Source organism: Doryrhamphus excisus, chromosome 1 (assembly GCF_030265055.1).
Source record: "Doryrhamphus excisus isolate RoL2022-K1 chromosome 1, RoL_Dexc_1.0, whole genome shotgun sequence".
In the NCBI taxonomy this organism is placed as follows: Eukaryota; Metazoa; Chordata; class Actinopteri; order Syngnathiformes; family Syngnathidae; genus Doryrhamphus; species Doryrhamphus excisus.
In genome coordinates, this window is record NC_080466.1 from 21,182,501 (window position 1) to 21,300,758 (window position 118,258).

The following is a 118,258-nucleotide window of genomic DNA, read 5'->3' on the forward strand; positions in this document are numbered from 1 at the left end:
TTCGCAGTAGTCAGGAAGTAGTTTGGGAGTGTACTCAATCAGACACTATCGGCGTGTCTGGATGTGGGATGTGCGTGGAATAAATGAAAACAGATCGTTTTGTCGAGAAGCACAAATCGAAGGAAATGCAGTGGTAATAGGTGCAGATTCTGGAAGATCTAGAACGGTTCCTGTGCGGGTTATTGTGTGTAGCTGCTCCATAGAAGTCCACAACTCAATACAAAGAGTAAAAAAAATAGGATAATATGTGAGTACTATTCATATGACTTGTCTTTCTGTATTTTTTCACTTGGCCGTAGCCAAACACAAAACGGCGACTATTTATTAATAAATCAATTTGGTCTCACTTTCCAATAAGGTACACAATAATACAGTAGTTAGTGAGCAACTAATGAGTAGTGGTTAGAGTTCGTCATTAACTACTGTCATTTTGTGTACTTAATTGTAACGTGTTACCATACCATTACCATTTTGAAAAAACGTGACACAGGAAGAAGCAATGTTTGAATCGCGATGCAACAAGGAATGACAAGGTATTCCATGCATAGTCCCAAGATGTTGAAAAATGTACAAAAATGTAGATATGTCAACATTCTAGCATACATCTAACACAGGAAATATAGCTTTCGATGTTGTTTTGCTGCTGCATGGTGATCGAGTGGTTAGCGCGCAGACCTCACAGCCAGGAGTCCTGAGTTCAATCCCACCCTCGGCCATCTCTATTTGCATGTGTGGGTTTACACACATATATATGTACATATATACACACATATATATATATATATACATATACATATTTTAAAGTGTGGGCTGAACGGCGGTGGAGTGGTTAGCATGCAGACCTCACAGCACAGACCGGAGTTCAATTCCACCCTCGACCATCTCTGTGTGGAGTTTGCATGTTCTCCCCGTGCATGCGTGGGTTTTCTCCGGGTACTCCGGTTTCCTCCCACATTTAAAAAAACATGCTAGGTTAATTAGCGATAAGTGAAATTATCCATAGGTATGAATGTGAGTGTGAATGGTTGTTTGTCTGTGTGTGCCCTGTGGTTGGATGGCGGCCCCGCCTCTCGCCCAAAGACGTCTGGGATGGGCTCCAGCACCCCCGCGGCCCTCGTGGGGAAAAGCGGTAGAAAATGAATGAATGAATAATATTTTAGCATGCTTGATGCCGCTCTTGTGCTACTGTGCAAGTGTACCTAATGCAGGTTATCATTGCCATTGTCACTCCAAAGGCCGGGGTAGCCAAAAATGGTGCTTGGAGCAAACCAGGTTTTAGGGTCATGCTAGGTTAATTGGCGACTCCAAATTGTCCATAGGTATGAATGTGAGTGTGAATGGTTGTTTGTCTATATGTGCCCTGTGATTGGCTGGCGACCAGTCCAGGGTGTACTCTGCCTCTCGCACGAAGACAGTTGGGATAGGCTCCAGCACCCCTTGTGACCCTCGTGAGGATAAGCGGTAGAAAATGAATGAATGAATGTTGTTTTGCACGGCAAACATACCATGGTTAACATATGCTTTGGTGTCATTGAAACACCAAAATGGTGCAAAGCACTGGTAACATTCAGAAACACAAAAGCCAGAATAGACATCTAAAAAAAAATTAGAATCAGATTATTTGGACAGATCAAACCATGGTCAGCTTGTATCACAATGACGTGGAAATGTGGCAAAGGAAAACAACAGTTCAGGGTCCATGTGCCAGAAATGGCGGAGGCAGTTATGGCCAACTGTGCAATTGTCCTGGACCTAACTGTAATATGATTACATTGTAAAAGGTAAAACAATCGATGTAATGGTGCATTATACTTTTTTTATACTTAATCACTTTGTCCTTTTTCATTTCCTGTCTTCAGCTGTGGACAGCCCCCCTCACTGCAGCGCCATCCTCCTTGTCATCTTTGGCATCATCTTCCTTTTGGGCATCCTGGGCAACTGTATTGTCATCTACACTATTATGAAGAAAACCAAATGTCGCGCCAAGCAAACGGTTCCTGATGTCTTCATCTTGAATTTGTCCATTGTTGATGTCCTGTTCCTCCTTGGGATGCCGTTCCTAATCCACCAGTTGCTAGGCAACGGGACATGGCGCTTTGGAGCCGCAATGTGCACAGTCATTACCGCGCTGGACTCCAACAGTCAGATTGTGAGCACATACATTCTGACCGCCATGACCCTGGATCGTTACATCGCCACGGTCCATCCCATACGTTTCAACTACATCCGGACGCCTTTCGTGGCCTCGCTGGTCATCATCTTTGTCTGGGCTCTGTCCTTGATCACCATCATCCCCGTGTGGTTGTACGCCGACCTGATGCCTCTACCTGACGGCCTGGTGGCCTGCGCTTTGCTTCTGCCCGACCCGGTCACCGACACATACTGGTTCACGCTGTACCAGTTCTTCCTGGCCTTTGCTATCCCTCTGGCTATCATCTGCAGAGTGTTCTTCAAGATCCTGCAGCACATGTCCACCAGCGTGGCCCCACTTCCTCCGAGGAGTCTGAGGGTACGCACCAGAAAGGTGACCCGAATGGCGGTCGCCATCTGCTTGGCCTTTTTCATCTGCTGGGCGCCCTACTATATCCTCCAGCTGGTCCACTTGGGTGTGCAGAACCCGAGCCTGGCCTTCTCCTATGCCTACAACATCGCCATCAGCATGGGATACGCTAACAGCTGCATCAACCCCTTTCTCTACATTGTCCTGAGTGAAACCTTCAAGAGGCAGGTCCTCAGAGCCGTACGTCCGGCCAGCATGAATTTTAATGTCAACTCGAGCACTGCAGAGGGGGGCAGCGTGAGTATGAGGATGGTGCCAGAGGGGGGTCACGTGGAGCCAGCCTGCAGGGAGATGTTACCGTCCAATGTCCCCTCACAGTGAAGAATGGCCCGAAGAGCAAAAGAGAGGGTAGGAATTGTGGATGAACGTTACGATATCGTTACATCACCATATTTGTTTGCAAAATTTACAACTAAACAATTGAAGACCTCAACACAACAAAAACAGACTCTTAGCTTTTTGTGCTCCTTTTAGGGTGGGGGCATCCAAACTTTTTCACCAAGGACCACATACAGAAGCAAATGATACGTATGGAACGGGAGGCACTTCTGTGCATTTAAGATGCTAAAGCCAATCCAATTAGGGACATAAATATTTGCTAAACTACTATATCTCAACAAAATGCTGCATAGTTGCTTTACTAAAGTAAATTATGTAATTAGTAATTAATTTTTCTGGTCATTAAAAATGAGGTTCATACCTTTTTAGGGCATGTTACATTTATTGCATAAGTTGACTCACATACCTTTTTTGAGATGAACTACGTGAATTTCAACAAAGTTTAAAAACCAAAGTAATTGGCAATCTATTGAAAGTTTCTTTTTCAATTGCAGGGCAAATTTGTAGAAAAACATTAACATAGACATACACGGATGGATAGATCCATAGTTAAGGTTTATAGATTCGATTTATAGGTGTGAACCAACTCCACCACAGTCAAACACTGTCAACTGTTTTTCTGTCAACTCCAGAAGGTACTCAAAATATTTCACAAGCACCCTTAAAGGGGAAGTGCACTTTTTGATTTGAATTTTGCCTATCATTCATAATCTTTATGTGAAAAATCAACACATATTTATTTCCCTTTTCTGTGCATTAGAGCCCAAAAAACGAGTTAATATGAGCTAGCTAACAATGCACATATTGGGATGCACCTATTCCAATGTTGAAGACCTACAAAAAACCCTCTAAAAACGTTGCATTGTTTGATATACATGACTTACACCGATGATAACATGTAATAGTTGCCGTATTTAATTTTTTAATTCACTTGCAAAACTTCTTTTCAAGGCGCATTGATACACATACTTATGCTAGTTTTGTCAACAACAGTGATAACACTTACAATGTCTGCTCTCCTCGGGATGGCTGTGTCTTCCAGCACAATCCTCAAAAAATGCATCTTGTTGAGTCTTCATAGCGAAATTGAAAGCTAGGTATCCACTCTTTCATCTGTGAATGACGGTGAGATGAGCGCTTAGCGTGTTAGTCCGCGAGCTAAAAATAGCTTTTCATGCTAGCTGCTACAATAACAATATCGCTGTAGCTTGGTTCATATACATTACAAGTCAGGTAAAAAGGGAAAGAAATATGTGTTCATGTTTCACATAAGGATTGTGAATGACGGGCACCCCCCCCCCCCACATAATGTGGTGTACCTACGTAAAGTGATGCTATAGCTATATCTTTCACTAATTTCTCCTCTTCTTTCTAAATTGTGCTGCTAATGGTTTTGACTTTCTCCTTTCCACGATCTCCCACCCAAATCGCAGTCAAGGCTAAACCAACTCATTGACTTTTTTTTTTTTATTTCATATTTTTGAAGTGAAATAGTGTTTCATAATGTTTGAGACTCTTGGTCTTCCATATTATTAATATGATTAAGAAGTAATGTGTTTTGAGTAATTACTTTTGGTATTTACCTTCTAATTAACCTGAGAGCAGAGATCCAGAGGCACCCCACCCCTTCTCAACTCTGTTTGGTTTGATCCACAGTCAATAGGATTATTTTTCTTTCCCCTGTGCTGCCCCCCCAAGTGACTGCCGCCCTGGGCAATCGCCGATGTGGCCCAAACTTTGACACCCCTACTCTGTATACATATTGGCTGTCTTATTATTGAATCATTTTTCAATCATTTGTGATATGGAGTTTGTGCATTTGGCACCGACTACTACTTTCTTGCATTACGGTTCATATTTGACTTTTGGAAAATGTGTCTTTATCCTTTGATCACAAAAATGTAATATTTTTGACTTTATAGATATTGTTATGTGATTTAATGTTGCACCAATGCAAAGCTGCAAAACTCTTGATGTCTTTGTTGCCAAACTGCAGAAGTAAAGTGCTATGTTGTCTTATTATATGTATTTGTTCATGACTGTTGTTTTGCAGAGTGCCAGCTAAAGATAATAGCTTGAATTACACATTGACTGCTATGTCTACGAATGAAAAGTGTCAACGTGAAAATCAATGTAATTAACAACAACAAAAAAAAGCCCAAAAAATTGCTTTCAGTGGAATACATATTGGGTCACATTTTGCTGTTACAATCCTTTTCATTTTAAAAAAAAAAGGTACAATTTTGTCCTGACTGTGACTAAGCTGTACATTTAATGGGTGGTAATGGCTGTTGATAAGCGTGTGGACCGGGACAATATTTTGGCCCTGGACTTTTTGGTCAAGACCGGTCCATTCTAATCTAAATATACTGTGCCATTAATGTACGTACAAACACACAAGCCCAAAATAAGACCACTGTACACAACACTATCCCTCTACGTTCTGAAGCCTTGAATAATGGGATGCTGAATCCACATTTCGACTTTTAAAAGATGTAGTCTTTAATGTTTGATCGGCTAATGAACAGCCTCCACTTTAATGCTTGTTTGCAATAAATTACTTAATCAAAACATTCCATTCCTTCCATTTCTTATTTTTGTACTTTGAAGCTCCACTTAGAACAGGATCCAGCAGTGCGACATAGGAATTCTTATACACGTTTCTATTTCTATTGAGGGATGGATGGATTATGTGAAACTGTTAAAAGCACAATTAGCCATAAACATAAATACTGACTGAAAAAAATATATAAAACCAATAAATGTGAATTTGGCAGAGCTACATGGATCTACTAACCACGCCACATTACAACATGTGAGTTTTAAGCTTGTAGATCTAAAATGTGTGGCATCTTTTGGTGAAAATCTATGATTAATCCATAGTTAATCCAAGCAAGTATCAATTAATCAGGATAGTAGACTATTTTCATTCATTCATTTTCTACCGCTTATCCTCACAAGGGTTACGAGGGTGCTGGAGCCTATCCCAGCTGTCTTCAGGCGAGAGGTGGGGTACACCCTGGACTGGTCGCCAGCCAATCACAGGGCACATATAGACAAACAACCATTCACACTCACATTCATACCTATGGACAATTTGGAGTCGCCAATTAACCTAGCATGTTTTTGGAATGTGGGAGGAAACCGGAGTACCCGGAGAAAACCCACGCATGCACGGGGAGAACATGCAAACTCCACACAGAGGTGGCCGAGGGTGGAATTGAATTCGGGTATCCTCGCTCTGAGGCCTGCATGCTAACCACTCGGTCGCCATGCAGCCAAGTATACTATATTGGATAGTTTATCCACAACATGTTTGCGAGCAGGGCAGCACGGCGGTCGAGTGGTTAGCGCCAGACCTCACAGCTAGGAGACCAGGGTTCAATTCCACCCTCGGCCATCTCTGTGTGGAGTTTGCATGTTCTCCTCGGTTTTCTCCGGGTACGCCGGTTTCCTCCCACATTCCAAAAACATGCTAGGTTAATTGGCGACTCCAAATTGTCCATAGGTATGAATGTGAGTGTCTATATGTGCCCTGTGATTGGCTGGCGACCAGTCCAAAAGACAGCTGGGATAGGCTCCAGCACCCCCGCGACCCTCGTGAGGAAAATCAGTAGAAAATGAATGAATGAATTAATGTTTGCAAGCACACACACCACCAATCTCCTTCTCCTCCAGCCAATCACACGTTAAAAATTGAAATAAAAATACCAGTGGAGCTAATGGTGGGTGGTCTTAAGGAAAGACTTCAACTTGATCGTTCGTTTGCGTCTCTGTCCTTGGTCCTAGTGACTGGCCTCAATTTCCGATTTGCACAGTTTAACATTGTAAAGCGCGGCAATAAATAAATGAATGGTTGTCCATCTGTCCAATTTTGGTCAGCATAGCGGGATGCAGATCAATAGAGCACATTGTCATTCCTGTGATGTACAAGATGCTGGCTGGGATGGACTGTTTTTTTTGTCTTTGGTCATAAAAACTGCAGGAAAACAAGGATACTGTTTTGGACTACACTTTAGACCTTTGGATTGTTGCCCAATTCTACAGTCTATGGACCCATTTTCAGACAAATAGGGCAGCTGGTGAAAGATAGATGTGAAAGGTGGACTGGCTGGTTCTGGATTTTTTATTTTTATTTTTGGCAGATGTGATGTTTATTTCAAAGAAGAGTTTGGCTCAGTGTGCAAGAAATGTAGGGTGCTGTACTGGCTGAAATTACTGGACTGGCTTTCACCGTTTGTTTGTTTCTTTCATTTTGCTTGCTTTCTGAGGTGTACTGCTGAACCTGCTTATGTCAATGTCCTTTTGAATGATGTCCACGTAGGCGGTTGTTGACATAGCCAGCATAGACAGTGACAAGACATAAGGGGAATGGACGACAAAAGGATGTTTGATCCCGGTTTGGACTGTGGGGACAGTGATATTAGTCTAAACTAACTAGTTTAAAGCCATCGCAAGAGTGAGGATGAGTTACCTTACAGCAGGGGTCTCAAACACGCGGCCCGCGGGCCAAATGTGGCCCGCAGGACACTAGTTTGAGGCCCCCTCCTTGATATGAAAGTTTAATGTTAGTGCGGCCCGCACAAGTTTGATATGGATGCTGTATGGTATCATGTACCCAGAAAAAATTATTACGTTTGATTAATGTTCATGTTCAAGGTTAAATAACTGTTAATAGTTATCCTCCCTATCCGTGTGGAAGTGGTAAGTTTTTGGCTATTTAAGTTTAAAGGAAATAACTTGAAGGCTACCGTTTAGGTCGCTAGCTCTCTAGTTTGCGAGTTAGCATGTGTCTCAAGACCCTGCAGTTGCGCAATATGTTGTAAATAAAAAGAGTAAAAATGTGACTATAGTCGTGTTTTGTTATGTCTACAGGGCTCTAATAATGCTTTGTTCATTTTAATCTGAAAAAAATAATTTGTCTACCCACCAACTATATGTGGTTTCTTAAGTGTTTATTATTTGCTGTTTTATTATTATTATTATATTTATTTATTACTGATTGATTGATTTTCTTTATTCTTGATTTGTTTATTTATTTTTCATCTTATTTTGTGCAGAAAAATAAAAATTAAGATATTTGAGAACAGTGGAATGTTTTATCAGAGCTTTTATTGTAGAAAATCGGAACCAAAGCACTGAAAAAGTTTGTATATTTTTCTGTTTTTAAGAAATGCGTTTTTTTTTTTTGGAAAACCCGATGTGGCCCAGTCTCACCCAGACCCTAGCTCCAGTGGCCCCCAAGGTAATTGAGTTTGAGACCCCTGCCTTACAGTATCTAATAGAGCTGCTATGGGCATTTTTATTGCCTTTCACCTTTGCTCCTCGTGTTGTTTTTATAAGGCCTTAATCTGACTGGAGGCTGCTGGCGATTGGTCGGTCCTGCTGTTGACCGACTGAGGCCTTGTCCACACTTAGCAGGGTATTTCTATGACCCTCTCTGTTTATGTTCTGAGGGCATCCATATTGTTTCTGATGTAAACACAGCTAGGTCAGCTAGGCCAAACACACAATTTTTTTCCAAATTCACACTTTAGGTTTTGAAAACTTTTGTTTTTAGTACCAAATATCTGTGGTGTGGATGATAACACAAATCGTGGAAAAAAAAGCTTTGTTTGATGAGAGTGTGGCTCTCTCTTGATTCCTTCCCTACCACTCCAACCCTTTAATTACCTCTTTTTATAGTAAAAAACTCAAAAAATGATAATATAAGTAAACTAAATAAGTTCGAGTGGTTAGCCCGCTGACCTCACAGCGAAGAGACCCCAAGAGATCTCTGTGTGGAGTTTGCATGTTCTCTCTCATGAACAAAAACATGCTAGGTTAATTAGCGACTCCAAATTGTCCATAGGTATGAATGTGAGTGTGAATGGTTGTTTGTCTATATGTGCCCTGTGATTGGCTGGTGACCAGGGTATACCCCGTAAAGACAGCTAGGATAGGCTCCAGCACCCCTGTGACCCTCGTGAGGAAAAAAGCGGTAGAAAATGAATGAATGAATAATCTAAATAAGTTCGAGTGGTTAGCGCGCTGACCTCACAGCTAAGGGACCCGAGTTCGATTCCACTCTCGACCATCTCTGTGTGGAGTTTGCATGTTCTCTCTCATGTTTTCTCCGGGTACTCCGGTTTCCTCCCACATTCCAAAAACATGCTAGGTTAATTAGCCACTCCAAATTGTCCATAGATATGAATGTGAGTGTGAATGGTTGTTTGTCTATATGTGCCCTGTGATTGGCTGGCGACCAGGGTATACCCCGTAAAGACAGCTAGGATAGGCTCCAGCACCCCCGTGACCCTCGTGAGGACAAGCGGTAGAAAATGAATGAATGAACATTCAGAGTGACTTACAGTTGGTTTGTTTTCGGTTTGTGTTCTGTTGTGGAAAAAAAATTCTATCATCCTAAGTAGGATAAAGAATGCCTGAAATAAATACATAGCTCTGGCAGTTTTTATTACCTTTGCAAAACAAAGGGGTCAAACAACACACAGTATGCATGGCGGTCTGTAGGTGTCTGGCAAAGAGTGGCCTCTTGGCGGGAACTTTTATACTCCATAGCATGCAAATGAATTACATTAGTAATAGAAAAGAGACATTCTTGTCACTCCCCCGATGCCATCCTCATGTATGGGGGTTAGCCTTCACACCCATTCTTCTGGCACGGTTTGTCACACCCATGCGAGAGAACCTCCTAGGGTCAACCATTTGGTGGGACCTCTTGATGTCCCCTGTCCCATGAAGGTAGAGCTTTGATCAAAGAATGACCTCCTCCGACACTGCCCCTAACCCCAGGTTACAGATAGCCTCCTGCTGTGCCACCATCCTTGAAGGGACAGCAGGATGTGCTTGGATGCAAATGTTGAAGCTCTACAAAAGGCCTTAAAGTAATTCACACAATGTGTAACCTATGTTATACCTGTGAAATATACATTTTTCCATCACAGTTCACACAGACAAATAAATCCAGGTCCGTTTGTGGGTGAATTCTTGCGAGTCCTGTCAGACTCTCCTCCACACTCGGGTCGCTATCTCAGCTGTAGAGTCTCCTCTTCACTCTCAATTCTCTTTGACAGTTCCAAGAAATGCGCGGCTTTGACCTTAACAACGAGCTCCCCATCAAAAAGGTGGCAAATCCACTTAAAGGCATGGCACACTTCCAAAGAAAATGAGAGATAATCTTATGAAAAGTCTGGCAACGAAAGCACAAAGCTAATAGATAAGAGCTGCGTTGATGTCAGTGCCGTTGCAATACACCTCCAAGTGGAACGTATACTTTTATTTCAGTCATTACGGTTTACAAAGTCAGCCAGTCCACGGTGTACACCGGGGGGTAGGCTCCAGCATACCCCTGCCATTCTACTAAGTCATAATACTTTGTCAGTTTTCTGTAAAAAACAAACCGTTGCAAACATAGGAATCAAGCTGTCCATCTCCCGAGTCTGTGGTGAAGTCTATTTAAATTCTTGTTGCCAGTTTCTTGGGTGAAAGGTAGTCATTATCACCCATTGCCGTCTCGCCTCAGCCCTGGCAGCACAAAGCTGTTTAAACAACTGTGCACTATCACGGTGACGACAATTCAGCTTAATGACATAATTGAACACAGGGCGTATCACACAAAAAACCTTGGAGAACATTGTAGGATTACAATAGACAAGGAACTGCAATCATAGCAATTGCACAGAGGAGGACAATTATTAGGGAATCTTCCTCCATAATGAAGTACTACAAATGGACACAGACAAGTCAATACACAAGCAATCTTGAGTGCTACATTCATGGTTAGATTACTGAAATGGTAGAAGTTGTTGGCCTGAAAATTGACTTCTTAACTGAACGTGAAAATAATATAAGAATGAATATAAAACTGTCAGTGTATTCGCTCAAAAAGTAAAAGACATCTCGACCAATCTATACAATGTATATTGTATAGAATGTATTCATTTTAAAATGTAGTCCAATAAACACTAGTTCAATAATTCAACCCATGTTATAACTACATTGATCTCTGTAGAACAAATAAATATATGTTCTAGTCAAGCAGGTAAATACTCACCAACCAGCAAGAAACACAAGCAAGAAGCAAAAAGCATAAGGAACAATCTGGCAACGAGTAGCTGCCATCAAACATTCATTCATTCATTTTCTACCGCTTATCCTCACAAGGCTCACGGGAGGGGGGGCTGGAGCCTATCCCAGCTGAGAGGTGGGGGACACCCTGGACTGGTCGCCAGCCAATCACAGGGCACATATAGACAAACAACCATTCACACTCACATTCATACCTATGGACAATTTGGAGTCGCTAATTAACCTAGCATGTTTTTGGAATGTGGGAGGAAACCGGAGTACCCGGAGAAAACCCACGCATGCACGGGGAGAACATGCAAACTCCACACAGAGGGTGGAATTGAACCCGGGTCTCCTAGCTGTGAGGTCTGCGCTCTAACCACTCGACCACCGTGCAGCCGTGTCATCAAACAGCGTAAGAAAAAAAAAGGGACTAATTGGCTGCAGGTGTGAAAAAAGGCAGACAGACGGCAGCAGAGCAACAACACAGAATATGACAGATTGGACATCATATGGATTTGTAGATATTAATACATAAACTTCTTTTAGCTTCTTGCTGTGCAAAACAGAAGGCTTCCCATCGGATGCAATTACAGTTCATATCAGTTCATATCAGAGCCACTCAAGAAAACCAGACATTTCATATCCAAGATGAAATCAACAATCAAGAAGATTTGTTTTCAGCCACGAAGGAAGGTGATTGGTGGAGACACAAGGAACATCAAAAAAGAGACACATTAAGTCTGGAGATGTCATTCATTGTATCTGAAATCCATGGTCCATTGTACACATTCAAGGACTTATCCAACAAAAGACACTGTGTTTACAGTGCGACAACCTTCACAGAGGCTGTATGACATGCATTTAATGAACAACTAAAGAAAGAGGACAAAAGTGGGTAATATACAAGAGAAACATTATTATCTTCTTCACCACCCTGCGAGCCAAATCATTTAGGGCAAATTTAATCAGCCAAGCAATCAAACCTGGGTCAATGTACAAACTGTGCTAAGATGTGAGGTTGAAGATATGTATTTTTCTCAAAAGCACTTCAGTACTACAAGCAGTTTTCCAATGGACAGCCAAAACACCCGAAGCAAACAGACAAAAAACTGCAACACCGTCATTGACTGATGCACGACCGTGCCTGCGGTGTGTACGTTATGAAACAAGTTTAAGATTGCAAGGTGCATACTGCAACATATTAAGAAGGGTGTAATATTTCAGCGGGGCGGCACGGCGGTCGAGCGGTCAGCGCGCAGACCTCACAGCTAGGAGACCAGGGTTCAATTCCACCCTCTGCCATCTCTGTGTGGAGTTTGCATGTTCTCCCCGTGCATGTGTGGGTTTTCTCCGGGTACTCCGGTTTCCTCCCACATTCCAAAAACATGCTAGGTTAATTGGCCACTCCAAATTATCCATAGGTATGAATGTGAGTGTGAATGGTTGTTTGTCTGTGTGTGCCCTGTGGTTGGATGGCGGCCCCACCTCTCGCCCAAAGACGTCTGGGATGGGCTCCAGCACCCCCTCGTGGGGAAAAGCGGTAGAAAATGAATGAATGAATAATATTTTAGCATGCTTGATGCCGCTCTTGTGCTACTGTGCAAGTGTACCTAATGCAGGTTATCATTGCCATTGTCACTCCAAAGGTCGGGGTAGCCAAAAATGGTGCTTGGAGCAAACCAGACCCTGGTTTTAGATGTAGTTTTAGTTGTAGTCCAGTGTTAGCCTCTGCTAGGCTGGGGATACTTGCAAAAGGCGCCTGTAGTGAAGTGCAGCTCATCCGAAACAGGTGTCCGACACCTTGTGGCTTGTGGGAATTGTAGCCCAACACAATAATGCCTAACACAGGCTAATGTTGCGTCCGTAACCCATGCGAACCCAATTCAACTCAAGTAGAAAGATGGAAGTGGTCACGAGAGTCATAAATATACATGTATTTTATTTATGGTATTTAAAAATAAAGCTATGTATCATCATGCAGTCAAGGAAAATGTAAAAGACACAACATCCATCCAAGAGAGTCCACCATTCTTACAGAAAGAAGCAACACAAACTGTAAAAGTGTCATACAGACGCACACATACAGTATACTACACGTAAAAATTGAAGTACTCGAGGATTTGTGCCATTTAAGTCAACAAAAAAAATCTGAATTAACAGCTCTTCTTGATGTTTTAATCATTTTATTCAACCCCAAAGTGCAGAAAGCAACCCCACGGTAATATAGATGATCTTTGACTAGATGTCTTAGCTTCTTTGTTAAACACACCACATATGTACTTATGCAGGATCATCACTGATGTATTATTTTTTCCCACCATATAGATTTTTTATGAGTTTATTTTATGATATAATATAATTCATAAATCATAATAAGTACAACAAAAAATATTAAAAATAATTACATTTATTAATTATAGCATTTTTATTTGTGTCTATGCTAGCTTCTGAATGCCTACTGCTTTATTCAGTTTAAAAACATTCTACTTTTGGTAGTCTTATTATAAGTCTTATCAGTGAACCAAGACCATTCAAAACATTTTTATAATCCAAACAAAGTCTGTATGAATGCTGATGGATATATCGGCAAAAAAATCTGTCCACTAAAAGCAAGGATTTTTGCCTTGGAAAATGAAAAAAAACTTCATGAAACACTCCAAGTGGAATCCGGTGAAGTCTACATTTACCGCCAAAGGAAAGGGTGAAAAAACAACCTAAATGATACCGAGTCTGTTCTGTAAAGACAGTTATAATGGACCAAGTTGACGGCAAGTCAAAATGTTGGATTTGAACAAGGGGTGAAAAAGCTGATTGTGAATGCGGGTGGAGTGGATGTGAGAACGCAATCGTCTGAACCGTCTTAAAGAACTTTGAAAGTCTTAAAAGTAGAAACCAGTCCAGGGTGTGAACCCCGCCTCTTGCCCGAAAAGACAGTTTGGTTCCAGCATACCAGCAACCCTGGTGAGGACCATGGTTGGCAATCAGTGAACTTCTCCCAAATATGAGCCGCCTTCTGGAGTTGAACACATGACTATCTGTAGTCTGGCCCGCATTGGAACAGAGGTGGACTGGGATGACCGACGGGTTACCAGAATAGGCCTGGACCAGATCCTGAGCAAAGGATTCATCCAAAGCTCGGCCCTCTTTTGTTTAACATTTACATGTTGCCGCTTGGCGACATCATTCGCAAACATAAGATTAGCTTTCACTCTTATGCTGATGACACTCAGCTATATGTCCCACTAAAGTTAACTGACCCGCAGGACTGCTCTAATTTGGAGGCTTGTCTCATTGATATTAAACATTGGATGTCCTGTAACTTTTTACTCTTGAACCCTGATAAAACTGAGATGTTGATCACCGGCCCTGCTAAACAGAGCCGCCTGTTTAAGGACACCACTCTGAGTTTTGATAATAGCATAATTTCCCAAAGTGACTCTGAAAAATCTGGGTGTGATATTGGACCCGACTCTATCCTTTCATAAGCACATTAAGAATGTTACTAAAACAGCATTTTTTCATCTTCGCAATATTGCGAAGATACGACCTATTCTATTCACCTCTGATGCAGAGACCCTAGTCCATGCATTTGTCACGTCTCGCCTTGACTACTGTAATGTACTGCTTTCTGGTCTTCCAATGGCGAGTCTCAAAAGCTTGCAGTTAGTACAAAATGCTGCAGCGCGACTTCTTACAAGGACACGCAAGTGTGACCATATTTCTCCAATACTAGCCAACCTGCACTGGCTCCCAGTTCATTTAAGATGTGACTTTAAGGTACTGCTTCTGGTTTACAAAATATTACACGGGTTGGCACCTTTTTATCTGGTTGACCTAATTGTACCCTATGCTCCGTCTAGAAACCTACGCTCACAACACGCCGGTCTTTTGACTATCCCGAGAGCCAGAAAGAAGTATGCGGGCTCTAGAGCCTTTTCCATTCGGGCCCCAACGTTGTGGAATGCTCTACCTGTTAATATTAGAGCTGCTACCTCAGTAGAAATGTTCAAGTCCCGACTTAAGACTCATTTCTATACTTTAGCGTTTAGTTAAAACTATTCCCTGCCTGTTTTGACTGCCGCTCTTTCTCTCTCCCTTTCTCTTTTGAGTTTTTCCTTGCCCTGATGGGGGTTCAGATCAGGGGATGTCATTTGTCGTTTGTTGTCTATTGTCTATCATCTACTGTTGCCTGCTTGTTAAGCCCTTTGAGGCTCTTTTGTGATTAAGGGCTATATAAATAAACTTGACTTGACAAAGCAACCAGACAAGCACCTCCAGAACCCCAAATTCAGAAATCCCTCACCTTCACCTTGAAAAGCTTGATGAAATCAAGGACTAAAATAGTTCCCCTCACTCCCGAGGACTGCATCATCCAAAAGAAACAACTCCATCTCCCTCCACCAACCAAAGCGCCCCCAGCTCTGCCCCCACCATCGGTCCCCATAGCTGTTATTCCCGACGGCGTCAGTGCTGTTGCTTTGGACACTAATGGCCTCTGTGTTGCTAAACCTCATATCACCCAGAGGCCCAGAGAGAGAATGTTCTCGCCTAAAATAGCAACTAGTGTCAAACCAATCAAATCCACATCCCTTGGCAGACCACAGCGCCCAGTTCAACTGGGGTTAATCTCAATGTTTATTTCCTTTTACAAACACAATTTTATGTTTTTATGACTACGCAAAAACACAGCTAATGCAGTACTGATTCAGTCCAGTCCACCTCATTTCATGACAAAGAGATAATACCCATAATACCCTTAATAAAGGACATATTTTTGTCATGCAAAGGCGTGATTGTCCTGCCCATAAACATAGTTTGTTGATGCAACAGTAATGCCCTATACTCAGTGAGCCTGTTTACACCTCACTTTTATTTGAAAAGTCATCTTTTTTGTTCAAGGGGACTGATTATGCTCATTTTTCGGGCATTTGTATTGACTTGTGTACTACTATAGAGCAGCTACACACAATAACCCGCACATAAAGCTTTCAAGTTCTTCTAGAATCTGCGACTATTCAACTGGATTATTTTGGATTTCGTGGTTCTAGCAAAAACGGTCTGTTTTAATGTGTTATACCCACAGTCCGCCTCCAGACACGCCTACTCCGCTCTGGTTGGTCACAATCGCCAGTGCTTTAAAAGGACTTCCGGTTTGTGTCGCTAGCTTTAAATGCGCACATTTGAAATTAAGTGTTTATATGAACAGTTTCTACTGTCAAAATCTTGTGTTTTTAGTTACATAATAATAATAAAAAGTACAAATCTCCACCAGTCTCCACTAGTCATGATCCTTGTCTTTATTTTGTATATTTTTGTTGTTTCCCGTTTTTGTTCATCTTTTACTATCTCTTTTGATATCCATCATGTAGACGTGCTTTTTGTTACATTTACCTCACTTATGTTGCTGTCTGCACCGCCCTTGTGAAAATTTAATTTTTCTCATATTACTATTCTCTCTTAAAATTGCTTTTTTTGTCTTTACAGCTTAATTCACGAATGTATTTTTTTTTCTTATAACATGTTACAAAATTTAAAACAACTTTTCTCATATTTCACAGCAATAATGTGATTTTTCAGAATTTCAGATTGTTGTTGTTGGTAGACTATGGTCTATTAGGCATAATATTAGTCATGTTAGTAAAAAAATGATGAGACATTACCTTACATGACATTACCTTAACACCGCATGAAGTCATGGAGTCAGCCTTGGCATGCCTGACATCAGAGAGTGAATAAAGTTCTCCTCTCATTCCATGTGGATGTGGTAATTTTGTTAAGTCTCCATCCATCCATTTTCTACGGCACTTGTCCTCATTAGGGTGACGGGAGGATGCTGGAACCTATCCCAGCTGACTTTGGGTGAGAGACAGCACACATATAGACAAACAACTGTTCACACTCACATTCATACCTACGGACAATTTGGAGTCGCCGATTATGGAGTCCCCGGAGAAAACCCACACACGCACGGGAAGAACATGCAAACACCACACAGAGATTCAAACCCAGGTCTTCCTGATCTCCTGACTGTGTGGCAAACATGCTAACCACTCGGCCACCTTGTGTCCCCTTTTTAATTTTAACAAATACTGTAAATTTGAGGCTAACTGATTAGCTTGCTTGCTTGTTAACTTGCGAGCGGCCGTCTGAAGTCCTTGCAGTATAAGATGTGAAGTTGTTAATTCATGTCAACAGGGATCTGCTGTTTACAACAGTACTCAGAAAATCATAAACAGGGTTTCTATGCTCTAATTATGATGAAAAGAATGGTAATGACTGATAGCATTCAATATGTGAAAACGGGAAACACTGAAAAAAAAAGTAATTCACTGGCGAACAAAACATGCAACTTTTTCCAATTATTAGTTTCTTGGTCGAAGGAAATGAAAGCAAGCAAATGTTTCATAGCATCCAAAACAGATAATATTTTGACACATTTTTGCGGCAATGAGTGAGAAATAAAGAAGCTCTGAAGGCAGTTGCTGTGTTACATTGTGTGCTTACAACAGCAATGTCGAGAACAACTTTTGAAAGTGAAAGCAGCACAGAATATGGATCTGGTATATTATTTTCATGTATTATTATCACAGGGTAAACCTTATTTGATACTTGTGTACGAGTGGTAAATGTTCAAAAGTTACTTCAAATTGGCTGTACGGTGAATAAAGTTTCATGATGGCGACCATTGGACAGTTAGAACCTTGGTTTCTGTACACCGCGTTTCCCACAAAAATGACTTCCATAAATGTGTCTTGGTTTTCATGCTTGGTTGTCTTGGTTGCCATGCGCCTGACAAACTAGTCGAGTACCCAAACAAAGCATCCACACGTTGGTGCCTCAGTATCTGTGTTTCATTTGGAGATGGGACACTATAGACAGATTCCAGCCAGGGAGTCCATCTTGATTATGTGAGTGTGTGGTACTTTGGTTCATAGAACGCACTCTGAGCAATGAACACAAAGTTTCAGAGCTTTGATCAAGAAAGAAGTAATAGCAAAGAACGAAGCTAGTGTACATTATAAGATTATTTCTCATGAGAAAAATGTATTTGGTTTTCATTGCAAAGGGTTAAGGCTGAAAACCAAGGTTCTACTGTACTTCTATGTATCTAATTAATTCCTGTAGGAGAAATGGATTTGAAATCAGTGTTTGTTTTTGCGGTTGTACAAAGAGAAGAGTGTACTCATCCTAAGCACGACTGAATGAAAGGAAAAGTGTTCTGTTTTGTTCAAGGGGACTGATTATGCTCATTTTCAGGCATTTGTACTGACTTGTGGACTACTATAGAGCAGCTACACACAAAAACCAGCACATAAAGCTTTCTCGTTCTTCTAGAATCTGCGCCTATTCAAGTGGATTTCTTTGGATTTCGTGGTTCTAGCATAAACAGTCTGTTTTAATGTATTATACCCACAGTCTGCCTCCAGACACGCCTACTCCGCTCTGGTTGGTCACAATCGCCAGTGCTTTAAATGACTTCCGGTTTGTGTCGCTAGCTTTAAATGCGCACATCCGAAATTAAGTGTTTTTATGAACAGTGATTTTTTTTTTATGAAATCAGTGTTTGTTTTTGCGGTGGTACAAAGAGAAGAGTGTGCTCATCCTAAGCACGACTGAATGAAAGGAAAAGTTTTCTGTTTTGTTAAAGCGGACTGATTATGCTCATTCTTCAGGCATTTGTACTGACTTGTGGACTACTATAGAGCAGCTACACACAAAAACCAGCACATAAAGCTTTCTCGTTCTTCTAGAATCTGCGCCTATTCAAGTGGATTTCTTTGGATTTCGTGGTTCTAGCATAAACAGTCTGTTTTAATGTATTATACCCACAGTCCGCCTCCAGACACGCCTACTCCGCTCTGGTTGGTCACAATTGCCAGTGCTTTAAATGACTTCCGGTTTGTGTCGCTAGCTTTAAATGCGCACATCCGAAAGTGTTTTTATGAACAGTGATTTTTTTTTTCGAAGTTGTTTCTTTTGCGGTTGTACAAAGAGAAAGAAAGGAAATGATAAGTACTCAACAACAAATGCATGGCTGCCCAAGGGCAGAAAAATGGCTAATTTAAATAACTCATAACTCACGTCCGGAAGTGATTTGTAATGTTGTGTGCATCACATAAATGGATAACTAATGGAAGGGTCCACAATGGGGTCGAAGGTCACACCAGGATAAATGGATATATGATTCACCGAGTGGATCCGGAGGACATGTTACATTCTTGTCATGAAACAATCAATGTGTCGTGATTGTAAGCAATAACAAAACGTCACTATAAGACACAAATGTGGATTATTATTGTTAGGTAGTTGTGTTTGTCGTCCAACACATGAGTCCAAACTGCATAGAAGTTGCTGAGGCACTTGTTTCAAGTCACATTCATCGATCAAGAGAGCGAGATCACAGTATATCGTTCTGATCTTCATTATGGAAAGCTGGCAATGATTGTGCTCTATTGCTTTCGACAGACATGGCGTCCCTGTCAGAAGCTCGACTCTGGCACAGACTTTTTGCGTCCCAACGAGGTTGTGCTGTAGCGAGTCCTCTGTAAAGTACCGTAAGGTGTTTTGTCCGCATTCTGCCCGCGTGCCGAGGGTGTGGATGTGCCGTTCCGATGCAAAGACGCCGTCCTACGCATACTCAGCTCGGTCTTGGCCGGGAGGCTGGACGAGCTCTGGGAGCGTTTGATGTCCGATGAGCTGCGTCCAGCCTTCCCGTTGGACAGTTCTTCACCCTGATGACTTGAGCCGTGAGATCTTCTTCGCTCGCCTCCTGCTGCTCCGTTAGACAGCGTTTGCCTGGGCACAGTCCTTCTGCCGCCGTCGTCGTCGTCGTCGTCGTCTCCTCCCTTCCCTGAATTCCTGGAGTCCTTGTCCCTCCTCAGAAAGTTACCTTTAAAAAAAGACAGAAGCCCCTCTTGGCTCTTGGACTTCGAACCTCCTTCATTTGCAGTATGCCGTTCCTGATCAGTCCGGTTCTCTTTCTCTCTCCTTCTCAGGGTGCCATAAAGAATGCTGGAGGTGCTATGGCTGGTCTGAACACCTTGCTTGATATCAGTATACTGCTGCGTGTTGGAGGAGCTTTGCCTCCTGGCTTCTTTTCTTCTGATAAGACTGTTGCTGTTACTACTCGAGCTACCGCTGATTGCACCCTCGTCTTTTGGCTGCTTGTCTTTACTCCGTCTCAAGCTGGAGTTTTTATCAGATGGCCTCCTCTGGCCCTCCGGCACTTGTTTACACTCCGGCTGCGACTCATCTCCCGTTTTCCCCACACAACTAAGCCGCTTCGCACTTGAGGATTGGCTTCCATTCGTTTCCTTTGTGCTTCGGGGTTCATTCATTAATGACACGATGGGATCTTTTGTACAGCGAGGCCGCCGGCCGGACTCTAAGTACTGGACCAGTTCAACAGGGGTGGGCTTTTCAGCAGACGGAGGAGCGGGATCGGGCTTTCGTCGGTCTCTGGATCCAAAGGACCAACGCATGGGGAGCACTTTGGTTAGGGTGTCCCTGGTCTTGCTGGGTGCCCTCATGCTCACGCTGCGGCCTTGGAGTCCCCTGATAAAAGGTCTGCTCTCAAATCCACCTTAGAATAGAGAGGAGAACATTTTAGTGTCAACAACAATAAAGTACCTCTGCTTAATTCATTGTCATTCATTCATTCATTCATTTTCTACCGCTTTTCCTCACGAGGGTCGCAGGGGGTGCTGGAGCCTATCCCAGCTGTCTTCGGGCGAGAGGTGGGGTACACCCTGGACTGGTGGCCAGCCAATCACAGGGCACATATAGACAAACAACCATTCACACTCACATTCATACCTATGGACAATTTGGAGTCGCTAATTAACCTAGCATGTTTTTTTTGGAATGTGGGAGGAAACCGGAGTACCCGGAGAAAACCCACGCATGCACGGGGAGAACATGCAAACTCCACACAGAGATGGCCGAGGCTGGAATTGAACCCTGGTCTCCTAGCTGTGAGGTCTGCGCGCTAACCACTCGACCGCCGTGCCGCCTTAATTCATTGTCAAGTGCAAATAAATCCTACTTTTTCCTGCCAGGAATGGCATGTCAATAACAATGCCATCAATCTGGAGCATCCCAAATATGCTCAATAGGTGACATGACCCAGTGAGTACCTCCCTATACATTAAATATGATACAGTAGCTCCCTTCTCACCTTTCTCTTGTTTAGCATTATTCTCAAGGAAGACAGGAGACTCGGGAGAGTCGGGAACGGAAGACGGACAGGTGGTAGAGGACCGTGACACCATACTGCCTCTCTTGCTGTCTCCCGTCAGTCGGATCAACCAGTGGTCTGACATTGAAGAACTGGTAGAGCCTAACGGGACACAAGGAAGCAATGGAGGTTATTTTATTGTTATGGACGGGTACTTTAAAGATGGAACATCCCGCACATTATTCTGAACTTTGGGTAGGTGGGGGCGTCAGTTTTGGACGTTAGAAATAAGAAAACTATTTCTGAAGCTGGCACCACATCAATTATTGATCTGGATCCAATAAATCAAGAGTGTGTCTTTTGCAAGCATTTTGTATAAACATGAACAAAAAAAAATGCTGGTGGATTATTGTGAGAGTGCGTCTTTGAGAGGTTTAAAATTGATTTCCTTCCAGACATGAAGGGCACCAGTATCATAGCAACTCACGGTACACAAATGAAGTAGCCAACCTGCGATGACTGCAGATTGGAATAGGAAGTGACTTCTTCATGGTCACTGTGTGCTATCAGCAGGTACAATAGTAAATGGCCTAAGAGATGGCTTGTCATTGTGGGAATGCTGAGAGGCAAGTCACCTAATGATGACTGTACAGCAACGGTCTCAAACACGCGGCCCGCGGGCCAAATGTGGCCCACAGGACACCAGTTTGAGGCCCCCGCCTTGATATGAAAGTTTAATGTTGATGTCAAGTTTGATATGGATGCTGTATGGTATCATGTACCCAGAAAAAATTATTACGTTTGATTAATGTTCATGTTAAAGGTTAAATAACTGTTAATAGTTATCCTCCCTATCCGTGTGGAAGTGGTAAGTTTTTGGCTTTTTTAAGTTTAAAGGAAATAACTTGGAGGCTACCGTTTAGGTCGCTAGCTCTCTAGTTTGCGAGTTAGCATGTGTCTCAAGACCCTGCAGTTGCGCAATATGTTGTAAATAAAAAGAGTATAAATGTGACTATAGTCGTGTTTTGTCATGTCTACAGGGCTCTAATAATGCTTTGTTCATTTTAATCTGAAAAAAATCATTTGTCTACCCACCATATGTGGTTTCTTAAGTTTTTATTATATGCTGTTTTATTATTATTATTATATTTATTTATTACTGATTGATTGATTTTCTTTATTCTTGACTTCTTTATTTTTCATCTTATTTTGTGCAGAAAAATAAAAAAAAAGATATTTGAGAACAGTGGAATGTTTTATCAGCGCTTTTATTGTAGAAAATCGGAACCAAAGCACTGAAAAAGTTTGTATATTTTTCTGTTTTTAATAAATGCGTTTTTTTTTGTTTTTTTTTTTTGGAAAACCTGATGTGGCCCAGTCTCACCCAGACCCTAGCTCCAGTGGCCCCCAAGTAAATTGACTTTGAGACCCCTGCTGTACAGTATACCACATGTCTTCTCAACCTGCTGACAGAAACCTGACATGGGAGTCTAAATATTAATTTGAGAAGCGATCAACATTTGCTTATTTTTTGCAGTGTTTAATTGTTACTCAGTGATGTAGCATACTTACACGTTCTGTCAGCGCACACAATTTTGATCATATTTGTATTTCATTTCAGGTTTGTTTTGTTGCCACTGCTTTTAAACAGCAATTTGCATACCGGGTTCACTTTGATAATTATTCATATACTCATTATATGTTGCATTTTGCTTTGCAGTCGTCACCTATGACTAATAACTGCACGATATATATTGTGTAATATAAAGTAAAGATCTCTGCAGGTTTGGTGAGTGTTTCATTATATGGAGATGTCAAGGACAACACCATGCACTGCAAATCTCATTAACAAGTCTACTGCACAGTATGGTGCATTCATGGATTCATTTCCTAACACAAAGGCCTCACATAAAGGAAACAGAGCTCAGCATCACTGCTCTGTGCCGCAGCCCACAGGTTAAATAGACGGTAAAAAATAGTGAACTACAACAGTATGTCATCATAAATAAAACATTTTATTGTAATTATTATATTTTATTCATTATATCGCAGACTCTTTGTCATGGGAATGGATTTACAAATAACAGCGGAGGAGAATGAAGCCAGGAAGCCAGGCAACCAACAACCACTAATAAGAGATTGCATGGATGACCCTACTGTGATGATCACGACTCATGTGGAGGTGAGGTGGGTGCTAACTGTCCTGGACCACATTGCATCATGAGCCAGAATCAAATTTAATCCAAATGATGGTATGCCGCCTTAAAATAGTTTTAAGGCAGATATACTGTCAATGCACATTCATTCATTTTCTACCGCTTATCCTCACGAGGGTCGCGGGGGGTGCTGGAGCCTATCCCAGCTGTCTTCGGGCGAAAGACGGGGTACACCCTGGACTGGTCGCCAGCCAATCACAGGGCACATATAGACAAACAACCATTCACACTCACATTCATACCTATGGACAATTTGGAGTCAATTAACCTAGCATGTTTTTGGAATGTGGGAGGAAATCGGAGTACTTGGAGAAAACCCAGGTTTAGTACACTGGCTCAAACTGTCGTTTTAGAGTATAATGCACCATTACATCGATTGTTTTGCCTTTTACAATGTAATCATATTACAGTTAGGTCCAGGACAATTACACAGTTGGCCATACACTGCCTCCGCTATTTCTGGCACATGGACCCTGAACTGTTCCTTTCCTTCTCCACATTTCCACGTCATTGTGATACAAGCTGACCATGGTTTGATCTGTCCAAACAATCTGATTCTAATCTTTTTTTTAGATGTCTTTTATGGCTTTTGTGTTTCCGAATGTTACCAGTGGTTTGCACCATGTTTCAATGACACCAAAGCATATGTTAACCATGGTATGTTTGCCGTGCAAAACAACATTCATTCATTTCCTGCCGCTTAGCCTCACTAGGGTCACGGGGGGTGCTGGAGCCTATCCCAGCTGTCTTTGTGCGAGAGGCAGGCTACACCCTGGACTGGTCGCCAGCCAATCACAGGGCACATATAAACAAACAACCATTCACATTCACATTCATACCTATGGACAATTTGGAGACGCTAATTAACCGAGCATGTTTTTTTTGGAATGTGGGAGGAAACCGGAGTATCCGGAGAAAACCCGGAGAACATGCTAACTCCACACAGAGATGGCCGAGGGTGGAATCGAACTCGGGTCTCCGAGCTGTGAGGCCTTCGCGCTAACCGCTCGTCTGCCGTAAATGCACATACAGTATATTAAACGCACTATTAACTTAATGATATTGTTACATTTGTCTATGATTTCTTTAGTACAAAATCATTCCTATAGCAGGATACAGGATTCCTTATGCATTCAATCCTCAAGAAAGTCTGAAAGAATAGGAAGCATACCTCTGAGGGAACTACTGGCCGACCATGGAGGGATGATGTTGCGTCTTTGGTAGAAGAGAATATAGGCCCCTCTGGTACATATTTCCTCCTCTGGGACCAAGTCCACACTGCTGTCATCATAGCTGTACCACAGCCCGTCTACAGAGTTCCGGCAATAAGCTGGTGACGAATAACAACAGAGTTCAGAAGAATCAGAATCGCCTTTATTGTCATTGTATTGCATACAACGAAATTTGAGTGCAAATCCTCGGCGCATTTTGTAGAAAATGAAAATAAAAATCAGGAAAAATAATAAAAATAAAACAAGGAATAAGAATATAAAAATAAAAGTGGCAGGTGCTGTTCAGAATAAATGTAAGTATATGTACATCAAAACAATAACCTAAACAGTAACAAAATGTCGAATTGCAGTAAACAAAATGTAGTATTGCACATATTGTACCTGAGTTTCACTTGAATGAATGAATCTTATTGCACATAAGTCCTATATTGCATATTTTGAAGCTCACTTTACATAATAGTGAGGTGTGTGTTTTAGAACTGCACTATTGTTCATTTTTGCTTTTTCATTGCAGTGATGGCTTTGGGAAAGAAGCTGTCCCTGAGTCTGTTCCGGGTAATCGACAGATACCACAATAATCACAAGCGGGACTTCAAGTACACAAGGGCAGATTAAGTGCAAAAACAGGGGAATTTACCTTGACAAGGCCACTTACTAAGTGGAGTATTAGCAATACCGGAATACCTTGATGACTTTGTGATGCATAAAAAAATTAAATCATTTACATCATTTTTCTGTGTGCATTTAGCCCATTCAAAATTACAGGAAGGTAATTGCAACCATTTAGTCCATGAAAAGGTGCTCTCATTTCATCGCTCTATAAAACCTTTGAATAATCAGACTTCAGGTATTTCTGTCTTTGTGGGTCGGTTGCTAAGTTTCAGCCTAGCTTACCATGACCATGTCAAGTGATGATAATTGCCTAATAATTGTATTAGAAAAAAAAAAAAAAACCTATGTCGTACATACCAGTGTAGTGTCCTCCATGCATTCCTCCATGGTGATTGCACACGGCGTAGAGGTCGTACAGATAGTCGTGAGGGAGGGTCATGTCAGCGGACGGGTGATGTTTCCCTGAGACTTTAGGCCAGGACGTGATCCAGGACCCGCTGTTCAGGTTGCGCATACTCTGGCTCCTCTTCACCACATGGGGGGCCATGTCCAAGCCAGTCAGGGGGAAATGGACCAGGGTTGAGAGTTTGTTTCTGCGCTCGCCTACCTGTTTTTCAAAATAAATCAAATAGTATGTAAAAGGGCGGCACGGCGGTCTAGTGGTTAGCGTGCAGACCTCACACCTAGGAGACCAGGGTTCAATTCCACCCTCGGCCATCTCTGTGTGGAGTTTGCATGTTCTCCCCGTGCATGTGTGGGTTTTCTCCGGGTACTCCGGTTTCCTCCCACATTCCAAAAACATGCTAGGTTAATTGGCCACTCCAAATTGTCCATAGGTATGAATGTGAGTGTGAATGGTTGTTTGTCTATATGTGCCCTGTGATTGGCTGGCCACCAGTCCTATCCCAGCTCGCCCAAAGACAGCTGGGATAGGCTCCAGCACCCCCGCGACCCTCGTGAGGAAAAGCGGTAGAAAATGAATGAATGAGTATGTAAAAGATGTAAAACATGTTAGAGTTGAACAATATGGACTTTAGCATGTATCACAATATTTTTTAGAATGTATCGTGATGTGATAAAATTTAAATTCAGCAGTCTTGTTAATGAAATTACAGTAAACCTCGGATATATCGGATTCAATTGTTCCCACTGGTTTTGTCCGATATAAGCGAAATCCGTTATATGCGTATACCGGAAAATGTCCGTTTTACGCATATATCGGATTTATGCGGTATATGCGTAAATCGGATTTTATCCGTTATAAAAAGGCACTTCCTTGACTATGTTTCCAATGTACCTGGACGCGCAGGCAACGCTGCAAACGCTGCAAATGACGTCGTATAGCGGCCTGTCACGATTCGGCTAATCGGAGCGCCACGATGCGGCCATCCGATGTATGCGAAGGAAATTTAATGGAAATGCATTGGAACGGGACTGGAGATTTTGTCCGAAATAGGCGAAATCCGTTATAAAAAATCCGATATATGCAATGAATTTTTATTGGAAATGCATTACAGAAAAATCGGTTCTTTTTTATCTGTCCGTTGTGAGCGAATTTCCGATATATCCGAGTCCGATATATCCGAGGTTTACTGTACTTTCTGAAGTACAACGCTGTTCACAAGTGATACCCAAGAGGGTATAGTACCACAGTATGTACTGTTTTCATGCAGAAAATGTAGTAAATACTCCACTACACAGAACATCAGTAGGAATTAGTCGCACCATCACTTCATCAACGGTTTTAAATGGACTTATTTTGTGGTCCTTGACCATTGTATAATTTAGAATTACACATTATTTTTCAGGTTTTTTAAACCCCTGGCAAACTATTGTGTGTTGCTTACCTGTCGGAAGCGCTTCAGGTGAAGGATGAGTATGTCGGGTAGTGTCCACAGGCTCATCTTTACCATGCCCTGCTGGAGCTGCTTGCAGTGGGGACACTTCCAGGCGTCATCTGGGGCAAGCTGGAAGTATGTTAATAATGTCAGACTTTTTTTTCCTCATTGTGCGTTTATGGAACACCACAATAACAGAACCTTCATTTGAAATACATAATGACCTCTAAATTCTGACCTTTTGACGCAAAATGCAGCATTTTGTCAGTGTTTTCTGTTGCTATTATTACTAATATAAAAGACCACCCAACCTTGAAAGCCACATACACTTTGATATTTGTAATTAAAAGAACATTCTACATATTTTAAGCTTCATGTTAGAGCTGTTTAAAAAAAAAAAAAAATCAAACCGAGGACAGCTGGCACTGCAATAACAAATGATGTGTCATAATTTTATTGCAAATGTTGATGCAAAATTGGATGAGAACATGTTTTTGCGGAGGTGACGAGCCAATCCACTGAGTCAGAGCTGGTAAGACCGCCGCCAAGCCCTGCACAGACTGAACTACAGCAGACTGTTGATCAACCATAACCTCATTTGTCCGCATTAATTACACACATTTATATATCAATTTATTCTGCACATTACGTGTTTCAAAAGATACTTTTGACAAAATTCTAGCATGTTAAATAGAATGGCCTTAACTATCAAGTGGTGAAAACAGAAATAGGTTTCGATAGCTTATTAACCACTTGACTGGCACCTACACCTGCTTGAGTGTTTAAGAATATACAGTAAACCTCGGATATATCGGATTCAATTGTTCCCACTGGTTTTGTCCGATATAAGCGAAATCCGTTATATGCGTATACCGGAAAATGTCCGTTTTACGCATATATCAGATTTATATCCGGTATATGCGTAAATCGGATTTTATCCGTTATAAAAAGGCACTTCCTTGACTATGTTTCCAATGTACCTGGACGCGCAGGCAACGCTGCAAACGCTGCAAATGACGTCGTACAGCGGCCTGTCACGATTCGGCGAATCGGAGCGCCACGATGCGGCCATCCGATATATGCGAGGGAAATTTAATGGAAATGCATTGGAACGGGACTGGAGATTTTGTCCGAAATAGGCGAAATCCGTTATAAAAAATCCGATATATGCAATGAATTTTTATTGGAAATGCATTACAGAAAAATCGGTTCTTTTTTATCTGTCCGTTGTGAGCGAATTTCCGATATAAGATTAAGATATGCCTTTATTCGTCCCTCAGTGGGGAAATTTGTATCCGAGTCTGATATATCCGAGGTTTACTGTATTTGACACATGCTTGTTCTATACAGTCTGTGTGGAAGTTGAAGCACAAAAATTAAGTAAATCCCAAACGTTTGGGCTGTGACTGTACTGGTAATGAATGTATCAAAGCGCGTTTTGAAAGCAGGATGGACTGATGAAATTAGATGAAAGCCAAAGAGTAACCAGACCAAAACAAAAGCATGAGGGATAGGCAACACTTCAAAAAACCACTACAGCTGGGGAGCAACCCTGCAATTAAGTATGAATTTCAGCATGTCGCTTGTGTTTGATCTTGGCTCTGACCTGCTCTTCTTTGGTATACAGCTGGAAACATTGATCCAGGGTACAGCTATGCTGCTGTAGATGCTGCTGCTGCTGGTTCCTCACGCTCTCTGCGTCTTGTACTACTTCCTCCTGGATACTACCAAACAGACTGAAGCGTGCACACACACACAAACACACACATACTGTCGCTGTAGTGTACCACCTGCAAAAATGTGCTTGGACAGTCTGACAGCCACAATAATGTAGGTGCATTGCCCCCCCCCCCCTGCACTGAATTCTTACCAGTCCTTAAGCTTTTGCTCCCACTCAATGACAACCTTCACATGTGGAGGTCCCCCAGGGCCACAACATTTCAATGCCCTGAAAGGGAATAACAAAATAAACAAAGCAAATTATTCAGTGGTACCTCATTTGGCTATCTTGAAAGTCACATTGAAGAAAAAAAAAAAAAAAAAGGAAGGTCAAGCCATCACCATGCGTGACTCGTGTGAGATGTGAGGGTCCTTCACCGAAGCTCAGAAAGATAATAGATGCAATTTTTTTTAGTATACATGTAACAATACGAATGAAATCTTTTTTAAAAAAAAATGCCCTATTCCAGGAGCCATTTGTGTGAAATCAGACTGCAATCATGAGTTTGGTATTCTCCCAAGTGCCTTTTGAGTTCTAATATGGTTTCATGCCAGGCTGTGGTAAACATATTCAAATGTTCTTTATTCTGTTGGCAGATTGTTATGCTTATTTTAGGTCATACATCTCAGATTTTTAGTATTTTTATGCTGCGGTACCCATCTAGAACAGTGTGGAAAGTCCATTCCATTCCTTAGAGCAGTGATTTTCAACCACTGTGCCGCGGCACACTAGTGTACCTTGAGAAACCAGGTCAGGTCAGGTGTGCCGTGAGGAATTATCCAATATCACTTTTTATAGTTAACATTGATTAATCATCATTTGCAAATATTATGTCAATAGCCATGAATATATGGACCCAAATATTCCAATTGCATTTGGTTTAATTGCTCAAACGGAAAGAATTGAACAGGGATGGAATATTCCTTTAACCAATCCAATTCAGGTATCTTGTACCCGCTCAAAGGGAAAGTTGTCAGGGTGCGTTCTTCTTCGTGGTGTTTTTCTTCTTCTGTTGTTTATTGGCGGTTGGCAAGCAGCTTTGGTGTGCATTAGCGCCATCTGTGAAACAGAATCTAAACCCTTCTATACGCCATTCACAAGTGCAGTTTTATTAAAAAAGAATATATATATATATCTATATAAAACATGTCCCGAGTTTAATTATAAAATATTAGAAAGATTGAATTTGATCTTTTCCTGTTTAAATTGATCCTGGGTGCGTTCTTTCATCGCATGCTCAGATATGACGTAACACGCAGATCCAGACGTTCTTCACTTTTAAAAATGGAGGCCAGCAATCGGCATTGGACTAAGCAAAGTTTGTTTTTGATTCAAACTAAATTTCAAGACTGGACAGACGAAAAACTGGCAATACGGAGTTATTCCAACAAGTGAAAGAAAAACTTGGGGAAGCCGGTATCACGTGATGTTGATGTTTACGTTTTACTGGGCATGCCCTATTGACTATTCTGGTTGATTTTCACGGTGCATGTAGACAAGAGATTGGAATATTCCTTTCCATGGATACCATTGTTTCCCGAAAGGTCATTTGGAAAGAGAAAACTCGTCATGTAAAAATGTGGCTACTGTTGAGTGTCTGTGGTGTAAAGACTGGCAGAGCAAATAAACAAATAAACAAATAAGCAAATAAAATACAGTAAACCTCGGATATATCGGACTCGGATATATCGGAAATTCGCTCACAACGGACAGATAAAAAAGAACCAATTTTTCTGTAATGCATTTCCAATAAAAATTCATTGCATATATCGGATTTTTTATAACGGATTTCGCCTATTTCGGACAAAATCTCCAGTCCCGTTCCAATGCATTTCCATTAAATTTCCCTCGCATATATCGGATGGCCGCATCGTGGCGCTCCGATTCGCCGAATCGTGACAGGCCGCTATACGACGTCATTTGCAGCGTTTGCAGCGTTGCCTGCGCGTCCAGGTACATTGGAAACATAGTCAAGGAAGTGCCTTTTTATAACGGATAAAATCCGATTCACGCATATACCGGATATAAATCCGATATATGCGTAAAACGGACATTTTCCGGTATACGCATATAACGGATTTCGCTTATATCGGACAAAACCAGTGGGAACAATTGAATCCGATATATCTGAGGTTTACTGTATTGGTCCATGTGGCAACACCTACCTTGTTCCTCCCATAGACTTATTGATGCACGTGTGAGGTTGTGGTGACATTTTGGAACATTTTTGGTTAGTGGTGTGCCACAAGATTTTTCCAATGTAAAAAACGTGCCGTGGCTCAAAAAAGGTTGAAAAACACTGCCTTAGAGTACCCGACCGTGATTATGCTGTACTGTTTCACCCCTACTGGACAGTACCGCATGTAAATAAAGTATATGTCTCATAATGAACTGTACACACCAGATTCTCAGCCTTTCCCGGACTTTTTAAGTGGCAAAAAATTAGACAGCTTAAAAGGGCCCCAGAGACAAACTAATCTTTTAAGCCTCGTCAGAATCAAAGCTGAGGACTAACATTGTTCCTGTTTGAAAACCCCCAAAATGATATACTTTGGAACAACACAAAGAGCAACCTTGTCATTATTTTCTACAGTGATTTGAAAGCAGCAATCTTTCAGGACGTGTACCATAGAGAATCTTTCGTGCCTCGAGGGATAGTGTCACGCTGTCAAACTGATGACACAACCGCAAATGGGTGTACTTTCAAAACCATTACATTTATAGAAAAAAATATTTAAGGGGAAATTCGTTTCGTTTTTCTAAGTAATGTCGCTCTCTTAGAAAGGCTGCAGCTCTTGCATGGAGACACGGTTAATGCTTATTTACAGAAGTTAGTCAAGTCATGTCAGCATGTGATCGCGTTTGCTCGAGTAGGCGATTACTCTTTTTTTGATGTGGGAATTTCTTCATGCTGCAGTGGAAAAAGTCCCCTTATGATTCATTAGATTTGGCAAAACATGCATGCTGTGCTATTACTTTTCTGAGCAATCCACTGTAAGATGGCAGGGGCAGGGGCAAAGTCAAAACAAGTCAAGAAACATGCCCGCTTACTATTCATTTAAAAAATATGCATATTTTGGTAAATTTAGCAGACTTATAGCTGGAAAAACAGGCTTTTATTGCAGGTTTGATAATTCATTCCACCTTGGTGGACCCCCCTCTTTAAGAAGGATAACCGGAGGGTGTGTTCCAACTATAGAGGGGATCACACTCCTCAGCTTCCCTGGGAAAGTCTATTCCAGGGTGCTGGAGAGAAGGGTACGACCGTTGGTTGAACCTCTGCTACAAGAGGTGGCTTATTTACTGTTATTATGTCTACGGTATTGGGTAATACACGTGTAAAGGTGGCTTATTTCATGGTTAGAGGGCTCTAAATGTGTTATAAACCATATTAAGGCGTTTGTTAACAGGATTTTCATGCTCTAACTATGAAAATATCCACTGAGGAAAAGACAGGAAAGAGAAGTGAAGGTAGCAGAGATGAGGATGCTGAGGTTCTCATTGGGAGTGACCAGGATGGATAGGATCAGGAACGAGTACATCAGAGGGACATTACATGTCAGAGGCCTTGGAGATAAAGTCAGAGAGGCCAGACTGAGATGGTTGGGACATGTCCAGAGGAGAGATGAATATATTGGTAGAAGGATGCTGCGTTTAGAGCTGACAGGTAGGAGGTGTAGAGGAAGACCAAAGAGGAAGTTTATGGATGTAGTGAAGGAGGACATGAGGGTAGTTGGTGTGAGAGAGACAGATGCAGAAGACAGGGTTGGATGGAGGAGATTGATTTGCTGTGGCGACCCCTGAAGGGGAAAAGCCATAAGAGAGAGGGGGAGGGGGTGGATGGAAGGATGATAGATAGATAGATAGATAGATAGATAGATAGATAGATAGATAGATAGATAGATAGATAGATAGATAGATAGATAGATAGATAGATAGATAGATAGATAGATAGATAGATAGATAGATAGATAGATAGATAGATAGATAGATAGATACGTAGATAGATAGATAGATAGATAGATAGATAGATAGATAGATAGATAGATAGATAGATAGATAGATAGATAGATAGATAGATAGATAGATAGATAGATAGATAGATAGATAGATAGATAAGGATAGATAGATAGATAGATAGATAGATAGATAGATAGATAGATAGATAGATAGATAGATAGATAGATAGATAGATAGATAGATAGATAGATAGATAGATAGATAGATAGAGATAGATAGAGATAGATAGATAGATAGATAGATAGATAGATAGATAGATAGATAGATAGAGATAGATAGAGATAGATGGATAGATGGATAGATGGATAGATGGATAGATGGATAGATAGATAGATAGATAGATAGATAGATAGATAGATAGATAGATAGATAGATAGATAGATAAGGATAGATAGATAGAGATAGATAGATAGATAGATAGATAGATAGATAGATAGATAGATAGATAGATAGATAGATAGATAGATAGATAGATAGATAGATAGATAGATAGATAGATAGATAGATAGATAGATAGATAGATAGATAGATAGATAGATAGATAGATAGATAACTAACTCACTAAGAGGTGATCAGACTTTGACAACAAAGTATTCTAACTTTCCCTGATGCATGTACTTCATTCATTCATTTTCTGGAGCCTATCCCAGCTGTCTTCGGGCGAAAGGCGGGGTACACCCTGGACTGGTGGCCAGCCAATCACAGGGCACATATAGACAAACAACCATTCACACTCACATTCATACCTATGGACAATTTGGAGTGGCCAATTAACCTAGCATTCCAGGACGGGTGATCAAGGAATGTGCAGACCAGCTGGCCCACGTGCTCACAGACATCTTCAACACTTCAACACCTCACTGGCCCAAGCTGTAGTCCCCCCGTGTTTCAAGTCCGCCACAATAATTCCAGTGCCCAAGAAACCATCCATTACATGTCTGAACGACTTTCGGCCCGTTGCACTCACATCAACCATTATGAAATGTTTCGAGAGGGTGGTTAAAGACCATATCACCTCCATACTCCCCCCATCACTCGACCCTTTCCAATTCGCGTACCAGCCAAACCGCTCCACTGAAGACGCCATCTCCACTGCTCTCCACCTGAGCCTGGAGCACCTGGAGAAGAAAAACACCCATGTACGGATGCTGTTCCTGGACTTCAGCTCAGCATTCAACACGATCATCCCCCAGGACCTGGTACGCAAGTTGGAGCCACTGGGCCTCAAGACCTCCCTGTGCAACTGGCTGCTTGACTTCCTCACAGATAGAACCCAGTATGTCAGAGTGGGCGACAACACATCCAGTGTCATCTCCCTGAACACCGGCTCACCCCAGGGATGTGTTCTGAGCCCCCTGTTGTTTACCCTAATGACCCATGACTGTCGCCCCAAGTACAGCAGCAACCATATCCTGAAGTACGCGGACGACACAACAGTTGTGGGCCTCATTCAGGACAACAACGAACTGGCTTACAGGGAGGAAGTGCGACACCTTGTGGATTGGTGCAAGGCGAACAACCTGATCCTGAATGTTGACAAAACAAAGGAGATCATCGTCGACTTCAGGAGATCCAGACCCAGCCACACTCCACTCAGCATCAACGACACAGCCGTAGAAGTTGTGAACACAACCAAGTACTTGGGGGTGCATATCACAGACAACCTCGGCTGGTCACTCCACACCTCCGCTCTGGCGAGGAAGGCACAGCAGCGACTGCACTTCCTGCGGCGGATGAAAAGAGCCTCCCTCTCCCCTCCTATCCTTACCACCTTCTACAGAGGGACCATCGAGAGCCTGCTGACCAACTGCATCTCCGTCTGGTCTGGGAGCTGCAAGGCCTCGGACTGGACGTTACTGCAGAGAGTGGTGAGGACAGCGGAGAAGATCATCGGGACCCAACTCCCCCCCATTAAGGACATAGCAAACAGCCGGTGTGTATCTAGAGCCCATCGGATCTGCTCTGACCCCACACACCCCCAGCATGGACTGTTCTCTCGCCTGGCATCGGGGAGAAGGTTCTGCAGCATCCGCTGTAGGACGACCAGGTTCAGAGACAGCTACTTCCCCCTGGCCATCAGACTGCTGAATGCCAAATAAGCCCCTCTACCTTACTTACATTATTATTATTTATTTAATTATTTAAATTATTTGGGCAATTTACTGTTCACGCTGCACTTTACATTATGTTGTTCATATTTGGTGTCTATTATATCTATTTATTCTCCACATTATTATTATTATTATTATTATTTATTATTACTTATCTTCTTTTGTGTCTGTTATTATATGGGAGCCAGGCAACGACATTTCGTTGGCAATTTCACTACTGTGTTTTTGTGCAATGACAATAAAGGGAGTCTATCTATCTATCTATCTATCTAGCATGTTTTTGGAATGTGGGAGGAAACCGGAGTACCCAGAGAAAAAACCCACGCATGCACGGGGAGAACATGCAAACTCCACACAGAGATGGCCGAGGGTGGAATTGAACTAGGGTGTCCTGGCTGCGAGGCCTGTGTGGTAACCACTCGTCCGCTATGTAGTTCTTATATAGGTTAAAATGGTAAGAACACATCCATCCATTTTTTATACCGCTTATCCTCATTAGGGTCGTGAGGGTATGCTGGAGCCTATCCCAGATGACTTTAGCCGAACCACAAAGTGGTGAGGGATGACTGTACTGCAGATATGGATCTTAAACCTATAAAAGTGCATTATATATCATATTTTTGTGATGGTTGTGTATGGCTCAGAGGCGGCGTGTGCATCGTAGTACGCGTAGTCGTACAGTATAGGTGTGTGAAGCGGGTCCTACCTGTCAATGGCAGTGTGATGCAGAGGCCTGCTATCTTGAGGTAACAGGTAGCTATAGGCAGCCGATCCACCCACCACTCGAATCTTAAACAGCACCCTTGTGTTCTGTAGATCGATGGAAAGTCATTAGTCTTGTTGTGCTGCAGCAGTATAAAAAACACAATAATGTTACCTATGCACATAAGTAACACACACACACACACACACGTGATAGTGCTTCTGGGATTGTTTAGTTAATCTTAATTCTACCGTAGAGCAAGGTTAGTGCTAACATTAAATAATTAAATACTCTATATATACAGGGTATTTTTGCCTCATTCTCTCAACTACAGCATAAATTTGGATTGGAAAATAATTCTTTCTTTCAATATCTGCAAATTAGGGATTATATACGTAAACATATGGAGGACTTTCGGAATGAGTCAAAAACATTAATAAATGAGTGCCTGAAATTGACAATAGACGAACCAAAACTGATAACACGCATCTACAAAGCCCTCCTGTCAATGACTCCCTCTCCAGCTCATATACATAAGCATAAATGGGAGAAAGAACTTGGCGAATCGATTACAGATGATCTCTGGGATAGTGCACTTGAAAAGATGAATACATGCTCGCACAGTGCCAGACATTGCCTTATTCAATTTAAAATTATATACATGCTCCATTTCTCAAAGGAAAAACTACATAATATATACCCAGATGTCTCGCCTATCTGTGACAAGTGCAAATCTTCGAAGGCAACTCATCTTCATAGTTATGCACTTTGCCCCAAAATATACTCTTTTTGGTCTGGTGTTTTTGATATAATGTCCAAGGTTTTGGGGATTGTGTTAAAGCCAGAGCCTTTGCTCATCATCGTTGGGGTTTCTGAATCCTTTCAAATGTTAAATAAGGCACAACAATGTTTCATTTCATATGGTCTCATTGTAGCGAAAAAAATGATTCTAATGCTATGGAAAAGTAAGTGTACCATCAACTAAGATGTGGCTAGAGGAGTTGACGAACACACTCCATCTGGAAAGAATAAGATATATCTTGAAAGACAGACTTCAACATTTTGAAACATCGTGGCAACCTTTTGTTCAATATCTTGTAAATACAAATCAAGCTCAATGATGAATGTAACATGCACTGCAAGATTCAAGTGAGGTTTTATATGGGTCCTCAACGGGGTAGGGGGTGGGCGGGCTGGCAACCTGCTTTGTTGTATTGATGTTATGTTTTGTATATTATGTTTTGTGTTCTGAGTTTATATTTTGTATATCTGTGTTATAAAAAAAAAAAAAAACAATAAACATACATGGGAAAAAAAAAATTAAATACAATTAATATTAGCACTTTTGGGCAACTGCAGTGTACAGTTTCAATAAGTCAATATCGCAAGCTCCCCCTGCATGGGTAGTTAATTCAGAGCGGGCCTCGGTAGCTGAAAATAAATAACATTAACTGAAGGTTTGAAGGTTTATTTCAAACATGTTCAAATATTTAATAGCTCAAAACAAAAAATCCCTAAATTCAAGCCAAACATATCACAACACATAAATTCACACGTATAATTGGAAGAAGTGGAGCTTGCTTATGATGCTACGCCTTCACTATGTTCCATCAATCACTGATATGTTTGTTTCTGATTTTTGGCTTGAGCCCTTTATATTACGGATGCTCTCCCTGACGAATTCCGATGACGCTTACTACTGGAGATTCGAACCCGAGGCGTCCAGAATGCAAACCATATGTACAGATGAAAAACAAAATGTGTGAAAACGAAGGCGATTTTTCCCACAGGGAATAACGTAAATCCAATTCATGTGCTCCAGACACCCAAAAATATTAACAAAACACATTTTATGGAGAAAAAGACTTTAAATGACAATTTATGTTTACTGTAATTTATGTTTATTTACCCCTGAGCAGATTGCAGTTGTGTCATCTGCAAATGTTTCTAACTTTCCTATGTAATAAGTCTGAGATAAAAAAAAAAAACAAAACACCAAAAGCAGCAATGTGTGAAGTTGTATTGTCTTAAGTTAAACTCTGGGTGGCGCCACAACACATCATAAAAGAGGAAAGGACAAAATACTACAATGGTTAAACACAACTTTTGAAACATTAAAAATGTAATCAACCAAACGGAATCAAAATGAGCGAAAAGAAGCACCTCAATCACACCCCCGTTTGTCTGTCAACAATCTGTTACCACCTGAAAACTGTTGCGGTTGCTTTGATTAATAAATACTGATAAATGAGTTTATTAGCCATGTGCTAAGCTTTTTAGGCCGAGATAGGACCGCCTCAGGAGTTGCCATGACAACTTGAGGCCCTACAGGACATTCATGTAGGGCAGGGGTGCTCATTAAGTCGATCGCGATGAGGTGGTACTGGTCGATCGCTGGTCGATCGCGGCGTGACATTAAAAAAATATCATCCTCGCGTCAATGCCGTCACTTGATTGATATACAGGGCAGCCATTCAGATGACAACTGAATGTTGCCCTTCGGGCGACCAATCAAATCAAACAACGTCTCTAAGTGCAGCAGAACTTACGATGTCAGCCTATCATCCATCCCCGTTACTTGATTGACATACAGGACAACCAGTCAGATGACAACTGAATTTTGACCTTTAGGTCACCGCTCATGCGTAAACAACGATGCAAAGTGCTAAGCTAGTCGGCGAATTGCGTTAGATTTTAAGCCCTCGCTAAAGTTTATGGTCACTAAAATGAGTGAAGGAGCTGGACCAAGTAAAAAGGCAAAAACATATCACTTCCATACGGAATGGGAGGTGGACTTTTTTTTCCACAATGTCTTTTTCGAAGTGCGTTTGCCTCATATGCCATTCTACCATCGCAGTACCAAAGAAGGGAAATGTGGAGTAATGTGGAGGTAATTACAAAAAATGTTAATAGTTAATTATGTGTGTTTTGCAATATTGGCTCATTTGGTTATGTAAGGTACATCAACATACATTGTACGTACAAATAATCCTCAATACATTTGAAAATAAATAGATGTTCTGCATTTTTGTAGTGGGTAGATCATTTTGACTCGGTCATTTTAAAAGTAGCTCGCATGCTGAAAAAGTGTGAGCACCCCTGATGTAGGGTTTACTTCATCACACATGTAAAGTCTTCAAAATGCAAAAAGAAGTTGGAGTGAGGCAAAAACATTTTTCGGTAAGTAATGCAATTTTCTTTCAAAGAAATACCCAGTACTTGCAGTGGCTGAGTGGTGACACACAGAATCCCAATGATTCTTCTATGACCGAGGTGATTATGTGCTTGCAATGTGCTATTTTTCTATAAATGTCAGCACGTAATGCAGGATATGCACTTTGAATGGAAGGAAGAAAATAGGTACATGAAAGATGACACTTGTCACTATGACCGACCAGATGTCAGCAATTTGAGGCGTTCACAAGTAAACAGTGCAATGATTCACTCTTCACGCGGTAAATCATACAGCATTCAACCTTGACTGCAAATGTATGTTTTATGCCTTGGCGAAGTGTATAACACACATCAACGCAACTGATTTAAACAGCTCAACGCATCGAACACAACAGTTTGTAGTTATTTGAATTCGGCATAAAAATGTAAGTCGTCGCTTCATTCATAAAAATATACATAACAGTATACAAACTAGGGGTGTGAATTGGCAAGAATCTGGCGATACGATACGTATCACAATACGATATATCACAATACTGTTAACAAGGCAATATATTTTTTTGTTTTTCTTGTAGTTAAAGATTATTTCCTGGAAAAACTGAATTACACCAGCAATATGCACTGACTAAACACATTGTTATTCGATTAGAACAGTATGTTCACAAACTTTCCTCTGTAAAAACTTAAAAGTGTAGCCTTTGGATAAATAAAGCTTTAACATGCAGCTTTAAATTTACAAAAAAAACATAAAAAACAAATATATTAAATTAGATGCTGCTCAAATGTTCACATTCTATTAGCTGTGAAAAAATGCAGAGTGATATCAATTATATCAATTTGAAAAAAAAAATACCTGCAATATCACAGTACTACTTTTGTAGTATACAAAAGGACCTTCGCATTGCTTGCTAGCAACAGGTCCTCATGGTGTCTCACTAAGTGGTGACTCGCAGATTTGTCGTGTTTCCCCGAATACTTTATTCGGGCACGACACATTTTACAAACGGCATGGGTTTTCTCAATTTCTGCACACCCTACTTTGTGTAGAAATCCAAAATGTGTCCACACTTCAGCCTTGTACGCCGCAGGGGCCGATGTTATGTGCTCGCATTCGGCCATGTTGAACTGTGTTCATGTGTGAGGACGTTTCACTCGTGAATCTCGTTCAACGTCCTTGCCTAATTGACTACGTAAGTCCTGCCACCTAACGATCGGAGGTTTAAATTAAAATCAGAAATGAACCTTTGCCATGTCTGCACTTGAATAAATACCACATACAGTCTATGATAAATGCCTAAAAATATCGATATCATACTTTTTAATATCGATACAGTATCGCGATATATCACCGAAACGATATTTTCTTACACCCTACACCCTAACACAGGGGTGCTCACACTTTTTCAGCATGCGAGCTACTTTTAAAATGACCGAGTCAAAATGATCTACCTACTACAAAAATGCAAAACATCTATTTATTTTCAAATGTATTGGGGATTATTTGTACGTACAATGTATGTTGATCTACCTTACATAACCAAATGAGCCAATATTGCAAAACACACATAATTAACTATTAACATTTTTTGTAATTACCTGAGTTTACTTTGATGACTTGCACTGAATTGAACCAGCCAGGGATGCATAGTCCGGACAGTAGCTGCTGATAGCCAGCCTCAAGCACACTTCCAAATGTTTATCAGTCATGGATAATATCCGTATCATAATATCCGTATAATATTCCATATCCGTATGGAAGTGATATGTTTTTGCCTTTTTACTTGGTCCAGTTTTTGCCTTTTTACTTGGTCCAGCTCCTTCACTCATTTTAGTGACCATAAACTTTAGCGAGGGCTTAAAATCTGACGCAATTCGCCGACTAGCTTAGCACTTTGCATCGTTGTTTACGCATGAGCGGTGACCTAAAGGTCAAAATTCAGTTGTCATCTGACTGGTTGTCCTGTATGTCAATCAAGTAACGGGGATGGATGATAGGCTGACATCGTAAGTTCTGCTGCACTTAGAGACGTTGTTTGATTTGATTGGTCACCCGAAGGGCAACATTCAGTTGTCATCTGAATGGCTGCCCTGTATATCAATCAAGTGACGGCATTGATGCTGGGATGATATTTTTTTAATGTCACGCCGCGATCGACCAGCGATCGACCAGTACCACCTCCGCGATCGACCGGTAGATCGCGATCGACTTAATGAGCACCCCTGCCCTAATACAAACCCAATCAGCATTACCCCAAAAGGATACTTATCCCAACATGTCTGTTCGGGCCCCCTGAAACAAGAACAGTAAACCCTGCAGCTGATGGTATTACCTGAGCCTGAGCTCTGTTGAGCATCAGATAATAGAGCTTGCTGAGGATGCTCTGCTGCAGCTGCTCCCAAGAGATGCTCCTGTCTTCGAGCATGATAAATGGAGGTCCAAACCTGTATAGATAGTTGAAGAAAAAAAAACAAAAAAAAAAACGAGATCTGATATCAAATCACCAGGAAGAACATGGGCCTGGAGGTGCCATCAAATCCATCATTGACAGGTGACTCAAGTTGAAAGGTCACAGTGGTTGAAAATACTGTCTGCCTATTTATTCACTGGCCCTCAGCTCACCTGACAGCTTGTGGGCCGGATCCGGATGTGTTGCAGATGAGGAGCAGAACCTTGGAGGAAGAGCCGCCCTGGCTCAGGTATTCAGTGGACAGTGTGCCGGATGATGGTAACCTTTGACCTCCAGGCCCAGCCGTGGAGCTGTAGGGGGAACTGGGGAGGCTGTGGTGATACCCTGCAGAGAGACGAGCAGACAGGAAGAAAATCTTGTCAAAATTGGGGAAACACACATGTACATGCACACAGCAATGGGCTAATGGATAAAGGCAATGCCAGACGCGAAACAAAACTGTGATGAGAAACAGGTCTGTTGGTTGATGTCCAAAGGCGAGTGAAAGCATTACTGACTTAAAGCACGCAAATATTTTTTAATTAATTAATTAATTTTTAGTGGCGCGCTGCATATTCTGCAAACACAAATAAAAAAAATCTGTAAAAAAAGTAGGAATTGTATAAGAATAATGTCAAAATATTAGGAGAATAAAGTTATGACAAGATATAAAAGTGGTCATCTAAAAGTCATACATTTACAAAAAAACAAAAAAGGAATACAATTATTTCAGAAGCATAATGTTGAAAACAAAATTCAAAAGTTAGAATATCATTGTAAAATACCAAACAAAATACAAATAAAAAAGGGAAAAAATTGCAATATCATTGTAAAATACCAAACAAAATACAATTAAAAAAGAAAAAAAAGTTGTAATATCATTGGAAAATATCAAACAAAATACAAACAAAAAAGAAAAAAAATCTGTAAAAAGAGTAGTAATTGTATAAGAACAATGTAAAAATATTAGGAGAATAAAGTTATGAAAAGATATAAAAGTGGTCATCTAAAGGTCATACATTTACAAGAATACAAATAGGAATACAATTATTTCAGAAGCATAATGTTGAAAACAAAATTCAAAAGTTGTAATATCATTGGGAAATACCAAACAAAATACAAATTAAAAAAAAAAATCTGTAAAAAAAGTAGCAATTGTATAAGAATAATGTAAAAATATTAGGAGAATAAAGTTACGAAAAGACATAAAAGTGGTCATCTAAAGGTCACACATTTACAAGAATACAAAATAGGAATACAATTATTTCAGAAGCATAACGTTGAAAACAAAAGTTGTAATATCATTGGAAAATACCAAACAAAATACAAATAAAAAAGAAAAAAAAAGTTGTAATATCATTGGAAAATATCAAACAAAATACAAATAAAAAAGAAAAAAAAATCTGTAAAAAGAGTAGCAATTGTATAAGAATAATGTAAAAATATTAGGAGAGTAAAGTTATGAAAAGATATAAAAGTGGTCATCTAAAGGTCATACAAATAGGAATACAATTATTTCAGAAGCATAATGTTGAAAAACTAAATTCAAAAGTTGTAATATCATTGGGAAATACCAAACAAATAATGTGCAATTAGGTTGGGAAAAATGTTGTAATATTACTAGGATAAAGTCAAAATATTTAAATATTGGATGTAAAAAATGTAAACAGCAAAAAAATTGTATTGTTCATAATCATACACTTTATCACGTATAACACAAAGCTTCAGGTGGAGGCTGCTTTTTCTTTAAATGTATTCAACCTGGGTTGCTTTCTGGGTTGCCATTCTTGGATCTTGGTGGATAAAGTTTGGACACCCCTGCTTTAGAACATACCAATACAGAAGCTATATATACTGTATATTTCAGTATTGTACACCTTCCCACCAAGTGGTTAACAGGTCAGAATAATAAATTGTTCAACGTGGTGTTGCTAAAGCCTCCTGCCAGACTCTTACTATCGTCTTCAGTCCCCACATTCCATCCCTGCTGCTCTTTGTTGAAGGTGAAGAGGATGAAGTCAATACCAGTGGAAGACAATAACATGGATGAAAAGGTCTGTTTTCACAAAGATAACAATGCTCTGTTGTGACTGACACCGTCAAACACATTTCCACAATCCCAGAAACAGAAACAGAAACAGACATGCTGTGAAATACAAAAACCTGATGGTAGAAACTTCTGACATGATGTGCAAGTGAGTGACCTCTATCATGAAAACTGGGCACGACAGTGACTAAAATACCCAAGAGGCTGTATAGGCTTGGCTCTCGCGTGAGTCAAAGGTTGTCGCTGTAAACAAGCATTGGTGCACACACACCACCTGCGCCCTTTGTTGAAAGACGAGGGACAAGAAAGGAGCGAGGCAACAGATTGCTACCTTCTTCCAGTCCCTGCTTTACTGTCTCTCAGCTACGATGACAGGTCCATACCATCCAATTTTCCCCTGTATTTTGCCCTTATTTAATATCTCACCCCTGTTTAAACAGTCACTTTCCTGGATTTTAATTGCATGTTATACTTGTCTCATATCTATCTCATACATACACACCACTTTCACTCAATATTGAGCAGTCGGAATGTTTTTGCTGCCACTTTGTGGCGTCAGAAGCACATCGCAAAAAAGGCCACAATTATCAATTTTCTTGGTTAAACTCCAGACTGTGAACATTTTTTGTTTTGATAATGCATTGTGAATTTTTGCATCAGGATTTTGAAGTAATAGTTTGCTCCCTATTCAAACCACAAAATGCAACATTGGTTTGGTTTTTAGCATTTAATGAAGGGCCCTGTGATTGGCTGGCGACCAGTCCAGGGTGTACCCTGCCTCTCGCCCGAAGACAGCTGGGATAGGCTCCAGCACCCCACCGCGACCCTCGTGAGGATAAGTGGTAGAAAATGAATGAATGAATGAATTTAATGAAGGAAAGGCTCTCACATAAAATTGAGATTTATGGAAAGTTTGACCAACAACCTCAAAATTAGCAGTATCATGAATGCTGAATCACAGATGTACAGTATTTGTGCCCATTGTATAGATTTACTGCCCAGTAACTCAAGACATGGCTGTCATTTTGACACATTTCGGAATATACGTATATTGCCTTCATCAATATACTGAAATATACCGGTAGACCAGGGGTCTCAAACTCAATTTACCTGGGGGCCACTGGGTTGAAGGTCTGGGTGAGGCTGGGCCGCATCAGGTTTAAAAAATATATATATTTTTTAATTTTTTTTATTTTTTATCTATATAATAAATTTATTATTTATTTTTTTATTAAAAAATAAAAATAAACTATCTTCAATAAAATAAGATAAAATAAATAAATCAAAATAAAGAAAATAAATCAATCAGTAATAAATAAATAAATTAAATAATAATAATAATAATAATAAAACAGCAAATAAGAAAAACTTAAGAAACCACATATAGTTGATGGGTAGTGAAATTATTTTTTTCCCAGATTCAAATTAACAGTATTAAGAGTTAGTTAACCTTTTAATATGAACATAAATGAAACTTAACCATTTCACCCAATTAGCAAATTAGCATTGTTACATCTGGCCGCAGCGTCGTAACTTTCAAAATCGCGTCAATTGTGTCCGGTGTGCACACAGCTTTAAGCTGTCATTTCTGGGTACATAATACCATGCGGCATCCATATCAAACTCACGCGGTTAAACTTTCATATCAAGGTGGGGGCCTCAAACTAGCATCCCGTGGGCCGCCAGTTTGAGACCCCTAAACCCGGAGGCGGGTCATGGGTGGAATAAAATAAGCAGACCGTTCAAGGAAATCCAAGGAAACGCAGCTGGAATAGGTGAGATTCTGGAAGATCTGGAAAGCTTTCTGTGGCAGTTGATGTGTGTAGATGCTTTATAGAAGTTCAAAACCCAATACAAAGGACCGAAAATGAGCATAATAGGTCCCCTTTAAGGTCATGCCACAGCATATCAATAAGATTCAGGTCAGGACTTTGACTAGACTACTCCAAAGTCTTCACTTTGTTTTTCTTCAGCCACTCAGAGGTGGACTTGCTGGTATGATTTGGATCATTGTCCTTCTGCAGAAAGTCAGAAACTGATGGCTGGACATTCTCCTTCAGGATTTCTTTTTTTGGTAGACAGCAGAATTCATGGTTCCATTTATCACAGCAAGTCCTCCAGGTCCTGAAGCCCCAAAACAGCCCTAGACCATCACACTGCCACAACACTTACTGTTCTTTTTGTTCAGTGTCTTTCTTAAGGTGGAGCCATGAACACTGACATTAACTCTGCCTTAACTAAGCCTGCAGTTCTTTGAATGTTGTTGTGGGGTCTTTTGTGACCTCTTGGATGAGTTGCACTGTGCTCTTGAGGTAATTTTGGTTGGACGGTTCACCAATGTTCCATGCTTTTGCCATTTGTGGATGAGTTTCAGTTTAAAAACTGCATTGTTCAGTTGTGCAGTTATTTACTAATATTTAAATGAAATATTAAATTTTATATTATTACATATTAAATTATTATGTATAAAAAATATTAATTATATTATAAATGTTACTGTTACTACCTCAATCATATTTCTGTTACTACCTCAATCATATTTATTTATTTAACAACCCAATACAATACACTCATGTGACTTTACTCATCTGTATTCACCAGTCATTATTTGCACTATGACCCATTTATCATTGCACTACAATTAATATATCTGCAATATGTCTGCTCCTGCATATGCTCCTGTGCAATACTATGTGTATATTTTGGATATCTTGTATATATCTTCTTAAATTGTCTTTTTTACTTTTCTATACTTTTTTTTTTTTTAAACTTGACTACTGCACTGAAAGGAGAAGCTCTCCAATCTCGTTGTACATCTTGTATAAGGACAATAAAGGCCATTCCATTCCATTCCATTCCAGTCCATATATTAATAATATATTAAATATTATTAAATCAATTATTAAATAAAGTGTGGCAAAGACTCACTGTTAAAAGCTGATGCTAAGTTGGTATGTGTATTAGGTACAACTGATCCTCAATAGCACTAAAAGCGTGGAAAGCTATCCAAAACAAATATTGTATGTCTCTTGCAGTCGCCCCACTGAGACGTACACATTAGGCAGGTGAGTGTTTATATTTAACATCGTCTATGAAGTGCATTCTCTGTACAATATTGTGAACTTTTACTGTAAATCCTTAAAAGCATATTTAATTGTATGGCTCTCTGGTGTCCACTCCATAGGGAAGCTGCTTGAATTGCCGATTCAATGTGCTGATTCATAAAGATTAAAATTCCCCACATTTCTCACTGAATGAGGGTATATACGTATTTACTTAAATACTTACTTAAATACTGCAAAGAGTATCTGGTAAGAGGAAGGCATTGTATTTTTAAAATAATATTGTATATATTGTGTTTGATTTTCATTCATTTATTCATTTTTTATCACTTATCCTCACAAGAGTCACAGGGGGTGCTGGAGCCTATCCCAGCTGTATTCGGGCGAGAGGCGGGGTACACCCTGGAATGGTCGCCAGCCAATCACAGGGCACATATAGACAAACAACCATTCACACTCACATTCATACCTATGGACAATTTGGAGTCACCAATTAACCTAGCATGTTTTTGGAATGTGGGAGGAAACCGGAGTACCCGGAGAAAACCCACGCATGCACGGGGAGAACATGCAAACTCCACACAGAGATGGCCAAGAGTGGAATTGAACCCTGGTCTCCTAGCTGTGAGGTCTGCGTGGTAACCACTAGCCCGCCGTGCCGCCTGAAAATATTCATTCATTCATTCATTCATTTTCTACCGCTTTTTCCTCACGAGGGTCGCGGGGGTTGCTGGAGCCTATCCCAGCTGTCTTGGGGCGAGAGGCGGGGTACACCCTGGACTGGTGGCCAGCCAATCACAGGGCACATATAGACAAACAACCATTCACACTAACATTCATACCTATGGACAATTTGGAGTCGCCAATTAACCTAGCATGTTTTTGGAATGTGGGAGGAAGTCGGAGTCTGTTTGATTATCTAAACTTTTAAAACATTTACTCATGATTTTTTGTTAATTATTATCACTTTTATACACATGTATTTATGAATTAAAATAACATATCTTGAGCGCTGACTCACGATTAAAAGCTCACTCAAAGACAGCTCAAGTAAGAATAAACGTTCTGAATGACGCATTTACGTCATGAAAAGACTTCAGGTGCTGTCATGCATAAAGAAGCACAATGCAAGAATATGCAAATCAGCCTGCAGAGACAGACCACCTCCCCAACAAAGTGGAAACGCTAGAGCGGGTGTCTTATGAATCTGAATGCGCCCGAGTCAATCAGACTGGGAAAGAGAGGAGACTGGATGAACGGTAGAACATTTGACACGAGGAATGAACAAAATCGGGGCAGGAGTGATGATGAGATGCATATCCTGTTACCATGGATACCTGAGTGTGGTGAAGAGCCTCCACGACCGTAGTGAGGCGCAGCTTGAAAGGCGTAGATAACGTCGCTATCAGCAATTGCTGTCAAGTCATCATCGTCCGAGAAGGAACGCTGAAACCCTGTGGAATACAATTCGGCCAGGATAACCTGCACAGAAAGAAAGAGGGACATTACATCCATACTCACGCTGCCTGCAACAATTTGTAGTGCTTGAGCTGGCTTTGTGCAAAAAATAATGAGAAAAGTCCCAAAAAGCCGCAACAAACACACAGAGATTGGTAAATGACGAGGCATTGGTCTGTGCACAAAGGAGTCATATTAAAGGCCACGTCTTTGCAATGAATGAGTGAATGGCTTCTGAATTGAATTTTTAAAAGAAGTTATTCAATGAAGTTGAATCATTTGTGCATTTAATTATTTTCAGTTGACGAGGTTGAAACGCAGTTACAAAAACACGCTAATTCAACAGTTGAACAGAGTCAAAATTCACACGTCATAAATTTTTTCAACCTTTTCATTAAAGTTCAGAAAATTAACTTATTAAAAATCATGAGGACATTTTTGATTGGCATGCCACCTGGTGTGAAATTCTATCCCCAAAACTTGCGGCTTTTGTATTTAACTTTAAAAATGCTAACGTTAGCATGCTAGCAACATAGCACACCTATGCAATGTGCCAAGGCATTTTGATATATATCATGTCACGTAAAAATTAGCATTTTGACATGACTAAAATAGACAAAATGCTATCAAGCTAACAGTTAGCATGCTAAGTACCGAAAGTCACACAATCACACATCATGGTGTGTATATATTTGCTTTTGACATCATTAAAATAGCTCAAAGCTAAGTTACTAGCATGTTAGCACCTAGTAAGATAGCACTATGACTGGATACGCTGCACTGCAGGCATGCCCATAATAACAAAAACGACCATAGTTACAGCTCCTAATTCTGTAACTGAGGCATAGTTGGCCAAGTCCCTGACTGACTTTTTTAAGATTGGTAGCGAAGCCTCCTTTTTGACTTAAAATGGTGGGAGAAAACTTCTAGCCAGGAGGTACCATCATTAATCCATTCCAAACGGTCTGAGGATAACCAAAACATTAGAAAGTCCAATCAATTTTACTGTATATACTGTATACTGTAAATCCAATTAATCTGCTCCAGACACCCTAAATTTTTTTACATGCTTATAATAAATATAGTTTTACATGCAGAAAAAAAAGTGGAAAACATATAAAAAATGAATGAAATGCATAAATGAACATTTAACATGACTTTTAACTGTATTGAAGACTCGCCAACACAAAGATGATGAGGGGGATGAATGGAAGAAACGTAACTTTAAAGAGTAGACGCTTAGAGCGTTACACACACTGGCCCGACTCACTATCTGCATTAACCCGTTCCCCCTGCAACCCGTGTTCACCGGGAACCTTTTCTTCTACCTTTGTACTTCTTTCTTGGATTTAATAATGTTTCCCGCCTTCTTAACAAGGTTCTGGCACTTGGACTATATTTAATTTTCAAAAAGCACAGATTTCTATAACACTGAGAAAAACGCAGTGCTCTAAGTAGTGTCAGGCATATTCTGCTAGTTAAAAGGAAGAAAGGAGACACACAAGCTGTTCATCGTTCAGTGTGATTAAATAAATCATACAGTATTATTACATGGTATGATGAATGTGCATGTTATTACATGGTTACAAGATGTATATAAAACCTTGTTGGAGGTTTTTGGACATCTTTTAATAGCAAGTAGACGAAATAATAAGTGTGTCCCATTACATGCATCAATTAGTTGGCTCTTTTTAGCTGTTTTTATATCTTTAGAACACACCAAAAAGACACAGGAAGACATGTGTTCATGTCTAACATAAGGATTGTGGGCAAAAGAAAAAAGAAAAGTGCAGTTTTTCTTTAAAGGACTGCCATTCCGGAATCTGTCCATCGTGTCCCAATTGTAAAAAAACAAATACCAACATGTGGATGTTTTGTTTGGGGAACTCGATTCCTTAGGCACACTGTTTAGCCATACAATAACTGTGACACTATACGGGAACCTTGACTTCTTATTTGTATCATTTTTTTTAAAAATCCAAGCCTTTAAAAAAACGGAACATGCATACAAAAACAAAGATGTTATTAAAAAGCCAATTTTGCATAATAGGGAATGTTTACAGCAACGGTCGGGTATACGTACGTTTTGTTCTCAGTCCCCCTACTACAGATGTAAATTTATTTTGCAAGCCAGCATGGTTATTACAAATAACTGGTGTATTTGTTGACCGAGATGTATGACCATTATAGATAAGTGAAGGTGATCTTGTGTAACCATGGCCGTTACCAAGCCAGTGTACCATCAACATGGGTTTCAAGCTTCAATTTTAGGGTCAAGTAGCTACATAATACTACTTTAAACGGCCTTTAAAGTGCTTTGGTTTCACAGTATGTGATGGTGAGTTGGTGGCCTCATATCATTTCCAGGTCAAATAATGTAGTGTGTACCTGGTCTGGAGAGATGTCCCCCTCCTCAGCCACCATGGCTCTTAAGGTAGACAAGGAACCAAAAAGAGGCACAGCGAGGCCAACCCGCAGGTACCTTTGACCCTTGGTGCTGAATACCAACGTTACACACATGGGCCTGCAAACAGACAGGGACATTCTCTTCAAATCAGCCTGCCGAAATACAGTTGACTTAACTTAGCTGAAAAACAGCAAAACAAAACATTCTAAAAAAAATAAGCAAGGCATGCAGTGTCGCACATTGTATAATCTAACATATATTCAGGGGGGGGGGGGTAGTTGATTCGCTGGTGCTGTTGTATATAATCCAATTTCACAAGTATGGATAATCTCATTTGGCTGAGCGCGACTTCATAGCTAAGTCATATTTCTCAGACCCCTCTGACTGTGTGTACTCGGATGCATAATGCCAAATGTCCTACTGGGACAGTTGCAGAAATGTAAACATGAAAAAAAAATAATAATTTACCCAGAGAGACGGAGTTGTATCACACAGGGAATGCAATAGCTAAAAATTTAATATTTCAAGTTAATATTGTGCATTCAACTGTATAATGTGCTGGCAGTTTTCATCCTTGAAGGTGATTCAAGATAAGACAGCGATATGGGAAATAACAAGGATGAGAGTGACGGGAAACAGAGATGTCATCACAAAACAAATCCTGCCTTGTACTCGTTTGTGGCTTTAAGCTTAAAGTAGTCATGACACCCAAACATGTGTTAATCTTGCTATGTTTGTCAGATCATGTGATTTCAATGGTCACAATATGTCATGTCAAATTACGGCTTAATAATTATTATCATATATTTCTATATTCCTCGGCCATCTCTGTGTGGAGTTTGCATTGTTCTCCCCGTGCATGCGTGGGTTTTCTCCGGGTACTCCGGTTTTCCTCCCACATTCCAAAAACATGCTAGGTTAATTGGCGACTCCAAATTGTCCATAGGTATGAATGTGAGTGTGAATGGTTGTTTGTCTATATGTGCCCTGTGATTGGCTGGCCACTTCTCCAGGGCGTACCCCGCCTCTCGCCCGAAGACAGCTGGGATAGGCTCCAGCACCCTCGTAACCCTTGTGAGGATAAGCGGTAGAAAATGAATGAATGAAAATAGTCTACTATCCTGATTAATTGATACTTGCTTGGATTAACTATGGATTAATCATAGATTTTCACCAAAAGATGCCACACATTTTAGAGTTCCCGAGTTCAATCCCACCCTCGGCCATCTCTATTTGCATGTGTGGGTTTACACACATATAGTATATGTACATATATACACACATATATATATATATATATATATATATATATATATACATATACATATTTTAAAGTGTGGGCTGCACGGCGGTCGAGTGGTTAGCGTGCAGACCTCACAGCACAGACCGGAGTTCAATTCCACCCTCGGCTATCTCTGTGTGGAGTTTGCATGTTCTCCTCGTGCATGTGTGGGTTTTTTCCGGGTATTCCGGTTTCCTCCCACATTTCAAAAAACATGCTAGGTTAATTAGCGACTCCAAATTATCCATAGGTATGAATGTGAGTGTGAATGGTTGTTTGTCTATATGTGCCCTGTGATTGGCTGGCCACCAGTCCAGGGTGTACCCCGCCTCTCGCCCGCAGACAGCTGGGATAGGCTCCAGCACACCCCGCGACCCTCGTGAGGATAAGCGGTAGAAAATGAATGAATGAATGAATGAATATTTCTATATAGGCTTTGTTTCCAGCGGGTCCTTGAACGCACCAACCATAGCTGTGACTTTGTTCATCGCTGTCACAAATAGACCTTTTTCCCGTTCATCATTCATTTCTGTTGTGTAGGAATGCAAAAAGGAGAGCTTCGACATTATTATGCCGGTGTGGAGCGCTCATGGTCGTATTTTGTTTGGTGTCAAGTTATTATAATAAATATGCCTCAATCGTTTCCAGACAACTTCTACAACTACAATTGTTAACTTCTTTTAAGAAAGGTAAAATAGTAAATATTTCATCATGGCACAAAGTTTAACCCTGGAACAGATGAATTCAATCCAATGTCGACCAGTCTCTCATCATCACCTCTTGAGGTGAACAGTGTGTTACGACAAGAAAAAATGGGTCAGCCCTAGCCCTGTTTTTATTAGTATAAATTGCCCCTTTAAACACAGTGTTTATGTTATTAAGGGAAGCTGCTGCTGTTGGTATTATCTGAAGCACACAGGCATCGGCGTCCTGCTGCCAGCCCGCTCATACTTGATCTTTCGGGACATGAGACCCTGCATGCCTTCTGCTAAGATAATGCTGCAGCAGTACTGCTCAATATTAGTATGTGTGTTTTTGTGCAAGCCAGCTGTATTTTATGTAATGAAAAGTCTGCATAGATGAAACTAAGACGTGCCTACCAAGCACAAAAGTGGAGGGATTGTGATATATACACTAAATAAAGGAACTTTAAATGGTGGAATTTATCCTAACTTATGCATGTCATTTCTGAATGTTGTCATTGGTTGTTGAAAATGAAATTAAACACATTAACTATGGCCCACATCAAAACATTATAAATATTTTATATCCCAGACGCAAGCCCGCCCTTGACCACCACCCGAATTGCATCACGCATCACCCAAAACACTCGTATTTCTTCTTTCTGCATTTTGAAGCTCTACCTAAGACTGCAAAATGTAAATTATTGCAATTTTTCCAACTGGTCTTAATATTTTATCAGGGGTGTGTATATACAAGAAGTAATAAAAAAATTGAACTCTTGAATGTTATCAGACAAGAAACAATCACACTGTACAATACTATATAAATAACACTAACTGGAGCTTTTTTATTTCTTATTTAACTCGAATAGAAGAATGTCTTCAACTACTTTGGATTTATTTTCATGTGTACCATGAAGAAAGAGAAAAAATATGGACATCTTTATCATAACGATGGAGAAGAGCAATGGTCTTAATACTGAGCCGAGTGGCACACCACTCACATACAACCTCTGATAGAAATCCATAGTTTACTGTTGTGGACACAGTATGAACTGAAACATGACAACATTAAAAAGACTGATAGCATATCATTTATTAGTTGCGACTATATACAATAAATTTGACTAAATATATAAAATTTATATCTATGTGTATTATTTTGCTAATTATTCCAGATATTTTATTGTTCTTTTCTTTATAATTAAATACAATTATATATATAAATATATAATTATATTAAAATATAAAAAATAAAAATACAATTAAAATATTAATTTCATATAATATTTTTTTTAAGAGCACAAACAAACATAAAATCAGTCAATTTCAATGAATCTTGCTTTTTCACAACATATATCTGTAAAGATTTGCATGTATTACCTGGTTTGCCGTAGAGGGATGGGCAGGGAGATACATAAAAACGGGTCAAAGGTGTTGCTCTGCTTAAGGCAATGAGGGCACGTGAGAGACGACCTGAGGAGAAAAGAAAACATGACACCGTTTTGTCATTACTGTGTTAAACCAGTGCTGGCCTGATGAACCAAGGCATATACAGGATTATATATCATCAACACACAGAAAGCATGGTGTCAGTGCAGCTACGCATTTAGTGTCTGGTCATTTGCATGCAGCAGACTGTGGATGATTGCCGATGAATGTTAAACACTGAATTAGGCCATCTGGGTGGAAAAATGGAGTGCTGTTCAGATCTTAAGTAAAAAAAAAAAAACAGTTGTATCTCAGAACTGGAGGATGAGGGCAACAGAGACAGAGAGATCAATATTGAAACTAAAGCGAGTTAGCAAAGTGACAAAAAAGGACAACAAAGTCGAGGGGGCTCAGAGGGAGGAAACATTAAATATGAATACCATGCAGGACAGCAGAGTTGATACAACCTGGCGAGCAAAGAGGACATCGGAAAGGACACCGGCAGAACCCATCAGTGTCTTTTTTTTTTTTTTTTTTAAACAAGAAAGGCAAACACATCAGAGTCTATATGCAAGTCCAGTTGCCTCCATCCAACCTTTGTGGAATACGGTGCCCTGGATGACCAAGAATCAAACACTATTGCAACTTTTATTCAAAAGATGAATGTACGTAAGAAAATGAATAAATCGCTGCAAGTTGCTAAGGATCGAGGAAACTAACCCTAACCAGACACAACGTTAATTTGCATAATGTTTACAACAATGTGTAGGGCAGGGGTGCTCACACTTTTTCAGCATGCGAGCTACTTTTAAAATGACCGAGTCAAAATGATCTACCCACTACAAAAATGCAAAACATCTATTTATTTTCAAATGTATTGAGGATTATTTGTACGTACAATGTATGTTGATGTACCTTACATAACCAAATGAGCCAATATTGCAAAACACACATAATTAACTATTAACATTTTTTGTAATTACCTCCACATTACTCCCCATTTCCCTTCTTTGGTACTGCGATGGTAGAATGGCATATGAGGCAAACACACTTCGAAAAAGACATTGTGAAAAAAAAGTCCACCTCCCATTCCGTATGGAAGTGATATGTTTTTGCCTTTTTACTTGGTCCAGCTACTTCACTCATTTTAGTGACCATAAACTTTAGCGAGGGCTTAAAATCTGACGCAATTCGCCGACTAGCTTAGCACTTTGCATCGTTGTTTACGCATGAGCGGTGACCTAAAGGTCAAAATTCAGTTGTCATCTGACTGGTTGTCCTGTATGTCAATCAAGTAACGGGGATGGATGATAGGCTGACATCGTAAGTTCTGCTGCACTTAGAGACGTTGTTTGATTTGATTGGTCGCCCGAAGGGCAACATTCAGTTGTCATCTGAATGGCTGCCCTGTATATCAATCAAGTGACGGCATTGATGCGAGGATGATATTTTTTTAATGTCACGCCGCGATCGACCAGCGATCGACCAGTACCACCTCCGCGATCGACCGGTAGATCGCGATCGACTTAATGAGCACCCCTGGTGTAGGTATTGCTTTATATTTTTAGCTTTTTACCATGTCTTTGTCGATCTCTTCATCGTACTATTATAATAGAGCTTCTGACTAAAGTGCAAGAGATGTTTGTTTTTGTTTTTCTTGCAGAGAGACTGACAAAAGAGCTCACTCAGTTCATGTCGTTGTTCTTTGGAACAAACGCTCCACGGTATTGAAAGCGATGTACAGACTGAACTCTGATCCTGCCTGTTAAGAGGCGCGAGATGAGACAAACAGACCTGAATGCACATGGCGGTATACTGAGGCTGACAAAATTATATATTTATTTACTTATTTTGTGGTTAATTCTTTGTTATCGTCCAAGCCTTGTGTCCACAAGGCATTTTTTTTTACAAGAAATCTTGTCGGCTGCACGGCGGACGAATGGTTAGCACGCAGACCTCACAGCTAGGAGACCCGAGTTCAGTCCCACCCTCGGCCATCTCTGTGTGGAGTTTGCATGTTCTCCCTGCATGTGCATGCTTGAGTTTTCTCCGGGTACTCCGGTTTCCTCCCACATTCCAAAAACATGCTAGGTTAATTGGCGACTCCAAATTGTCCATAGGTATGAATGTGAGTGTGAATGGTTGTTTGTCTGTATGTGCCCTGTGATTGGCTGGTGACCAGCCCAGGGTGTACCCCGCCTCTCGCCTGAAGAGAGCTGGGATAGGCTCCAGCACCCCCTGCGACTCTCGTGAGGATAAGTGGTAGAAAATGAATGAAATCTTGTCACTTTTTGACCTTTCAAGATCTTGTGACATGAGAATCTGTACACCAATTAATTAATTAATCATGCTATTTCGTCTGTAAATCCGATGTGGTATTAGTCAAGAAAGCAAATTTTATGTATTTTTTGTGAAAATTAAGTATTTTCAAGCATAAAAATTGTTACATTAACTATAACACAAATATAATGCTTTGCGAAAATACATTCAAAAACTTAATTCCTAACCTCTGTCATCACTTCCTGTCCTCCACATATCCGGAACACATGTATTGCAACACACACAAGCATGAGTCTTAAATGTCTAAAACTATCTTGGGTAGTAGGAGTGTAAAGGTGACTATAGGGGTCCCTAATGTTATTATGTTAAAAATAATACTTAAAAATTTTGCATGGGTTTTCTCCGGGTACTCCAGTTTCCTCCCACATTCCAAAAACATGCTAGGTTAATTGGTGACTCCAAATTGTCCATAGGTATGAATGTGAGTGTGAATGGTTGTTTGTCTATATGTGCCCTGTGATTGGCTGGCCACCAGTCCAGGGTGTACCCCGCCTCTTGCCTGAAGACAGCTGGGATAGGCTCCAGCATAACAGTATAGAAAATGGATGGATGGAATCTTACTTTGTGGGAATTCACTTATCACAGCTGGAACCAATTAACTGTGATAAACGAGGGATTACTATTCCTGGCGTCTTTTGTGTATGTTACCATTTCTCTTAAGCACATATGAAATGAGAATAAACAATTTAGACCAGATTTTTTTTTATCTATGAGTCCTTTTTGTGCAACATTTATGATAAAAAGCATCATACATGTTATATAAACTGAGCAATGGCATTTGTCTAGACCTAGATGGCATCTTGGGGACAACAGCCCATTAAAAATAGACATCACAAACTGAGAGTGGCAGCGAGAGGAGGAAAAAGACTCATTCAAACGTCACTGTGCGACTCCCGAGTCGGCAGCCCGACGCTCAAGACAAGCGCTGGGTGTAATCGCAAACATTTATTCTGATCAGAGTATTGCGCCGACTCCCTCCGTGGAGCATCTCTGTCAGATATAAAAGGAATCGAGAAGGAAGATGAGAGGAAGGGAGACCAATTAAAACAGACGGAGAAGGAAGGCAGAGACAGAGTGACAGTCGCAGGTCTACTGCTACAGTACAAACAAAACACTGCAAATTTAATTGATCTGATTTTACAAACAGCTGCAACTGATGATCACAGCTGAGATGGAAAGTTTTGAGCGAGCGACACGATGAAAATAAAGTGGCTTCTTGTTTAAACGCTTTCATTTTGTTCAGTACCCAAGCACCTGGAAATATAAGAGAAGGGTTACGTATTGAGTTCTTTGATAGAGTACGATTAAAATCCTTGTTTATTTTGAATAATAAAAAGAACAAATGCAGCTTTGCAGCAAATTGGTGGTTTTCATCAAACATTCAGGAGGGATAAGAGTCCAATATCAAAGTGACAACCTTGTTTATTTGATTGATACTCAATGCGCCATGACGAAACTATCCAAATCTGTTTCAGTGGTGTCATTTTTAAGAGAGATTTGAGTCTTAGAGTCTTGTTCATTTTGAATGGCATCACATTCAAGGTACTGTAACTCATTGATATTTTCATTGATTAGTTGAAATAATACACCAAAGGACAGTCAGACGTAGCTCAGGTCAAAGCAGTACACTATAGGGGTGCAAATGTTGGGTCTGGAACCAATTACCTGCGAAAAACGAGGGACGAGTGTACATATTTTCTTGCAGTCTAGCAGTTGTTGCCAGTACATAGCATCATTATGATATTATACGCTCCATCCCTTACTTCAATTATGTAAATGTGCCAGATGTAGCCCCATATTGTCAATTTGACACATGCGTGTGGTGTTATTCCAACTTAGTTGTCATGCTGCTCTGAAGTAAAAAGCCGGAAGATTGCATCTCTCGTGTTGCATTCATTGACTTGCGTTCTTTAAAACCCTCACAAGTGAGTAGAGGGAGGAGTAAACTGTTTTGCTCAGTCCAATGCTGTAAGGCGAGCAGTTACAAGATAAGCTTGTTAGCTGTGACGCTGCAGCCGCTAATCACTGACAGAGCGTCCAGCTGTTGCACAGTAGATGAACCTAGTGCGCTCTAGACTTAACAAGATGTGTCAATCAAGCAAGTGATTACAAACCTGCAGTGTGTGTGTAAGTGCCAATCGGTGTGACAGAGGTATTGAATACAAGCAGTAGACTTGCATGGTTTTTTTTTTGTTTTTTTAAATGGGGGACTCAAATTTGGAATTCATGGTTTATAAATTTACATGTGGTTCTATTTTAAGCTATGTGGGTTGACTTCCAACAGAGGGCAGCAAAACCTCTGAATACCAAGAGACCAAAAAGACCTTGTTAGAGCCTAAAGCCTAGGAGTATCACCATCAGATAAAGCTTCCTTTCAATACAACTCCAGTGATGGAGATATACAGCCCTAATTAATGTCAGCTTAACATGGCAATGTAGCGTACAACCTTTGTCAGCGGTCGACCTTTTTATTGATCATTCTGTAATTGAACTGTGTTGCACGGTAAGAAAAAAATTATAACATAACATTTAAGGACTGCAATTGCTTCCGTGATCTATAACAAACAGAAAATGTAAAGATTAGTATTCCTATCCTATTAAAGGCAAAATAAAATGAATGTTAATTTCTGTGGGGGTTCATAATTGACCGTAAACGCCCCACGACAAGATGAGAGAACTTTATACCCAGCCTATTGACAATAAATAATACAGTCGTCCTTCCGCACTTCAAACATCACACCCTCACTCTATTGAGTTATTGAGTTTTTTCAAAACGTAATTTACATAGCTAAAATACAAATACAGTTTAAGGCAATAAAGGACATTATAAGGGCGGGACGGCGGACGAGTGGTTAGCGCGCAGACCTCACAGCTAGGAGACCAGGGTTCGATTCCACCCTCGGCGATCTCTGTGTGGAGTTTGCATGTTCTCCCCGTGCATGCGTGGGTTTTCTCCGGGTACTCCGGTTTCCTCCCACATTCCAAAAACATGCTAGGTTAATTGGCCACTCCAAATTGTCCATAGGTATGAATGTGAGTGTGAATGGTTGTTTGTCTATATGTGCCCAGTGATTGGCTGGTGACCGGTCCGGGGTGTGCCCCGCCTCTCGCCCGAAGACAGCTGGGGTGGGCACCAGCACCCCCCCCGCGAACCTCGTGAGGATAAGCGTTAGAAAATGAATGAATGAAAAAGACATTATAATGAATGGTCGTCTACACTAGCCACGAAGTGTCACGAGCAACACATGCACCAGACTTCATCACTATCAACAAAAGCTTTGAATCATCTCACAACAGACACAACAATAATAATGACCCTCATCATCCCTTGAGGACAAGCGGTGTAGAAAATGAATGAAATGAATCCTCATCAACATAATAACATCACTTCCTGTTCACATGTCTACATGTATAACACAAGTGTTAAATTGCTTAATTTATCTGATTATAGCTACTATTTTGGGTAATAGTAGTGTAAAGGTGACTGTAGGGGTGCTATTCCATGTCTAGAGAGCTCTAATATAAAAAAAAACATGTTGTACATATTTTCTATGCTGTAATTACAACAATGTTTTTTTAATAAATCAGGAATCCTACTTCATGGAAATGTGTTTATTGTGGTTGGGTCTGGAAGCAATTAACCGCAATAAACAAGGGATTACTGTGTTGATAGGGTGTGATTAGTTTATATCCTAAGCAGCTTGTAACAATAGCCTCAGAAGTGACAAATTAAACAACGTATTAAACAATCCATCTATGTTATAAATGTTTATTAAATAACACAACAGTCCAACGGTATGTACTGTATATACAGTCTTTTGTACAATTTTTGTACGCTGTCTCGGTTATCATACAGCCAGTACGCACTAAAACTAGTCCAGTGCCCAAGAAGAAGAATGTGAGGAAATGTCAGTATTAAAACTTTGATTAAGAAAACATTTAATGCTGATTTAGCCATTTTATTTGTCATTTATATGCATTTCCCTTTGGTATCCACATATAAAACTACAGTTATTCCTTATAAAAGTGTTTTATGTTAATATTTCTGCGTGTCTGAAATTGGAACATTGGTTAGATTTTCATCTGACCTTTTCAAACGAATTAATTGTACTGTATCTTTCCTGCAGTTTCTTCAAACAATGACTTCATATTGACCATATTAATATTTGCCGGGGATAAAAGGTCAGTTTCAAAGCCAACAGGAGACAACTGCCGGTCGAGAAGTAAATCTGAAAAAGCGGAATCTTCTCACCTGTACTGGGCCTGGAAGTGTTCCTGGACAAAACTGTTGCGGCCTCGAGGCTGCTGTGTGCTGGCCAACCGAGGATTGGACAGGTCCTCCAGTGAGCTGGGTCCCTGGAGACATATTAAAACAATGTTATGTGAATATTTGTGTCACTATTCAAATTAATCAAAAGTTAATTTCACAGAACTAACTAGATGGCTGGTTGGACTTTTCCTGGACATATTCAGAGACAAACTAGTCCGTATGACACGAATCACAAACACATCACAAGTTGTAGGCGAAAATTCCAACCTGGTACCTTCCACACTGACTGGCGTCACGCTATCTGTCACTTTTTATTCAGGCCACTGCTTTTCTGAGGTCTTTCAATCTTTGAGGTGAGGAAGTCTATTCTGAAAGTGTCCTCCCAACTGAGATTACATTAAATTGGCTGCAGTTCACTCTCAAAGTATAACAAAGTTAACATCAAACCTCGGTTTTTGTACACTCCACTTTCTGTATGATTCGGTTTTCATCGAAAAATACATTTTTGCACAATGTTGCATATTTCTACAGTGGTCCATTTGACCTGTGTGTTACGTGAAATCAAAAGTCCAAACAAAGCACCTAACACGTTGCTGACTTGCTGTCCTTACATTTTGAACTGTGTGCAACTGCAAAATAAACTGCCATGGAGCCAAAAAAAAAAAAAAAGGCCAGAAACCTGATTGAATTGAATCTCGCCCGTTAAGTTCCATCCATTCGTCATTTATAACTATTTCACATTGTTTTCTGTGTGTAAATTAACGAGCTTTACATTATTTCCAATGAGGAAAAATGCCTTGGTTTTCGGTACGTCATGTTTTTTTTTACCATGTGATGCATTCCATAGCAATGTGTATGCATGTTCAAATAAAATGAAACCATTACCATTACCATAGTTCAAATTGTTGTTTCCCTTGAATGACCCAGCATGCCTTGCAGGCAATGTTTAGTGTTTAGTTATTACCCATGTAGTAGTAGTGGATTTATGTGATGCAATGGGTTATTTTGTTGCACCGTGAGGAAGTAGTATGTCTTTCTGATTGACAACCACATATATATATAGACGTCCTCTTAGGCAATGTGACCAGCGAGTCAGAAAGTTTGTCACCCCTGGTTTAGACCAAGACCTGCACGGTTGCAAACCAAAACAAACCAAGTCTTAAATGGATACATGTATAACAATGTCAATCAAAACACTGCTCATCCTGTTATATCATGCCGCTGTGATCCTTAAATAAATCCACTGGCATCACCAAAGAGATGGAAGCGATAACATGGACTTGTCTGTCTTTACTAGAGATTTGGAAGGTGCTGGTGGAGTCAAAGCTTCCCCTCCAGGGACTTCTCCACTTCAATCCCTTTCCACGAGAACATATGTTGTTATCAAATCCCAGCTGATTCCCTGTGGTAGCGCTTGATGCGGGACATTACTCGGCGTTCCTCTACAGCTCGCTGGTGAGCGTGTGGGTGTTTGGCGAGCAGTCTGACTGCATATTTGGTGGTATCTTTATGTGGCACATGAGGGCTTTTAGTGTGAAAGCAAGCGTAACATGATACAATGTGTGTGTGTGTTTTTCAAGAGTGTTGTTGTTGCTGGAGGACGCACACACACGCAAGCACACAATCACACACAGTAGGGAGACATGGCATGGTACTGAGGAACAAGGAAACGCCACCTTTGGGGCCGTCCACACTGGGAGGAGCTGCAGGCCGTGCCATCGGAGGACCAGCACCCGGGCCCCCCGACTCCGTTAGACGGGCGGACCCCCACATTAAAGGGAGGAACCCCCAGCCGGCCGTGTCGAAGGGACCCAAGGATGGCACCCCCTCAGCATACCCGAACAGCCCCCAGTGTGGAGGACCCCCCTGAGGAAACACTGGAGTTAGAAGCTAAAGACTAAGAGCATAGAATAGGACTAAAAGATAAAACATAACACTGGAGTTAAAAAACTGAAGACCAAGAGCAGAAAATATGACTAAAAAGATAAAAACAAAACACTGGAGTTAAAAGCTGAAGAATAAGAACATAAAATCGAACTAAAAGGATGAAAACATAATAATATGACCATACTATTGCTGTAAATATGAATTACCATGCTTTATACAGAGGTTCTGGGCCGTCATTTACTCCACTGCAGAATATCAGGATTTTGTTGAGAGGAAATAGGGATTGCGATATAGCCTAAAATGAATATTGTGATAACCATATACATCACAACATATACATGATAATAGAGGCATTTCAAAACAGATTACAGTTGCTGCTGACGTATGCGGTAACGTCATTTTCGGTTTTTGGATGTGTGCGCTCTGTGTAGCCTTGTTATTATTCTCTCTTATTATTCATTCATTCATTCATTCATTTTCTACCGCTTTTCCTCACGAGGGTCACGGGGGTGCTGGAGCCTATCCCAACTGTCTTCGGGCGAGAGGCGGGGTACACCCTGGACTGGTGGCCAGCCAATCACAGGGCACATATAGACAAACAACCATTCACACTCACATTCATACCTATGGACAATTTGGAGTCGCCAATTAACCTAGCATGTTTTTGGAATGTGGGAGGAAACCGGAGTACCCGGAGAAAACCCACGCATGCACGGGGGAGAACATGCCTCTCTTATTATTGTACGTGTTAATTTCCTGTTCAGAGCTGGTTACTCTCTGCTGTAAGTTTGTAATTACGTGCATTGATTAGCTGCCTCTTCTTAATTGTTTGTATAGCTTTAGAACTTTCACTATCACTATCGTACCCAAGGATACTTCAACATGGTCATGGTAGGACTGAGGATCGGACCAGCAACCTTCAGGTTGGGAGACGACCACTCTACCACCTTAGCCATGCATGCCAACGCCCGTTTGAGGCTTTTCTATCACAGAGCGGTCATACCGCACATTCCTCACAGGATTGGTGTTGGCGATTACACAAAGACCACCCCTAGCTCCTCAGTGCAGCATCATTCTGCTTAATACAACATTGGAATGGAAACAGGAGTTCAGAACAGAGAGAGATTATCCCATATCCAACCATCAGGTTGACCCAAATATAAGAAAACACTTCTATTTCAAGAAAAACATTCGGGTCAATACTGTGTTTACTTCATTTAACTGCATTTCAATGCCCTGTGACTTCTCTTGGGAACATTCCAGAGGTGATTAAGTGCTGCAAACTTTGTTCGTTCTTCTCAGATTTATTCCTCAAGTTTTAATAATGATAACCAAAGTAAGCTTTGAACAAATAAATGTCCCGCTTAAATGCAACTGGCGGTTTAGCTGAATGAATGAATGTACTGTCAGCATGACTTCTAATGTGAGGCTCCTACATATTGTGGCTTCATGTTTGAAACTAAGACTCATTTCTCCCATTCAGTGAGTGAATCAAGTGAGTCAGTGCTGACAGCACCGTAGCATTTGTGAGTTAATTCTGTCCAGGCCAGCGATGGCCAAGACACAAGTGAGTAAGCTTTGGTGATGTTCATCAGAAGTGTGTATTCATTTTTCTCCTTTTCTAAAAAGGAGACTTTCTGCAAAGTCTTAACTTTTCTCATATTAACTACAACAAAGTCAGAGGGAGAAGAAGGAGCGAGAAATACAACAACAATAACAACACCACACAGGGAGACAAATTATACAGGACAGAAAGATAAGAAGATCATTTTAAGGTAAAGCGCTGGGGGAGGCAAGTGGCGGAACAAGGACAATGTTTTCGGAAAATATGGAGACCCGGGAATGCTCTTTCTACAAAGTCTGGTGATAACTGGTTTTATAAGTTTAGTGAAATCCTGCTAATTGCATCTGTCCTTCTATTAACTCTTTTTGTCACGATCTGAGAAGCTGTCGATGGCTAGACCCCCCCAAGATGCAGAGACACCAGCGGCAAGGTGTACGTAAAAGTAATTTTATTGAGTATGGACATAACCAAAAGGCTCGGTGACAACAGAACAATCAGACAGAGGCAACAGGCACAACTTAGTTCAGGTGACAGCACAGGTGAGGGTACACCAGTCAGTCACAATGAACCAGCAACCCTTTGGAGATGTTGGGCTTTTAAACCCCACTGATTGTAATTGCCACCATTGGGGTCAAGCTGCTGCAACTTCCCCACAACAGGAAGTGCAACACACCAAAATAATAATGACAACTCCTGTCCTGCGGAACATGACACTTCTACTGTGTCAAAACGCCCGCAGTGAGAATGGTCATTAAAACAATTACAGTACGGTATTTGCAGAACACTGTGATTGGCTGGCGACCAGTCCAGGGTGTACCCCGCCTTACGCCCGAAGACAGCTGGGATAGGCTCCAGCACCCCCCGCGACCCTCGTGAGGAAAAGCGGTAGAAAATGAATGAATGAATTTGCAGAACATTAATGCACACCTCAAAGACTTAAATTTAATCAAAAATTTAGGGTGCACCTTATGTTCCAAAAATTGTGCCACTTCGGTAAGCATTCCACTTGATACGCTAGCAGCAATAAACCAATCAGAAGCCAAGTGAAGGAAATTAATTCTGAACTGGCCATCATTCCAGGAGCATTAACAATATTAACAACATTATCAATATCAGACGGTATTGGCATGAAAATGTGATGCATGAGTGGTGATGTTGTGCTACACACAGCAACAAGCTTACAAGCTCAGTATGCCTAATAATTTTTCAGTGAAAATTATGATATTGTAGTCCAAAAGTCTATTATTAAGGGTGATGTAGACTTGATGAAGCAAGGAAAAAAGCAACGTACTTGGAGCACCAACAGTAAAATTTACATCAAGCTAAATGGAGACCATTAGAGACAAGAGTGCTTGTTGTCAAAGATATCGAGGATCTGGATAGCCATTAATGATCATTTCACCATGGCATCACAGAAAATGGAGGATACAACCCACAAAAAAAACAAACAATGCAGTTGGAAGGATTACATTCAGTAACATTTGGCATTGACATCAATACCATGTGGTAGGGGCCTGCTCAACAAGAAGAACTGGAATTAGCAACCTATCTATCGACATTCAATGACATTCACAGTACAACACAAAAGACAGCAGGACAAGGCCACCCAGACATGGAAACCTTTCGCTAACCAGACCGCAAACGATTGCATTGGAGAATGGTATAGATCCTGACAGCAACTGAAGGTGTTTACAGACAACTGCTTTCATTGTATGGAATAATGTTGTACAGTAATTAGTGCATTAGTGCAAGTGAGGGGGTAGGATTAAATGAGCTTTACTTCTTCCTATATATATGAATTGCGAAATGGAGCATTTCAATGTAAACTGTATGCATGCATATTAAACCATAACCTTACCTGCTGGTAGTAGAACATGTTACTTTCTTGACTATTCGTTGTGATTAAAATATGGCATTTTTTCTATAACTATTATTGCATATTACAGTATTATGTCTTATCTTTCCCAAACAGTGTTTATTTATGAAATGCATCCATCAATGGTGTATAGGATATCAATAAGAAAGCAATCGAGAGAGTCAAGCATCAATTACTTTGTCATGATTTTTGTGTGTTTGTTGGTTATAATTTGGCCAATATATACAGGGCTCGACAATAACGATGTACCGATGGCCCGGGGCAAGTTAAAACAAAATTGGGGCAAGTAAATCCAATCAGTGATATTCCCGTCGGGCAAGTGCACTTTAGCATGCCATACTGCCAAGAGTTTTTTTTAAAGCGGTTCTTGTTGGGTGTTGGTAAAACACGGACTGCGTAATTCCGCTGGTAATTTGCAAACCAATCCTTGCAAATCTTGAAATGGACCAATCAGAATCATTTATTTAGACCGCGGTCTACAGTCTGCGTTTTACCCACACCCGTTCTTGTTCGCCATGAACCAATCAGCGATCGTTTGACTACGAAAACATCTATCATGGCGTCCCTGCCAACATGGTCTAATTCTTCAACAACTTGTGAAGGAAAACAGCAAAAAGTGATGAAGCAGTGCCTCCTAAACAAGTATTTTATTAGCGGCAGCAAATCAAATGATGGCAAAGGTGAGTGAATCACATTGCTGTGGCAATTTGAAGTGGTCACAATGAAACACCACCGATTAGATCAGGGGTGGGCAAACTACGGCCCGGGGGCCACATCCGGCCCGCCAAGTGTTTGAATCTTTCAAAAGTATTTAATTTAAACTCAACATACAACCTGGCATCATGGCCTGAGCCAACCTTTTGATGGTTGTATCAATTTCGTTGTTTGACATGGTCTGTTGTTTACAAAGTGCTCCTGAAAAAAGAGACACAAGCACATAATAATAATAAAAATTAAAATAATAATTATTATATTATTATCATAACTATTATGATTATTATAATAGTTAATAATTAGCGGTATATATTATTATATTAATGCTAATTATTATATTAATTATATATAATAATATTGTTATATTTGCATATTTTACATAATAATAATATAATAATTATTATTTTAATTTTATTTTAATTATTATAATATTTTATTATTTTTTAAATATTTAAATATAAATATAAAATAATAAATAATAATAGCAGATTGCATGACAATTTTACAGATACAATAATACCAGGTGGACTGTTACGTGTAAAATATATAGTCTGCCCCCCCCCGGAAATTTTGTTATATCAATGCGGCCCGCGAGTCAAAATGTTTGCCCACCCCTGGATTAGATCCAACACCAAGTGCTGATTTTGCACAAGCTACAAAATCTAGCGCTTCCATTTCTCTGTGGATTTTTCTCACCTTTGCGTCACTAATTATTGTTTGACCATTGAGCATTTTTTTCTGGATTAAACACTTTACTAGTACACAAATGTGTCTATTCAATAATCTTTCATTGTGGTACACAACTTATAAATATCACTGCTTACTACGACTACCATGTGTAAGGTAGCATGGCTTGCCATGTTAACATACATCTCCACAAATTTTCAGACATTCCTCCAAATACAATGCATCAGTACTATTATCTGATGAATTATCAGCATATATTGATGCTAAATATATTAAGCACTGATAAATGATAACTAATTTAATATCAGCCTGGGCTTATAAAGGTGATGTACGTATCTTTATGCCACAAAAATGAGATGATATCATTATGGCAGTCTTTTCATTTTACATGGGGCAAGTTCGGGCAAGTAGTTCTCACCTTAAGGATTCCCCATGAGCAAGTCATTTTTGTTTTTAATGTAGAGCCCTGATATATTTTTTTACGAAGTAAGGGAGATAAACATAGTGGCAAAAACACAACCCTACACACTAAGAGACCAAAATAGGTAGGGCATGTGTTGGGGGCAGGTCGCCATCCATTCAGGAAAACGCTGCCTGAGCAGTAAAGCAGCTGACTCACAACAATTATTTTCCTTTTGTATGGATGCTGTTAATTCAGCCCATTCATGAAGGGCTTAGAGGACAAGATGGCCTGTGAGATAATGACAGAGAGCACAGGCATTTGGAAATCCTGTATAACCTCTGGTCCGAGGGTCCATCACAGAACCAGAAACAGCACTAATTCTTATAGACTTGGTACGACAAAAAGCAAATAGCACCTTTGTGCATATGTTTCCTCCTAGGCACTATTTCTCAGTTGGGGGGGGGGTCGTGTTTGTGCCTGTTCCATTTCAGGGCTTAGTGCGGTAAGACCCGCAACTCTGGCTGTTGCTATGGAGATGTCTGTCTGACCAAAAAAAAAAACAAAGGCAAGAACAAAAATTAAGAGCCGCTGGCAGGGCTCAGGGGTGCCAAAACTGGCTCCGTTCGGTAGCATGGCTAAGAGCTGGCCCTCAGCGGACAGGTTCATTTGCAGACAAATATTGATTTAGACCACGACAAAAAAAAAAGGAGACATTCACCATGATGAAGGCAACAGGACTGATCCAATTGAAGTGTTTGATCGTGAATGAACTTGAACAAGCAGCAGTGTGGAAGCCTCATGACAGATGACCTGCTGTGAACACTAACTCACCACACAGCCATTATTGTCTAAATAGCTGGCAACACGTGAGTACTCCTTGCAGCCGAGTCCAAATTCAGTGTGAGCATCATTGTTAACAAGCACTGTCTAAATCCTCAAGGGCATTACATTCACCAGAGCTACACAGGTAGCAAAGCAATCCTTTTTCCACTCCATGATGATGACATCCCTGGTGGGGCTGGTAGATGTTAGACACCTTGCATTCCTCCAACTTCCTTCTGCTTAAAAATATCCCACAGGTGCTCAGTCGGGTTCAGATCTGGAGGAGACATACCTCAGCTTCCACAGCAAGGCACTTGTCATCTTGGAGGTGTTTTTGGGATCCTGAGCAAGTTGGAAAACGGCCGTGCACCCTAGGACGGCATCATGCTCTTCACAATTTCATAGTATCGCAGCTCTGAAATGCTGACAACACTCACAGGATTATAATGTTGTGTCAAAGCAAGCACAGCTTTAATTCAGATGGTTGACCTTGATGCAGGTCAACCATCTGCTCGACATTGACCTGACTTGACTTTAACACACGGAAAGGTTACTCAATTGTGCAGGAAATGTCTCAGCTATGATGTTCCACCTGTCCACGGGCATCAAAAAATCACAGCCATTTAAGGAAGACGAACCTGGAAATGTGGGTGTGGCAGCAGTTACTGAACGCTGAACCAAGCAGGAAAAACTGCCTGCATCTTCAGTTACTAAGCAGTTCTGGATAGCACACACTTATCATAGAGCAGATGACCGCCGTAATGAGTGTGAAAAATAGGTGGGGAAATGCCTCGAAGGATTTGTGGATCTCTCCCCCTTGCTGCTTCCCTATCAGATTTAGTAAAGCGTGGAAAAAAAAGGCACAAATAGAAACCCACGTGGATATTTATTACTACATTCATTGCAGCAAATGTTTCATTTTTCCCCACAGGGCTTCAATCTATTTGCGGTAGTGGATAGCAGGGGTGAGGGTCGTCAATTTGTGGGTCGAGACCCAAAAGGGAATTGTGGCTCTACTCTGGGTGGATCTCAGAGAGCAAGTAAAAAATTGCATTCAAATATGTAATATATGTACAGGCTGCACGGTGTCGAGTGGTTAGTACACAGGACTCACAGCTAGGAAACTTGAGTTCAATTCCACCCTCGGCCATCTCTGGTTTTGTCCAGGTACTCCGGTTTCCTCCCACATTCCAAAAACATGCTAGGTTAATTGGCAACTCCAAATTGTCCATAGGTATGAATGTGAGTGTGAATGGTTGTTTGTCTATATGTGCCCTGTGATTGGCTGGCGACCAGTCCAGGGTGTACCCCGCCTCTTGCTCGAAAACAGCTGGGATAGGCTCCAGCACCTCCCATGACCCTCGTGAGGATAAGCGGTAGAAAATGAATGAATGAATGTAAAATACAACCAACTTATTTTAGTCATCGACCTCCCTGGTATATCTTCATTGCAAAGTTATGAGTGAACCAAGTTTGTGTTCTTATTTGTATGAAATTGGTGGGAAGGGAGAATATAAAATGCTCTTCACTTTACCTTAGATGAGAAGCACATGATGCAGTCTGCATCCTTCATCCTAAATTCAAGTGTTTACCTTCCTGCCTGAACACTGCAGCAGATAAAGACTCCCGAGTAGAACACCGCTTCTGCAACTGAGCAGTAAACTAAAGAATACTGAATTTCTATCCACTGTTTTTGACACAAAAATGATCTATTTATTATGCATGTATAATTTAGTGCAAGGCCTGAATTTGAGCCACATTTTCATTCCACTTTTTGCTGTTAAGCAAACACAAGCTCATCTTTCAAATGTTCGTTGCCTAGTTAAAGAAAGGCATCTTTTCAAATATCAATGCACCTCAAAAGGCATACGCATGCATGCCTGTGTGTGTGCATCTGTGCCGTTTACCTTTCATTTTTGATTGACACTCTAAGAGATGCCATATCTTTTGTAGTTATTGTATCTGTTATTGTACTGGCATGTTGCCAGTAAGTGCTCTTGTTTTGTTGATCATTTCCTGGGGAGGGAATTAGTCAAACTTAATTAACTGCTAAAAAACACTTCTGAGGTGGAAACAGCAACTCCTTGCAGCAAGATCATCTGGTTCATTTAGCAGAAACCTAAGAAGACGTGAAAAAGCAGCATTTATGCAGGTCAATGGCTACTTGTGCTACACATCTTGTTTGAGCCTGAATGGCTGTGCAAATGTTATCCATCACTCCATGTGTGTTGACTTGGGAAGCAAATACAGTATAATATAATCAGTTGTTGGTGTTAATTGGCTTAAAATGTAATTACATTTACGTCTGCAGGGTGAAACAAAAAAAAAGGACAACAGTGCTGCAGCTTGTACAGTTTTTATTTAAGGATGACATTTTTCTTTTAGTTAAGCTTTTAAAGTGTGTTAATCACCTAAGCTAACAACAGCAAGAAACATTATTGAGCAAAGCAAAATTTGTTCTCAATCAGAAATCACTCCACTCTTTATTGCTCTCTGGTTCTACCATATCTTACTTATTGTGTGGAAATATGGGCTAATAACTATAAAAGCAATCTTAACAACATGGTCAGTAAGGATAATTCATAATGCCGCCTACAGAGGACATACTAACTCCTTATTTCTAAAATCACAAATATGTATACTTGCTGATATAGTTCATCTCCAAACAGCTAAAATAATGCACAAGGCTAAAAATAACCAATTACCTAAAAATGTCATCCAATACTTCTCTACAAGAGAGGAGAAATATGATCTCAGGGAATAACTACATTTGAAACACTTATATGCTAGGACTACGTTAAAAAGCCATAGCATTTCAGTATGTGGAATCAAACTATGGAATGGATTGAGTAAGGAAATCAAACAATGCACAACGATGAGCCAATTCAAGAAACAATACAAGCAGTTGATGTTTGCTAAATACAAGGATGAAGAGTCTTGAACCAGTCATGATGTGCTATACATATCACTATATTGACAGTTATTATGGTACCCATTATGTCATTGTATGGTCATATCACCTCGTACTTCAGTACATGACAAAAAATAAAAAAATAAAATAAAAGTAATTAAAAAAAATAACAAAATTTAAAATTGATAAAATTAAATAAAAAAAATAAAAACTTAAATTATATTAGAAAGGCAGGAAGTGAACAAATGTAACAGTTACTGATTGTAAAAGAACCAGATGTAGGGGTAGGATTTAATAAGCTTTGCTTCTTCCTACTCCTTTTGGACATGTGGAACTGTCAATTGATTATGGGATGCACTCAATTGTAACCTGATGCATATTCAAATGAAATAAAACCATTACCATTACCATAAATGAATGGGACTGCCGCTCAAAATGCTGATATTGGCTTTTCTCCTTCTCCCTATTTTAAACGGAGAGGACATTTTTAATTTTTCATGTCTCCCGTCAGTGATGGCATTTCATTGGCAGTGGGTGGCTCGACCCTTCTATGCTCCGTTGTTACAAACAACCGATTTGTTTGTCAGTAATGATGTTTGCGTTGATTTATGAGGCTGTCTAGCTTACACTTTGGTTCATGCATATAGTTTAGTTTGGATAGTTGTCATAGCACGCTTCAGTTCTCCCGCAAAGGTCAGATTTGGGTAATCCTCTAAATTAAACATGCACATTGAGAATTAGCCATCTTCTACCTGTCTGCATTACATAAAGTAAGTGGTACATGTTTTTTTTTTTCTGGAGACTACTTGGTCTTGGTCAGATAGTCTTTTGTCTATGGAAAAAGACATTAGAAACTTTGACATGGTACGTCTACAGAAACGTCATGTCTTACACAGAAATCACACGAGTGTATTCATGTATTTATGGCTTACACCCATCAGCCGCTTCCCTCCCATCATGCAACACCGCTGCCTGTCAGCTGACTTGTCTCATGCATTGACATTTGCCCTCTCGCCTCCCCCTCCTCCAGCCTTACCCTGGAGAACATGGGGCAAACTCTCATGGAGAGCTATCAAACTCACTATTTCTGTCCATGTCGATAAGAGGGCCCGCTCACATGCTGGCTGGCTGGCTGTACCGTTTTCACTGACCCGATTTCAAAGTCTCTGCAGTTGGCTGCGGGGGCCCAAAGGATTTTTTTTTCTCCTCCGCCACAGTTAAACCCCCTGGGCCGTAAAAGGCCAAACCACTATCGACATTTAAAAGGAATAATGCATACATAATGTCTGGGCGCTGGTCTGGCATCAGTAAACCACAGAATGCAATGCTGTCTGTCGGTGGGCTGAGATGGAGGAGTTCTTACATGTTTTCAGCTGACATCCAACTCACTCACACTGGACCTCAGGCAGAATTAAACTACTCTCAAAATGTTGAGATTCATACACCTTCAAGCAAAAGCCAACGTTTTCTGGTCTTTTCTCACTTTTTGCATTTTTCAAGATCTGCTGAGCCTTAGGGTGCAAAGTGGAGCAACTCTTAAATTAGACTGACACTCTGTCGAGCACACACCTCCACGTTTAGGCCTAAACAGTCCTAAACATGCCCATCTGGCTAGATTGATAAACAAATTAAAACAATTTGATCTTTTCAACAGTTGTATCAAGTTGTCAAATACTGATAAAAATGACCCCCCAAAAGTGTCCAAAGTGTTGTCTTATCTCAGCTTGCGAAAGAATGTGGTGCCAAGTGAAGCATGCGAATGAAACCAAGCAGGTTTAGCAAGGTCCCGTTTGAAGGTGAATTAACATGAATGAGCTGCCTTTGTGTTTGTTACGTAATATTACTTGGGCAAAGCTGTAAAACTGGTGACACTGCTCATGGAGCGGGCGCAGTAAGTGCAGCACGAGACAATCCATGTCTGTCCAGTCTAATGTAATTCAGCTCTGAACTAACAAAGCCATCTCAGACCGCTTTCAACAGCCTTGGAATAAATCCCCCTTTGACTATATCATGTTTTATAGTACCTCTTTGACAGATGAGGTCGTTGCACTGCAATTGAATTAAAATGTCAATTGGAAAGAAAATACCATTAAAGTCCGGTATTCTAGTCCACAACAGAGGTATACCTCAAATCACCTTCAAGACTTGTCCACACATAGCAAAGTATTTGTAAAACAGTTTATTTCCCTCTCAGTTCATCTCAGCCATAAGCATGCCAAACCTGTAGGTGGCAGTAGTTCCTAAAATTCTATCCAATCAGAATCATCCTCTGTCACTGGAGTCTGTTGAAAAGAAGATGACTTGGTTGTACAATGGTTATTTGAGGGGAAATGGCCGATCTCAAAGGGCTTCTTTGTCTCCACTCTTCAATTTGAAGCAGTATTTGGCTTTACAAAAAAAAAGCAAGAAAAAAGCGCTTCACCAATAGCTACAACCAACACAGTTCTGAGGACATCCATGTTGTTTCGGATGTAAACACAGGTCACGTGTGTGACGACGCAGCATACAATTCTGGTTATTTGTGTCCATATCGGTCATCTGAGGATACCCTCTTCTGGACTGATTCATGAATGTTGCCACACTACGTTGAGTGTCACAGCCTATACTATGATAGGAATTTTGACAGAAATGTTCTGAGGGCTTGTGAAATGTATTTTTTTTCTCAGGTCTCTGGATGGCCCACAGTCGGAACCACTTGCAGATCGGTCCTGAGCCACATAAGGCCCACGGACTACAAACTGAATAGGTCAGCATCATATAATACTGTATGTAACGGAAAAAAGAAACACAGCACCAATCATGGGTGTGAACTCAACAAGAAGAGTGTTGACAGGCGTAAAGTCTCTTGTCAGGTCTATCTGATGACCTCTATCAGCCTCAACGCCTGTTTCCCAAGAGGACCTGAAAGACAAAAATCCTCGGAGACCATTTCCTGCCCTCCTCTGTCACCAATACCACATTCCCTCCATTTGCTCTTTTCTGCCATGGAACTTCACCCACCACTTCACATTTGAGGCTTTAAGGAAACTATAGCACTGATGATGTTATTTGGAATGTGTAGAAACAACATGTATGTTAAGTTAGTTGGTGACTCTAAATTGCCCCTATATGTGAGTGTACATAATTGTTGTCTATATGAGATCTGTGATTGACTGGCAAACAGTCCAGGCCAAAGTCAGTTGGGATGGGATCCAGGAGTCAATAATGGGAATGTTTCTCCAGGTGGTAAAGATGGCTTCATGGAGGGCTTCCAGTTTGGAACTGATGTCCATTTTCGTAAACTTCCCTTGCCATTCATCCCTAAATGTTGGGGCGAGACGGTGGAGCATGCATTGGTGCTTCAACACATGAGTATGATCCAGGTTTCAGAAACTGAACTCGAAACTGAAACCAGTAAAATGTAACAAAATGTGTACCTACAAGCGTATTCAAGGGTCAAAATGTGCCAATGAGCCAACATGAAGGTCTAAATCGGGATTCCTAACATTGTCACATTATCGTACTATACTAACAATAACGCATTGTGCGATACAATGAAATATGTTTAGAAAGGGGATCAGCATTGACAAAAAAAAAATCAGAGATGATCCTTACTATGAAAAGCCGGTCTCTGCCTGGTTGCATCAGCGGAGCAAAGCCGGCTTTATAATAGCATCTACTAGCAGCTTAATGAGCGTCATGGCCTTAAGATGTTTATTTGGCATATATGAAGCATGCCTCTATTAGCAACGCTATCGGGGGGGGGATGGGAATACAAACAAGAGGACCCTGTATTGAAAGAAATAGTTCCATTTTTGTAAAAGTGTATCACAAAAAAAGTGTATTCACATTTTGGACAGAACTAGCCCCATGAAGTGACACTGAACTGTTCTCCAATGTACAGTATGTTTCTGCAAAGGTAAATATTATTAGAAGTCGGTTTGTGTCATGATAAAATGTCTGAGACAACATCATCATGATGTGTCTGCCCTACCCACTCCTTCTCATTCCCTGATTAGAAAACAAATACTTCCAAAGTTCAAGGTTACAAAGTTGACACGAGAGCAAAAACTGCCATTAGATGCTGTAACTGTAGTAGCCATGAATACGATCACAAAACCATTTCAAATGTTCAAAGCCACTGACAAAGCATGACCTCACCTTGACGTTGGCTTTGGCGTTGTTGCTACTGCTACTGCTGTTATTGTTGTTTGGGTTTTTGGCATCTTCATGAACTCTGTCCAACAGCCAGAGGAGAAATTCCAGGGCGTCATGCTGAGAGTTGCCCCGAAACTGAGTGCCATATTTGGCCACGATGCTCTGAAAGAAAGTCAGCATAATCAGATGATCAGTCAATGAGAGTAATCTGGAATGTAATCACACAATAACCAGCCTCGGACCCTACATCGCTTGGCTACGACGTGGTTACTAGGAAATGTCAGAATAAAAATACCCTGCTGTGTGTGGACAAGGCCTGAGTGTTTTCTTGTGGGCTACAAAGCAAATAATCACAATGATTCTTAATTACTGAAAACATTAGCATAACAGCTGTGGCTGTTTTTAAATGAACTCCACAAGACTACAGTAGCTGTATTTCAAGTGTCATGAGTGGTTAGCATGCAGCAGCTTTATCTACCTCTACATGCGCTTTAAAGTGTCATGGTGCTACTCAGCTGTTGGTGTTAAAGTCATGAGTCTGTACTGTTCTTTGTAATGAAGTCATCAGCATCATTGATGCTGGTTGACTAGTTTGCTCGTTACCGCTATTACAACATTGGTTCTGTTACTTCTGTGTTGTGCAGTATACTTGGTAATCAATTACAATGTGGTCTCAGAGAGTCATATTTTCCCTTGGAGAAAAGGAAGCCAATCAGACTGAACTATGGCATGTGTGACAGCGCACATAAAGTGCTTTAGACACACCTTGCAATGCAACATACCTTGGTGTTCACAGCGCCGGCATGTGACTGCTTGCTGTGTGTTGTCATATTTTTTTTATTGTACTTTTCTTCTAATTAATGTTAAAACCTCATTACTTTCTCCTGTACTCATTCTCATGCATCGTCTTGTCCCGTGACAGCCCTAGTTGTAATATAATATCACCTGCTTCCAATTAACGCCCCATCCTCTTTGCGGTGAAGGGTCAGTGTCTTGTCTGGTTGACTCTAACAACACAACATCAGCTATTGTCAGTCTGTCTTTTTATTCTATACCCAAGCAATTTATATGGCGAGTGAAGCTCTAGGTACCAATCACATTCTGCTAAATCAACAGACTGCTCTCTCACAGGGCCGCATGGTGGTCGAGTGGTTAGCATGTAGGGTTTTCTCTCTCTGGTTTCCTCCCACATCCCCACATGTAGGTTCATTGGCCACAGGTATGAATGTGAGTATCTTTTGGCTTGGCTGGAAACCAGTTCAGGTTCAAGACAGCTGGGATAGGTTCCAGCATACCCGTGACCCTAGTGAGGATAAGCGGCATAGCAACATAAACAAAAGTGTGTTTGTACACAGTTTGGTTACTCGTCAGACAAACTAAAGTATCTAACTAAAGAGTCGGTGGTGATTGCTTCGAGACACAGCTGCCACCAGGCTAAGTGAGACCATCTGCTGTGCCTGTGTGATAGAACGCCATATGAGTTTATTTGTATTTGCCGTATTGAAAACAAGCTAAACAGATGGAATATGGAATGGTCTTTCATCAAATTAATGCAAAACTAAGGGGAACACATAGGATGAGGGTATCTAATACTACTCAGGTAGCTGTGCCAATCACTGTGTTCACGAAGTACATGAATAAACGGTTGCTCGTGTTAGTGATAATTAGTGGATTACAATTTTTCTGGACAGCTGACTACGGCTTCCTCCCACATTCCAAAAACATGCTAGGTTAATTGGCGACTCCAAATTGTCCATAGGTATGAATATGAGTGTGAATGGTTGTTTGTCTATATGTGCCCTGTGATTGGCTGGCCACCAGTCCAGGGTGTACCCCGCTGGGATAGGTTCCTTGTGAGGATAAGCGGTAGAAAATGAATGAACGAACTTTATTTGTCGAGCTGCACGGTGGACTAGTGGTTAGCATGCAGCCCACACAGTACCTAATGTTGTGGCCTGTAAGCGTACCAGCATTTAGACTTGACAAATTGCTGTGTGCTCATAAAAAGATGAGTAATTGTATTGCTCAAATTTATTCCGGTACCATCTGTTCCATTCTTTAAAAAAAAAAAAAGCAATCACCCATCAGAGTCCAGGTGGCACGTTTCCACCACTACGATTTATGTCTGCAAACAAATGTAAACATCTCCACACATGAGAGGTCCTTGAAAGAAAGCAGGAGACAATCCATCAGTGTTGTCCTATGCCATTGTCACACACCTCCTGTGCGCCCCCCCCAAACAAAGAAGACCACTTCAAACGCCTCGCTTCATCTTGTCTCCTGAGCTCCTCGAGCCTCACAGATCCACGGCCCTTCAAGCGTGAAAAAAGATGAATACGCAGCCCCTCTCTCAACAACTCTCAAAAGAAGTGCCTGTGTTATTAAAAAGCTTTAGGCCACGAGTGTAAAGCCCCTCGCTGTGTTTTCCAGTCAAATGAATGTGCGCCAGCACTCCACCAATAGAAGGACACTTCTCCCTTTAATCAGCCCCAAATGTGTGGTAACTCAGCAATGGCAAAGTTCAACATTTTGCATCTGTACTGTCGAAGCTCAACTTGGGGGCAAACATTAAATACTGATACATACACAGTATCTTTGTAGAATGGTTGGGAAATTCATTTGAATAACTGTGCAAGCTGTTGAAATGATTTGCTCCAACTGTGTGTGTGTGCGTGTGTGTGTGTGTGTGCGTGTGTGTTGCATAAAGACATGAAACAGTTGAAAACAAGGAGATGAAACAGCGGTGAAAGCTTATCTTCTGCGTCAGACATCATGAGTGTAGCAGATGACAAGTGCTTCCAATGTGTCTATCTCTATTGTCACACATGAGTCGGTGTGCGTGAATACATTCCAGTCATTGTTTTGCTGTGCTGCTATTTCTTGGGGGTGTATATGTATAGCGTATGAACATTAATTGTATGAGTGACCTGCAATTGACATGACCAATTGGAGAAACAGTTTATTTATTATAATTTTTGGTTTTAAATCGGTGAACATCCACCAGCTCTACCAGTGATGTCATCATCACTATCTAGTACAGTAAACCTCGGATATATCGGACTCGGATATATCGGAAATTCGCTCACAACGGACAGATAAAAAAGAACCGATTTTTCTGTAATGCATTTCCAATAAAAAATCATTGCATATATCGGATTTTTTATAATGGATTTCGCCTATTTCGGACAAAATCTCCAGTCCCGTTCCAATGCATTTCCATTAAATTTCCCTCGCTTATATCGGATGGCCGCATCGTGGCGCTCCGATTCGCCGAACCGTGACAGGCCGCTATACGCCGTCATTTGCAGCGTTGCCTGCGCGTCCAGGTACATTGGAAACATAGTCAAGGAAGTGCCTTTTTATAACGGATAAAATCCAATTTACGCATATACCGGATATAAATCCGATATATGCGTAAAACGGACATTTTCCGGTATACGCATATAACGGATTTCGCTTATATCGGACAAAACCAGTGGGAACAATTGAATCCGATATATCCGAGGTTTACTGTACAGTGATTTTCAACCACTGTGCCGCGGCACACTAGTGTACCTTGAGAAACCGTCAGGTGTGCCGTGAGGAATTATCCAATATCACTTTGTATAGCATTAACATTGATTAATTCAATTGAACAGGGATGGAATATTCCTTTCCCCAATCCAATTCAGGTATCTTGTACCCGCTCAAACGGAAATTGGTCAGGGTGCGTTCTTCTTCGTGGTGTTTTTCTTCTTCTCTTGTTTATTGGCGGTTGGCAAGCAGCTTTCGTGTGCATTACCGCCATCTGTGGAACAGAATCTAAACTCTTCTATACTTTATTCACAAGTCAAGTTTTATTAAAAAAAAGAATATATATATCTATATAAAACATGTCCTGAGGTTAATTGTAAAATATTAGCAAGATTGAATTTGATCTTTTCCTGTTTAAATTTATCCCGGGTGCGTTCTTTCATCGCATGCTCAGATATGACGTAACACGCAGATCCAGACGTTCTTCACTTTTAAAAATGGAGGCCAGCAATCGGCATTGGACTGCTAAGCAAAGTTTGTTTTTGATTCAAACTAAATTTCAAGACTGGACAGACGAAAAACTGGCAATACGGAGTTATTCCGACAAGTGAAAGAAAAACTCAGGGGAAGCCGGTATCACGTGATGTTGATGTTTACGTTTTACTGGGCATGCCCCATTGACTATTCTGTTTGATTTTCACGGCGCATGTAGACAAGAGATCGGAATATTCCTTTCCATGGATACCATTGTTTCCCGAAAGGTCATTCGGAAAGAGAAAAACTCGTCATGTAAAAACGTGGCTACTGTGGAGTGTCTGTGGTGTAAAGACTAGCATAGCAATGTAATATTGGTCCGTGTGGCAACACCTACCTTGTTCCTCCCATAGACTTATTGATGCACGTGTGAGGTCGTGGTGACATTTTGGAACATTTTTGGTTAGTGGTGTGCCACAAGATTTTTCCAATGTAAAAAACGTGCCGTGGCTCAAAAAAGGTTGAAAAACACTGATCTAGTAACACCCAACCGGTGCTATTATTTCTTGGTTTACTACGTAAAAATAGGACAGTGCTTCAGGCAACCTTAACAGTATGCTTTCAACAATTGTTTTTTTTTTTCATTTATTGTGAGCTATGTTAGCCAGCCTGTTCATTAGCCTCAGTACTGCAGTAGTGAGGCACAGAGGTGCTTGTTATAGCCTTTGTTAATAGCCTTTTTTGGGAACCGGTGCGGACAGTTAGTGAGACGTATGAACTGGCGACATTTGGAGATATGTGGTAATTATTTGCACACTGTATTATTTTGCTGACAGCGCAAACGCATCACTTTCACAAAACTAACCTGCTGACTAGCTAAAACGAAATTGTATTCACAACTCTTTTTTTGAGTGAAAAACCACGATTGAACGAAATACTGTATTTACCAATAGTTTTTGCATGCATATTTGGGAACAATGTTTGACGGTCCTTGAAAGCACCATGGTGCGTGTGCTAAATTTCTCCCACGCTGCTCAGATAGAATAGTGTATTTTTTTTTTCCACATCATCTGACACTATGCGGGAATGCAAGTGCAAAACCTCATGTTAATTCATACAAAACACTGCCTTTTACTCCATACATCAAAATGTAATGTTCATTCATTCATTCATTTTCTACCGCTTATCCTCACGAGGGTCACGGGGGTGCTGGAGCCTATCCCAGCTGTCTTCGGGCGAGAGGCAGGGTACACCCTGGACTGGTCGCCAGCCAATCACAGGGCACATATAGACAAACAACCATTCACACTCACATTCATACCTATGGACAATTTGGAGTCGCCAATTAACCTAGCATGTTTTTGGAATGTGGGAAGAAACCGGAGTACCCGGAGAAAACCCACGCATGCACGGGGAGAACATGCAAACTCCATACAGAGATGGCCGAGGGTGGAATTGAACCCTGGTCTCAAATGTAATATAATAATCATAAAACTAACACCAGGTTCATACTAGTGGATGGTGTGTGTATTCAGTTATTTTTCTAAAATGCAGCGTTACTTTTGGCGCAAAATGTAATGGAGCACATACCGTCGAAAAAGTTCAGACTTTTCTCGTCAGTATTTTCCAAGTTCTTGGCGATCATCAAAATATTTTCTGGCAAAGTTGAGATGAGCCTTAATGTACCATATGTTTATTTTATAATAAATGTTTTAAAGTAGTAGAGTCGAGTCAAGTAGCTACAGTTAGTACTGCAGATGTGAAGTACCTTTTCCTTTACGACTTTCATGCACACAAAAATAGACCAATTAGTGAGGTTTGACGAATAAGAATAGCACGATTAGGTATTAAAAGCAGCTTGGGAAAAAGTACTTTTGCACTTGAGGATTTAGGAAGGATTTTGCACTACAAGCAGCTTTCACGGATGCCTGTCCTTTTCCCTGGGAGACAGGACAGGGAGGGCCGTGGTTTTATTTACAAGCAATGCCGGCCCCCTTGTCCTCTTCATCCTCCCTAGCTCTTAGTACACACCACTGGAGACATCTCAGAGGGGGGCCTCCTCCTCCTCCTCCTCCTCCTCCTCCTCTTCTTCTTCTTCGTCTTCTAGGCTGGATGCACTTGCTCCAGTAACGCTCCCTCCAGCTTTGACCAGCGTGTGAGCACACACACAAATCACTGTGTCCATGCAACTGGGCAAGGCCGGGCGAGAAAGGGGAAATGAAGGACGTGTTTTCTTTGCAATGCAGAGGAGAGGCCCAGCGGGTCTGGTGATACAGCCAAAATATGCATCTCAGTCCGGGACAAGACGTGACTCATGCCGCACACTGTCAAGCTTAAATCATCTCATTATCTTTCTAATAAGGAAAAAAAATCCATGTGGGAACTCTTCCTCATTCTTGGTCATCCTTTTACTACAGCCAGTGGTAATGAGAGTATAAAGTGAGTGCCCGGTTCAGGGCATTAAGAGGAGGAAGTAATAGAACTGACTGATGTGAACTATCTTTTATGTCCTACCAGCTTAAATGAGGCCCACCAAGGTGACAGGCTTAGAAACATGCTTTTCATTATACACAGTGGAACCTAAAAAGGCCATCCCTTGGTTGATGCTGGTCCACCTGTGATTTACTACAGTAAACCTCGGATATATCGAACTCGGATATATCGGAAATTCGCTCACAACGGACAGATAAAAAAGAACCAATTTTTCTGTAATGCATTTCCAATAAAAATTCATTGCATATATCGGATTTTTTATAACGGATTTCGCCTATTTCGGACAAAATCTCCAGTCCCGTTCCAATGCATTTCCATTAAATTTCCCTCGCATATATCGGATGGCCGCATCGTGGCGCTCCGATTCACCGAATCGTGACAGGCCGCTATACGACGTCATTTGCAGCGTTTGCAGCGTTGCCTGCGCGTCCAGGTACATTGGAAACATAGTCAAGGAAGTGCCTTTTTATAACGGATAAAATCCGATTTACGCATATACCGGATATAAATCCGATATATGCGTAAAACGGACATTTTCCGGTATACGCATATAACGGATTTCGCTTATATCGGACAAAACCAGTGGGAACAATTGAATCCGATATATCTGACGTTTACTGTATGACGCAATAACTGGCCTTGTGTACAGGATTTTATTGTCAACAATAGCCTATGCCTGCAAATTAATTACTTCATACTGTGGTTTGTTTTTTGAGGGTACAATATTGATAGATATCGTCCATATTGTCACTGTGACTATTAGCAATTTAGCAACGGGAAAATGTCCGTTTTACGCATATATCAGATTTATATGCGTAAAACGGACATTTTCCGGTATACGCATATAACGGATTTCGCTTATATCGGACAAAACCAGTGGGAACAATTGAATCCGATATATCCGAGGTTTACTGTAGTACAGTAGTTGGAAATTATTTCTCTCAAAGAAAATGATGGAAACTGCAATACTAGCACGTAAGGGGATTAAATCAACCGCTTAATTAAATGACAATTGCATTAGGTGCAAAGTAAATATTTGTACTTGCCCTACTTGCCCTAAGTGTAAATACTGTAAAACATAAAAACAAGACACATGATGCTGCCTTGTGTTGAAGCCAAGTCTTCTCTGTTCCAAAACAATCCCAAGAAAATGCAGCAGTAACTGTTTGTTTTTACCTAAACTGAGGTCTCTTGGGGGTATGCTGAGGTTTAGAGGTGTTCCAATACAACATTTTCACTTCCAATCCAATACCGATATTGCAGACTTGAATATGAAGGCAGCTGCTAAGAAAACTGGTTTAGTGCCATTCAAGAAGCTCAAGGGGAGGGCAGCTTGTAGGCCCAGCGTTGGAGTAAATCAAGTCCTCTCCCTCCACATGACTGCTAAGGAATGTAGACAAACCACCTCAGGATGCCGGTTAGTTGCGCAGGTGAGTCCGGCCAAACCGAAACACAAACCTTGGTGTAATCAGTAACTGTGAGCGATGCAAACTCCCACTGTGCTCACCACCACATACTCATAAAACATCATATGACTGATATACAACCTGTGTACTTTGGTGTGAGGAAATAAGACACAGGAAGTTTGGCTTTTGAGAATTACAATGCTATGTAAAAACTTTACATTGTTTGCGAGTATTTGTTTTCAAAGAACATCCCTGAAGTGCTGGTAAACACAAAGATATGTGTCACGTCATGGCCAATTATGGCTTTTTGCTTAGGTAAAGACATTTTTGGGCTACGAGTGGCTAACTGGGGAGTTTTCGGAGAGTATATATTTTAAGATAATGACCAGCTTATTCTCTATGCATGGTGGAAGTAACCTGCAGGGATCTTGTGCTTTGTGTCCCTAATGATGTCCTTCCCTGTTAACATATACAGCCTCATTCCCCCTCCTACGTAAAAGAGTTAATTAAATATCCTGACAGCACCATGCATAGGGTATTTTTTCACCTGAAAAGTTCAAATTAGATTGTGACCCTGCTATTAACTTCCTTACGTGCCCAGTGTTTCTATTTGACTGGGCTTTGTTTGTCAATGTGCACACAAAATGGCCAATTAATCACTTGATGTCAACACTACTGACAAGTGGAGCTTGCTTTGAACATACGGTCGCCTGCCCAAGAAATCTACAAAATAATCCATCCTTATATTTTTTATATGGCTTGTCCTTACTAGGGTGGAGCTGGAGCCTATGCAAGCTGACTTTGGCGGAGAGAAAAGGTACAACCTGGACTGTTTGCCATCCAATCGCAGAGTACATACAGATCATTCATACTCGCATTCACACCTACTGACAATTGAGAGCCCTCAATTAAGTTACTTCTTTCTCTTTGGGCTTTTCCCTTCAGGGGTCACAGGGCTCGACAATAACGATGTACCGATGGCCCGGGGAAGTTCGGGCAAGTAAATCCAATCATTAATATTCCCGTCGGGCAAGTGCACTTTAGCATGCCATACTGCCAAGAGTTTTTTTAAAAGCGGTTCTTGTTGGGTGTTGGTAAAACACGGACTGTGTAATTCCTGTAGTAATTTGCAAACCAATCCTTGCAAATCTTAAAATGGACCAATCAGAATCGTTTATTTAGACCGCGGTCCGTAATCCACAATCCGCGTTTTACCCACAACCGTTCTTGTTCGCGATCAACCAATCAGCGATCGTTTTACTAGGAAAACGTCTATAGATAGATAGACTCCCTTTATTGTCATTGCACAAAAACACAGTAGTGAAATTGCCAACGAAATGTCGTTGCCTGGCTCCCATATAATAACAGACACAAAAGAAGATAAGTAATAATAAATAATAATAATAATAGTAATGTGGAGAATAAATAGATAGAATAGACACCAAATGTGAACAACATAATGTAAAGTGCAGCGTGAACAGTAAATTGCCCAAATAATTTAAATAATTTAAATAAATAATAATAATGTGAGTAAAGGTAGAGGGGCTTATTTGGCATTCAGCAGTCTGATGGCCAGGGGGAAGTATCATGGCGTCCATGCCAACATGGTCTAATTCTTCAACAACTTGTGAAGGAAAACAGCAAAAAGTGATGAACCAGTGCCTCCTAAACAAGTATTTTATTAGCAGCAAATCAAATGATGGCACAGGTGAGTGAATCACATTGCTGTGACAATTTGAAGTGGTCACAATGAAACACCACCCATTAGATCCAATACCAAGTGCTGATTTTGCACAAGCTGCAAAATCTAGCGGTTCAATTTCTCTGTGGATTTTTCTCACCTTTGCTTCACAAATTATTCTTTGACCATTGAGCATTTTTTTCTGGATTAAAAACACTTTACTAGTACACAAATGTGTCAAATGTTTCATTGTGGTGCACAACTTATAAATATCACTGCTTACTACGACTACCATGTGTAAGGTAGTATGGCATGCCATGTTAACATACATCTACACACATTTTCAGACATTCCTCCAAATACAATGCATCAGTACTATTATCTGATGAATTATCAGCATATATTGATATATGATATCATTATGGCAGTCTTTTCATTTTACATGGGGCAAGTTCGGGCAAGTAGTTCTCACCTTAAGGATTCCCCATGGGCAAGTCATTTTTGTTTTTAATGTAGAGCCCTGGGTCACCACAGGATATCCAACCCTGTCTTCTGCATCTGTTTCTCTCACAACTTCCCCTCATGTCCTCCTTCATTATATCCATACACCTCCTCTTTGGTCTTCCTCTACGGCTCCTACCTGGCAACTCTAAACGCAGCATCCTTCTACCAATATATTCACTATCTCTCCTCTGGATATGTCCCAACCATCTCAGTCTAGCCTCTCTGACTTTATCTCCAAGGCCTCTAACATGTAATGTCGCTCTGATGTTTTCGTTCCTGATCCTATCCATCCTGGTCACTCCCAATGAGAACCTCAGCATCCTCATCTCTGCTACCTGTCTTTTCCTCTGTGGTACTGTCTCTAGACCAAACAACATGGCTGGTCTCACCACAGTTTTGTATACCTTTCCTTTCATTCTGGATGAAACTCTTCTATCACACATCACGCCTGACACTTTTCTCCACCAGTTCCATCCTGCCTGCACACGCTTCTTCACCTCCTTTTCACAATCTCCATTGTTCTGAACTGTTGACCCCAAGTACATAAAATTCTCCACCTTCTGTATCTCTTCTCGCTGTAACCTCACTCTTCCACTTGGGTCCCTCTCATTCACAGTAATGCATATACTCAGTCTTGCTGCGGCTAATATTCATTCCTCTCCTTTCCAGCATCTCCACTCCACTCTTCTAGCATCTCATCCACCTGTTCCCTACTCTCACTACAAATCACAACATCATCTGCAAACAGAAGAATTAAGAATTAGAAGAATGAAGTTACAAAATAATTAAGTGTAAGCAGTATTCTAGACCCAAAAAAAAAATAGCACACATACTGCTGTCTACCAAGCCAAGAGTGTATCCCCACCCCTCTCCAAAATACAACTGGGATAGGCTCCAGCATACCCGAGATGCTAGGGGGGCCAAGCGGCATAGAAATAAGATTGATGGATATTGCAGTCTAATGAGACAACAGTAGTATATTCTTAGAAGTTTAGTGGCCTAGAGTAGGACTAGAGTCCGTTTGCAGGCAGACCAAAACCCATTTGTCAGGCAGTCTCGGTCCACCTGTTTGGTCCTGGACAATGCTCACGCTTAAGCAAACACACTGGAGTCTGTTCTCACTGAACCAAAAAATGACAAGTGTGAACTCACCCTGAGTGTGTCTCTGTGGGTGCTGGCATTGTTGTGTGATGCCATGCTGCATTCAATACAGCTGGGATGTATTCGACTTGGGTAAACATAAACAAGGCATGGTGTGTTAAATGGTTGAGTATTTGTTTTGCTTGTGGAAAAATAACTCATTGATTTAAATACATTTTACTGAAATAACTCCTTGCAATGGGCTGCATGGTGTGCGAGGGGTTAGCGCGCAGGCCTCACAGCTTGGAGACCCGAGTTCAATTCCACCCCCGCCCATCTCTGTGTGGAGTTTGCATGTTCTCCCCGTGCATGCGTGGGTTTTCTCCGGGTACTCCGGTTTCCTCCCACATTCCAAAAACATGCTAGGTCCAAATTGTCCATAGGTATGAATGTGAGTGTGAATGGTTGTTTGTCTATATGTGCCCTGTGATTGGCTGGCGACCAGTCCAGGGTGTACCCCGCCTCTCGCCCGAAGACAGCTGGGATAGGCTCCAGCACCCCCGCGACCCTTGTGCGGATAAGTGGTAGAAAATGAATGAATGAACTCCTTGCAATGACAATATAGAATGTAAAATGTTCATTTCTAGTAGAATCAACCAATTTTGGAAATTGTTATTGTTACATAGCTAATGTTTGGCTCCCCTGGCAATTGATTTGCAGCATTTTCTTTTATATTTGTATGGAAGTGTGCAAATTGAAACACAGTTTCAAACTTCCCAGTGTCCTGGAATGCAGCATGAAGTCTTTGGGAGGGATGGTAATTCCTGCGTTGGTCACGCCCATTTCTGGACCACAACTCACCTGTAGAGTCTGGCAACTACTACAGGTATAAACACTGCATACAAAAACAGAGCCAACTTATGGTAACCCTCCATTCACCAATAAATTGTCACAGAAGCACCAAGTGGAAGAAATGTGACACAGGTAAGCACCCTTTGTGACAAACGTTACCTTAAAGTCCACAGAGAGCTGCGGGGTGTATTCCAGCGTCCACAGGGCTCGAACCAGCGACGCCAGCTGCTCGGTCACCTCTCCCCTAGAGGTCTCGTCTCCCCTCACCTGGACGTTCACCCTCGGGTGGCACAAGTCCGGCTTGTACTGCTCCAGTCCGAGGTACTCGGCCAGCAGGTCGGTGTTGCTGAGACACTGCACCACGGCGTTCATGAAGCAGGTGTTGCCGTGGTTCTTGAGCCCCAGAGCGCCCGGGGTCTTGTCGCCGTAGCACCACGACAGCCGCTCTTTGACCGAACCGTGAGAGGACACCGTGGCGCTCTTCTTCACGGCGCCGACCTTCGGTAGACCCACCAGGGTGTCGTCTCTGAACCCGCCGTTGTCGCTCCGACCGAAGCCGCCGTCGTCGTCCTCCTTCTCCTTGTACTCCGGCGGTCGTCCCTCGCCGAAGTGCGCTAAAGTGCTCAAAGTTTTAAGAATCCTGCCCATGAAATGACTCAAAGACCGAAGCGACTTCCTCCTGGTGAACACGCCGCTTCGGTGCTTCTTTTCTTTCCGCTTGCTGGTTTTAGCTTTCATGGGATTTCGCATCTTGTCCTTGTTACGGGGATCCATGGCTGCTGCACCTGACAGGGGGAGGAACACTCGGACTGAGGAGGCGCACCTGTCTGCCACACTGTCTAGTCTTCCTCCTCCTTTTCCTCCTCCTCCTCCTCCTCCTCCTCCTTCCGCCTCCCCGTAAACATCGCCGCCGACAAAGTGGCACCGAGACACCGGGTCGCCATTTGGTTCGCCTCTGCTGCTATTATATTGGAATATGTGCTAGCTTCATCGCCTCCTCATCCTCCATGCTACCTACTACCCCGCCGTCACCGCTGATTCCTCCCGCCCTGATACACTACCATGAACAATGCCCACCCCCGCCCCTCACACCCAGCGGGGAACGGAAACACACACAGGCCTCTCCATTAGGTACACCGGCCAGTGAGATTTGTCTTTACAAAGAAAAACTGAGGTCACTTTTAATTTTAAGATTTGTTGACCCACTCATGTAGCTAAATTAGGTAAGTAAAAAGTGTCCCCGTCATGAATTGTAATGGTTTAGTTTATGGTGGACTAATGTGTTTACACTTGTTTAAGTCAAGACGTCCAGTTGATGTTTGCTAAATACAAGGATGAAGAGTCTTGAACCAGTCATGATGTGCTATATATATCACTATATTGACACTTACTATGGTACCCATTATGTCATTGGATGCTCATATCACCTCGTACTTCGGTATGTGAAAAAAAAAAAAATTAAACGATATTAGGAAAGCAGGAAGTGAACAAATGTAACAGTTACTGATTGTAAAAGTACCATATGGAGGGGTAGGATTTAATAAGCTTTGCTTCTTCCTACTCCTTTTGGACATGTGGAACTGGGAACTGATTATGGGATGCACTCAATTGTAATCTGATGCATGTTCAAATGAAATAAAACCATTACCATTATGTCCGAAAAGGAGTAGGAAGAAACCAGGCTTACTTCATACAATTTTTCCTATGAATGTCCCTTATATTAAAATAAAATTGTTGCCAGGTATGACTGTTGTTGGCCTAAAACACACTATTGGACTAAAAATAGGCCAGAAACTGTCTTCAGTCACATTAAGGCTGCTGCTGCACATAAATTGACTTTTTTTGTGCAGTTGTCGACGGGGAGCCAGCATCTGCTGCATTAAACTCTGATTCTAATCATTTGAGCCTTAATTTCACAGCTCACCGCAGCTAAAGATTGAATTTAGTGGGCCAGATATGCTGGTTTATTGGAAAAGACAGTCAGAGACAATATATCCATAATTTCCCTAATACTCTTATTCCACTATTGTTAAGAAATACATGATAAGCGATGAATGGACTTGGACTTGCAGCTTTCTAAGCTTATAGTGGAACTTCAGAAGTGAAATACCCCCAAGGTCATTTGAGTTGAACCACAACTTTTGTCTAAAATGGAAATAATGCCAATAAAGCTATATACAAAAACACAAAAATTGAAGTGTTGCTTGAAACATTACCTGTTTACTTGTGATGGGAACAGTTTGACCCTGGAACAGGTAATTTCCTATGGTAAAATTGCTTTGAAAAGATCCCAGTGTATTTAAATGAGTCTCTTTGCGTGACATAACAGAATCAGATAAGGATATCAGGAAGATATGTTCTTACCCCTTCTAGCAAGAATCTTCAAAAGAATTACAGTTGATAATTTGGTGCTCTTAAATAGAGCGAATGTTAATAGAAGTGTTAATCAGAATGAAGTCTGCATGTAATCTACTGCACAGTGTGGCGCTTACATAGACTGACTTCATCTGCATATGTAGACCTATGATATCCATTCAACTGTCCCCTTAGCAGTTAAAGTGTAATGCAGTCACACAGGCGAGAAGAATTTCAATGTGAATCTCATTTCGCTCAGTACTGCTTCACCAAAATAACGCTTGCTAGTCCAGTTTTGACGTCAATCCAAAGCAGGGTGAGGGAACTTCCAGCGTAAGACGGCTCCATCAGAGCTGGTGCTGATCAGAGTGCGGTTGTTGCAGCAGATCTCAACACTGGTGATAGGGCCGCCATGAGCTTTGCCGACATGGGTTACTACACCTTCCATGTAGTCCCACACCCTCACCAGCTTATCGTTTCCACCTGGCACAGAGAATGATATAGTTGGCGGATATATAACAACATGAAATATGTTTTATAATGTCACTCCATTTGTGTACATATGAAACTTTTGCATTTTAGCACAACTATGGTGCATTCAAGGACCGCCGAGCAAAGACAAAAGATTTCGTTTTGGAAGACCATATGACTTGGTCATATAGCTCTATTCAGAACCTCCTTAAGATCCACCAGTGCAAAATATAAGTTCTTGCCACGTTGATCAAGAGTGTATTTGACTTTTTACGTGCAGTTATTTCAAAGACACCGAACTAGGAAATGGCTACTGAATCACAGCCTATTGCGTGGCTAAAGTGGAACAGAGGGACAAGACGGTGAGTAACAGATGTGTAATTGACAATTACCTGTCACAAAATGCCTGCCATCATGGGAGATGAACATGCAGTTGATGGCCGACGTCTGCAAGCCCTGGAGCTCTCTGATTGGTGTGCCATCGTGCACGTCCCAGTAGATGATCTGAACAAATCGCCAAAAGTTATCGACCGTATTTTAGAGCAACATTAAGGACATTAAGTGATGTTCTTCATGTGGAACACATTGTACTAGCTAGGTTCCATAACAGGAAATCTACAGTACTCTTCATGTGGAACTTAAAAAAAAAAAGTTTCACATCATTTTTCCAATTACATAAATAATGCATATTCCACTACATATTTGTAAGTAATCCATACTTTTAACTAGGGGCTGTGTCCCGGAAAAAAAACATTGATTCAGACAGGCACAAGGAAATTACTGTAAATTGTGTTGTAAGTATGCTGGAGCCTATCCCAGCTGTCTTTGAGCGAGAGGCGGGGTACACCCTGGAATGGTCGCCAGCCAATCACAGGGCACATATAGACAAACAACCATTCACACTCACATTCATACCTATGGACAATTTGGAGTCGCCAATTAACCTAGCATGTTTTTGGAATGTGGAAGGAGGGGAGAACATGCAAACTCCACACAGGGATGCCCAAGCGGAAAATCGAACCCAGGTCTTCCTGATCTGACTGCGGTCAACATGCTAATTCACAAATTATCAACATAATTGATTCATTTTTTATTTACACATAGTCAAAAATGTATGGGTGTCTCACTTTGCAAATTTTCACCAATCATTGGTGGTTCCAGATTGTAACCCCCACAAAGCAGGGATCTACTAGACTTAGTTTTAGGTGAATCCGCCTGACCCTGCTTGTACTATTCACCCTGTTCTAACAACTTTTAAATTAAGTACAAATCATTGTTCATAATTGGTCAGGTAAAGACATTTTGTGTTCACCCAACAGGCTTTTTGTCATATACCATGTTTAATCTATTTAAGCTCAATGACAGCTGCCTAGGTTGAAATCATACCTGCTAAACGGAACCAATAGTTAATCATCCACAAGGCTTTACAGCTGTCAAAGTCTCACGTCTCACACAAAGGCAATTGTAGTGTGCGGTTATTTATAGGCCAGGTGACAGAAACATCACTGATTTGCACACCAACAGATTTGTTCTTGTTATTTAGGGCAATGCTGATTGCCTAATAAAATAGGAATCATGGTGAGCTATATTCGGCAGAAATGAAAGTTTTGTGGCTTAGAAGAAATACACGAGGATCTCAGTGTGTCATCTTTTTAAAAATCCGATGGTCATGCACTGATATGCATATGAACTTAAAAATCTAAGGAAAACTAAATACAGAATCTGAATACGGCAGGGGTGCTCATTAAGTCGATCGCGATCTACCGGTCGATCGCGGAGGTGGTACTGGTCGATCGCTGGTCGATCGCGGCGTGACATTAAAAAAATATCATCCTCGCATCAATGCCGTCACTTGATTGATATACAGGGCAGCCATTCAGATGACAACTGAATGTTGCCCTTCGGGCGACCAATCAAATCAAACAACGTCTCTAAGTGCAGCAGAACTTACGATGTCAGCCTATCATCCATCCCCGTTACTTGATTGACATACAGGACAACCAGTCAGATGACACCTGAATTTTGACCTTTAGGTCACCGCTCATGCGTAAACAGCGATGCAAAGTGCTAAGCTAGTCGGCGAATTGCGTCAGATTTTAAGCCCTCGCTAAAGTTTATGGTCACTAAAATGAGGGAAGGAGCTGGACCAAGTAAAAAGGCAAAAACATATCACTTCCATACGGAATGGGAGGTGGACTTTTTTTTCACAATGTCTTTTTCGAAGTGCGTTTGCCTCATATGCCATTCTACCATCGCAGTACCAAAGAAGGGAAATGTGGAGTAATGTGGAGGTAATTACAAAAAATGTTAATAGTTAATTATGTGTGTTTTGCAATATTGGCTCATTTGGTTATGTAAGGTACATCAACATACATTGTACGTACAAATAATCCTCAATACATTTGAAAATAAATAGATGTTTTGCATTTTTGTAGTGGGTAGATCATTTTGACTCGGTCATTTTAAAAGTAGCTTGCATGCTGAAAAAGTGTGAGCACCCCTGGAATACGGTATTAGGCTGCGATAAATCGGAACCGCTGAAGTCAGACACCACAAAATACAACATACAATTTGGAGTTCAACCATACATTTCCTCCTGAAAAATACTTGAGATGCAAACCACCATCATGCGTCAGACTTAAAGTCAATGCACACAATCACCTGTTGTTCCCCCGTGGCAAACAGACATCTCAAGCTACACATAGAGATGCAACTTTCATCGTTATTACTCTGAATATGGATAACCTAACTCAGCAGTAAGATGCTTATATCTGGAACAAAAATAATCTCAATAATTCTACTCTCTCTTTGGGCTTTTCCCTTCAGGGGTCGCCACAGCAAATCAATCTCCTCCATCCAACCCTGTCTTCTGCATCTGTCTCTCTCACACCAACTACCCTCATGTCCTCCTTCACTACGTCCATAAACCTCCTTTTGGTCTTCCTCTATGCCTCCTACCTGGCAGCTCTAAACACAGCATCCTTCTACCAATATATTCACTATCTCTCCTCTGGATATGTCCCAACCATCTCAGTCTGGCCTCTCTGACTTTATCTCCAAGGCCTCTAACATATGTACTCGTTCCTGATCCTATCCATCCTGGTCACTCCCAATGAGAACCTCAGCATCCTCATCTCTGCTACATCCAGTTCTGCTGTATTTTCCTAAGTGGCACTGTTGGTAGTAGCTATTTATGTATTGTTTGATAGCTTGGTTCATGCCCCCAAATGTGTGTTATCTATGCTTCTGTTTCTTAAACTATTTTTTCATGATTAACTGGAAAATGTGCCTTGACTACTGAGGAATTATGTGTAATTATCATTAATGCCATATTGAATTGCGAATCATTAGTATTTAGTGTAGTCTGAAACCTCTCCAAATTGTGAGATTGAGTTTGGTTTACTTTTAGTTTGTTTTTCTACAGAGGTTAATATATCTCTTCATAATATACACTTTGGAAATAACTTTTTAAATTAAAAAAGTAGCATCAACCAGTATCACTGAATTGATTGTATTAGATTTATAGGTTTCACTGTATGTCTATTAAAATTGTCAACACCGTTCTCATGCGTCACTTTGATTAAAGCAGATGCTGTTATCTAAGGATATACAATATTTGGCCAAACTAAATTACATTATAATGCAAGAGTTGGTCAAAGTCATCTGCGTGAATAGGATTTTTGTACCATGAAAAGAGTGGGAATCTAATCTAATACACAAACATCCGATATTGGTTATCATGGCATGAAGTAGAATCCTATTTCGATTTCCAAAATTAAAGAAAGACTACGAACATGGATAAATGTTTGGGTGCATCATTGCAATACATCAGAATGGTCTACTGCTGTAAGAATTTCTATTAAAAATGAATTTAGGAAAACACACTTCTAGCTACCAAGATGAACCATTTAAAAAAAGCAGATGACCAAAAAGTTCAACTTCCCTCACACAAGACACCCCCAGACAGCTTGTCATTTGTAGGAGAATTATTCTGTCTCTTGGCTCTTTCCAGTCATGACCTCTTCCTCATTTGAGCGGCTTATTAGCAATACCGCCTGTGTGACTTTTCTTGGCCCATCTGTGTTCTCAGGGAAATTGGGCTGCCGTCCAAAGCTGAGTCGTGTACGCAGCCAAGTCAAGGCTGTGATGCTCTGCGTGTATATCTCAGTTAACTTTGGGTGATGTTGGACTACACATTGGAGAGACGGTACTCATAAAATGTATTCAAGTTTGGAAGGTTCGTTAGTCTCTCTTTGCTGGTGCCAGCAACCTATACAGTGGTTTGTTCAGATAATCCATGTTCTCAGTACTATTTCAAACACAGAAAACAATTGAGACTCACTGGGCTGAGGGGAAAATTCATTCATTCATTTTCTACCGCTTATCCTCACGAGGGTCACGGGGGTGCTGGAGCCTATCCCAGCTGTCTTCAGGCGAGAGGCGGGGTACACCCTGGACTGGTGGCCAGCCAATCACAGGGCACATATAGACAAACAACCATTCACACTCACATTTATACCTATGGACAATTTGGAGTCGCCAATTAACCTAGCATGTTTTTGGAATGTGGGAGGAAACCGGAATACCCGGAGAAAACCCACACATGCACCTGGAGAACATGCAAACTCCACACAGAGATGGCCGTGGGTGGAATTGAACTCGGGTCTCCTAGCTGTGAGGTCTGCGCGCTAACCACTTGACCACCGTGCAGCCCCTATTATTTTTTTTTTGCCAATATAAAAATATATGTATATATTTATTACTATAACAAAGGAAATTTGGTTGAATGTCTAGGATATTGGTCATGCCATTCAACTGAAGCAATAAGTATACAATATCAAATAGTAGCGCCATAGTGGACTGGCTCTCATTTATCTTCAGTTTCCTTCAAGATAGCGACCCCAGCATGCTGGGATGTAGGGCGGAGGAAAAAAAAAAAGCGCTGGCCTAAGCAGGAGAGATGGGAGTATTTCTTCTACCAGATAGAGTGCCTGTGTCCTGGGATGAGCAGATGGTGGTTCTGGCTGGCACTAGGCTGGCGTCGGCACATCCGTATGCAGGAAGGCACAATCGCTCCCCTCCCAAACTCCCTCACTCCCTGCGTGCATCCTTCCTTCTTATTCCTCCTTCACAGCGCATTCACAGGCTGTTCTAATCAGTGCAAATTGTCGTCACTACTCAGCATGACATGATGAGCGTGCGTGTGCGCTCGGGTTCAAGCGGTGTGGATGAAGTGCACCATCAAGGAAGCAACATGTTTTCTGAACAGACTCTCACAATGGAGAGCCGGCGTAATTATGAGTGGAGAAATAAATGACAAGCTTTTCAAAGTAATCTATTTATCTGCAAGCGCATGTGTATGTGTTATTGTTCAAGCCTACACTGTGGGAGGCGACACTAATCCTACCATAGCGGCAGGCTTCTCGCTTCTGCTCAGAGAGTGGAAAATATTATGATGCAATAATGAGACATTTAAATGAGCAGCCATTCATTTACACCTGATATATTTGACAAGATCTATTGTCATATTGTCAGATTGTCCATAAAAAAAAAGAATAATGATATTTATACTTTCGCAAAACACAACGTAAATAATGTCTGATACCAACCTTTCTGTCGGTGCCACTGGTCACGATCTGGTGTTCTTCAGGATGATAGCACACAGTCCGGAACAATGTGTTTTTGGCAATTATCTTCTGTATTTTAACAAATTTCCTACAAGAGAAGGTTGAAAGGGAAGTCATTAACAAACAGGAAGAAGGTAAACAGAAAATGTAGTGCAGTGGAACTTCGTTCAGGAGGTTATATGATTCGGTTTTTGACAAAAATATTTTGACGCGGTTCTGCACGCAACATCCTTTTTCTATGCCGCGTATCCTCACTAAGGTTGTGGTGGTATGCTGGAGCCGATTTCAGCTGACTTTGGGAAAAACACATTGAATCTTGCGGTTTTAGTAAAGGTGTAGACGGCAAATAATGTCAGCATTGCTTGCTTAATCAGCCATTTTGGATGGCACACACGACAATGTATTTTGTGATTGCATTTTGCACAATACTATGGTAAACTGTAAATATGTTACACAAACTAGTATCATTCTGCAGACTCAAGTCCCCAAACAAAGAATCCCACATGTTGGTGACTCAGTTTTATCAAGTTATTAATACATTGCATGAATCCAACTCGTGTCTTATTGCTAAACGTGCCTGTTAGCATTAACATGTTCTTAACTCCCAGCAGGCAGTCATTGTCCCCCAACTCCATCGGCCCTCATTGGCAACACAAATCCATGAGGACCAGGTAGCTCTTTGTTTGACAGGAGCCAATCACGAGTTATTAGAAAACTCACAACAAGCTTATCAATCCATCAGAAATCCCAGTCTGGCTCAGGGTGTCATCTTAGATAGTATGGTACAATCATCACACAGCAACCTAACACTCAAAGCTAGGTAAGAAATATACAAGACAATTACCAATACGTGTTTAGAACACAAAACAACTATTTTAAAGTCTTCCTGTCATGCAAACCTAATCGATTCCTTGAATTAATTTTTTTCCTGCAAGTTCCGATGAGCTGACGAGCTTGTTGTGAGTTCCCTTATAGCTTGTGATTGGCTCCTGCCAAAGAAAGCGCTACCATTTCCTCATGACTAGTAAGCGGCACAGTATTTAAACAACTAGTAGTATTTCTGAATTAAAGAAAGACAATGTCATTACATTAATTCACTTCATGTTTTATGGATTTATCAGTGGGATATTTGGTTCTTGGACTGTACAGTAGCTAGATATATTGCAGATATAATTGCATTGAGTGGAGTTATTACCACATAAACAATAATGCAACTCAGAGTGATACATGAACTAAGATACATTATTTGTACTTAATAGTCATTTTTAGACCAATGAAGTGCTCCCTGTGCACACATGATGTCTCACCGTACACTCATTTGCCACGGAACAGTGGTTGGAGAGCACAAGCTTAAAGAATAGTTACAGTATTTCCTCAAATAGTGGCTCCTACTAAAATTAATTTTGCGTCAAATACACCACATAACTTGAATAACCACCTGGTACCCCTTTCAGTTAAATAAACACAGCTGGCCGGTGTAAGAGGAAATAAGAGTATTTAAACACCGTGTTTACATTTCTTACTGTAGCCAACCACACCTAGTGCAACAGTGCAAGTACAGTACAAGAGTAATGCTATCATGCTGGTATGTACTATACATGTATGTGTGTTGTCCAGCAGACAGGCAACTCACACTATGTCCCAGATGATACAGGTTCCGTCAGTGCTGGAAGTGACACACTGCTTGTCATCACTCTTGATTTGGACACACGTGACAGTGGCTTTGTGCTCTGTCAAGAACGCCAAGCGCCGGTGGCCGTGCTTCAGCAGCTCCCAAACACATACCTGCATGGCAACAAACTATTATATGACGCTGTTGTGTATGTCAATTGGCAGGGGCTGGAGCCTATCCCACCTGGCTATCAATCAATCAATGCAATTGAGAGAAAATGAAGTGTACTCCTTGGCTGCAACCAAGAAATGTACTGTTGATTCTATATTATAACTTGATTACACATACGTAGAAACTGAATCGATATTGTATTATACGGCAATTCATATTTTAGTACCACCTGAATACAGAACTGACCTGTCCTTCTTGCCCCCCGCTGACAACCTTCTGACAATCCCTGGACCCCTTCATGGCTGTCACACCGCCTCTGTGCGCATTGTGAATGATGAGCAAGAGGCGACCACTTTGCGGAGCAAACACACGAATCTTTCCATCATTCCAGCCTGATAATTAAACAAAAAACACAGTGAAGCCATTGCTCATAACAAAGCACATCCATATTGTTAATGACGACATATAAATTTGGACTTACCACTAACGATGCTGTGTCCGTCAACCATCAAGTACACAGAGTTACATATTATACAGGGTTCGGGGATTCTCAGCAGCTCTTTGGGCTTCTCTATGTGCCACACCCTAATGTCCTCCTCGGAACCGGTCACAAACAACTCAGATGATCCACTGTTGAATAAAATAATAATAATCGTCACAAAAAACATGAAAAACTAGAAAATTATATGCTATATGATATGCTTAGCTCACATTCCCTTGATGTCAACTGTCCAAATACTTTATAATACTTTATATAAGGCAATCGATTATTTTAGCGTGTTTGATCCCTCCCTTATCAAACCTGTTCCTGTTCGATGTACCTTACATCTTTGTTTTGCCTAGCTGTCGCTGGCTGTACCTGACATTGGCGGCAGCTCGCTAGCGAGCTCACTCGCTAGAGTTATCTGCCTAGGTTCTGGTCTTCGGGGCTCCCAATGTGACTTTTACAAAACAGTGACAAACAAGGAATTTGATTAGTTTGGAGCTTGTTTTTGTCCCATGGTAAATGTTGATATCACCCTCACGGGTTACGTACTAACTTTTATAAGTGTGACCGAAGTTTACACTTCTATACTATTTGTGTGTGGTTGCTCAGTGATCATAAACACACAGTTTCCAGCCGTATGATAGTTATACCGTTATATTTGATTTTTATTCGTTTACTCTTTTTTTTTACTTAGATTTTTTTTTAAATCCATAATTTAATAATTTGTTTATTTTTATCCCATTTTATAGTGATTTACCTTTTTCTTAAAATCGACTTTAGGTCTAATATTTGCTACTTGACATTTAACTTATTTGAAACAAATATACTTTAGTCATCTTTCCATTGGTAAATGTTCATTGCACAGTTATGAGTGACTGCTTTTGTGCTCTTATTTAGTACAAGTTTGATATTTAATTTTAATTCAGGCATTATTTATGTGCATGCAGTTACCTCATTTCTTCTTCATAAATTCTTCTTCATAAACTGTGGACATAGATTAGATTACATAAAAAACGGTGTACTTATGCTGCCCTCTAGTGTCCTCTGTAGGTACTGGTGGGAAAACGTTGTGATCATAACATGTTCTCATCATGGATGGATAAATTCTTTTTTTTTTTTTTTGTCATCTACGACTACCCCTGCCCAAAGGTGTCCTGCCTGCCACTCACTAAGCGATGGAGACGTCTTTGACGGGTCCGTGGTGACTTGTGGATACAAGCTCAGCTTTGAAGGTCTCATAATTGACGCAATAAATCTGAGAAGCATCTGTGCCAACAAAGAAGTGTAGGCCGTCGTCTTTGAGAGCGATAGAGGTCACTCCATTGTTCAGCTGGATGTGTCTAATGCAGAAGACCGGCAGATGAGTAAAAGATAAAGACAGTAAATGAACATACATTGTAAAACATAATTGCAAGTTCGCTGTTAACTCACTTGATTGCCTTGAAGTTTGTCGTGGAACACAGTGTTAAGTTTCCAAATCCAGAACCAACAACGAGCTCACCTGTATGTAATGCCTTTAGGACATTGGCACCCTGTGCAAAAGACACAGCATTCATTAGCTAATACAAACAAATACATATACACTGCACTACACTACATAGTTCTGACCTACCAGACTGTGTTTTGTTTTAACCGGACCGTAGTCGCTCAGATATTTTGTCTTGGTGTTGATTTTCAAGATGTCTCCGCTGGTAGTACCACAGAAAATAAACTGATCATCTGGCGCAAACTGCAGACAGAAAGGGGGGGGGGGGGGGGGCACCGTCGTGTCACTCATCCACAATCATGTTCCATCATAACATACAGCCCCGTGTTGCCAGGATGTGTCATGCTCAACGGAAACTGCACATTTTAGAGTGGCCTTTTATTGTGGCCAACCTAAGGCACAACAACGCCTTAATCATGTATTTCGATTAAAATTAGAGCTAAATATTTTTTAGAACCATTTTGTATGAATCCACTGTGAATCCAACAGTGACATATGTATTAAAAAAAAAAAGTGTGAATTCTCTGCAGTGAACCTCAACACATTTCACAGTCCTCTTCAGCTTGCTCAGCTGACAGTCTGAAGGTTTAATCTTGTTATCCTTGTCCAGCTCCCAGACCTGCAAGGTTGCCCTGCACATACAAAGAGAAGAGAAGAACTGGAACGATCAGATCCCTCTTAGCTGTGATTGCTTCAGCCTTATAGGTATTTTTCATTCATTCAGACTTTGGGTGTGCTATATGGTTGGCAACAACCATTCGCACTCACATTCACATGACAGACAATTTAGAACCCAGAACCTGGATGCGAAGCAGACATGCATTTAGAATGTTAACACTGAAATACCATGAATTACAAAAAGGACGACAACATTCCCTCACCTGCCAGCAGAAACAAACATGTTGTCATTTGTGTTGGAGAACTTGACGGTGAGGCGGTGACATAAACTGAGTGGTAACGCTGGGGCTGAACAAATGGCCTGCTTGGCTGCAATGCTCCATAAGAGTATCCTAGGAATACACACACATGTGTGTCACAAAATGACATGCATCTGTGACATGTGATGAATTATCACTTTTTTTTTTTTTCCTAATTAATCATTGTATCAGATAAAAAAACATATTATGAGATTAGGCATCTTTATTCAGAAATAGAAGATTTGAACTTACAGGGCAAATAAGGCCACAAACACCAGGTTACCGCTTGAATTATGTTAAAATAATTACAAAACAAAATGTTTGTCAAATAGTGTCAGTAAAACAATAAATGTACACAAAAATGTAATCATGATCACTTTCTTAGTCGATTAATCTGAAGCTTGTTGTTTCAATCCATGGAGAACATGGTTAGGCCATAGAGGGACCAAATGAATATAAAGCTAACATCTGCAGTTATAGTGGTTGGGTCCGCAATAACTTGTATAAGAAATGAGGCAAAAATGTCCGTCACTGTTTTCCCAAGTCTAAGCTGATATGTGTGAATATCTTATTTTGGCTAAAACACAAAGATAATGGGTCTGATTTCATGTATGACTAAGGGAATTTAGAAATATTCCCTCTTGAGAGGCTGAAATCAGAAGATATTTACATATTTATATCCTGTGTTAATTGGCCATAACATACAACTGCCCATACCATAACCCCACCACCAAGTGTTGCATTTCATTCATTCATTGATGCAGTCGAAATATACATTATTACAAAAATAAATGCAACATTGGGCTGCATGGCGGGAAAAGTGGTTAGCGTGCAGGCCTCACAACTAGGAGACCCGAGTTAAATTCCACCATCTGCCCCGTGCATGCGTGGGTTTTCTCCGGGTACTCCGGTTTCCTCCCACATTCCAAAAACATGCTAGGTTAATTGGCGACTCCAAATTGTCCATAGGTATGAATGTGAGTGTGAATGGTTGTTTGTCTATATGTGCCCTGTGATTTGCTGGCGACCAGTCCAGGGTGTACCCCGCCTCTCGTCCGAAGACAGCTGGGATAGGCTCCAGCACCCCAGTGAGGATAAGCGGTAGAAAATGAATGAATGAATGAATGAACATTTCGAGGTTTGTCGTACAATAACAATTTTTACCTGCCATCATCCTGGCCACCAAGGGACACCAAGTATTTGTCGTTGGGTGAAAAGGCCAACGCTTCTACTTTTGCCTCGTGGATTTGAAAGTGGGTATAGATGGATCGCGTCGCATATTCCCAGACGATTATTTCAGCCTAGGGAAATACACAGGTTTATTCAAAATGATAATTTACAATTAATCATACATAAAAAAAATATGCAAGCAAAGCTACTGTACATCAAAGCCTTGGAAATTGATCTCTCCCGAAGCAATATATATTCCACTTTTGGACATGGATATGCAGGAGACATCGCCCGTGTGTCCATGCAGGAAGTGCCTCATGTCATCTTTAATTCTGGTCAGAACAACGGTACATCCCAGAGGATAGATGAGGTGCTCTTTGTCCGGATGAAGCCTCATGCCAAAGCGTACCTGTCCTAAACATACACACTAAATTACACCATCTCAACAATGTATACTGTGAATGTATTTCTTAACTCCATTTGACATATTTAATCTTTCTTAGATTTCAGTTTTTTTCAATGTACTTTCAAGCCTCTAATTTGTTCCTACATACTGCAATGTTGCAGGCATACTTCAGTGTAAATATGGTACAGTACTAAGTGTTGTACAGTACGTTGCAGAACTTACCGTTGTACCCCGAAAGAGTCGCCAGTTCGAGTTGTGAAACGTCTTTTGTTTCAAGATCCATGTTGTTCTACTGTAGAATAGCTGTGTATGTGAATAAAGAATGTTTGAAAACAATGACAGTTCGTAGAACATACAGTACTGTGTAAATATATTACGTCACTTGGTACCTGGTTACTTCAAGATTTTTTTTTCACGCTTTTTGTTGCTGTTGACGCGTACGTTCGGTGCGTGTGACGTCACTAAGATGCGCAATGGCCGAAATCTAAGACGTCATTTTTAATAACCGGTCGCAATGACGCCCACATAACGGAACTAGACAGTGATATTATAGTTTTATTACAATTTTATGAAGGAAACGGTATTCTCTGAGCAACGAATAAAGATAAGCAATACACAATTGTACACGAATGCAAACTACAACCACAATAAACTGTTAAATGAATACATCTGTATATCATTAGCTCTGGAACTTACCGTCAAATCCACAAACCCCGCAGACCAATTCGTTTCGTATCGATGAAAATAAAATGCTATTGAACACCTAAGAGATTTTAACCAGCAGTCCTATTTTGTCGAGACACAACAAGCGTTACCTAGCAACGGTCGGCGGGTTCGAACTCAGTTTCGACACTCTCTCACCAAGAAAATAGTATTTTCCTCTTACTTGGCAGTTAATTTGTCTAATCCTTTTTACATTTCCATGATGACCCCATTTTCACTTATTTTGTAGTGACCGTCGTTAATTTAGGAGAGGCAAAAGCAGTCGACAAAACTTCCGTGTGAAGCTTTCACAATAAAAGCAGTACGACGTTTATTGTGAAAAGAACATCGTATGCAATGTCTGTAAAAGGTTTTCGGCTCTATAATGCGAGAAAACTTGTTTTATTACCCCGAGGGAGGCGTACAGTCATTTTGTTTTATTTATTAAAGCTAACAAAGTAGTAAAGTAGCATAAACCGGCTCCAGGTTGGACATTAAGTGAGTGAATTGGCAGTGTTGGGCACTTTACTTTTAAAAAAGTAATTGGTAATAGTTACTAGTCTGAAAAAAGTAGTTACCAGTAGTTAAAACTAGTTACCAATAAAAGTAACTATTGCATTACTCGCCCCTGCTAAAAATCCTAAGAATGGCTAATTTGGCAGTGGGTCATTGATGGTCTATGGAGGCATACCCTTGAAGGGTAATACAGATGTACCCACCAGAGGTACTGTATCTTGACTGGCATGTAGTGGTGCCTTCTGATGCATGGCAATGCTTGGCATCGTGGATCTGAAGTATGCCAGCTTTCCTGAATGCACAGGCCTGCTCACTTCAGTCTCCAGATCTGTATCCAATCGAACGTCTCGGAAAAATCACGTCTCCATCCTTCCACCGCCACCACATTGCACCACCGATTGTCCAGGAGTTGACTGATGCCCTGACTCAGGCCTGGGAGGAGATTCCTCAGGAGGATATCTGTCATCTCTTCAAGGGAGCTTTTCAGAGCATGTGGAGGTCTCTCTCTGTCTCACACACACACGCATGCATGCATGCACACACAGACCTGAACCTGATTTTGAATTTTACCTTTTTTATTTAGAGTATGATTCTGAATGCAGACATCCATATTTTTTAATTTAATTTAATTTTACCAACCATTGTCATTTTTTCCTCAATCAATTCCTTATTTAATGACTAAATATGTTCCTATGAAATCGCTACATTCCAGAGCTGGGATGTGTTGCTTGTGCATCCAATTTTCTTCTAAAACAAAACAAATGTTGAACTGGATGAATTTCCATCCCCTCCTGGAAAAAGAATTGTTCAAATAAATCCTGTAGGGCCAAAAATGAACATTCAAGCCCATGATGATGGCATGTAAACCACTGACTGGAACTGTACATACTGTATTTTCAATTCTCCCCAAAAATAAGTGTCAGTTAATTACAGTGCATTACCTTTTGTTGGGTAACTTTGGAAATATCTTCCCAAGTGCCCTTCCGCTCACCCCTCAAAAGGTGGAAGCATAGAGTGCTCAGGTAAATGATAAATTAAGATTAAAAGGGGAACAAAGGGATCTAGTCTAGCCACTGGTGAACTACAGGATTAAGAGGTTTTGTCCTCACAGTTAAATGTTAAAACTGCAGTGATCCTCAGCAAGCCCTTCAGCATCAACAGGCCCCTGTAGGTCTTTGGATGCATCGGTCATCACCTGCTTGTGAGCGAGAGTCTTGCGATGTCGCCTAAGGCAGTGGCTCCATGAAAAGCTCCGATCACACGGCAAGCAATGATATGGCTTCTCTCCTGTGTGTACCCGCTGATGCAGGATCAGCGACTTGTACCGATTGAAGCTTGCACTGCATTCTGTGCAATCGTATTTCTCGGACCTGAAGTGGACACTTTTCTTGTGCTCTATCATGTTGCCCCGCTGTGTGAACCCTTTGCCACACACGGTGCAAATATGGGGCTTCTCTCCGGTGTGGATCAGCATGTGAATGTTCAAATCGTGACGGGAATAAAATGCCTTGCTGCAAAAGTCGCATATGTACGGTCGCTCCCCTGTGTGGCTCCTGATGTGTCTCTTCAGACTCTCCGAGCGAGAGAAGCATCGGTCGCATTCGGTGCATTGGAAAGGTTTCTCGCCAGTGTGGGAGCGCTTGTGCCTATCGAGTTCCGACGCCTTAAAGAAGGACTTGCCGCATTCGGGGCAGAGGTGAGGCTTCTCCGGCTGTTCTAGGTGCGTCTTTTCATGAGCTTTGCAGTGGCCCAACTCGGTGAAGGACTTCCCACATAAGGAGCAGTTAAATGGCCTCTCCCCAGTGTGCATTCGCACGTGTCGGACAAGCTGGTAAAGTTTCTTGAATGTCTTCGTGCAGTAGGAACACTGGTGGGGCACCTTTGGTTCCTTGGCATGGGTGCGTTTATGCCTCTCTAGTCTGCAAGGCCGGTTGAAGACTTTGCCACAGTCGGGGCATGGGTGCACGTTCGTCCTGTTGTGGGAAGCCTGGTGGCGCAATAGCTTATCTTCTTCTTTAAAAGTCTTGTCACAATGCAGACAAGGATAGCAAATTGTCCTTACCAGCTTTGTGTGTACGGGCATGTGCCTTGCTAGCCGAGAAGGCTTATCAAACTTCTTGTCACAAATGGTGCAACAGTGGATCTTCTTCGGAGGCGTCTTCTTAGGCTGTTTGCCGTTCTTTGGCTCACCGGCAGTCGAGGCATCACTTGATTCCAATACATAATTAACATCAATGTCTGAGGCACCTAAGGAAGCAAATAAAGGAATAAAAAAATTAAAAGTGTAACCAGCACAAAGTAAAAAAGCAGTACTTACTTTTGTCTAATGGGCGATGCGCTGCAGATGAAGGGTCTGGGTCCTCAACTTTTGCCTTGCAAAATACCACACACACACACTTGCATTAATTAAATACATTTTTATGACATGTACTGAAATACAAACATGCAAAAAGCAAAAAACTAATTCTGTAGTTTCTGTTGACAAAGTACAGTTTAGGTTTATATACATTTCTCAATTGATAAAGACAATTTGTAATATAAAAAGATGGCAAAATGGTCAATATCATAAGGCCGGGTTTGCAATCAATCAGTCCGGCTTGCCGCAAAGTGCCAATCACACTGACTCCGGCAGCCACTGTGGTGAGCGTTCGCTTCGGCTGCGGAAACCACACTTGCAAGAGCAGATACAGTAAACCTCGGATATATCGGACTCGGATATATCGGAAATTCGCTCACAACGGACAGATAAAAAAGAACCTATTTTTCTGTAATGCATTTCCAATAAAAATTCATTGCATATATCGGATTTTTTATAACGGATTTCGCCTATTTCGGACAAAATCTCCAGTCCCGTTCCAATGCATTTCCATAAAATTTCCCTCGCATATATCGGATGGCCGCATCGTTATGCTAATCCTGTTGATGTCACTGGCTATTGTCTTTCTCCTGGCTCCAGATTTAGGACAAATATAAAAGTGAGTGACGTCAATAATACTAGCACAGCAGTGAATGAGATCTTAACCTCACTATTGGAAATAACGTAGGCCTGACGGGCATAACAGGGCCTAGCTTAATTAACAATTTGTTATGCTCAGAGTCCAATAAAGTTAAATTCCTTACGTCTCTTTTCATTGCCCAGTCCAGGTACATTGGAAACATAGTCAAGGAAGTGCCTTTTTATAAACGGATAAAATCCGATTTACGCATATACCGGATATAAATCCGATATATGCGTAAAACAGACATTTTCCGGTATACGCATATAACGGATTTCGCTTATATCGGACAAAACCAGTGGGAACAATTGAATCCGATATATCCGAGGTTTACTGTATGACGCAATAACTGGCCTTGTGTACAGGACGTTATTGTCAACAATAGCCTTATTTGCCTGCAAATTAATTACTTCATACTGTGGTTTGTTTTTTGAGGGTACAATATTGATAGATATCGTCCATATTGTCACTGTGACTATTAGCAATTTCTTGTATTGTACCGCTGGGTATGTAACAGGGTTATAATGTTATTGTAAATATGTTCATGTTATAATTACACAAATTTCTGTTTAATTGAATTAATACCTGATGTGTTTGTGTTGTCATGTTGATGTGGAACGTTAAGAACATCACCGTGTACCCCCTACTGCTCCTAATTAGTGCAACACCTCCTGTGTATATAAGTTTTGGCCACTCTTTCCTACTTCCCTTTTATTCACAATCTCTATGTGAGAGGTAGGCGTGTGTATGGCTAAACAAATGTGTTAGTTTAAAACTTTCTCATTTTTGTTGTGTTGTAATCTGTGTAGGGGCACATTATTCTGCCACATTTTGACTGCAACATGTTTGTTATACTCCATCAGGTATGCTATTTTTGTTTCACTTTGTATAACGCCTTTTTATTCACGATCTCTATGTGAGAGGGGCACGTTATTCAGCCACTTTTTGACTGCAACGTGTTTGTTATACTCCATCAGCCGAGAGTAAAGTGCAGCAACTGCAGCAAACCTGTGTGTGTCGTCACTCTTCGATCACAACGCACATAGTCAAACACCACCGGTTACACATACATCCGCAAAAGCCGGTTCTGCACCACACGGAGCTGGTGTGAGCCTACAGGGATTTCAATCTTGCAGAATTCTGCCGGCGGCCGCAATGAATCCACACCGGATTCATGTTTAAGTAATTTTGGCAACTATTCACAAACTGGACATCAATTCAACAAATTGGCCAATAGTAAAAGTAAAGATTCACACCTTTTGTTTCTTGGTAGGGAAACATCTATGCCTCTCTAAGCTGGAAGGCCTTAGGAACACTTTCTTGCACTCAGAACACGTGTGCGTGTTTGTCTTGGTGGGGGAATCCTGGGGTTGACATGGCTTCTCGTCTTCTGTCTTTTCCGGGTGATGAGTTGTTGATTCTTTTGTGTGTGCACATTTGTGACTCTCTCGCTTCCAAGGCTTGTCAAATGTCTCACCACAAATGGTGCAGCGGTCAACACTTAAAGGTAGCTTTTCGCTAGGCTTTTGGCCGTTCTCTGGCTCACTAGTGGACGTGTCATCATTTGAATCACGGTCTAGTACATACTGTATATCAAAGTATGCCGTACCTGGGGAGCAAGCACATCCAAAAATAAGTCATTCAATTAAATGCACAACACATCCATTATCATCTCAGGGCATACAGAAGCTCATCCGTGTGGATGAGAGGCTGAAACTTGAAAACGTTTCAGCGTGGCTAGCCCCTGTGTGTACGCTACTGGCCCCACCTTCACCCAAGACAAAAAGACTAACAAAAGGGCCCACTATGTTCATGCAAATGTTCTCTGGAACAAACATGCTAGGTGCTGAAACCAATGTACAAAGTGAACACTGTAGAAGCGGGAAATTAGGAAAACAGACATTGACGCTGACAATTATAGTGTGATTAATTAATTTCTTTATTTATTATCGTCCAGGGCCTAGTGCCATAAATCTTATCACATTTTAATCTTGCGAGATCTTGTAACACAAGGTCTTGTGACACCTTTAGAGGATAGCGTTGTAGTTTAAGGTACATTGTCTCACACAGCAGAAAACTATCAATGAATATATTGATCTGCACGGACTACATCTTCGGTTCCCAAAGGGGGGTACATGACTAAAAATGATAAGCAATTCGTGCTTAACACAATTAGAAGTGCACCTAAACACCTCACGGTGCAAGGAGGATCGAGCCGAAAGAATACAAAGCGTAAAGTTGTTCATTGCTCTGTGTGCATCATATGAACAATAAGTATGTTTGATGATTATTTTGTGAATTGAGTGTTTCATCTTGAAGACTTCATTTGGCATTCTAATCAAAGCAAAGCGCAGTAGTGAAAACCTGTCTATTTATCGTTGGTTGTATGTATTTTTGTATTGCAGATACTGCTTTATCATGATTATTAAACTTTCCCCTTAATTTTCATATTAAATGAATATCCAGACGAAGCACAAAATCAACCCATTCAAACAAAAGTAGTCCAACATCAGACTTGAATAAAAGATATGTAGGATGGTTACTTATCTATTTACCAGCACTTGAGTGAAATTTTATGAAACTGTGACCCTGCAAAATACACATTTTTGACTAGGAATTACACTAAAATTAGTTTACCAATTATGTTCAATATTTCAAGTGAATTCAGATAAAAAGGTTTAATGGGTAATTGGCTTACGCGACCCTAAGGAAGTTCCGGTACCACTGTACTACATTAAACATAAACCAGAGCACAAACATGCAGGGATGCAGGGGAAAACAGATGTCATGACACAATTCTGGGCATGTGATCAAGGGTGTTAAAATATAAAAAGGTGTAAATACTTACTTTCGTCTGAAGAGTGATCTGTCACAGATGAACTGTCTGTGTCCATGGCTGGGAAAGAAGCTTACATTTAGTTAAAGGGCTCTATACAGTATAGGCATATATTCTTAAACTGTGGTACGAGTACCACTGTTGGTACACAGGCTTCACATAATCCTATTCAGGAATGCTGGCTGTTCATTTTATGTTTATGTAGTAATATTTATTTGATATTTAGTACTTTACTTTGTCTGGATTCCTCCAGATTCCCAACATGCAAACATGCATGTTAAGTTAACCGGACACTCTAAATTGTTCAAGCTGGGATAGGCTCTAGCTCACCCTTAACCTTGACCTCTAAAAGAATGTTTGCCGCATCTTGCTCCAAAAACAATGCCCAAGAGGTAAACTGGCCTTTCTCAAAGAATGTACAAAAATGGTTTCTGCATACTTAGCAGTATTTATTTCGTGTGGACGTTCGTAGTTCCAATACATATGGATTATATGCAGTGATACTTTACACAAAACAAAAATACGGTGCATCATTTTGAAGGCTGGGGCCCTCAGATGAGCCCATTTAATGAGTTTTGGGGGTAAAATGATTATCGTGAAGTGGCTACATACGGACTCTCCATGCTACATTAGTTAGTATAACTGCTAAGACGACAAACATGAGTAGTCGAGTGAAGGAAGTCGTGTTACTCACTTTACGATTAAAGTGAAAATTAGTGTCGCGGAATGCTTGTCGAATGGCCCTGAATCACAGCAGACGCTGTATGAATGCTAACCGCACATAATTTCAACAAAGTACCGTTAGAACAGCACGCATTGAGAGTTTGACGGGCTTATGAGGGTTTCCTCGTATGGTAGCAATGACTAGAATACAAGCAGGGTTATTCATTTTGTTCCAAAGCACCAGAAAACCCAAAGAGGAACGCTGTTAGCATTAACGCTGCATTCAAACAAACAAACGGCTAGCAAGCTAACCTGCGCTAATGCTACATCGTTCAAGGTACACAACACCGTCGAGTTCGTCACAAAAAAACAACTGACCTCAGTATTGATATAATAATCCAGACCTTGTCACATCACGGTTCAACTTAATGTGAATGGCCGTTTAAGGGAGTAGACGACCGTTTCTTAGCTGGAGCGATGATACTGTAGTTGAAGGTGAAGCCCCGGCATGGCGCGTTAACGTACTCCACCTCAGCTCGGAGACGGGAAAACAGCGTGAACCTTGCCCCCACAACTGCACAGTGCTCATCGACACAAAATCACAAGACAGTGAGAGAAATTACAAATATTCCTATTTTGCGTCATTGGATTTTGATCGTTTTGCATCGAAATGCAAAACGAATAAAGGGCAGCAAAGACAAAAAAAATAGTCATATATGTATTGACAACTGCATTTAAACTAACAATCTGTAAACTAACAAGTTGCAGAAGGGAGCCTTTAAAGTCAAAATCTGCGCTAAAATCTGTCTAACGCTCATAACCTCCTGATAGCAAAGCTCAACAGTGCTTTCAGTCTTTGAACCTGGCAGCACAAGTCATTGTACAAAGCACCACATTTTTTAAAAGGAATTTGCTGTATAGGCTACAGTCATACCAAAAAACAAAATTTTCAATAAATTTGAATACATACAGTATCCATATAACTCCTTATTTCATTGCTGAAACAATGTAACACTTCCATTCTCCACTATGTTAATGATAAAAATAGACAAGAGCTTCAATTTTCACTGACCGTAAAGGTAAAGGTCATATGGTAGCAAACAAAGCTCCATTCAAAATGGCACGTTCTCCTGTTTGTCCTTATACAGAAACTGACACCCCAGCCTGTTATGTGTTGTAAAGTCCTGCAGGGCATGTGATATAACATTGTGAAAAGACATGTGTACATAGAGAAATGTAGTAAAATTATGCTTAAAAGAAGGAACACACAATATGTGTATTTTATTATATATATAAAAAACAAGTAAAACATCAAGCTAATGTAGACAGCAAAGGCAACATTTTTTAGATATTTGTCTGGGAAGACAAACAGTGAGAAAAAGAAATGGAGTTCTGGATTCCCCACACTTCCAGGGACTGGATCTTAAAATGTTTTTTGCAGAGTGGCGTACTCTTGAATGTGTCACAGGGTTCTGTGGATCCTCCCTCCAGGTCATCTTGAAGGCAGAGAGCATGGCCTCCATTCCCACCTAAAAAAAACAGCAGACTGACATTGACACCTTGGCCAGAATTAACAATCACTTTCTTTTATGTGTTTTACTTACCTACAATGAGATGTTTGCTACTGCCTGCTATGAACTTGGAGGCTTCTTGTTCCTTGGATCTCTTTGGCTCTTTTGCAGTCATCGGTTCCTCAGAGGGGGCGGTGAAAGGAATGGTCAAGAAGCTGGGGTTCTGGGGCGTACCAGCTGGACAAGTCAGAGTCATGCTGGAGGAGGTCGGGGAGGTGCCTGGAGCCTGCTGAGGGGACACTCTCCTTGTCATGATGTTGACCATGGCTCGCTGGTAGCGCTCCATGCTGGGACGGAGCTGAAAGAGCAATCATATTTTCTTATTGGTAGACATTCCATGCAATTGCAATTCAAGGCCTTTAGAGTATGACTCACCGTGAAAACAAAACATTCACAGGTTCCAAAATATGTCAGTTTATTTGAGTCATATTTGTGCCTCTCTGTCATATCTGTTGAAATGAAGGCACCGAAAACCTAAGAAAAACCAAAGAAAAATACCATAGTTTTCATACAATATGGTTTTCGTCAAAAATGTTGCCTTGGTTTTTATATAGCTTCTCAGTTATTGCACAATATTGTACCTCACAAAATAGTCAGTATGGCCTGTACTGTATTGTTCTGCACAATCCAATGCAACCTGCGCTTTGCTGACTCACTCTCCGTGCATTATTCATTGAATGAAACTGCTAAACAACCCGCCATGGGGGCAAAGAAAGGCGCAAGTACCAGCAATTTGATAAAGAAAGAAACAATATTGAATTCTCTCTCGCCAGGATGTATGGAGAGTCCCTGTTAACAATGAGTTCCATGCAGTGGTCATTATACATTGAAAACTATAATTATCCTTGCTAAAATATTTTTTTATATTACTATTTTTGGGGTGTATGGGAAAAAATGAACTGGACAAAGATGATTTCCACTACCTCTTCATCCACAGTTTTGATTATCAACACTGCAGGTTCGTGTCCCTCCACATGAGAATAGAATCTTTAGGAAAGAAAATACACAATTAAACAGTTCATACAAAAGGAATCCCAGTGGTATTGTGCTATTTCATGTGAAATATGTTACCTATAAAGATTATCATGAAAGGATTTGATATTTGCACAAATCATTGTCAGGGTATTACACAAGCGAACCTTTGGACACAAGCATAACAAGTTCGATGATGTATTTGTATGTATTTGTCCACGGATTTGTGCAAATTTAGGGTTGACCTTTTCACATACAGTATGTAGCCTAACTTTTAAATTATGGAATATTTCCAGGTAGTTGTGGATGAGGTAAGGTAATTTGCTGGGGAAACAGTGGCTACCTGTCGTCTGTACATCTTTAAAACGCAGTTTTGGTTCCCTGTAGTTACAAAAACAATGTTACGCTATACTAAAAGGAAACTTACGATGCAAGACTTCCTCCGTGTTCTGTTTTACAAAACAGCTTAATGGGACTGAAAAGGGCAAAACGCTCCGGTATCCAGGCCCAGACCACTCTCATCTCAGTCCCTGTTACAACACTGGAGCTTAGGTTATTGAAGTCCACTGTGTCCACGGACTGCCTTTGGAATCATAACACAATGCCAGCGGTGAGATGAAAACACTGAATCATTTCAAGATTTACTTTGTAGTTTAGTTCCTCACCTTTTCTGGTGGATGCTAACTCCTTTTTGCATAAGAGAGACCTTATTAGCCTTGAACAGGAGATTGAGCTCTCTCCTTGTTGCAATCGGAACCATGAAAGCTCGCTCCAGAAGATTCTCGGCCGTGCAGTGGCGATTTACGTTCTGTACAAACCTTTTCATATCGGTTCGGAAATCCTCCACATCGGCAACTCGAGATGACACCGACACTTTGTAGAGGCTGAGCAAAGTCAATGCCACCCTATAAAGGATACGTGTAAAGTTATCATGTTGTTTTTCTCTGGTTTTTGGGTGGTTTAAATTCAAACAAAACCACACCAAACCTGTAAAGGACCTTGTAGCCCTCCAATAGGTAGACATCCAGTACTCTAATAGCATATGTGAATGGAAGATCCGCAAAGATCCACATGATCCAGTCAGAGTAAAACTCAAAAAGGTTCTGGTGAGAGCTAGCAATCAGCTTACGGATGCCCCGGCAACATCTGTTTGCGAGGTCTCCGAAGGTCATGCACGAGGCTCGGTATGTGAGGAATGTCTGATCAATGTAGCGTTTGTTCGGGTCATCGTAGCAAATCAGTCTGGAAACACTGTAGAAGCATTCAGCTTCATCCTGGCTGAAGTGTAAGATGAGTGAGACCAACGCAGGAAGAATCGGGCAGAAGTTCATATCTGGGAAGTATCTCCCAAGACAGAGAAGAATCTTTTTAACAGAATTCAGACCCGCTTTGTTGAGACAGTACCTGGAAAAAGAAGAACACAAATCACTGGTCAATTTTTCATCTGGTAAGCTGTAATTAAATGTTTTTTTTTTGTTACCCATAAATACTCTTTAAGTCTATGTAGTAATCTACCTCTCGCTCTTCTCACATGCCAATCAACCCACTTCCATGGGATGACCAGAATACCTTGGTATTTCTCCAGCCTCCATGTACTCTGGAACTGGGTGGTTGCTGAGTTTTTGTTCTCCAAATAGCTTCTTGCTCAGTTCATAGTAGACATCTCGTTCAGGTGTGTCACACCTACAATGCAAGACAAAGTCCAATGTGTCATGGTTCCGAATTAGGCACATGCCGATTCTAGAGTCTGTTGGGGCACAGGCAAAAATTCATAGGAGGCCCCTTGAACCAATGTTTATCAGCTATATGCAGTGTAGTGTTGTGACGTTCATGAACAAACTGTTTTTTTTGAACGGCTCACTAACATGAACGATGGGAACCGAGTCGCAGCTGGGAACCGCCCAGGTTTATTTGTTTGGATGTTTTTTTTCTTTGCACTAAAAGCTGTTTTGCACAGAAATTCATTGTAGCCCGCTTTGTTTTTTAATGTTTATACATGTTCAAGTCATGGTTTACACACATACACGTACACAGAATTTGTACGATGGGTATTTGACAACAGTGACGTCACTGTCAAAGCGGAGTGTTATAGCACCAGCCGGTGGAATATTTACAATGAATCCAGATCAGACTTTAAAAGATTATAATCAGTATTTCAGAATAATTCAAACTCATATTGGTGGGATATCTAAATTCATTCCTCCCAGTGATTATTTCCAAGATAAAACTAGTTAAGGCCAGGCTGGCTTCTTAAAACTTAATAAATATAAAAATGAGCCAAATGAGACAGTTTTTTGAACGGCTCTTTGAAAGGAACGGCTCACCAAGATCCGGCTCCCCTCAAAGAGCCAAAAATCCCATCTCAAATGCAGTGTTGGGCCCTGTTAGTTATAGCTACTAGTTACTTCTCCAAAAAAGTAACAGAGTTACTAACTGAGTTACTCCACTACAAAAGTGACTAGTTACCAGCAAAAGTAACTTGAATTACTCGGCCCTGCTTCCCTCCCTCCCCCCTCGGGGACATAATGTACATTCGACGTGGACATTTTTACCTTTGACCTCAACAAGGTTAAAGTAGTGTCTGTACTTCCATTTCGCCAACGCTGTCTTCTTACTAGAGTCCTCTTGACTCGCCATCTCTCGCTATACTGTATCTACTACAGTAAACCTCGGATATATCGGATTCAATTGTTCCCACTGGTTTTGTCCGATATAAGCGAAATCAGTTATATGCGTATAACGGAAAATGTCCGTTTTACGCATATATCGGATTTATATCCGGTATATGCCTTAAATCGGATTTTATCCGTTATAAAAAGGCACTTCCTTGACTATGTTTCCAATGTACCTGGACTGGGCAATGAAAAGAGACGTAAGGTAATGAGAATTTAACTTTATTGGACTCTGAGCTTAACAAATTGTTAATTAAGCTAGGCCCTGTTACGCCCGTCAGGCCTACGTTATTTCCAATAGTGAGGTTAAGATCTCATTCACTGCTGTGCTAGTATTATTGACGTCACTCACTTTTATATTTGTCCTAAATCTGGAGCCAGGAGAAAGACAATAGCCAGTGACATCAACAAGATTAGCATAACGATCCAATATATGCGAAATTTAATGGAAATGCATTGGAACGGGAATGGAAATTTTGTCCGAAATAGGCGAAATCCGTTATAAAAAATCCGATATATGCAATGAATTTTTATTGGAAATGCATTACAGAAAAATCGGTTCTTTTTTATCTGTCCGTTGTGAGCGAATTTCCGATATATCCGAGTCCAATATATCCGAGGTTTACTGGACCTGACACTTTGAATGTGCTCTAAACACCCGCCCACCTAAGTTCTCTGATTGGCTGAAGACGCAATCTTACTAAACCTTAGCCAATCCTCATTGCTTATGTGGTTATCTCACCCCTCTTTTGTCACTCTGCAACACTGTCACACTCTAACTGCGCTGCAGATTAGTGATGAAATCTGTGATATATTTTTATTCAGCTTCAGTAACGTGCAGTAACAGGGTGTCGAAAATGCTGACAGTAAGAGTAATTAGTTAGATTACCCGTTACTGATCAAAGTAACGGCCGCTTATTTAAACGCCGTTATTCCCATTACCGACTATATGGTAGTACTTTCAGCCGTCAGGGACCCCCAACTGGGCTGGGGGTCAAGCTGCATCTCTGTTTGTAGATGTCTGTAGAGAGTCTGTGGACTTATCCATCTCCACTGATGATTTTTTTATTTAGTTCAATCTGGTCCGCCATGCCCACGTGTCAGTCAATCACCTTTTTCCTTTCCCTAGGGTCTTACACAGCTGGCTCTGGATTACCGTCAACTGCCCTCTTAATACGGTTGGGGCCTCCCCTACAACCTTTTCCACCAATATTCCCAAAACATGCATGCTAGGAGACTGGAGTACCTGGGGAAAACCCACAAATGGGGACAACAGAACTCCAACAACTCCACAGAAAGATGCCCAACAGAAGTCGGAACCTAGATCTCCTGACTATGTGACTAACCGCTAGCCGACCATGCGGCATTCTTGGTATTCCAGCGCTGCAATTTTTTTCTTCTAGCAACCAACATCTGTCTTCAAATTTGAGTGCTAACCTGGAATGGATGCCATGGATGATGTGATAGTAAGCCTTTGCTCTCAATGTATGAGGCATAGCCCAAAATCCTTCACGACCCATGGCTTTCAGCTGGTGGTGTTCGCTCTCCAATATCTGTTCGTACCGTGTCGCAGCTTCTGGGTCAATTTTCTCCCAGTCCACAAACTGACCATATTTCATCCCAGAACTGGAGCAGATCTCCCAGTTGTCCGACTCAGAGATAGTCATCATGGACACAGACTTAAGACTGCCTTTGCTGCCTGAACAAAAGTTACAGTGTTCATTTTAATTCAGGATGTCAAATAGAAATGTTTTGGTTGGGAAAAAAATGCAACATTAGAGAAGAACATTCCCTTACCATTAAGATCTCTTGAAAGTGAGTGCTTGTTTGGTTTAGACTTTGACTTTTCATTTTTGCTCACAGAATGTTGCAGATTGATGGCCTTCTGCTTTAGCTGACTGGATATGGCTCCGCTTCCCAAATCATTATCAGAGACATGCTCCGATGTTTCATAAGTGTAAAAAGACCTATTACCGGGATAATGGCAGTTGTCAGAATTGATCCCATACAACCTTTACAAAAGCCAATAATGTGAACTGCTACACAACCAATGACTCTAAGTATTCTAATTTAAACATAACAGGTACCTAGAACGAGGTCTCTGGAAGATGTCCTCAGTCTGTGTCTGCACACCGTAATTCTTACAGTCCTCCGGACTGTAATAGGAGTGAGACCTCGGCCTGCTTCTGCCTCCTGTCATGGTACTCAGATCTTGTTCCGTGGATCCGTGCAGAGAAATTGAATTAATACTTCAAGAACCGTGGTGATCTTAAAGCATCAAATCCTTTGCTTTGGAGAAATTCAAGTAGAGTGAGATACACCTCGCTACCTGCTGCATGTTGTGAGCTTTGGGATCTTTTATAAGCCAATGGGTAGGGAAGCATGGGGGTAAGGGCTTGTTTGTGGTGACGTCATGCCTTGAATGTAAAAGGTTGCTGTTTCTGCTTTAAATCTGGTAACATCAAGTGACTCCTTCTCAGATCAAGGTAGTAAGCACTGGAGATTGCATCCTCAGACATGTAATGATCTAAAAAAAATACAAAAGGTAATAACAGAGTAATACAAATGACTTTTTAGAGTATACTTACAAAACATGATTAGATGACTGGGGATCACAATAGATGAAAATATGAGCTGGAAACCTCATATTACAAATATACAACATAAGGTGGCCAGAAATATTTCAGTATTGAACAAAGCAAAATTTGTTTCTCAATCAGAAATCACTCCACACTCTTTATTGCTCTCTGGTTCTACCATATCTTACTTATTGTGTGGAAATATGGGGTAATAACTATAAAAGCAATCTTCACTCGCTAAATGTACTGCAAAAAAGGTCAGTAAGGATAATTCATAATGCCGCCTACAGAGAACTCCTTATTTCTAAAATCACAAATACTTGCTGATATAGTTCATCTCCAAACAGCTAAAATAATGCATAAGGCTAAAAATAACCAATTACCTAAAAATGTCATCCAATACTTCTCTACAAGAGAGGAGAAATATGATCTCAGGGAAGAACTACATTTGAAACACTTCTATGCTAGGACTACGTTATGCTAGCCAAAGCATTTCAGTATGTGGAATCAAACTATGGAAAGGATTGAGTAAGGAAATCAAACAATGCACAACAATGAGCCCATTCAAGAAACAATACAAGCAGTTGATGTTTGCTAAATACAAGGATGAAGAGTCTTGAACCAGTCATGATGTGCTATATATATCATTATATTGACAGTTACGATGGTACACATTATGTAATTGTATGGTCATATCACCTCGTACTTCGGTATGAGGTACATTATTTAAAAAAAAACTAACAAAAAAAACCTTAAACTGTATTATGGAAAGCAGGAAGTGAACAAATGTAACAGTTATTGATTGTAAAAGTACCAGATGGAGGGGTAGGATTTAATAAGCTTTGC

The 118,258-nt window shown here is 40.9% G+C and overlaps 5 protein-coding genes across 10 annotated transcripts in view; 1 reads left to right on the plus strand and 4 right to left on the minus strand.

Moving 5' to 3' along the window:
- The window catches only part of mchr1a (melanin-concentrating hormone receptor 1a), a 7,502-nt gene extending 2,833 nt beyond the window's left edge, over nucleotides 1-4,669 (plus strand). Inside the window, exon 3 of one of the 2 annotated variants that reach the window (XR_009132509.1) lies at nucleotides 1,860-1,895. Coding sequence is in view for 1 of the 2 variants with exons in the window: in XM_058091579.1 (XP_057947562.1) it covers nucleotides 1,860-2,881 (1,022 nt within the window). In the remaining variant the exon portion in view is untranslated. Of the gene's footprint in view, nucleotides 1-1,859 lie in introns of both variants that reach the window. The other variant, XM_058091579.1, reaches the window with a different exon arrangement.
- Nucleotides 4,670-12,479: 7,810 nt separating this feature from the next.
- Nucleotides 12,480-88,080, minus strand: usp43a (ubiquitin specific peptidase 43a). The gene is made up of 16 exons (XM_058065343.1): nucleotides 87,363-88,080; nucleotides 75,204-75,362; nucleotides 60,182-60,285; nucleotides 53,542-53,634; nucleotides 50,175-50,310; nucleotides 47,666-47,810; nucleotides 41,393-41,564; nucleotides 41,103-41,214; nucleotides 35,602-35,705; nucleotides 28,915-28,992; nucleotides 28,651-28,780; nucleotides 27,054-27,173; nucleotides 25,564-25,813; nucleotides 24,534-24,692; nucleotides 21,147-21,308; nucleotides 12,480-20,552 (listed from the first exon to the last, which is right to left on the minus strand). The coding sequence occupies exons 1-16, from the start codon at nucleotides 87,975-87,977 to the stop codon at nucleotides 19,450-19,452; spliced, it is 3,642 nt and encodes a 1,213-aa protein (XP_057921326.1). The 5' UTR covers nucleotides 87,978-88,080; the 3' UTR covers nucleotides 12,480-19,449.
- Nucleotides 88,081-89,403: 1,323 nt separating this feature from the next.
- On the minus strand, nucleotides 89,404-102,921 carry cfap52 (cilia and flagella associated protein 52). 3 transcript variants are annotated; one of them, XM_058075008.1, is made up of 15 exons: nucleotides 102,602-102,921; nucleotides 102,128-102,208; nucleotides 101,714-101,913; nucleotides 101,494-101,630; nucleotides 100,294-100,422; nucleotides 99,948-100,044; nucleotides 99,539-99,655; nucleotides 99,358-99,458; nucleotides 99,096-99,266; nucleotides 97,921-98,069; nucleotides 97,686-97,831; nucleotides 97,290-97,441; nucleotides 95,639-95,744; nucleotides 90,422-90,533; nucleotides 89,404-90,041 (listed from the first exon to the last, which is right to left on the minus strand). In XM_058075008.1, exons 2-15 carry the CDS (start codon nucleotides 102,186-102,188, stop codon nucleotides 89,860-89,862), a joined length of 1,860 nt encoding a protein of 619 aa, XP_057930991.1. In that variant the 5' UTR covers nucleotides 102,189-102,208; nucleotides 102,602-102,921; the 3' UTR covers nucleotides 89,404-89,859. The 3 variants fall into 3 exon arrangements, with proteins under 3 accessions (XP_057930991.1, XP_057931007.1, XP_057930999.1); XM_058075024.1 differs by having other exon boundaries at nucleotides 102,792-102,905; XM_058075016.1 differs by lacking the exon at nucleotides 102,602-102,921 and adding an exon at nucleotides 102,295-102,484.
- A 744-nt stretch (nucleotides 102,922-103,665) lies between these two features.
- LOC131139009 (zinc finger protein ZFP2-like) lies at nucleotides 103,666-110,195 on the minus strand. Of its 2 annotated transcripts, none has more exons than XM_058088341.1 (5): nucleotides 110,023-110,139; nucleotides 108,968-109,015; nucleotides 107,376-107,728; nucleotides 105,441-105,495; nucleotides 103,666-105,370 (listed from the first exon to the last, which is right to left on the minus strand). In XM_058088341.1, exons 2-5 carry the CDS (start codon nucleotides 109,011-109,013, stop codon nucleotides 104,235-104,237), a joined length of 1,590 nt encoding a protein of 529 aa, XP_057944324.1. In that variant the 5' UTR covers nucleotides 109,014-109,015; nucleotides 110,023-110,139; the 3' UTR covers nucleotides 103,666-104,234. The 2 variants fall into 2 exon arrangements, with proteins under 2 accessions (XP_057944324.1, XP_057944323.1); XM_058088340.1 differs by having other exon boundaries at nucleotides 103,669-105,370; nucleotides 109,997-110,195.
- A 668-nt stretch (nucleotides 110,196-110,863) lies between these two features.
- Nucleotides 110,864-117,153, minus strand: LOC131138983 (TBC1 domain family member 24-like). Of its 2 annotated transcripts, none has more exons than XM_058088339.1 (11): nucleotides 116,921-117,153; nucleotides 116,631-116,800; nucleotides 116,397-116,532; nucleotides 113,731-113,844; nucleotides 113,149-113,565; nucleotides 112,827-113,066; nucleotides 112,589-112,744; nucleotides 112,113-112,176; nucleotides 111,565-111,663; nucleotides 111,223-111,487; nucleotides 110,864-111,147 (listed from the first exon to the last, which is right to left on the minus strand). In XM_058088339.1, the coding sequence occupies exons 1-11, from the start codon at nucleotides 117,031-117,033 to the stop codon at nucleotides 110,963-110,965; spliced, it is 1,959 nt and encodes a 652-aa protein (XP_057944322.1). In that variant the 5' UTR covers nucleotides 117,034-117,153; the 3' UTR covers nucleotides 110,864-110,962. The 2 variants fall into 2 exon arrangements, with proteins under 2 accessions (XP_057944322.1, XP_057944321.1); XM_058088338.1 differs by having other exon boundaries at nucleotides 116,271-116,532.
- Between the last annotated feature and the right edge of the window lie 1,105 nt (nucleotides 117,154-118,258).

Bases quoted from the DNA above. Each gene is read 5' to 3' on its own strand.
- usp43a (XM_058065343.1), bottom strand. From the start codon at position 87,977: ATGGATCCCCGTAACAAGGACAAGATGCGAAATCCCATGAAAGCTAAA. The intron at 47,811-50,174 runs GTACACACTACA...CTTTCTGTGCAG, and splicing joins GGGACATCTCTCCAGACCAG to GTTATCCTGGCCGAATTGTA. The intron at 24,693-25,563 runs GTATGTACGACA...ATTCGTCACCAG, and splicing joins GCATGGAGGACACTACACTG to CTTATTGCCGGAACTCTGTA.
- cfap52 (XM_058075008.1), bottom strand. From the start codon at position 102,188: ATGGATCTTGAAACAAAAGACGTTTCACAACTCGAACTGGCGACTCTT. The intron at 101,631-101,713 runs GTACAGTAGCTT...GTATTTCCCTAG, and splicing joins TCAATTTCCAAGGCTTTGAT to GCTGAAATAATCGTCTGGGA. The intron at 99,267-99,357 runs GTGAGTTAACAG...CTTCTGCATTAG, and splicing joins ACAAACTTCAAGGCAATCAA to ACACATCCAGCTGAACAATG.
- LOC131139009 (XM_058088341.1), bottom strand. From the start codon at position 109,013: ATGGACACAGACAGTTCATCTGTGACAGATCACTCTTCAGACGAAA. The intron at 105,496-107,375 runs GTGTGAATCTTT...GTATTTTGCAAG, and splicing joins TCCCTACCAAGAAACAAAAG to GCAAAAGTTGAGGACCCAGA. The intron at 105,371-105,440 runs GTAAGTACTGCT...TTGCTTCCTTAG, and splicing joins GCATCGCCCATTAGACAAAA to GTGCCTCAGACATTGATGTT.
- LOC131138983 (XM_058088338.1), bottom strand. From the start codon at position 117,033: ATGACAGGAGGCAGAAGCAGGCCGAGGTCTCACTCCTATTACAGTCCG. The intron at 116,533-116,630 runs GTAAGGGAATGT...ACTTTTGTTCAG, and splicing joins ACTTTCAAGAGATCTTAATG to GCAGCAAAGGCAGTCTTAAG. The intron at 113,566-113,730 runs GTATTCTGGTCA...TTCTTTTTCCAG, and splicing joins GAGGCTGGAGAAATACCAAG to GTACTGTCTCAACAAAGCGG.